The sequence below is a fragment of the Callorhinchus milii genome, unplaced genomic scaffold (assembly GCF_018977255.1).
Source record: "Callorhinchus milii isolate IMCB2004 unplaced genomic scaffold, IMCB_Cmil_1.0 Scaffold16, whole genome shotgun sequence".
Classification (NCBI taxonomy): Eukaryota; Metazoa; Chordata; class Chondrichthyes; order Chimaeriformes; family Callorhinchidae; genus Callorhinchus; species Callorhinchus milii.
In genome coordinates, this window is record NW_024704757.1 from 3007902 (window position 1) to 3152080 (window position 144179).

General features: G+C 45.6%; 1 protein-coding gene and 1 pseudogene across 1 annotated transcript; one reads left to right on the forward strand and one right to left on the reverse strand.

Moving 5' to 3' along the window:
• Positions 1 to 2765: 2765 nt before the first annotated feature.
• Positions 2766 to 106740, reverse strand: grin2aa (glutamate receptor, ionotropic, N-methyl D-aspartate 2A, a). Its single transcript, XM_007904908.2, has 12 exons — positions 106354 to 106740; positions 58290 to 58882; positions 51236 to 51350; positions 39593 to 39798; positions 35056 to 35227; positions 32568 to 32721; positions 31074 to 31199; positions 27732 to 27961; positions 24339 to 24499; positions 17366 to 17553; positions 12099 to 12337; positions 2766 to 4623 (listed from the first exon to the last, which is right to left on the reverse strand). Exons 1-12 carry the CDS (start codon positions 106738 to 106740, stop codon positions 2818 to 2820), a joined length of 4377 nt encoding a protein of 1458 aa, XP_007903099.2. The 3' UTR covers positions 2766 to 2817.
• LOC103186073 lies at positions 4670 to 4984 on the forward strand (annotated as a pseudogene).
• Positions 106741 to 144179: the final 37439 nt, after the last annotated feature.

A 144179-nucleotide genomic window follows, 5' to 3' on the forward strand; every position in this document is an offset into this window, starting at 1 on the left:
GAAGTGACCTATTGGTGTGGAAGACACGATTCAGTGTTCTTCTTTGCACTGCTAAACGCATTGTCACAAAGATCTAATGCTAATTTTCCTGTGCTAAGGGTCTGCTTGTATTATATTGGAGGATCCTCTGATGGGACGGGACAGGGGGTAGGTTTGATGCTATTTAACATATGCTGGTGTGCTTGTTTACTGAACGCACGGCAATTCCTGGCCACTGCATCCCATTTGAAACAGAGTGGAATCGATTATTAATAAATGTTCACCCACATTTAGTGACATTCACCTCCTCGTCAGGTCTAACACTTATTACTTAAGGGCTCGGTAAGTGCGTGGTGGGGTGGGGTGGGGGAACGGAGGGTTGCTTCTTTATCAGGAGCAAAGGCTGACACAGTCACAGTCAGGTTACAGCACTAGTCAGACAGGGGACAGCATGGGTCAGACAGGGCATCACTGGTCACCCTTGACATTGGCTCCAACCCCACATCATTCGCACCAGGCAATTTTCTAATCATTCAACCATGAACCTCTTGGAATCGGGATGAGGTTCTACTACGTGTCCACAGCCCTAGATATCTGGAGGTAAAGAGCAGTGACTCTGGGATTCCACCCTAGCCACCTAACCCCCGCGCCCCCTCCCATCTAAACCAAGTCATCACTGCTGGGAGCGGTGAGAGCACTGCAGCAATCTATGAGATTGGCTCATTGCCAACTCCATTTGCTGACTTGTGGGAAAGATGTTATGTTTGGTGCTGGGAACAGTCTCAACAGACCCAATGAATCCTAAGTCCATGGAAGCTCTAAGGATTCTACATTTGAGTTAACGATTTGAATCAATTTTACTAATGACACATTGTAACTGTTTTTAGCGCTTGTTATTAATAAACAATCAGGAATTCCTTCGTTTTAATATTTTTGGCACTAGTATTAATTTAATTTAACGCCGGCGTTAAATAAGGAGCGATGCAAAGTTTTGCCCCCAAAGGCCCCCACAGAGTTCGGGATGTTTGTCGGATGAAACAGTTAAGCTGGTGTTAAACCTGCACGGAAACGAACAGAAGCACACACAGCTGGCAGCGCCAACACACAATGGGCACCAGCAATTCACCCCCCCACACCCCCACCCCCGCCCCCGCCCGTTGGCGTGTCGGAGACTGAAGATGGAGATGGAAAGCGGTTCTGAAGTTGCGGCCCCAGCGTTCAAGATCATTCGTTCATTACACATGATATTATGAAAAAAGAAATGGCACATCAGAGAAAAACAGGTACTTGCGGTGTCTTAAATGGATATATTCAATGGGTGAATGGTCTAATGATGAACTAAGCACATCACTGGTACTTGAAATTGCAGTTCCAAGCCCTTTGAACATACAAATACCCACAACATCTTAGCATTTAAAAGTTGCGGCTCTTATCCAAAGCTTATCCATGTCTCAGTTATCAAGCAGCAAAATGCAGCACTGGTAGAAGTCTACAGTTAAATGAATTATACTCACGTATTTCTAGATCTAAGAATTATATTCTTTGTTTTTTTTCTAAATGGATTAGTGACATTCTAAAATGTTGCCAGATTACAGGCATATACTGTACTATATATCCCTGCTTCCATAGTCAAAATAATAAGTACAAGCCTAAATATATATAATACTAGAGGGAATATACTGCAAAGAGATAGACTTTTCACAAATTTATATGTGGAGGCTTATCAGGTTTGAGAAAGACTTAAAACAATTCAGTCAAAATGAATCTCCCAAGATAACAGCATGTATATTACATTTAGCGGCTAACGAGGCTCTTAAAAATCTATAATGTCCAGAACGGCAAAACTCCTGAACTTTTTCATGCCTCATGTTTAAATGAGAAAACTAATTTGAACGCCAGTGTCTCAACTGCACTGCTAACCCGCGATGGGGCACCAGTTGAACAGATATCTGTGGGGAGCACAGAGAGAGAGAGAGAGGAGAGTGTCACTCCAGAGTGAGAGACAGAGTGTGGTAATTGCTGGCAAAGAGCTTTTTTTTAAAATAACGTACCATGGTTTTGCTGAAGGTACGGTTAAAGTAATATATGGATCGTTTCAATGTCACAAAATAAATCGGGCTTGTGACTTCTCACTGCAATCTGTTCCACTGGTGTTCACACATTGGATTAATTCAAACAATTGAGAAGCAACATGGTTTGTTAAGTACTGTACAATACATGCATTCAGGACTTTGTATTTTTTTTCTTTAAAGTTAATGGCTTTAGTTGGGAACCCATTTGTTGTCAGTATTCATAAATTATGCTACCAGCTATTTTAGCTCAGGGTCTCACTCAAAACACACAGCCCAGTTCAGGCAACATCAGCAAAGACAAGAGTTAGAATACAGAGATAAGAGCATAGTTGCCAACTCCCTAAACTTACGCAGCAGTGTTGAGCACGTCATCTATTTGGTGCTGCCTTTACAATAACCGGGTTTGTCCTACAGATGGTTTCTCTGGGCTGTCTAGAGTGGTTTACTATAGATTAATGCACTGTTAAAGGTGCCATAAATCCCACTAGGCAGTCTTCAGTTTCAGCAAAGCTAACCAGTTGGTATGATCATCAACATGTATCTCTTTTCAGCTGCTCCTTTTCCATCAGATAGTAGGAAAGGCCAGTCATCCCTATCTAGCAGAAAATAGGAGAAAGAACACAATGTTAGCAACCACTATCTGTCAAAGCTGCTTCTTAATGTCTCCTAAATTCCCATTTCAGAACGTTGGCAACTATGTACGAAACTAGCTACATCAAACGAATGTCATTAACGTGGTATTTTTTTTAGAGATAGAAATTATGAGTCAAACATCTGATTCAATACTAGGCATTTTTTTGTACACACGTCTATTGCTGGAGTAATTCAAAACCCTGGGAGCAGAGTAAATACTATTCTTGCTTGATACATAAGGCATAATATGTTCTGTAATGTACACTTCATTAGGAACCCGTCCATCTCTGGAGCAGTACGATGCGGTGGACTTAACCGATGATCTAAAGTGATTATCATGCCGTGCCTTTGTTGCAGTTGATTGTTTATATATGTCAGTGGAGCTTCGGCCGTGCATCAAGTGCTGGTCCTCCCGGAACGAGTGCCAGAAGGGATTCTCGGAGACGTGGTCCGGATACAACGACTTGCTCCGCTTGCTCTCCTCCAGGTTGTGGTCAAACACAGAGACCTTGGCGCTATAGAGTTTGTCGGGCTTTATATTGAACACGTGTGCGTACGGGTTGTCGTCCTGAAACCTGTCCTTTTCCTTCAGGCTCACGCTTCGGGCCGGTCTTCCCAGATCGATCTCTTTGGGCTTCTCCAGGATATTGTCGTAGGAGTGCTGCCTGCTGATCCTCAGCCTGTTCACCTTCTGCATGTTGCAGGCTTCGCTCGCTGCCCAGTGATGGGCGAACGATTCCTCGGGCTGCATGGGGCTGACTGGCTCCTGCAGCATGTAATCTTCGCTGATGTCATACAAGTTCCCGGTATGGACACAAGCGTCGCACCTGTTGTAGGGAGACCTGACCGAATAGTGGGTGGTGTAATTGGGCAGCTTCGACAGGCAGCTTCTGCAGTGCGTGGACAGGTGCTTGTACCTCTCATTGAGTTCTACGGGGGAAATGTTTTTCTCTTTCAAGCTGTAGTGCTTGTTATAGAGACTGTATTTGTTCTCAGCATTGCTAAGGTTGTCCTCGTTATGCTGAGGAGTCCTGTTTAGGTGCAGAACTGTCTCCTGTTGCCTGTAATTCTCATTCTGGTCATGGTACCCAGGCGAGAAGTCCATGTCTTCGGGAATGATCACGCTCTCTCTGTAATGGTGCTGGTCACTGTGGTAGTTGGACTCTCGATCTGGATCAATGGTGTAGATCTTGTCCCGGTGAGCTTGCTGGCCCTCTTTGGCTTTGAGATAAGACAGCTCGATCTCGCTGCAGTCCCTTGGGTACTTGGCCATGGACAGCTTCTTTTTGAACGTCTCCTTGTGTTTGTGGTGCTTCTGGTTGTTGTCGGGGTCCTTGTAAGAGGTGGTGCGGCTGGAGCAATCGGACACATCGGAATGGACTACCTCTTCCGGGAGGTACCTCTGGTTTTTCACCCCTTGCTTGGGTTCCGGGGGAGCGCCCTCCATCACCGTACTCGGGTTCTGACGCAGAGTCTCCACGGACTTTTTCCACAGTTGCCTCGGCCTGGAGTTAGCCTTGGGATTGTCTGAGCTGACGGCGACCTCCACGCTGTTGGGATTGGCATCGTTCAGCGTCAGGGGATGCTGCGCTTGAAGCATGTAGTTGTTGCGGTTGTCTTTGTGCCGGTTAGCGCTAAACGTCAGCATCTCACTGGTGTTGTCAGCGAACACAGTCTCCTTGGGTTGGTAGGGCCTATTGTCCGAGTAAAAGAAATTCCCTTTGTGGTCAACCACATCCAGGAGTAAAGAGCCTCTTTGAATGAAATTGGAAGTTCTCTTGGGGGAGTCAGATCTTGAAGTATTTAGGTTTGAGATATTGGCCATGGTTTTGGAAGTATTAAAAAGCCTCAGAATATTGGTTTGAGGACTGCCTAAATCCAAGTTAGGGGATTTCTTCTTCTCCTCACTAGGCACTCCATGTATACAGCTCCATATCTCCTACAAAACAAAACAAAACAAAGCAGAGGAAGGAATTAGTGCCCATGTTTTGTAGATTAATATTGGGCTACAGCACAATACTGTTGTCTAATAGGAAAATGACAAGCACAAACAACCTGCTGCAAGCTGAGGAGGACTGTACAGCAGCTCAGAACAGAGGCCAGTATTGAAAGAGTAAAGATTTCAAAGGCTTCGGCGGACCTGGTGCGCTATTGTGAACAACAGACCAAGAGCTATCCTCTGCTTATGGGTATCCCAGCCTTAGAAACACCCTTCAAGGACAAAAAGCTTTGCATCATACTGTAGTTTGGAGATCCCTCACCTTTCTCACTGTGTTGCCACAGACCAGAACCAGACCAAAACCCGATAAAGCACTCTTAATCACCCCCAACTCCCCCAAGGTCTGAAACCCCATCAGTGAAACCACCGTGTTCAACTTAGAAAGGTGGAACAATTCTTTCATTTGGTCTTGGTTTTTCACAGTTCGTACAAAAAAACTGGCTCCAGAATTTAAGAATTTTCTGCAATTCTGCGTTAACTTAGATAATAATCAGTTCAGAATAATGATTATTAATTAATAATAATAATTTGGGCACTCAATCCACAACTGTTTGTGAGACACTGCTGTGCGCAATTGGCTGCCGTGTTTCGCCCACAATATAAACAGCCACTCGAATTTACAGTATATTCTGTACAGTAACATCTCAAAGATGTGTTAAGGCGCTATATCAAATTAAAGAATTATTATATATTCACTGGCAGATTTTTCCAGATGTGTAACCAGAATAGCTAGTGCAAAGTGACCAGAAGAGGTCAGGTCTTATTACAGGCTAGTGCAGCAATCGTCTGCAACTGGAATTAACATGTCACAATGAGAAACTTAACACTCATTGTATTCATAGGAAGGTGCCCCATCGGAGACATCACCTTGCCTCGATGATTTAAATACTGCAATGATTTCACACAGACATGCACAGAGGGAGATGAGATCAATTCAACTGAGTGATGATGGGTAGTGTCAATGGGTTGGGCAGTGTGCACGTCCGTGGGTTGGTTGGTGAAAATTGATCACTGAGGGTGGGTTGGTTAGCAAAGATGTATTTGTTTAAAGAGGATGGGCTGGTTGCGTTAATGGTTTGTTTAGTAGTAATTGGTTGATTGTTGAAGATGGTTCAGCTTTAAACACTCGTGAACCTCAGGAGTTTTTTTTTAGCAATAAACTTTTCAGAGTGAGAGGTCAGATCACCAGTTTTTGGATATTAAGCTCGATATGAAAGGCACATTTTTACATTTATCTTCCACTTGTTCTGAGCACTCAGCTTGACTGCTGTATTTTACAGTAGAACAAAGAGAGACCAGAAATAAATACATCAATAAATATCTCACAGCTAATAGCCAACATAAGCAGTGATCATAAATAGTCTCCATGTAAATCAGGGCATTTTCCTGCTAACTGCCATTTATAGAGATTGACTCAGTGCCACAATGTCAAAAAGAAACAATAGCAACAAATTGCATTTATATAGCCTCTTTCCCATCGGGAGGACAGTTTGCTGATCTCCTGTTATAAACTGTATTGTCTCCTCTGAGCTCCTGTTACACTATTGTCCTTTACAGATTGGTGGGGTGTGACTAGTGGAGTGCCACAAGGATCAGTCCTTGGGCCTCAGCTATTTACCATCTACATCAACGATCTAGATGAGGACATCGAAGTTAATATATCTAAATTCGCAGATGATACAAAACTAGGAGGAAATGTCAACACAGAGGACGACATTAAAAAAATGCAGCGAGACATAGATAGGTTAGGTGATTGGGCAGGTAGGTGGCCGATGACGTATAATGTAGGGAAGTGCAAAGTCATCCACCTCGGGAGCAAAAACAGTAGAGCGGGTTATTTTTTAGAAGGGGAGAGATTGGAATGTGTTAGTGTCCAAAGGGACTTGGGTGTCCTTGTACACCAATCACAGAAAGTTAGTCTGCAGGTGCAGCAGCAATTAGGAAGGCGAACGGTACGTTAGCATTCATTATGAAAGGATTAGAGTATAAGAGTAGGGAAGTCTTGCTGCAACTGTATAGGGCCCTGGTGAGACCACACCTGGAATACTGTGTCCAGTTTTGGTCTCCTCATTTAAGGAAGGATGTACTTGCCTTGGAGGGGGTGCAGCGTAGATTTACTAGGTTAGTACAGGGGGTGAAGGGGTTGAGTTACGAGGAGAGGCTGATCAATTTGGGCTTATATTCTCTAGAATATAGAAGAATTAGAGGGGATTTTATAGAAAACTATAAGATCATCAAAGGGCATGAGAGAGTAGATAGTGGATAGTGGGAGATTGTTTCCCCAGTTGGAGAAACTAAAACCAGGGGTCACAACCCTAAAATCAGAGGCAGCCCTTTCACACTGAGTTGAGGAAGGACTTCTTCACTCAAAGGGTGGTGACTGTATGGAACTCACTACCCCAAAGGGCTGTTGATGCTCAGTCCTTGAACATATTCAAGACTGAGATAGATAGATATCTTATTGCAAAAGGGATTAAGGGATATGGGGATAAGGCAGAGTTAGGTTATTAGCTGGAGTTAGATTAGAAGATCAGCCATGATTGAATGGCGGGGCAGGCTCGAAGCGCCGAATGGCCTACTCCTGCTCCTACATGGTATGTTATGTTATTGTAACATCAGCTATGCTGGTATAAATTGCTGGTGTGGCATTGAGCACTGAAACATTCTCCCTCTGGTGTTTTAATCCTGGGCTATGTTGTGCTGTAGGCTGACTCAACCCCATGTTACACTGTTAAACATGCAGTCTAACTACAGCAGTTAATGGGGCACTGTTCTGTTTAGGTCACCTTTTTAGTTGCCTTAATAGACAGCAGCTACAACAACACGACATGTTCATGCAAATTCCACAGCAGGAAAAACAATTGTGATCTAATCAGTAAGAGCTTTCTCAGGTGTGAGTTCACTGGTTGGGTTACCCACTAAACACAAACATGTAGCACCAAATATCTCTAAATAACAGGTGTACGGCAGCTTGGTTTAACATGGTATCTGAAGGGCAACACCTCCAACAACATATCGTCCCAAACACATTGGTGCTGTTAAGTTACAACAGCAACAACAACTTGCATTTATATAGCACCCTTCATGAGGAGCAGCGTCTCGGAACGCTTGTTACTGGAACGATAGGAAAATATAGGGAATGTCAATGGGATGGAACCTCAAATGAACTGATCGCATCTCGTCTTTCTCGTAGATTAACGTCTCAAAGTGCTTTGAAGAGACAGAGAGAAAACCAGACCTAGGTGGGAAATGGGAGGAAACAACCAAAGGCATGGACGAAGAGGTAGGTTTTCAGAAAGGTTTACAAACGAGCGAAGGAGGGAGTGAGGCCGAGGGAACTCCACAGAGAGCAGGAAGGTGGTGTTCAGTTCTGGGCCCCACATTTTAGGAAGGACGTCAAGGCTTTGGAGAGGGTGCAAACGAGATGGTATCAGGAATGGGGGACTTCAGTTATGAGGAGAGGCTGGAGAAGCTGGGATTATTCTCCTTGGAGCAGAGATGGTTAAGAGAAGATTTAATAGAAATTTTCAAAATTATGAGGGGGTAAATAGGGTGAAAAAGGAGAAACTATTTCCACTAGCGGGTGGGTCGGTAACCCGTGGGCACCGATTTAAAATAGCTGTTAAAAGAAACAGAGGGAAGGGGAGGAGAAATGTTTTCACACAGCGAGTTGTTGGGATCTGGAATGCATTGCCTGAAAGGATGGTGTAAGCCAATTCGATAACAACTTTTAAGAGAGATAATTATTTTGGGAGGACAAGTTTGCAGGGCTATGGGGAGAGCGCGGGGGAGTGGGATTGATTTGGAAGCTCTTTTCAAAGAGCCGGCACAGACACAATGGGCCGAATGGCCTCCTTCTGTGCTGTATAATTCTGTGATTCTATGATCAGAGCTCGTTTGCCAATGGTGGGGCCGGGGGTATTGGGTGAGGTGTGGAGGGGACGGGGTGGGGGAATGACGACAGAAAGTAGGTCCAAGTTATTGGGGGGGTGGGGGAGGTAGTGGGGTCGGAGGAGTGGAATCCGGTGATCTGTAACACATCATTTCATTGCAATATGTGTAACTCAGGTCACTGAGCATCTCGGACTATCTTGAATAGCAGGGAGGCTGGCTAGCTCTTGTTTTCAGTGATCTCTAAAAAAAATCCCTGGCTCTGAGAGAATTCAAGACAGATTCTGTGGATACTTTGATAATGGACAAGCTCACTCTTTGCAATAATTTACCACCTACTCCAGCATGTTTAATGGACACTGGCACAAGTAATTAGTGGATTAAATATAAGTGGAAATGAGAAGATCAATGGAAGCTGCAATCCTGATACTTCCTCTCACTTTCTAGTCCATCTGCTGTAATCTAGATAATTGCCTATCTTTTGTCTCGTATCTCTTTTGATGGCACTGTCAGCAAGTTATATCTCATCTTGTCCTGTGACTCCATTCCCCTCACCAATTCTCTGACCTTCAGGCTTTAACCATATGTACCAATAACCAATGAAAATCATTTTGTTTTGGTCAGCTGGGTGTCTGATACACGCAGAAACCCATCTCCGTGCCTTAACAGTGTGTCCAAACCAGACAGAGTTCTACATATGTATATTTTGCCCATAAAACAGTCACTCCACTTTACAGTATATCCTGCAAAGTGCTTTGAGATGTCTGAACGACGTGATAAGGCGCTGTATCAAATGTAAGGATTATTATACATATGCCACCTACCCACTGAAATGTCTCCATGTCTGGGATGTATTGCGCACGGTCACCCTGGAGTGACGCACCCTGCTTACCTAATTCCAGAGAATATTAGGTGCAGGTTGGCAAGACACAAGGCTTGGGGAGCCCAGCATGGGCATTGGGGTAACTGCTGGCATCTGAGCAGATAAAACCACATAGCTTGCCCATTGAGAAAACTGTCTGGCAAGCTTTCCCGCTGCTTGTCCAGCTAGGACCATCCTAGCCGTTAGGACTTTGGCTTGCAGGGTTAACAGGAGCTGAGTACTCAGCTGAATCCCTGAGACACGAGAGATAGATGGACGTAAATTGAGCCACAACCGTCCATGCCTCTTAAGCTTTGAGTTAACACTGATCTTCAAGAGTTGTTAATAGTCTCTTAAGCATGCCTTGAGATGCTACAGTCATCAGGAGATGTTGTTTGTTAAATAAACCTTCGGAGGGCCAAAAATAACACCTTTGAATATTGAACACCTCAAGAGGTCAAAACCTTTCAAGCCCAGTTCCCCAATGCAACTTCTACCTAGTTCCTCTTAAATGATTTGGAATGTATTAAAATTTAATTGAGCCTGTGAAAATGATGGTGCTCTCAAAAAGCAGCTAAATATAGTGCGGATATTTTAAATGTTCTCATTTTCCAACCACATTGTGTTGCCGGGATTCATTCGCTGTTAATTAAGTAAATGAGAAATGAAATGATCAGTCATATTTACTCTCCAGTTTAAGGCTGTAAGTTTGCCCTATATGCAGCAGTTGTTTCCTCACACAGCTTGGAAAGTGCCAGGCAGGACCATCTCTCAAACCTTCCAGCTAAAAGGTTATAGAGGAAACATGCACAAAGGGACTGACTCTATTTAACACAGCATATAATACTGTGTGTCTCACGCAAACACACACTACACCCAAGTTACACACACAGCACACACTGTGACACACAGACTATACGGCACTCACTGTGTGACATGCACTCTACCCTACATAATCTGTGCGAGTCTCTGTCCAACTCCCCATATAATCTGTATGAGTCTAATGCTGTTTTGGTCTCCTCTCCAGTCCTATCTACAAACAAAGCACGCAGGGAACCTATAAAACTCATGGTGGAGTGCTTTCCAGACAGTTAGCCTTTACTCCATTAAAATATATCATCTCTGTGCTTTTTACAGCCCATCCATCTCTGAGCTGTCGCTGGCTGCGGCCCCAGCACATCAGGCGGCTGCCAGCGAACCACGGAAGTGCTTCAATGATCTCAGCCTCTGGCAAGAAAGCACTCGCTTAGGCTTGGCCGGGAGCGATCACAGCAGGGACGCTGATACAGGGAAAAAAACACTTAAACTGAAGGGTCCAGTGACCATGCTACAGTCAATAATATAACAATTATCCTTGCATCTGGTATAGCGCCTTATCATGTCGGAACGATGTCTCAGAGCTCTTCAGAGCAAAACTGAAGTGACTGTATATTTGTAGGCAAACGCAGCAGCCCAAGTGACTGCAGCAATGTCCCACAAGCAGCCATGAAACGACCAATTTGTATTGTGGAATTGTTGGTCAGGACACCGGGAGAAACTCCCTTCTCCTTTCGAACAGGGCCTTGGGACCTATTAACAACAACAAGATTACATTTGTAGAGCGCCTTTCACGTCGGGAGGAAGTAACATTCATCTGAACAGGCAGACCTTGGTTTAAACGTTTCATCTGATGGATGAATTCTGAGCCTAACCCAACAACGGTGATAGGGGGATAGGAATACATGAACAGGAAGAGGCTTTTTAGATGATTGAGCCTCTTCCACCATTTATTACATATTAGCAGGTCTTTTCGCCCCACAGATTTTTTATGGGTCAGATGGGAGCAGGCAGAGCAGGGGACGTGCATAGTGGAGAGGCGTCCCTGCTGTGATCGCTCCCAGCCAAGCCTAAGCGAGTGCTTTCTTGCCAGAGGCTGAGATCATTGAAGCACTTCTGTCGTTCGCTGGCAGACGCCTGATGTGCTGGGGCCGCAGCCAGCGGGGACTTGGAACAGGTAACGCTGGGCTTCTCTTCTCTGATACAAAACTCCGACAGTTATTGCACAGAGGCCCAACAAACGTAACAGCACCGAAACAGGCCAATTGGCCCAACCCATCGGTGCGATCTTTACACTCCACACAGACCTCCACCTCTCTCCTGTCCCCCCTCAATTCCCCTCTCCCTCAGGCCTGCGTTAAATTTCCTCTTGATACTTTCTGCTTCCACCAGTTTCTGTCGGTGAGTTCCACACTCTCACCACCCTCTGCTTGAGGATGTTTCCCCTTAAACTCACTTGTTCTGGCACAGAGTTTACGTGACAATTGATTATCTCCATTGTGATATCTGCAGGTCAACAATAACAACATCTTGCATTTATATTGCGCCCCTCGTGCTGGGTAGCGTCTCAAAGTGTTTTGAGACACTACCCAGCATGAGGGGCGCTATGTAACACTGCGTGGTTTACACTCGCAAAAAACCGCACCGTGCTGATGTCAACTAAGAGACCATTAAAGTACGTTTTTACTTTGATGGGGTTACAGGTACGTTCCGAAGTGAGTTCATTCGGTCCACACTCTCAGCGCGAGTTAAAATAAAAATCCTCATTGAGCAGAAAACAATTAAAATGCCTTTTCGAGCAGGGGAGCGAGACGCGGAGAGACTCGGGAGAGCTTTCGTTACTCACTCTGCTTATTGAGAAGAGAATTCCTGGTTTCCCGGTGCAGTTGCCCACAAAGCAGTGCCTGAGATTCCAGTAAAACCAGTGCTCCCACACAAAGGTGATCAGACTCAGGGCCATGGCTGCAGCCAGCATGTAAAACACTCCAGCCATGTTATCCACGTCCAGTTGGCTGCTCATCACTTCGTTCTTCTCATTGTGGCAGATGCCAGTCAGCCAGAGGGCCTCCAGCTCCTCCATCTCGCCTGCACAACAAGAGAACCACACCATTGTTTCCATTTAGTACTCACTCAGCACAGCAGTGGAACCACATCAGGTTCCCGCACACACCCCACTTTACAACACAATACACGTTTACATTTATACAGTGCCCATCACTTCCCAAGGACATCCCAAGGCGCTGAATCTTTTTTTCGGTCAGCAGGCGTATCTGACACATGCGGAAACCCATCACCGTGCTTAAGAGTACCCAAACCAAGCCAAGAATTCCATGCATCCCACCTACATGTGGAAATTCCAGAGACAAATTGTTGGAATGGAATGCGCACTCTCTCCCTGGAGGGACGCTTCTTGCTTACCTAATTCCAGAAAGTATTAGGCGCAGGATGGCAAGAGCCAAGACTGGGGGACCACAGAGTGTTTGATAGGTATTGCTGGAGTCTAACCAGCTAAAAAGATGTAACTTGCCAGAAACGTCCCAGTTTGGTTTGGCACTCAAGGTGGGTGGGAGGGGAGGTGGGGAGAGTAAAGATAACCGAAAGCGCGGTCAAAGAGGTAGGCCTCGAGACAGACTTTGAACAAGGAGGGATTCCGGATGGAGTTTTTAGAGAATGGTGGTAACAAGGCTGATGAAAGTCCACCTGCCGATGGTAGGACAGATAGGACGGGGAACATAGCCAGGTGCTCGCTGAGTTTTCACTCCACTTTGGCTGTACTGCAGCTCTCAGTGTAAAAGGTTTGGTATGAGATGAGGTGATGACGATTCTTGCGCTAAGCTCTACATTGTATTGGAGTCTGATTAACACATATGGTGCCTTAGGCTCTCTATTCCCTAACGACAGCACAGATCCTTCCCTTTCTAGGCCATGTGTTCGATACAACAGCGATACAAACATCTCAAAGTGCTTCACAGGGAATCAATGTCAAGTGAAATGAACGTGTATTTTTAGGCAAACACAGCAGTCAATTTGCACACAGCAATGTCCCACAAACTGCCATGAAGTGAACGAATGATCTTATCTGGAGGATTGTCGGCTGGGGAGAAACTCCCTTCTCTTTTTCGGTAGTGCTTTAACATCCACCTGAACTGGCAGACAGGGCCTTGGTTTAACATTTCATTTGAAGGACGGCACCTCCAACAATGCAATGCTGCCCCCAGCACTGCACTGGAGCATCAGCCTAGACTGTGAGTTCCAAGCCCCGATTTAGTTGCATATCAATCTTTGTTGTGACACCTTTATATTAAAACACAGAAGCTTCAGGTCGTAGGAAATGATTCATTGTGATTTTTGTTAAAGCAATTTCAAGCTCATCAATGTCGTCCTTCAAAAACATCACTAATCAAATGGAAACATAAAGTGTATGAGGAGGAGTGGACCTGCAGAGAAGCAGCTATTTTGGGTAAAGGACAGAGAGTTCAACTAATGTACACTGAGCTATGCTGAGAAGCTGTGAATACACTGTGGGTATATTCCATTACAGGATCTAAAGGCTTGATGTGATTGAGGTGTGTAAAATAATAAGATATTGACAGGTTAGATAGTGGACGACTCTTCCCACCGGTAGAGGAATCAGTACAAGGGGTAGAGCCTTAAACTCAGAGCCAGGGCAGTTAGAGCTGAGGTCAGGCAGCGTTTCCTCACACAGGGGGCTGTGAAGATGTGGAACGATCGGCCCCAGAAAGCTGTAGAGGTGGGATCAATAGTGATGTTTAATAGACAGTCAGAGACATGGGTAGTAGAGGGATTAAGGGGTGTGAGGGAAGGGCGAGTCATTGGGATTAAAAGAATTATAGAGATCTAATAAACTAGTGGAACAGGGTGAATGGCCTCCTCCTGTTTTGCCATCTTATCTGTATAAATATCCGAAAGATATTTAAGCTCCTCTCATAGAACATGATGTAAAGAAATGGTTTTAGGTAAATTATCCGGTCTTAAAACTGATAAATCTCCTGGACCTGATGGCCTACATCCTAGGGTTTTAAAAGAGGTAGCTACTGAGATAGTGGATGGCTTGTCTTTGATCTTCCAAAATTCTCTGGATTCTGGAACGGTTCCCACTGATTGGAAGATCGCAAACGTAACACCACTATTTAAGAAGGGTGGGAGAGAAAAGATGGGGAATTATAGACCAGTTAGTCTGACATCAGTGATAGGGAAAATTCTTGAGTCCTTAATCAAAGATGTCGTTATGGGATTCCTGGAAGACCGTAACAAGATTAGGCGGAGTCAACATGGCTTTACAAAAGGGAAGTCATGCTCAACTAATCTTTTAGAGTTTTTTGAAGATGTATCTGCAGGTTAGAGAGGGGGGAACCAGTAGATGTAGTATATTTAGATTTTAAAAAGGCATTTGACAAAGTGCCACACAAAAGGCTATTGCACAAGGTTAAGGCCCATGGGATTAATGGGAACATATTAGCATGGATTGAAGAAAACGGGTAGAAACCAGAGAGTAGGGATAAACGGGTCATTCTCGAATTGGCAGGATGTGACTAGTGGAGCGCCACAAGGATCAGTGCTGGGCCTCAGCTATTTACAATTTACATCAATGATCTGGACGAGGACGTTGAATGTAACGTATCTAAATCCGCGGATGACACTAAACTAAGTGGGAGAGTAAGCTCTGAGGATGATGCAAAAAGATTGCAACGGGATATAGATAGGATAGGGGAATGGGCGAGTAGGTGGCAGATGGAATTTAATGTGGGGAAGTGTGAAGTTATTCACCTAGGTAGCAAAAATAGAAAACAGATTATTTTCTAGAGGGGGAGAGATTAGATAGTGTTAGTGTTCAGAGGGATTTGGGTGTCCTTGTATACCAGTCTCAAAAAGTTAGTTTGCAGGTGCAGCAGCAACTAAGAAGGCGAACGGTATGTTAGAGTTTATTGCAAAAGGTTTAGAGTACAAGAGTAGGGAAGTCTTGCTGCAACTGTATAGGGCCTTGGTGAGACCACACCTAGAGTATTTTGTGCAGTTTTGGTCTCCTTATTTAAAAAAGGACATACTTGCCCTAGAGGGGGTGCAGTGTAGATTCACTCGGTTAGTTCCTGGGATGAGGGGACTGACCTATGAGGAAAGGCTGAATAAACTAGGGCTGTATTCTCTAGAGTACAGAAGAATTAGAGGAGATCTTATTGAAACATATCTCCTTAAAGCGCTGATAAAGTAGACACTGAGGGTCTGTTTCCCCGGTAGGAGAATCTATAACCAGGGCTCAGTCTTAAAATTAAGGGTCAGCCTTTTAGAACAGTGTTGAGGAAACATTTCTTCACTCAGAGGGTAGTGAATTTATGGAATTCACTACCCCAGAAGACTGTAGATGCTCAGTCCTTGAACATCTTCAAGGCTGAGATTGATAGATTTTTTAAAAAATAGAGGGATTGGGGTATATGGGGATAGAGCAGGTAATTAGAGTTAGGTCTGAAGATCAGCCATGATCTTATCGGATGGCGGGGCAGGGCTCGAGGGGCCGAACGGCCTACTCCTGCTCCTAATTCTTATGTTCTTATGATTGGAATGCTGGCAGTGATAAGGTATTAGCTACACAGCTCGCCTACAGGGGGAGTGGGGAGTGAGAGAGGGGGAGCGTGGGTGGAAGAGCAGGGAAGGATGGGGTTGGGGAGTGAGGGAGGGAGAGAGTGGGAACAGGGGTGGGGGAGTGGGGAACTTATAATAATAATAATAATCTTTGCATTTAATATAGCACCTTATCACATCTTTGAGACGTCTCAAAACGCTTCACAAAATATACTGTAAAGTGAATTGACCGTATAACTTGTAGGTCAAACGGGGCAGCCAATTCCGCACAGCAATTGCACAATTGCTGGCAGTGATGAGGTTTAGCTACACAGCTACCCTACCAGGGGGAGTGGGGAGTGAGGGAGTGGGGGAGGGAGAGCAAGGGGGAGGGGGGAGTGGGGAGCAATTATGCACTGTATGTGACCTCTAAAGTACAAAAATCCAACTTTCAGGAACAAGCTATGGCAAATTCAATTAAAATTCTATTGAAATGCTCAGACAAAAGGCTAATTTCATTGATGTCAGTTTGCGGTGAGGGAAAAATCAATTGCTAAGAATAGCAGCTTGCTTCAAAACCAGGGATAAATAAATGAACAGGGAAAAGAAAGCTTGAGTGCAGAAAGTGCTCTTAAGCAAAGCTTGAGAGAGCCTGGAGGAGAGTTCTTTATACAGGTCACTGTATAAAGTGTATTGTATGCCCTAGCACACTCCTTATTTCAATAGAGTGAAGCATCTCTGTATATTTCAGATAGCATAAGAGACATCATATCACACGAGCACAATAGTTATTTAAGGAACCTAGAGTAATTCAATATTATCTAAGTGAATAAATAATAGGTGTCAGCCTGGCTCAGCCTGTCGAACTCTCGCCTCTGGGTCAGAAGGTTGTGAGTCCAAGGCTTCAACCTACCACTCCAATGCAATGCTGAGGTGTGTGGCATTGTCAGAGACGCTGTCCTTTGAATGAGACGTTAATCCGAGGTCCTGTTCAGGTGGATGTTAAAAATCCCATGGCACTAATGCAAAAAAGCAGGGAGTTTCCCTCTCCCGGAGTTCTGGCCTACAATCTCCCAATAAAATTCATCATTAACTCCATGGCTGTTTGTGGGACCCTGCTGTGCATAACTTCACTGCTGCATTTCGCCCACAAAATACACAGTCACTACTCTTGACAGTAGCCCCCTTTTGAAGTGCTTTCTTGAAGTGCTATTCAGAAATGGCTTGACAAAATACCTGGTGAACAAAATGTCAACCTCCTGCAAAAAGTAGCCATTTTAGGAAGCTTAAATATATTAAGAAAAGTAACATCCAATTATATGTCTAGTGGCAGTGTTACTGGTCTGGCTGAGCATCACTGAAAATCACTTAGAAACTACCTTGACAGAGGGATTTAAACCGTAATAACAAAATAGCAACAACAACACTCAGCAGTGAACCCCCTCCAACCCCTCGCAACACCTGTTGTGAGACGGTGAATAGCGGGCGGGCAGGAAACTCCTAGACAGTGAGTGAGTAATACGAAGCAGCCCATACCGTCGCCAACAAACTGCAGCAGAGCCAGGTCAATCTGCCGCTTCCATGGCGACCCTTTCTGCAAGGCTATCCCGTAACCTGTGGTGGAGAAGACATATCCGCTCCCGATAGTCACCAGTTTGCAGCCCTCGTCTCTGCCCGCCATGTAGTTCAGCACAGCCGCGTCGTATATGAAAGCGTCCAACTTTCTGCAATAAGAGAAAGAAAATCCCTGAAGCAGCCGGGCCAGCAAAGGCATTACGCTCAGACGTCCCATTGTAGCTACAACAACAACAACAAGAACAACAACAACAACAACAAGATTCCATTTATAGAGCGCCTTTCACGTCAGGAGGACGTCCCAAGGCGCTGCACAGTTGGGTCATGACCCGAGCAGGGGGGAAATGGTCAGGGTGAGGGGAGGGAAGGGAGGGAGAGAGGAGGGGGAAATGGTCAGGGTGAGGGGAGGGAAGGGAGGGAGCGAGGAGGAGGAAGAGAGTCGAGAGGGGAGCTGAAGGCACGGTCAAAGAGAAAGGTTTTGAGACCGGCCTTGAAGGAGGAAAGGGAGGAAGCAAGGCGAAGGCACTGGGGGATGGAGTTCCAGAGCCTCGGGGCTGAGAGGCTGAAGGCCCGACCACCGATAGTAGGGCGTTTGGCGGGGACGTGGAGCAGACCGGAGCCAGAGGAACGGAGGGTACGGGCAGGTAGGTAGGGGGATAGTAGGTTGGAGAGGTAGGAGGGAGCAAGGCCGTGAATGGCCTTGTAGGTGAGGATGAGGATCTTGAAATCAATCCTCTGGGGGATGGGGAGCCAGTGGAGGCGAGCGAGGGTGGGAGTGATGTGGTCCCGAAGCCTGGTGCGGGACAGTACACGAGCTGCAGAGTTCTGAATGACCTGCAGCTTGTGGAGGGAGGTGGCGGGAAGGCCGGCGAGGAGAGAGTTCCCATAGTCCAGCCTTGAGGTGACAAAGGCGTGAACCAGGGTTTCAGCAGCGTGAGGGGTGAGGTAGTGCCGTAATCTGGCGATATTCCGGAGGTGATGGAAGGCGGTGCCAGTTGTGGTGCGGATGTGAGGGAGAAAGGACAGCTCAGGGTCGAACAAAACGCCGAGGTTCCTGACTGGCTTTGAGAGGTGGAGAGTGCAGCCTTGGATGCTGATGGTGTCAGCGCCTGAGGTGCGGAGGCGCTGACGTGAGCCAATCAGGAGGGCCTCGGTTTTTTGCACGTTGAGCTGAAGAAAGTTGTCTCTCGTCCAGGACTCGATGTCGGACAGGCAGGCTGTCAGGACATCGGTGGTCGTGGAGTTGAGAGTAGAGGAGGAAAGGTAGAGTTGGGTGTCATCCGCATACATGTGGAAGTTAACCCCATGTTTGCGGATGATGTCACCAAGGGGGAGCATATAGAGGGTGAAGAGGAGGGGACCGAGGACAGAGCCCTGAGGGACACCACATGAGACAGTACGGGGGGTGGAGGAGAAGCCATTCGTTGAGACGAAGTGAAGACGGTGAGAAAGGTACGACCTAAACCATTCAAGGACAGTGCCTTGAAAGTTGAGGTGGGAGGACAAGCGGTGGAGTAGGATAGTGTGGTCGACCGTATCGAATGCTGCCGATAGGTCGAGGAGGACGAGGAGACAGAGGGAGCCCTGGTCACAGATGGTCAGGATGTCATTGGTGACCTTGACCAGGGCAGTTTCTGTGCTATGAGCAGCACGGAAACCTGACTGAAGGGGTTCAAAAAGAGAATGGGTGGAGAGGAAAGAGCGCAGTTGGGAGGCGACAACTCTTTCCAAGACCTTGGAGAGAAAGGGGAGGTTGGAGATGGGCCGGTAGCTTGATAGCTGCGACGCATCAAGGGAGGGTTTTTTCAGGGTGGGCGTGATGATGGCAGTTTTTAATGGAATGGGGACAGAGCCAGAGGAGAGGGACAGGTTTATGATGTCAGTGATGTGTGGGACAAGAAAATGGAGCTGGGAGATAAGGAGTGGAGTGGGGATGGGGTCAAGGGAGCAGGTGGTTGGTTTTAGGGATAGGATGAGTTCAGTGACAGAGGGTGGGGAAACGGGTACGAAGGTGTGTAGGGGAGGATGGGTAGGAGTCGGAGTGTGGGAGGGAAGGGGTGGGTGGTGGGTGGAAGTTGGAGGGGAAGTGACCGCGGAGCGGATTCCCTTGATCTTGGATTCAAGGAAATCCAGCATCTCCTCGCAGTGAAGGTTGGAGGAGATGACCTGCGCGGGGTGGCGGGGGGACGGAGGAGTCGGGATGTGGTGGAAAACAGTAGCCTGGGGTTGTTCTTCGCCTCCAGGATTATCCTGGAGTAGAAGGACGACTTGGCCGAGGCTAGAGTGGAGCGGTAAATTTTGAGGAGGTCCAGCCAGATTTGTCGGTGGACCGTTAAGCCGGATTTGACAAAGGTGCGCTCAGCAGCCCGCACCTGGCATTTCAGTGAGCGGAGGTGGGTGGTGTACCAGGGGGAGGAGCGGGAGTAGGAGACAGTGCGGGAAGTGATGGGGGCAAGAGTATCGAGTGTGGAGGAGAGGATATTGTGGAGGAGGGAGAGAGGAGAAGAGGGGTCGGTGAGGGTTGAAGGCCAGAGGGAGAGGAGTTCAGAGGACTCCAAGGCATCGGTTAGGGATTGTGGGGGTAACTTCTTCCAAGGGCGGTAGAAGATGGTGGTGGGTCTGGTGGAGGTGGGGAGGGGGGTGGAGGTGGTGAAGGAGATGAAGTAGTGGTCGGAGATGGCCTTGTCGGTAATAGTGACATCCGAGACACTGAGGCCCCGGGTGATCACCAAATCGAGTGGGTGGCCGTGACTGTGAGTGGGGGAGTTTATGTGTAGGGAAAGGTTGAGTGAGGAGAGCAGGGAAGAGAAGTCTGTGGAGATGGAGCAGGAGGGGGTGAAGTGTAGGTTAAAGTCGCCCAGGATGATGAGGCGATCGGAGCAGAGGCAAAGAGATGTGAGGAGTGTTGAAATGTCAGAGATGAAGGTGGGAGAGGTTTTAGGGGGCCGGTAGAGGAGGAGGATTTTAAGGGAGAGGAATGAGGGGTGGGAGAGGGTGAGGTGCTCGAAGGAGGGGAAAGAGCCAGTGGAGTAGGGGGATAGGGCAAGTGGTGTCCTTGAGATAAGGGCAACACCACCGCCACGGCGGTTGGGGCGGGGGATGTGGTGGGAGGTGTAGCCGGGTGGCGTGGCCTCCGTGAGGGGGAAGGTGTCGCCTGGGGTGAGCCACGTTTCTGTCAAGGCCATGATATCAACGTTCTCATCAAGGATGAGATCGTTGATGACCAGGGCCTTGTTGCAGAGGGAGCGGACATTTTGCAGTCCGATGTGGAGGGAGCGGTTGACAGAAGGGTGTGTGGGAGGGGAGGGGGGTCCAGGTTGTGAGGCAGGGGTGGGGGAGATGGGGATGAGGGAGGAGAGGTTGACTCCCCGGGTCTGTGTCCGGGGTGGCTGGCGAGAGTGGTGGGGAATGGGGCAGTCGGTGTGGCTGCTGCTGGACAGCCAACGCCGAGTGCCGCGGTGAGCCCGGCGGAGGATTCCCAGACTGGAACAGAGGGAGGTTGTGGGAGGGTCAAGTGGGGATAGAAGACGAGAGGGACGGAGAGAGAGGAGGAGAGAGCGGGAGAGATGCAGAGGGGGAGGGTTTGGGGGGAGAGAGGAGGGGGGAGGGAGGGAGGGGGTGAGGGGGCTCGGGTCAAAGCGGCAGCCATAGTGCGCACGCGGGGACCGGGAGCGAGCGGTCAGGTGGATGGCATTATCCCGCAGATTGGGGCATCGAACCCAACAGGACCATAGTGGGCTCTGATGTGAGCCCTGGGGGGGTGGGGGGGGGGCGCAGAGGGTTTTTTTTTTTTTTTTTTTTTTTTTTTTTGTGCGCGCGCACTCACCTGAAAACTAATCTATGACGTCGCAGTTCCCCCGCTCCGCCCCCACACCTCCCTCCACTGCCTAGCTGCACTCGCTCCGGCGTCGAGTTTAAGTACCTGGGTCAGTTGGCCCAGGCTCCTCCCCGCGCTGTCCTGCCGCCGCTCCCCGACTGGAGGGGAGGGCCCAAAAGCCCCCGACTGTCCAGCGCCCTGGGACGTTTTTCTATCCTGAAGGGCGCTATACAAGTGTAATTTGTTGTTGTTGTATAAAGCTCTGCACTGCTCTGGGTTTCCCCCACTTCTTAAGAAGAAACGAGCTTGAAGATTGAAGACACCTCCACAATTGTCTGCCAATTTTAAGACTGAGCAGCCTCGCAGGCTGTGACCAGGTGGAATGTCAGACCTCAGTTACCCTGATTCGCAACCTGCCAATGAAGCAAGTGGGTGAATCTTGCGCAATGGTTTAAACACACGCGAAAAAAAAATGTTTAAACTGTCACGCATCTTAAAGAAAAAACTGGGAAAAGATTTTTCAATTGGATGATAAGTCATTGTTCTTAAATAGGAATATCAGCAGGATATTAGGGTGTCAGTCTGGCTCAGTCGATCGTCTCTGGGTCAGAGTGAAGGTTTCAAATCCCACATCAGGGTTTTGAGCTCACAGTCTCGGCTGACCTCCAGAGCAGTGTTGGGGGAGCTCTGTATTATGGGCGATGCCATCCTTCGGGTGAGACGTTAAACCCAAAGTACCGTCTGCACTTGTTCAGATGGACATTAAAGATCCTGTGTCTCCATTCAAATAGGTTAGGGAGTTCCTCTAGTGTCCAGGCCGACAATCCCTCAGATGAAATAGGTCATTCACTTCCTGAATGTTTGTGGGATATCGCTCTGTGCAAATTAACTGCTCCATTCACTAACAAAATACCCAGTCACTACACTTTACAGTAAATTCTGTAAAGCACATTGAGCTGTCCTCCTGACATGAAAGGTGCTGTATCAAATGCAGGCATGATGATCATTACATCCATTGTGTTATTCAGTGTCTGTGGAACAGGCTAAATGGGCTGAATGGCCTCCTCCTGTCATCTGCTGCGTGCGATATGCACTGGTGGAAATCTCCCAGTGTAAAATGGAATGTCTACACTATAATGATGTTAAATCACTGATCCACAGCACACTAAATTGGATCAGCCCAAAGAGAGATTGAGAAGGGGACCTTATGGAGGTGTATAAAGTTTTAAGTGGGATTGAAAAAGTAAACCCAGATCAACACTTTCAGAAGCACCGAGACACAGGTTTAGAGTTGTGATGGTCATTTCAGGGTAATTAATGACTGGAACAGGGTTGCCAGGTTGGGACCAGGACACTGGGACTCGATTAAAAAGTAGCTTGATGTTGTGGTGGGGGAACGGTAGGGCGAATTTTCTAGAGGGATGACATCAGATGGGCCTTCTTCATCCAGACCAATTTAGTGATCTCCTGTGAACTGATGAGAAGACAGCACAGCCACACCGGACGTCATTTTAATGATATTAATATTTAAAGAGAATCGGAGGCTTGAGAACCTAATATAGTGAGCGGGGTTGATAGAGAACGGTTACTCAAGCTTGCAGGTGCTGCGATTGCCCAGGCCTGTTATCAACTTGATTAATTTTCCCTTTAAAACGAGACGGAAGATTGGGAGAGTGCAATAATTAGGAGCTCGCACTCTTCTCAATAATTAACTCATTTAGGTTTTTGTCTTCCAGAATAATTTTAAAAAATCATAAAATATTCAATACTTTTCGAACAGAGATAACAATCTTACTAATGTGAAAGAACTATTCATTCACATCATTCCACTGTAACTGGTGTCAGCCTGGCTCAGTCAGTAGCTGTAGAATCGGATACTCCAGTGCAGTGCTGGGGATTGGGGGGAGAGCTCCATAATCGGAGGTGGCGTTCTCTGTCCAAAGTTAAACCAAAGTCCCGTCTGTCTTTTCAGGTGGACGTTAAATATCCTATGGACTATTCGAAAAGAGAAGGGAGTTTCTCTCTCCTAGTGTCCTGGCCAACAATCCCCAAAATAAAATTGGTCACTCACTCCAAATACAGTGCTACAGTATCTTTAAACATCTCACTCCCAATATAAAATACCATTCGCCAATGTACAACTCCATCAATATACTGTGGTCTAATGGCACTTTATATTGAGGGGAAAAGAGATATGTTTGGTAAAACTGTATTATTGCACTGTGGACTGTGAGGAAATGGTCTACAATACAGGTTGGCTGATTGGTGAAGACAGACCTTCAGCACAGCTCGGGAATCATCAGGGAAGAGATGTGCAATGGATAATTTAAGAACTAGGGGATACAGATTCCAAATGAAGGCTTCACTGAGGACTGTTCACCAATTGTGCCTCATCTCAAATTCTAAGGTGGTCTGATAGACCGAGTCTACAACAGCAACAATTTACATTTACACAAACACCTTTCACTTTGGGAAGATGTCTCAAAGTGCTTCACACCGATGACTGGGAGTGTGAGTTGGTGGGGGGCAGGGATTGGGGGGAAGCCAGCAAAGTTGAACGATTTCAGAAATAAAACGCACCAAATAGCGACATGAGACTTTCAATGTTTAACTCAAAATTCAAGAATATTTCACTTGGTTATAATCAGGGAACAAGCAAGAACTGCCTGAATCAGATGGTAGATGAACAACAACAACACAACTACATTTGTAAAGCGCCTTTCACATGGGGAGGACGTCCCAAGGCGCTGGACAATCAGTGTTTCGGACCTGAGCTGGGGGTCAGGATCAGGAAGGGTGGAGGGCAGGAGGGGAAGGAGAGTGATCGAAGGCACGGTTGAAGAATAAGGTTTTGAGACGAATCTTGAAGGAGGCAAGGGAGGGAGTGAGGTGGAGGGACTGCAGGATGGAGTTCCACAGGGTGGGGGCAGATTGGCAGAATGGTGGGACAGGTGAGGCGGGGACGTAAAGCAGGTCGGAGCCCACTAAGCTGAGGGAGCGGGAAGGTTGGCAGAGGTAGGGGGGAGCAAGGCCATGAAGTTCTTGGAAGGTGAGGACTAGGATCTTGAAATGTATCCTCTGTGTGATGAAGGTAAATTATTCCCGTCAAAAGCTTACCCAGCCTTCAAGTTCATGAGGGCATCCTGCACTCCTTTCAGGTTATACTTGGACAAATAAGCGTGCATGTCGGGGTAGTTATTCCTGATGTTTCTCTCCGTGCTGCCGTTCGGCACTGTGCCAAACCGAAACGGAGGGGAATAATCATAGGGTCTCTGGAACTGGAAGAAAAAATTGGACGTTAGGAATTTTGAAACAATCAATTGACGCTCAAATGTTCACTCAGAAATGTGCCTTTCCATTCCACTAAATCGCTTCCGTCCTTAAAGAACCCAAATGTCACTGAGGAGCATCACTCCTGAGCCTCCACCAACATTTTACAGAGCAGAAGGAGGCCATTCGACCTATTGTTAGCCTCCAAATACACAGTCACTACCACTTCACAGTAAAAACTATGTGGAGATGCACCCTGGTTAACTACTCTTAGAGAGCATTAGGTTCAAGTTGGTGAAAGCCAAGACTCGGGGACCCCAGAATGTGCATTGGGGTCACTGCTGGAGTCTGGGGTAACCAGCTAAAAACAAATAGCTTGCCATTGAGAGCATTGTCTGGCAAGCTTTCCCTCTGATTGTCCAGCTAGGACCACCCTATCTGTTAAGGCTTTGGCTTGCAGGGTTAACAGGATCTGAGTGTGAAGAGTGCCTGTCTGTGCTGGCTGTGCTGTCATCAGCAGTGCCCTGGAATACTGTGGACCCACCTGGCTCAGAAACCGGACTACCGAGTCCGCCACAGAGGGCTGGCTCAATTCCGATATTCCGTCAGCTTGGAGCTAGTTCAACACAAAGGAGACCCCACTTACCTCCCTCCCCAAGGAGAATAGTTATCAGAGCCCCATTCAATATGTAACACGCAGGGTTTTATCTCTCAAACGTGCTAACTATCCACATAGTGGAAAAAAAATCGATTCAGTGGGGTATCTTTCAGTGATGAGATATTTTTTAATAAAAAGAGTGCTGCTATTAAATTGCACTGCCTGACCGTAGCGATTAATCACTACCACTGCAGGAAATTGGAGGCGAGTGCACAGCACAATAGGCAAAGCTATATCTGCCCAGTGCCCCGCGCTTAAACTGGAATGTCAGAAATGTCAGAATCGTGCCACAGGATGATTAAATACTGCGGAGAAGGCACACAGCAAGCGGCAGATTCCGCACACCAATAAAGGACTGAAGACTGAGCTTCAAGTGATGGGAGTTAGCAAAAGCTCTCAATTCCACAAAACACAATACAATATAATACAGTATACAATACAATACAAATTTCAGGTTGGGAGGACGTCACAAGGCACTTAACATCCTGGGTGGGTACCTGAACGGGATGTGGGAACTGAGGGGGTTGGAGAGGTGAAAGATGACCAAAGGCGTGGGCAAAGAAGCAGGTCTTGAGACAAACATTGAACAAGGTGAGGGAGGGGGTGAGTCAAAAGGACTCCGGGATGTAAACTAAATTAAATGTAACGTAAAATTACAAGTAGAACAATCCACCTTGGGATAGTTGTGACATCAGCCGAGTCAGGAATAACTACTGTTAAGTATTTTATTAGCAGTCAAATATCAAATCCACCAGTGGACCTGTTCTGTAATATCCCCTCCAGTAGTTACTTCTAGTCCTTTCTATCAGGACACTTCCTATTAGTCCCCTTTGCTGTCTGTTCCACACTGAACCTGAGTTGTTTTAATAGTAATAATCCTTGTATTTGATATTGTGCCTTTCTCATCGAGAGGACATCCCAAAGTGCTTCACAGGAGTTTGTCCTATGAAATGTAGTGACTGTATTTGTAGACAAACATGTCAGCCAAGTTGCACATAGCAATGCCCCATAAACAGCCATGAAATGAGTGATCAATTTTGTTTTGGTGGGGGGTTGTTGGCCAGGACACCAGGAAAGAGAAACTTCCTTCTCTTTCGAATAGCGTCGCGGAATCTTTAATATCCACCAGACAGGGAACTCGGTTTAACGTCTCATCCCAAGGAAGGCAGCACCTTGGGACGTCCTCCTAACTTGAAAGGCGCTATAATCTTGTTGTTGTTTTGCACTCAGTTATCGCTTCCTCAAACGTGTCCCTTGTGCTGCCTGAATCTCTATTTCTTTAGGGAGTTTGTTGTCTCCAGTTGGTTCCTGTCAGACGCCATTCTGATGAGTATGGGCGGTATCTCGCTGATTAACCTACTTGTACCTCAGTCTCAGGTTATGTTTTCCAGGCAGGTCCTCATTCTCCGTCGCCACGGAGATGTGTCAGCCATGTTCTTTCTGATATAAGCTGTAAGGGCTTGTCCTCATTCTCAGTGTCTCTGGTCTCTCCACGCGCTCCTTCCCATTGTGTGTATCGTTGGTCTTAGTGGCCACAGGAGATCCATTTTGTACAAGTGCAGCTCCTTTTCCCTGTGTACTCCCTGCTACAGACAGTGTCAATCGTTCTGTCGTATTCTCAAACCTTAATACAGGTGATTCTGTCACTTTATCTTCTCAAAGGTCTTCTCGTAGTCTCTGGTCCATTCAAATGTGTGCTGGGTCTGTCTGTGCAACCTTCTCAACAGTTCTACCGTTTCTGCTGTGTTCCGAATGAAACGTATCCATATGTAACGTCCATACCAGATTAGCATAAGAGTCCTTCAGACAACATCTAAAGCTGAGGTACTGCCTGTTCAGGTGAACATTAAAGATCCCACGGCACTATTTGAAAAGAGAAGGGAGTTTCTCTCTCCTGGTGTCCTGACCAACAATCTCCCAAATAAAATTGGTCACTCACTCCATGGCTGTTTGTGGGTCAATTCTGTGCGTAAATTGGCTGCTGCGTTCGCGATCGCCAACAAACTATGCACAGTCACTACACTTTAACAGTATATCCTAAATAATCCTTCTGTGTTTCGCCCACAAAATACACAGTCAATCCACTTTACGATATAATAATAATCCTTGCATTTGATATCGCGCTTTTCACGTCGGGAGGACGTCCCAAAGCGCTTCACAGAACACACTGTAAAGTGAATTGACTGTATATTTGTGGGCGAACGCGGCAGCCAATTGCGCACAGCAATGTCCCACATACAGTCGTAGATTGAAAATGACCAATTTGTTATTGTTTTTGGTTTTGGAGGGATTATTATTAGGCTCTGTGTGGAGTAAGGAAACTTGCCCAAGGTTTGGCCCTCTGCCTGGGATTGAACTCAGGTCTCTCACTTGCAAAGCGAGTGCTCTATCCACTGAGCTACAGGACTCCACATATCCTGTGAAGCACTTTTGAGACGTCTCAACTGGTGATAAGGCGCCATTTCAAATGTAGTGATTATTATCATCATCAATATGATAAGGTGTTGTATGAAACTCAAGGATCGTTAACACTAATATTATTATAATAATTTACTAAATGGTGAAGGGAGGCAGAGCCTTACCTTGTTGTCACTGAGTCCAGTCACTTGGTCCACAAACTCTTCCTGGATCATGAAGGCTGCCAGATTGGCCGTGTAGCTGGCCAGAAAGATGACAGCAAAGAAGGCCCAGACTGAGACTATGATTTTACTGGTGGTTCCTTTGGGATTTTGCACGGGCACAGAGTTGTTGAAGACAAGACCCCACAGCAGCCATATTGCTTTGCCAATAGTGAAGGATGGACCGTGAGGATCTGTGAGCAAAGAACATCCAAAGTGAGTAAATATTCTTCCCACTTTAACATTTTCCAAGGTGTGTTTTTTTATCCCCCCCACCACCGGGAGCAAAATATTTCCCAAGGAGTGTTTTTTTTAAATAAAATGAAAGTTAGTTCCAACTTTCTAGATCAGGGTTGTTAGACGTCTGCTATGATCAGACTCCTTTATTTGGAGGATTCTATAACCAGGAGCCATCACATGGGGTCCTTGCATGTGTTTTTTTCTGTGAAACTCTGTGTTCCCAATCCTAGGTGCCATGATCCACTGACAAGCCAGTCAATGAATGAGGTTGTCCTTTTGTTAGTCTTGTGAGGTTTCTTGGTTTTTGTTAAGTTAACATGCAGAGGTTATCGAGATACCTGTGAAGAGAGCACTAGTGGCTTGGCAGTCTACCTGCGATGGTACTCAATTGGAGAGTTCATTTCTCCCTGGTTGATGGTTCCAAACCAGTTGAATCTGAGAACATGGTGGATTGTGCATTAACACGACATGGGTTTGTGCCCATCACACCCAGTGGATGAATCTGTGGCTACGGCCAGTAACTGTGCCAGGGGAAAAGGGGGAGAATTCCTCTGTTTTGAAGAATAGGAATCCCATAGTGTAGCACGCTTGCCTTGCAAGCGAGAGGATCCGGGTTTAATTCCCGGGCAGGGCGAAACCTTAGGCAAGTTTTCTTGCTCCACACGCCTGTGTTTACCTGGCAGTATGTAGATTGTTAGGTGGATCACTTTCCGGGGGTATAATCCCTCAACATCCCCCCAAAAAATTGGTCATTCACTTCATGGCTGTTTGTGGGACATTGCTGTGTGGACAGTCACTACACTTTACAGTAAATCCTGTGAAGTGCTTTGAGAAGTCCTCCTGATGTGAAATGAGCTACTGTATATCCAATGCAAGGATTATAAGTGTTTATTATCATTTGGACGGGTCTTTTTTTTGAAGAACGGCAGAAAACAGATTGCCAAATTAAGAATTCCTCTTAAAATGTGTGATTGTTCAGAATTGTGGCAAAGTGGTCTCATGCTGGGATTCAGCTGAACTATATAAAAATAATAATCTTTTCTCTTAGTGACTTTGGGAATAAAGTTCCTCACAGCAATCAGGAAAAAGATTAAATCCAAAGACAACATCACTAGCAAATTAGAAGTTTTCTCAGGTTTGTAGGAGATGTTTAGCAGGACCTCTGGGTCTAATTTACAACGCTTGGTCACTCTCACACCACATTACTGTAATCACTGTGTTTGACCACCAGAGATGTTGATATCTAGTTAATGACCTGAAGAGAGTGCAGTTCTCAAAGACAATGTGTGCCATGAGACATGCACTTAAAAAGATTTAATATTGTCACAGTGTCTGTGTCAGAATAAAGCTCTTATTAAGTCATAAACTGCACAGATGGCAACAGGTTATTGTTTTGTACTAAGTATTTCATTTGCAATATTTATCACCTGAGCTTAATGTAGGAACACAGGGATAGGGACAGGGAGGCCATTCAGCCCATCGGCCTGCTCCACTATTTTCTTAAATCGTGGCTTATCTGTAACCCAGTCCCATTCGCCTGCCTTTACTCCATACTCACTGACACCCACATCAATCAATAAGAAGAACAACAACAAATTACATTTGTATAGCGCCTTTCACGTCAGGACGACGTCCCAACGCGCTGGGCAATCAGGGATTTGGACACGAGCTGGGGGTTGGGATAATGAGGGTTGGAGGACGAGGAGGGTAGCAGTAGGAGGGTGGGCAAAGGCGTGGTCGAAGAGGAAGGTCTTGAGACAGGTCTTGAAGGAGGCAAGGGAGGGGGCGAGGCAAAGGGCCTGTGGGATGGAGTTCCAAAGGTTGAGGCAGAAAAGCTGAATGGTGGGGCAGGCAGGGCGGGGGAAGTGCCTTATCACATCGTTGAGACGTCTCAAAATGCTTCACAGCATATACCGTAAAGTAGATTAAGTGTGTATTTTGTGGGAGAAACACGGCAGCCAATCGTGCACAGCAGTGTCCCATAAACCCATGGATTGAGTTACCAATTTTTTTTATATGGGATTATTACCCCCGGAAAGCGATCCATTAATCAACAACCGGGTTCCAACTCACTGCTAGGTAAACAGAGGAGTGTGTAGTAAGGAAACTTACCTAAGGTTTCACTCTGCCCGGGAAACAAACCCGGGTTCTCTCGCTTGCGAGGCGAGCGCGCTAACCACTACGGTACAGGACTAGTGTCATAAACAGCTCAATCACATCACCCTCCAATCCCCTCTATTTCAAGCTCCAGTTTGCCTATTCTCTCCTTGGAATACGGTTCCAATAGAATTAAAGAAAATCAGCATCTTCTGTCAGAGTCATTAGAAGCCTAGGCACAGAGCTTTGGTGAGGTGTAAGTATCTCTTTAAGATGCTTGTCATTTAGTGAAAAGCACTTGTGCTTCATTACTGAGACAGACAGCAACTCGTGCATAATCGGCAATTGATGGGAGCAAGGGGCTAATTTGACTCTTGAATATCATAATAAACTCCTCAGAAAATGCCTGCACAAGAGGATACAACAATCATTCGGAAATATCTTGTGCAGCAATTAAGATACCAGCCATTATCTTCCTCCCATTGGGTCAGCGAATAGAGCTTTAATCCCTGGCAGACTTACCACCTGACTAAAAGTGCTTCGTATCTGCAGGTGTTCGGTACAAAATATAGTCACTTCAATTTACGAGACACTACCTAGGGCGCTATTGAAATCATAATAATAACCCTTGTATTTGATATAGCACCTTATCACATCGTTGAGACGTCTCAAAGCGTTTCACAGGACAGTAAAGTGAAACAACTGTATGTTTTCTGGGCAAAACATGGCAGCGTTTTACAATCCTGTGAATCAGTAAAATCCTGTGAGGCGTTTTGAAACGTCTCAACGACGTGATAAGGCACTGTATCAAATGCAAGAATTATTATGATGTTGCAATATGTAATGCGCTGATATGTAATTGCAATATGTAATTGGACACAGTAACTGTTGGCGGTGTGTTTGGAATACGTGCCAATGCAGATCAGTAACGAGAGAAGTAATGCGTGGTTTAAGAATGAGATGACTTACTTTTCCCTTGCGCTAAATTTCTGTTGTATCCAAGAGGGCTAAAGTACTCAAACAAAAAGACAGCCACGGCGGACACCATGAGAAGAGTGACAAACATCATCACCCAGACTGCAGCACTGAAAGGCTCTGCAAAAGAACACAAGGCAGGAGGTCAATGGATCATGCGTTGAAGGAACCCAACAAAAGGCTTTGAGAAAGGCCATCTCATGGTAGCACTGATTTCAAAGAGCAATCTTATTGTACAGGGTTTGTAAATGTCAGCGGGTTTCAAACCATATCCTGCACACAGTAGCTCCTGACAGTTTTGAAATATTCAGAGATTATCATCTCTCAACTCTGCCAAGTAAGGACCTGTCCAGAACTGCCACTGTCTTCACACGAGTACATACACAGCCCTCCAAGGCGAACATCACATCATTGAGGAATGGTACAGCATAGAAATGGGTCATTTGGCCTAGCAAGTCTGTCCGAGTGCGTTTTGCCTACAGCTCAGCACGTAATCATTCAGCCCATGTGCTTTAAAAGAACAATCCATTCAGTCCCATTGACCTGCCTCTCCTCCCCTCCACACCCTAACAGATGACTCCTCTTTAGATAAATCTATCTGCTTCCTTCTGAAAAGCTAATGTGGATCCTGCCTCAACCACGGGACCAAGGAAGACATTCCACATCCCAACAACTTCCTGTGTAAAAACAAATCCTTCTATTCTTCCCCTTTGCTCCTTAACTTATATCGATTGAATGGACATGAGCCACCATGTCTTATTCACCTTCCTGTCACTCCCCATGCCCTTTAATTACTTTTTCTCAAATATCTTAAAACGGAAATATTTGTAGGGCTATGGGGTCTAGAGCGGGAGAGTGGGACTAGTTGGTAGCTCTTTCAAAGAGTCGTCACAGGAACGATGGACTGAATGGCCTCCTTCTATGCTGTAAGATTTTATGATTCTACAATCTCTCTAACCTCTCTAACACCCAACAAACAAATTTATAGACACTTCCTCCACTACGGTTTGAGGTAGAGAATCCAAATTCAGGCCACCCTGTATGTTACAAACCCCCCTCTCTGTACAGAACCCTCTCTGGTTAAAAGAGCAGTTTCACCAATTCAATGGATTACACCCAAGAGGATGCTGAGAAAGACTGCGACATTCTGTAGGCATGTGGAGGGGAGGGGAGGAGAGATGGGTCAACGGGATTGAATGGATTACCTGAACCACGGCACTTGCTCCCACTGGCCGGGTGTTGGTCTGTGCCCTGGGCTGTTTTGGCAGCAGTGTTAATGTGGGATTTCAGGCGCTGGAATCCAATCCGCATTACCCGACTGTGCAGTGAAACCAGGTTTCACCCCTCAGCCCCTGAGGGTCTACACCAGCCGTGACTGGGCCATGGATGAGAAGCAAACGACAAACTGGGCGACCCAGACAGAGCGAGAATCTCCCCCCACCACGGCCAGGCCAGGCCAGGCCAGGCTGGGGTACCCCAAACCTTTACCTAAAAATGCAGAGGGTGAAACAGTGCCATTGCTCCGAGACACCATGACACTGATTCCAGTTTCCACAAATGGAACGGAGAAGTCAATAACTTCAGAGCGTTCTTCATTGATGGTCAATGAGCCAACAGCCATGTGTGCCCTCTCGTAAACCACCTGCAACGGGAAAAGCCACAATTAACCCAGGATCACCACTGTGTTTTGCCCACAAAATATACAGTCAATTCACTTTGCAGTATATTCCGTGAAGCGATTTGAGACGTCTCAAAGACGTGATAAGGCGCTATATCAAATGCAAGGATTATTATTATTTTGTGTGGGCGTCGCTGTGCGCAAACTGACTGCCAAGTTCACCCACAAAATACACAGTCACTGCACTTTACAGTAAAACTCTGTGAAGTGAAGTGCTTTGAGCCATTTTAAAGAGATGATAAGGTGCTATACCAAATGCAAGGGTTATTATTATTATTATGTTATTACAGTTTAAATCACTCTGCAGAGGTAAATGGTTTGCAGTGAAGGTCGACACTGCCATGTTACACATGTTACTTTTCTTAGTATATTTGAGCTTCCTAAAATAGCTGTTTTTTGCAAGAAATTTATATTTTGTTCGCCAGGTATTTTGTCAAGCCATTTCTGAAGAGTCCTATTATGATGATGAATAATCCACAGCATGTAAATTTCTCTCTTTCTCTCACTTTCTCTCTCTCTCTCTCTCTTTCTCTTAAGCTCTCTTGAAATTCTGTTTCATTCACAAACAGCCACTCAGCAGTTTACAGCACACCGAGGATATAAAAACACACCTCCTAATGGTGTGGTGATGTGTTCATTAACACATTTGTTAATTAACACATCTGCGTTTTTTTTTAAATGTCTCCACGGAGTATATCTTGAAGTCCCTTTTTTCCAATCATCTTTTTCCCACAAAATTCCCTCCTCGCCCCAAAACCAGCCGTGATGGCCTGAGAGGTGTTGGGTTAGCTCAGACGGTGTAACACAATGCAGGAGGGTTCTTACGTTATTCCCGGGAGAACGCAATTTACAAACATGGTTCATTCTGTCACTGCAACTATTCCTCAGAATAGTTTTTAAATTGCTCACCACTAACATCACCTGAGTTCAGTTCCAGGCAGAGGGCGAAACCTTGGGCAAATTTCCTTACTCCACACGCCTAATGATAATCCCTCCAAAAAAACAAAACAATAATAAATTGGTCATTTTCAATCCACGACTGTTTGTGGGACACTGATGTGCGCAATTGGCTGCCGCGTTCGCCCACAAATATACAGTCAATTCACTTCACAGTATATTCTGTGAAGCGCTTTGGGATGTCTAGAAGACTTTAAAAGCGCTATATCAAATGCAAGGATTATTATTATTATTATCAGGCTATATTACAAGATCACAAGATCGATTTGGATGAAGAAGGTCCTTCGGACCATCTGATCTGATCTCATCATCCAGAACACCCACCGTACCGTCCCCCCACTCACAGCACCAAGCTGCTTTATAAATGTGTCCCACTGTCCTGGTCCCAACCTGGCAACCTGTTCTAGCCGTCAATTACCCTCTGGGTGAAGAAAATCTTCCTGGTATCTCCCCCAAATTTCCCTTTGCAGCTCTAACCCAGTGGCCTCTTGTTCTACTGTATTGTTGCATCCTAAAGTATTAATCAGGGTTTCCATTTTCAATCCTATTTAACATTTCATACACAAGTAGACTTTAAAGATCCCATTGCACTATTCAAAAAGAGAAAGGAGTTTTTCTCTCCCTGAGTCTTGGCCAAAAATCTTCCAAATAAAATTGGTCACTCACTCAATGGCTGTTTGTGGAACATCGCTGTGTGCAAATTGGCTGCCATATTCACCTACAAAATACAGCTACTATACTTTACAGTAAATCCTGTGCATCACTTAGAGATACCCTCTCAACGTGAACGGCACCAGATTAAACTATAAGCATTATTATGTTAACAAGTGGCTGTGTTTAAATCCTGCTCAGAAATATCACTTCGTAACCAAAGCTGAACAGCTTTCTGACAGCTCTAATCTAACCCGGTTTTGAAGAGAACACAGAATTTGGTCTAATACCAAATATTTTCAAGGACTTTTTTTTTAAAAAAATCCGATGCTTTGAAGTTAACAAGAACAACCTGTATTTCTACAGCATCTTTCACACAGAATAATGTCTTGGAGCACTTTACAATGGCGGGGAGGGGGCAGGAAGAAGGTGATCACAGGCACAGTCAAAGAGGTACATTTTGAAGCAGGATTTGAAGACACATAGAGGAGGAGTGGGGGAAGGAAGGGGTCGAGAGAGGAAGTTCCAGAGATTAGGGGCATAGCGAGTTATCCAATTGTAAGGGCAGGAGTGGGGAGGGGGTGGGGGAGAGGGAGACAAGCAGTGGAGTAGTAGAGAAGGAGTTCGGAGAGCTAGGGAGGTGCCAGTGTGTGAGGATAACTAAACTGTATATAACCCAAGTCAACTTACATCCCCGACCATCCCATTCCAAACGCCATGGATCTTCTTGCCATGTTTTCCGTTTGTCACCAGGTACAGATCATACGTGAACTTCACGGTCCTGGACAGTTTCTTCAGAATGTCAATGCAGAAACCTTTGCAGCACTTTTTAACGTACGTACCCTTGTGGTTGGTGGCATTGCTGGTGAGAGATGGCAAAAAGACACTTGTAAAGAGAGAGCAACTGTTACACATGCAAGCAACTAGTCACAAGATCACAGGAGTCAGCTTGGCCCAGTGTGCAGCGCTCTCGCCTCTGAGGCAGAAGGTTGTTGGTTCAAGCCACATGTCAAGACTTGGAATCACATAGTCTAAATTCCCAATCCAATGCAGTGCTGGGGCATCCTGCATTGTCGGAGGTGCCGGCCTTCAAATGAGACATTAAACCAGTCGCGTCTGCCTGTTCAGGTGGATGTTAAAGATCCCATGGCGCTATTCTAAAAGACAAGGGAGTTTCTCTCTCTGTCCTGGCCAACAATCCCCCAAATAAGATTGGTTACTAGCTCCATGGTTGTTTGTAAATAATAATAATCCTTGCATTCGATATAGCGCCTTATCGGGTCCTCGAGGCGTCTCAACACTGATATAGTGTAAAGTGGAGTGACTGTAATTTTGTCAGCAAAACACGGCAGCAAGTTCGCACTAAGCGATATCCCACAAACAGCAATGGAGCGGTTGACCACATTTATTTGGGGGAATTGTTGGTCAGGACACTGGGAGAGAGAAACTCACTTCTCTTTTCGAACAGCATCACGGGATCTTTAACATCCACCTGAATAGGCCGACGGGATGTCGGTTTAACATAGCATCCGACAATGCACAGCCCCCAGCACTTCACTGGAGCGTCAGCCTAGACCATGGGATCGCAAGTGCAGTGTACATAGACCAGCAAGCCGCAACACTGATTGCTTTTGTTGTTATCTTGTAAGTGTCCTGTGTAATTTCTTGCACAGTTTTAAATAGATTTGAGGACATCACAGCCCATGCTCCCAGCTCCCACCGCCCCCAGCATGAAGGATCCCTGTAATTTGCAGCTCCGAAAACAAACAGCAACACAAGCAAAGCGTGTCCTCGTATCCCTGTAATTTTGTGGTTCCCACTGTGAGCAGTAATTGTTATTTTAATGTGGATTACAGTGGTCTGGTTTTAACACATATTCGTGCTGTCACAGCACTGTTTTTCCCATATTATTATCGCCGGGAATTAGCTGCAATGTATTATTACTGCAAATTTCGTCGACTGCTATGGTGTCAGCCCAGCTGAGTCTGTAATGCTCTCGCCTCTGGGTCAGGCAGATGTGGGTTCAAGCCCCACGGGGAAGCTCAGAGTCCCAGCTGATGCTCCAGTGCAGTGCCAGGGGAGCATTCCTTTGACTAAGTACTGTCGTTTGGGTTTTAGAAAGAAATGACAAAGAACGTACAGCATGGGAACAGGCCACTTGGCACACAACCAGTCCATGCCGGTGTTAATACTCTACACAAATCTCCCCCCGCTCCTCCCTCCCTCCCTCCCTTCCATATCCACTTTACAGTATATTCTGTGAAGAGCTCTGAGAAGGCTTAACGACATGATAAGGCGCTATATAAAATGCATGGATTATTATTATTACTATTATTATGCCCTTCTATTCCCCTCTCCCTCATGTGAAGGTCTAATTTCCTCTTGAATGCATCTACACTATCTGATTAAACCACCGCTTCAGGCAGCGAGTTCCACATTTTCACTACCCTCTGTGTGAAGTAGTTCCCTCTAAATTCTCTTTTAGATCCCCTTGTCGCTATCTCATACTTGTATCCCCCCGGTTAAATTCTCCAACCAATGGAAACAACCTATTTATGATAACCTTATTGAACCCTTTTATCATTTTAAACAACTCTATTAGATCCCCTCTTGAACATTACTGCATACAAATCTGCTACCCTTCGCTGACAAAAAAAAGTCACTATGCTTGAGAGCAACAGCCTGGGAAGCATTTTGATTTGAGGTTAGACGCAGTATCAAATGCTTGGATTATTACGTTGCTGTTATTATAATTTGTGATAAATTTATAATGTAGATGCATTTCAAAAGCTGCTCCAATGTTAGCTGGACTGAGCCTTATACAGAGGCTCTGCAGAGGGCAAACCTATTAATATAGTAGTTTTATTGAAACAATCAGGTCGTGCTATTTGACACTGGATCAGCTCTGATCGATCAATGCTTTTAAGTTGCTAGTTACTGAATTCCCTCTGGGGATTATTGAACTGTACAAAATGATTTCAATATCCTAAATGGATTCGTTTTCACAACTGGGAGTAGTGTGCCTGATCTTTGACAGTCAGGGGCTCGAGACAAATGTTTAAGGGTCACTTGTTTTACTCTTTATGCCATAAACTCACAGCTCAAGCTCATTCTTATTTTACATACACAATTTTCAATGAGAGCAAGAATAGGAAAGTGTCCCTCTTCACCTCCCCTCTCTCATCCCTCTCTCTCCCTCGTAATCCTGCTCTTTCTCCCTTCTACTCCCTCACCCTACACCTCCTTCACGCCCTCCTTCACCCCCTTTCTCAAACCTCCTCCCCCCAACTCCCTCACTATAGGTTTCTTCGCCCATTTTAAACCCCTCTCGCCCACCCGTCTCACTCTCTCACTCTCCACCCCTTCACTGTCTCTCCCCTTCTCCTCTCTGCCTTGGGTTCCTCAAGCCTTGGCTCTTCAACCTGCACCTAACACTCCTCAGGAGGACAATGAAGGGTTTGCACCCGAGGCGTGGGTTGGGATCAGGGAGCGGTGGAGGGCAGGGAGGGTGGGGATGCGGGGGGAAAGCTGAAAGATGACCGAAGGCATGGTCGAAGAGGAAGGTCTTGAGACGGGCCTTGAAGGTTGCAAGGAATGCAGCGAGGGAGGGGGCGAGGCCGATGGAGTTCCAGAGGATGGGGGCACAAAGGCTGAAGGTCTGACTTCCGATGGTTGAGCCAACAGGGCGGGGGTTGTGGAGCTGGCCAGTGCCCGCCAAGTGGAGGGAACGAACAGGTTGGTAAAGGATTAGTAAGTCGCAGAACTAGTGAGGAACAAAACCGCAAAGGGCTTTAAAGGCAAGGACAAGAATTTTGAACTCTATCCTCCGGGGAATGGGGAGCCAGTGAAGCCGGGTGAGGATGGGGTTGAAGGGTTCATGACGCTTAGTGCAGGAGAGTAAGATTACAGTAAGGAATAGCACTTACAGACCTTTTTTTGTGCCTTAATTTCAAGATGTTCTGTTGAAGGTCAAGCATTAGGAGACAGTGTGAGTTGAGTTGCTGTCACTGAACACAGCAATGACATGAGATGGACCCTCAGCACAGCTCAGGCTGGGGTGTGTAATTAACCTGGATTCCTCTGGCAAGACTCATCCAACGCTAAATGGTCATCTCTCACTGTCTCTCAGTGTCTCTTACAGTGTGCTCAGATAACTGGGTCAGTGTCATTTTCACCCACTCCATCACCGCCTCCCCTCACCCACTCCCTCAGTTTACAGCCGAGCTCTTTACTGGGCTGTCAGCTGATGATAGCACAGCCCAGCCTGGCTCATTGGCAGGACTTGATAGGGCAGACCAGTCACTGAGGGCAGGGACTCTTCCCACGCAGCTCCTGTTAACCCCGCAAACCAAAGCCCTTACGTGGTCCTAGCTGAACAAGCAGCGGGAAAGTTTGCCAGGCAGTCCTATCAATGGCAAGCTGTGTGGTTTTAGCTGGTTAGACTCCAGCAGTTACCCCAACGCACACTCTGGGGTCCCCAAGCCTGTATTCTTGCCAACCTGCGCCTATTAATGTCCGGAATTAGGTAAGCAGGATACGTCCCTCCAGGGAGAGAGTGCGGATTCCATTCCAACAATCTATCTCTGGGATTTCCATGTAGAGGTGGGATGCATGGAATTCTCAGCTTGGTTTGAATACTCTTAAGCATGTGATGGATTTCCGCACACATCAGACACCCAACTGAACTCCCCCACACCCCCTCCCTCAAAGCAAAGGGCAATTATTGGGAGTCCACTCAGTGTCTTGGAGAGCTGCTGACATTTCAATGACACAGTGGCTGATTTACAGTCAAAATGTTCAAACATTACGTGTAATAATAACCTTTATTACAGCAGTGTTGTTGTTATAATTATTGTTATAAACACCATGTTTCTGGTGTGAAATTCACGCACGTTTCCCACCTCCAAAACATCCTTTATGAAATCACGGGGAAAATACAGCCAAGAAACCAGAGGCCTTGCAGAGAGACAATCTGCTTCCCCGCTCTCTTTCAAGGCACGTCTCGAAATGTATCTCTTTGACCTGCTTTCAGTCATCTTTCCCCACCCCCACTCGGCCCCCAGTCCCAGCCCGGATGCCAACCCAGCACTTAATTTAAACTGTATTACTGTATTGCATGCAAAGGACTAAGACATCTCACACCAAGACCAGGGAGATGTTCTTCACGTTTTAAAAGGTGCGCGACGGACAGAGACACACCGCGCCAGGCGAGCAGCGCTGGACTTACGAGGTTTTGATGTGCTTTCTACACGGCACATTGTTCCTCACGCACGTCCCGGTCAGTGCATCCACGTTCTCCACGATGACGAAGGGCGCTTCCTCCAGAGTGACGATGGTCAAGTGGTTATCGTCCACTTCGCTGTCGGCAAAGGAACTAAACCTGGGCCAGACAGGGTACTTCAGATTCAGGCTCGAGTTCTCCCACTTCCCAACCTGCAACGATGAAGATCCAAAAACTCAGTCACTGGGCTTTTCCAGGGCAAAAAACAAGCTCCAAGCCGTTCAGCACAGCGCAGACACCCTTCACCAGAATAGCGGGAATAATATAAGAAGAAGAATCCTTGCAGTTGACCTAGCGCCTCATCACGTTGTTGAGACGTTTCAAAGCACTTCACAGAATATATTATCAAGCGGATTAACCTCGTATTTTGTGGGCGAAACGCGCACCCAATTTCGCACAAACAGTTGTGATTGAGTGACCAGATTCTTTTTGTTTTTGGAGGGATTATTGCCAGCAATTGACTAACAACCAGGTTCCTACATAATAATAATAATAATCCTTGCATTTGATATAGCGCTTTTCACGTCGGGAGGACGTCCCAAAGCGCTTCACAGAACACACTGTAAAGTGAATTGACTGTATATTTGTGGGCGAACGCGGCAGCCAATTGCGCACAGCAATGTCCCACAAACAGTCGTAGATTGAAAATGACCAATTTAATTATTGTTTTTAGTTTTGGAGGGATTATTATTAGGCTCTGTGTGGAGTAAGGAAACTTGCCCAAGGTTTCGCCCTGCCTGGAATTGAACTCAGGTCTCTCACTTGCAAAGCGAGTGCTCTAACCACTGAGCTACAGGACTCCACATACAGCTAGATAAACAGAGGCATGTTGAGTAAGAAAACTTGCCTAAATTTTGCCCTGCCCGGGAATCGAACCCAGGTCCCTCACTTGCTAGGCGAACGCACTAACTGCTATCCTACAGGTCTCCACCGGACACTACCAGAGTTTCAGAGAGTCTCAGACAGTCCCAGAGAGCATTTCTTTTTCACCTCCGGGCTGTTTGTGGGATGTCAGCGTGTGCAAATTGGTTGTCGGTTTCGCCCACACAATACAGTCACTCCACTTCATGGTAAATCATGAGAAGCAATAAATAGGTTTTGTGGGAAACATTATTGAAAGGCAATGAAACAGGTTAATTTTTAATTTAATCCTTGCATTTGATATAGTGCTTTTCACGTCTTCTCGACATCTCAAAGCGCTTCACAGAATAGACTGTAAAGTGAATTGACCGTATATTTTTGGGCGAAATGTGGCAGCTAATTGCGCACAGCAGCGTCCCCACAAGCAGTCGTGGATTAAAAATGACCAATTTATTATTGTTTTGTTTTGGAGGGATTATCATTAGGCGTGTGGAGTAAGGAAACTTGCCCAAGGTTTCACTTTGCCTGGAATTGAACCCAAGTGTCTCGCACCTCACAATACACATTAACTTCAAAAATACACATTCACGGTCACTGCTGGTGAGAGCAATTGCTTGCGAAGCGCTTTGAGATGTTTTAATGCAAGAATTATTGTAGATGTGCGCAAATAGTTCATAAAATACAGTCACTACACTTTACGGTATGTCCTGTGAAGCACTTTGAGACATCCTCCCAGCATGAAAAACGCTGTGTTAAACTCGAGGATTATTCTTATTGAATGTCATCACCAGAGCAGCCTTACTTTAAACCTTGTCGCAGTGACATGGTTCCTGATGATTAAATGGAAGAGGTTTGTATTGTGTCGGGAGAAACTGTGGTGCAAGGAAAATTAACGCGCACTAAAGATGCAACTCAGAGCGATTCCCAGGTGCTACAACTACCTTGTCTGGAGTCAAAAGATCACTCATCATAGAATCATAGAGTGATACAGTACAGAAAGAGGCCATTCGGCCCATCTCGTCTGTGTCGGCTCTTTGAAAAGAGCTATCCAATTCAATCCCACTCCCCCGCGCTCTCCCCATAGCCCTGCAAACTTGACCTCCCCCAGTCAACACCGATGGCTTTAAGTAAGTGGGTAAAACTCACACCTAAACCTGCTTTCACTGAAGCGATCGGAGGGGAGTTTCAAAAGGACACAAAGGAGTGTCATATTTCTTCATTAAATAAAGGTGATTCCGTGAAATTAGTGATTAACTGCAAATTCCTACTTTCAGCCCAGGGTGTGAAATGGCCCTGAAAGCTAAAGAGCAAGTGGTGGTTGTTGTTGTTGTATGTGCAACAAAAGGAATGCAATTATATTTTACATTCATACAGTGCCTTTCACCTCGTTAAACATGCAGCAATGCTGTATTATACAGTAAACTCCTGATAGCCCATCGCTTCAAGGAAAAAGAGCTGAGTGATGAGTTATCCCTGCCGGTGAGTTAGGCATATGTATAAATACATAAATAAATGCGGCTGGGATATTGATAGCATGATGATTTAAGAGGTAGTGGCAAATTAAGCCAGGATCGAGTTATCAGGAGTTGACCGTACATCCCCTTTTGATTTGCGATTCAATCGTTGCCTAATTTTGCGCAGTATTGCCAACAGGTCAAGTATAGTGCCTCAGCCAGCAACAGGTTAATAATAATCTTCGCAGCACCCAATACAGCACCTTATTACCTCGCTGGGACGTCCCAAAGCACTTCATACGATTTTACCATGAAGTGGTAAAAGTGATTTTTCAACTTTTAAACAAACACGGCTGCCAATTTGCACAGAGCAACATCCCACAAACAGCCGTGAAGTGAGTGACCAATTTTATTTTGGGCAAGTGTTGGCTCGATTAATGTAGAACTGTAAGGTCAAACCAGACAAATCGTATGATTGATGGATTAAATAGAATTACAGCACTGAAACAGGCCAATTGACCCAACTAGTCAGTGCAGGTGTTTATACTCCACACGAGCCCCCACCCCTCGTATTATCCTCTATTCCCTTCTCCCTCGCATCTTAAATATGTTATTCCTTTCTGCTTCAACCACAGTTTCCAGCAGTGAGGTCCACATTCTCATCAGCTTCTGTGTGAAGTCCCTCCTAAACACCCTGTTAGATTCATTACTGACTCGCTTATATTTAAACGAGTTGTGGACTCGCCAACAAATGGAAACAGCCAATTATTAACATCCATTTATTGAGTCATTTCATTGTGTTAAACACCTTCATAGGTTCCCCTCTCAATCAGCTTATCTCCAGAGAGCAAGACTGTGACCTCTGTTGGATTAATGATCCATTACAATGGGATGAAAGGCAGCGGAGAAATCTACGGCAGATCCCAGCTGGTCTGTGGATCCATACCGCTGCCTAGTCTCCTGTGACGATGGCATACAGTGCCATAGAGGAGAAACAAACTATTACAAAATCAGGAGTGGAGCAATGGGGGGGAGGGAAGAAAGATCAAGTCCAGAGGGTTCAAGCCAGTCAAGTCAGATCAGTAACATCTAATTCACAGGTGCACCCCATTGCCAGCCACAGCCCTCTCTCTTTCTCTCACTCTCTCTCACACGTACACATTTTGCATGAGGGAGAGAGAAACAGAAAAAAAGAGCAAGAGAGCGCGCGAGAGAGAGCAAGAGATTGAGAGACAGAAACAGAAAAAGCGAGAGAGCAAGGGAGAGAGAGAGAGAGAGCGAATTAGAGAGTGAGTGAGCGAGAGGTCCAGCACATCACAGCAGTGAGGTGATATCTATTTGGGGAAACATAAAACTCCATCTGGTGCCTCGTCCATTTTTGAGGCTGAAGAACGTCACAGGGACATGCTGAGCTCTCTCTCTTTCTCTCTCGTTCTCTTTTGCTTTCTCGCTCTCTTTCACACTTGTTCTTCCTCGCACTCTCATGCTCTCTCTACTTGCTCTCGCTCTCTCACTCCATCTCACTCTATCTTGCACTCTCTCTCTTTCGGGCTCTCACTTTCTCTTGTGCTCTTTCTCTCGGGCTCTCTCTCTATGTTTCCCTCCTGCTCTCTCTCTCGTTCTCTCTCTCTCTCTCGCGGGCGTGAGCTGTCCCTTTCTCAGCTTTATTGAACAGTCACTTTAGTGATGCTCTTACAGGTAATAATAATAATAATCCTTGCATTTGATATAGCGTTTTTTCACGTCTTCTCGACGTCTCAAAGCGCTTCACAGAATAGACTGTAAAGTGAATTGACTGTATGTTTGTGGGCGAAACGCGGCAGCCAATTGCGCACAGCAATGTCCCACAAACAGTCGTGGATTGAAAATGACCAATTTATTATTGTTTTGTTTTGGAGGGAATATTATTAGGCTCTGTGTGGAGTAAGAAAACTTGCCCAAGGTTTCGCCCTCTGCCTGGAATTGAACCCAGGTCTTTCGCTTGCAAAGCGAGTGCTCTAACCACTGAGCTACAGGACTCCACATGTATATACCTGTCAGCGTTCTTTACGAGAGGTTTGAGAATGAAACCCTAAACTCGGATTAACAACCATGGCATCTCCACCAGTCTCCCCACCACCCTCCCCACTCACAGGTAAATCACACCATCAGCGTCGGACGTGTTTAAGTTGAAGCTCTTTCTCCGCTCCTGTCAATGACATATTCACGGGCTGAGACTTGGCTGATTGAGGTTACAAAGCCGTGTTGCTGGCAGCCTTATCTCTTCTGCTGAAACGTTTGCCTGTTTTACATCAATTTGTGGAAGAAAACAGCCAAGCTGTTTGTTCATGACACGTGTCAGCCTGGCTCCGTCACTCACTCACTCACTCGCTCGCCTCGGGATCAGAAGGGAGTGGGGTCAATCCCCATAATTTGAGTCAATCTCGTTTGATGCTCCACTGCAGTGCTGGGGGAGTGCTGCATTGTCAGAGGTGCCATCCTTCGGAGAGACATTAAACCAAAGCCCAATCTGCCTGTTCAGGTGGACGTTAAAGATCCCATGGTGCTACTCGAAAAGAGAATGGAGGTTCTGCGACAATTTTCCTCTTAAATATGTTGATGCTTTCTGCTTCAACAACAGCTTTCAGCAGTGAGTTCCACATTCTCAGCACCCTCAGTGTGAAGAGGTTCCTCAGAACCTCCCTGTTAGATTTGTTCGTGTCTAGCTTAGATTTTATGCCTTCTAGTTTTGGGCTCACCAACGAATGGAAACAGCCTACGTTTTATAATGATACATTAATTGTCTCAATCCTACAAAAGATCTTTGGAGAGAAGCTGTGTTGGACTGAAGATGGCTTTGAGGCCGATATGAGATGGGAAGCGACAACAACAATAACTTGGATTTATATCGTGCCCTCCACGCCGGACGGCGTCTCAGAGCGCTTTACAGTAACGGATCCCGGGACCGAGCCAGGGGGAGGGGGAGGAAGGTGACCAAAGAAGCAGTCGAAAAGAAAGGTCTTCAGCATAGACCTGAAAATGGGGAGGGAGGGAGACGAAGGGAGTGAGGAAGGGAGTTCCAGAGCCTCGGGGCACAGTGACCGAAGGAGCGGAGGACTCGGGGGACGAGGAGACTATTCTCTGAGGCCTTCACATCACCCTTCTGCAAGTCTCCTTACCCACAAGTACAGCCACCTGGAGAGATGATTCGGGTTTGTGAGGCTGGAATGTGTTGTAACTCTCTCTGTCACAGTGGCTGGGAGCAATAACTCTGCAAGGGAGTGGATTCCGTAACACAGGCCATCGTACTGACAGCACAAAGATTTCCCATTCCACACCAATTAGATGAAGTTGCGTTTTTTTTTGCAGACATGGAATTTCATACAATATTTTAATAAAATGGCTGTGAATTATTCACCGAGTCTCAGAGAGACTTGCCGTGACCTCCTCTTGGCTTCCAGAGGTAAATCTTTTATTGACTGGGTCCGAAGTGCTCCTTTGCGCGCCCAGCGAGCATTTAATCACATCAGAGATGACTGGCCGGGTGCCGAGAGTGGAGGGCAGGAGGCAGGGGCCAGGAGGCAGGGGGCAAGGGGCAGTGGGCAGTGGGCAGGGGGCAGGGGGCAGTGGGCAGTGCTTGATTACAAAACAAAATAACTTTGAACGTCGTTCCTTTTTCTCAAATTGATTTGAGGTATCTTTCAACTTTTAAAATTAAAACCTCAATTTCCGCACAATGATTGTAAATGGTTTACATTATGTCCCGTGAAATGCTTCGAGGCACTGGGGTGGTGAGAAGGCAAAGGAGTCGCAGTAAAAATGGTGGTTTGGAAACCCCACCAGTTGTACTTTGATTTGGAACAAAATCTGGGTCACCCCCGCCTCTCCTCACCCGGCTCCACCGGCTGCCCTTCCTCACCAAGATCCCCAAGCTCATCCACAAACCCCTCCTGGGCCTCACCCTCAACCTGCCTCTGTGACCTCCTTCAACTCTCCCACCCTCAGCGAGCACCGGCCTGCGCCATGACCCCCACCCACCCTCCCTGACGTGTCGGCGGACAAGTTTACAGCCATCCCGTCCCCACTCCCTGGAGTTCACCTCCTTTCTTGCCTTTAAGGCACTGAAGGCCTTCCTGTTTGACTGGGCTTTTGGTCATCTCACCTGCCACCCCCCCTTCCCCCACTCCCCTACTTTCCTCAGCTCTCCCCTCCCCCACCTCCAGCTCAGGCTCTCAGTTGTCTCTGTGACCCTTCGAGATGTCCTCCCAACGTGAAAGGCACTGTAGTGAAGCCCTGTAGCATAGTTGTATGGAGAGCACTATATAAGTGCAAGTTGTTGTTGACACGGGTGAGATTCCTGGGCAGAGCGAAACCTTAGGCAAGTTTCCTTACTCCATACACCTCTGTTTACCTAGCATTAAGTAGGATTCTGGTTGTTAGTTGGTTAGTGAATCGCTTTCTAGGATAATAAGCCCTCCACAAAAAAATTGGGTCACTCAATTCACGGCTGTTTGTGGGACCACTGCTGTGTGCAATTGGCTGCCGCAGTTCACCCATAAATAAACAGTCAATCCGCCTAATAATATATTCTGTGAAGCGCTTTGAGACGTCTCAACAACATGATAACGCACTATATAAGAACATAAGAACATAAGAATTAGGAGCAGGAGTAGGCCATTCGGCCCTTCGTGCCTGCTCCGCCATTCAATAAGATCATGGCTGATCTTCTCACCTAACTCTGATTACCTGCCCTATCCCCATATCCCCTAATCCCTCTATTTTTCAAGAATCTATCAGTCTCAGTTTGCCTGAAAGGCTGGTGGAAGCCGATTCGATAACAGCTTTTAAGAGACAAGTAGATAATAATTTGGGGAGGACAAGTTTGCAGGGCTATGGGAGCGAGTGGAGGAGTGGGATTGAATTGGATAGCTTTTTTCAAAAAGCCGGCAGACATGATGGGACAAATGGCCTCTTTCTTTGCTGTATAATTCTATGATTCTATGATACATCAAATGCAAGGAGTATTATTATTATTACAAGATGTAACATTGCTGTTAGCGGTTCGAACGTGCCGTGTATAAAGAATACAGTCTCAAGCCCCGGCTATTAGAGTGAATCGTCAAAGCTTTCCTCCACGCCACACAGTGATTTTCACTCACGGATCTTGGACAGAGAGCAGAGAGCATAAAAATGGACTTTCAAGATTCAGCTTGAGGATCCTAATTCTAACAAAGTGTCCCATTTTACAGGCAGCATCCCCAGGGCCCGCCAGAGGATAGTGGTAGTGAAGGGCTTCTGTGCTGTGCTCTGAGCATCTCAACCTTGTATGTAATTCTCTCTCATGCTCTGCCTCACTCTGTCACCTTCAATCGAGAGGATATGGCACTTGGTGCAGTAATAAACGGAGCCGCCTGAGTGTGTCCACAGACACTGAATATAACTTGTCTCTCTGCTTTCTTACAGCAAAACCTTCCTTCCTCCTACGATCTGTTCAACTGGTTCGGAAATCTGATGGTCAGAAGGTCTATTTCCTCTCTCTTCAGCCCTCTGCCCCCAAATTCCTTCTTACTTTATATAATCGCTCCCCATTTGTAACGGACATTATGGATTTGTTTCCCTATAATCAGGCATAATGTAACAAAATGGTTGTCTCCAACATCAGTTCCTGCCTGCCGTGAGCGCACAGTTAATGTCAGGAACCAGAACCAGATGGGCACTCACCGATCCAGAACTGTCGCTTTGCTGCAACTCTGCTGTGAAACAGAATCAAGTTCTGGGAGAGACGAAGGGATGAAACTATGCCAAATAATAGCCTTAAGCTCAGTGTTCAAAAACATACCAATTGACATGCTCACTCTTTGCGGAATGTTGCTGTGCGCAAATTGGCTGTCGCGTCCACCTACTAAGTACACAGTCACTACACTTTACAGTAAATGCCGTGAAGCGCTTCGAGATGTCTTGACAACATGATAAGGCGCTGTATCAAATATCAAAGGATTATTTTTTATTATGACAGTATCTGCTATTGAAATGGATAATCTTAAAAAGAACACACAGAAATCTGACACAGTATCTTATTCTCTCTTGGAAACTCTTCTACTGTATATAATCTGCAAATCTGGCTTTAGGTCTTGCACAATCTATTGACTATGACAATGCTCCAAAGGGCAAGATGATTATTCTCCAACGGTTATCCCACAACGCACACTGTGGGGACCCCCAATCCTTGGCTCTCACTAATCTGTTCTCTGTACTTTAGGTGAGCAGTGGTGAATGGAGTTCCAGTGACTGGCCTGGAGTTCCAGTGTCTGGGATGGAGTTCCAGTATCTGGGATGGAGTTCCAGTGTCTGGGATGGAGTTCCAGTATCTGGGATGGAGTTCCAGTGTCTGGGATGGAGTTCCAGTGTCTGGGATGGAGTTCCAGTGTCTGGGATGGAGTTCCAGTGTCTGGGATGGAGTTCCAGTGTCTGGGATGGAGTTCCAGTGTCTGAGATGGAGTTCCAGTGTCTGGGATGGAGTTCCAGTGTCTGGGATGGAGTTCCAGTGTCTGAGATGGAGTTCCAGTGTCTGGGATGGAGTTCCAGTGTCTGGGATGGAGTTCCAGTGTCTGGGATGGAGTTCCAGTGTCTGGGATGGAGTTCCAGTGTCTGGGATGGAGTTCCAGTGTCTGGGATGGAGTTCCAGTGTCTGGGATGGAGTTCCAGTGTCTGGGATGGAGTCCCAATGTCTGGAACGGGCACAAGAGTGCACACTCCATTCCGGACCCTAGGATATTCACACTCACAATAGTCTCTCGGTAGTTTGTTGACTTACAGCTGGACACCGTCTGATCAGATTACCACTAACAAAAGCTTTCCTTGCTTTTCTACATTCATACAGCAAAGGTCCAGTGACTGAATGGTCACTGCGGTGACTCTGATTTCACACTAAACAACCAGGCACCTTCCACATCGGGCACTGTCATTCCTTTCCATTCTTTTGTAAGGAAAGAGTTAAAATAAAATGTGAACACCATACTGACAAACACCGTGACCTTGACTCTGTTTACCAGGAATGTGCCTTCTGATAAGGAGAATTGGAAAAAAAACATTTGGAAGGAAATATTTTAGTTGGTATCCATCACATGCACACTTGGTGGTCTGATAACTGCTGGTAAACATTCCCTAAAGCACCAGGCCTATGAGCTTTAAACACAAAGGGTGTTCGAACTCCTTGATTAGTCTGGGCTTTACACAGAAAATGGATAGTTCAGTCAAAAACAATCTGATGCAGATCTGACGGACTCCCAGCTGCTCTCCTAGGGATCAATACTTATCCTCTAAAATAAAAACAGAAGTCGCTGGGAACACGCAGCAAGTCAGCAGCATCTTCTGAGACTTGGTTGCTACTAATTTATGGCGTCTCGTGATAGTGCTTCAATGCTCTCTGTATAACTATTGATTGTTGAACTGTAATATGGGAAACAATTGTTTAAAATCCAAATTGCGGGTATTATTTAATAATAAATACAAAGTTTCCTTCCATTTTGTCCATCCAAATCCAATTACATAGCACAGAAACAGGTCACTTGGCCCAACCAGTCCGATATCTGTGTTTATACTCTACACAAGTTCTCCACTCCTCCCACTCCCATGTAGAATTATACAGCACAGAAAGGAGGTCATTCGGCCCATCGTGTCTGTGCCTGCTCTTTGAAAAGAGCTTCCAAATCAATCCCACTCCCCCATTTTCCCACTTTCTAGGTACGTAGAAATTTATGGCACAAAATAAATAAAAATTTATTTGGCCCATCGTGTCTGTGCCAGCTCCCTCAAGAGCAATCCTTTCAGTCTATCCTTCAGGCCATTCCATGTCCTAACCATTCTGTGTAAGAAAACATTTCCCGTAACCTCCCCATTTGCTCGTTTTACTATCTTAAATTAATACCCTCTAGCTACTGAATTACCAGCCAGTGGAAATAGTTTCTCTCTATTGACTATCAAACCCCTCATCATTTTAAAGACCTCTATCAGGTGACGCCAAGTTCCCCTGCTCTTCCATTCCTTTTAATATTTTACCACCCCAACATATACTTGTTCTCCATGTTCTTCTTCCCAAAATGTATAATCTCACATATGTCTGTCGAGCCTCCTGAACGCCCTATTCAAGAGTCCTGTAGCTCAGTGGTTAGAGCACTCGCCTCACAAGCGAGAGACCTGGGTTTGATTCCCGGCAGGGCGAAACACTGGGCAAGTTTCCTTATTCCATACGTCTCTGCTTACCTAGCAGTAAGTAAGAACCCAGGCTTTAGTCAATTGCTTTTCCAGGGGTAATAATCCCTTCAAAAAAATAATAATAATGAATCGGTAATTTCAATCCACGACTGTGGGACACTGCTGTGCACAATTGGCTGCTGCATTTCGCCCACAAAATATACAGTCAATTCACTTTACAGTATATTCCGTGAAGGGCTTTGAGATGTCTTGAAGACGTGATAAGACACTATATCAAATGCAAGGATTATTATTATTATTATATCTGTGACTGGCTGGTTCATATTTGTGTCCTCTTGTTTTGGGCTCATCCACAAGTGAAAACAGCCTATTAAATCCACTTATTTTCCCAATGTTGTGAAATAAACATAAACAGAAATGACTCTTACAAGAGCTGTCTGACTCATCTGAGCACATTTGCTTAATCGCTTCACTTGGTTTGAGCTTTGAGATGTCTCCCTGATGTGAGAGGCGCTATATAAATGTAAATTGTGTTGCATTGTATTGGTTAATTATATAAGAAGCAATGGCCTTGACATCACCCACAAGTGAGGCTGACAGCAATCAGCCTCAGGATTGATAAATAACTGAACGTGGAGAGCGGAAAGTGTTTTTTTGTTTGATGCAAGTGTTTCGATGGCGCTCTCACTGAGCGAGCTCTGTGCTTTAGAGAAATGGTATCCCATTGTTGAGATTCGCCTGCTCGGGGGGGGAGCGCTGCCCTGTCAGAGCTGCCGTCCTTTGACTAAGGTTGAGGTTAAAGATCCCATGACAATACAGTAAACTCCTGATAACTCATCGCTCCAGGGAGCAAAGGCTCAGTGACGAGTTATCCAGAATGGTGAGTTTCTGTCTCCCAGTGTCCTGATGTTCGTTTGTGGGACATTGCTGTGAGCAAACTGGCTGCCGAGTTCACTCACAAAATGCAGTCAATTCGCTTTACGGTATATACTGTGAAGCGCTTTGTGACGTCTCAACGAAAGGGGAAGTTGTGTGTGTGCGCAGGGGTTGCGGGCAGGGAGGAACAGACTGCTTCACCAACCTTTTCCCAGGTGCGTTCTTTGTTCAAGACGATGACCACGAGCTTGGGGTTGGCCTGATAACCATCACGGGTGAAGGAGAGATCTCGCCCGTCCCAGGAAATGTTCATCATAAACCTGGAGAGCAGCAGAGATCAGCGTGCGGTCAGTGAGAGCACAGAAACATTGCTAACTAACGCCAGACCGGACACTATAAACCACTCCACTCGAAGCTTCTCAGGCCCTGAAAAATAATTAACGGTATTTTAATAACTGTGTGTCAGCCTTGGCACAATTGGCGACTGTGTTTCACCCACAAAATACACAGTCTTTACAGTACGTCCTATGAAACGAGATGATGAGGCGCTATATCCAATGAAAGGTTTATTATTAAAACTCCGCGCTGGCACGGGTACGAACAATTAATGTGGCGACAATAAAAGGTGCTATTTTTTTAAAAATTATTATTTTATTTATTTTGTGCTCTACCTCGGGAACCATTCAAATCGATTCATCGACATTGTAAATAGGGAAGTGCAGTCAGCTCAGAAGCTCTTTTATTAATGATAATCCCTGCTTTGAAACACCCATAATTGCGATGACCTTTCATGTTGCTGCCAAACACTCTAAATTTGTTGTCGTACACAAGATCTTCAACGGGACTGTGGAAGTGAACCCAGAACAGACCAACAAGGGCACAGGTTCAGCCTCAAGATGACATGAGGACAGTCACCAGGGAGTATTTATTAACACAATTTACGACTGGGATTGGGTTACCAGGGAAAGAGGCTTTGACCTCACAGTCCAGTCGAGCCGTTCCAGTGCAGGGCTGGGGAAGCACTGCATTGTCACCGAGGTGCCGTACTTCAGGTGAGACATTTAACTGAAAAAAATGAATTACTCTATAAAATACACAGTCGCTCCAATTCACAGAAAATCCTGGGTTGCGATTTGATATATATCCACACTGTGAAAAGGCACTCTATCATATACAAGGATTATTATTATTATTATTATTATTAAGGGTGGTTGAGGCGAGGACACTGGGACTCATTTAAAAAGTAGCTTGATGATGTGATGGGGGGACGGAAGGGTGGGTGTTATAGGGAGGGATGAGATCAAAATCAATCGTGCGATATTGTGAATGAAATGCACTTGTGGCACTCATATTATGACGGTTCAGACTATTAATGTGAGCGAGAATTATTCCAGGTTTAAGATGAGGTGACGAAGCTCAAACAAGGAAGGGTTGGGATAGAAGCCCAATGTTAAAGATTTAACAGCTGTCAGTTTCTTCCCATTAATAAATCAATTGAAAATAGTATGTATAGACTGGGACTAGCTCTTGGTTTACAATCTATTTGAGACACAGCTATTTATAAATAAAGGCCCTGTGACTTTTTTAGGGTTTTATTGAGCAGATTTTATTTATTTTGTTGCACTATTGATTGTGTTGTGCAATCAAAGAACTTTTATTGCCGGAGATCATTGCTTTCTTAACATTTAAGGTTAAGAGCATGTATATTATGGTTGCAAGATCGAGGCTCTCCTGATTGGCTCGCCCAGCACCTCCGCACCGCAGGCACTGGCAGCATTAGCATCTATGGATGCACACTCCACCTTAGTAAGCCAGTCAGGAAACTGGGCGTCAACTGTCCTTTCTCCCCCAAATCTGTGCCATGACCCGCTCTACCTTCCCTCACCTCCACAACATTGCCCGACTCCACCACTGCCTCACCCTTCAGACTGCCGAAACCCTCATACATGCCTTATTACCACCAGGCTCGACTTTGCTAACACCCTGCTTGTCGGCCTTCCCAACTCTTCCCGCCACAAGATGCATATCATCCAGAATTCTGCAACTCGTGCCCTCTCCCGCACTAGGCTCAGTCACCCATCATCCCGGCCTGCTCCAAGTCCCCTGCCCAGCCCGCAACAACATTGGCAGTCGTACCTTCAGCCTCTCTACCCCCACCTTCTGGAACTCCATCCCACATTCCCTTTACCTCACTGTCTCCCTTGGCTCCTTCAAGACACACATCAAGACCCTCCTCTTCGACCGTGCCTTCGGCCACCCTCTCTGCCCTCCATCCTCCCTGATCCCAACTCCCCCCACCCCCACCGCTCATCGTCCTCCCAACCTGAAAGGCATTTTATAAATGTAATCTTGTATTGTAATGTATGTTATTTGCAGGGACCCTATGGCGATTCCAATGCTATGAACCAGGAATGAGGCCACGCGTCGATCCACAAAAAGCTGTCAAACCTTTGGTGTGTTCCAACCCCCTCCTTGTGCTAATTGACACAAGGAACACCCCATTAGACTCCAATATTTCTGAATATATGTTAAAAAAAATACAATTATGTTTTACATTTCACCGTCATAAACCTCAAACCACACAGAAATGAGAGCCTTGTGGTCGAGGCTGAAGGTCAATTGTTAGATAAAACTGGTTTCTGCCAGCAGATAGCCCTGGAGCAGTGAGAATAACAGGTGTCAGTCTGCATCTGTGTGTAGTCCTCTCACCCGTGAGTCTGAAGGTTGTCGGTTTAAGCTTTACATCAGAAATTTTGAGCTCACGGTCTAGGCTGACGCTCCAGTGAGTGACAGGAGAGTGCTATATTGTCAAGAGATACCGTCTTTCGAATGCAGCGTTAAACCGAGGCCCTGTCTGCCTGTTCAAGTGGACGTTAAAGATGGCTTACCACTGTTCAAAAAGAGAAGGGAGTTTCTCTCTCCCAACAGTCCTCCAGATAAATCGATCGCTCACTTCATGGCTATTTGTAGGACAATGCTGTATGCAAATTGGCTGCCGCGTTCGCCTACAAATACCCAGTCACTACACACTTTACAGTAAACCCTGTGCCGTGCTGTGAGATGTCCTCCTGACATGAAAAGCGCTTACAAAGTGCAAGCATTATTATTATCATTATTATTATTAGTCTAATGAAGATTAATTTAATGTAAAATGATAATAATTGATGTTGAATCGCCTCTGTAACTCTCAGCAGGGATACGGCTTCATTCACAACTGATGAGAGATATCATCCTGTGTGACTTGGTGAATTTACAAATCTTCCATCTCTTTGCCCCAACCTCCCCTCCAGGAGACAGAGAAAGAGGTGGATTATAATAATGTTTGCATTTGACGTAATAATGTTTGCATTTGACGCGGCACCTTATTATATCATATCATATCATATCATCAAAGTGCTTCATAGGATTTAATGTATAATGTATTAACTGTATTTCGTAGGCAAACGCAGCAGCCAATTTCCACACAGCAACGACCCACAGACGGACAGGAAGTGAATGTTCGATTTTATCTGGAGGATTCTTGGCCAGGACAACACCGGGAGAGAAAACCCCCCCTTTTTTTTCCTCTCTTCTGATAGTCACAGCACACTTAGTGGTTATGTGTGTGGCTTTGATAGAATAACTCACCCCTCTCAAGTGTGAGTTGGTGCAACGAAATGCGTGACAGACGGTGAAATGCGTGAGCCTAGATGTTCAGTGGAGAGTGACCATCGCGGGGGTAACCTGCGGAACGCGAGATGGTTATCGCGGTCACGCAACTTTTCCTTTCCTTTTCCTTCTGTGCATTTCCTTACTCAGGCAAAAGGGGCTCCACCACTGGAACGGTCCAACACAGGGAAGGGCCACAATTCCATTGGGCGCAACACGCATCGATTGTCTCTGGGAATCATGACCTCTTTTTTGGGATGGGGTCAGCCGGGAGTCTGACACGTGCGGAAACCCATCACTGTGCTTAAGAGTATCCAAACCAAACTGAAAATTCCGTGCATCCCACCTACACGTGGAAATCCCAGAGATAGATTGTTGGAATGGAATGCTCTCTCTATCCCTGGAGGGACGCTCCCTGTTTACATAATTCCGGAAGGTATTAGGCGCAGGTTGGCAAGAGCCAAGGCTTGGGGACCCCAGAGTATGCGTTGGGGTAACTATTAAGAGTCTAACCAACTAAAACCACACAGCTTGCCATTGATACCACTGTCTGGCAAGCTTTCCCGCTGCTTGTCCAGCTAGGACCACCCTACCCTGTAGGGATTTGGCTTGCAGGTTTAACAGAAGCTGAGTGGGAGGATTCCCTGCACCCAGTGACTGGTCTCAAATGGAATGTCCCCATGCAGCGACACACTGCCAAAGGTGTTACGCATTAACTCTCCCCCGACATTGATGCCGGGCTTGGAATGGCGGGTTGAGGGAAGAGTTAGGCAGCAACGCTCAGCAGCTCAGCTCCACTCGCACGCTCTCATACTGCTGATTGTCAGAATGCCCGGACTGCAACAACCCCCCAAACCTTCATCAGCCCAGTCAACCATGGCTGCAATACACTGCTCATGTAATCAGCCGTTCACTCTGTAGCTGTCAGTGGGACGTTGCTGTGCACAAATGGGCTGCTGTGTTCGCTTATAAAATACCATGGTCGCTATACTTTACAGTAAATATTATGAAGCGCTCTTGACGATGTGATGAGGCGCTGTATCAAATGCACATATTATTATTGTTGTTATTTATGTTTTCTCACTCAGGTTTATCTGAAAAACGAATCAAAAGAAATAAAGCAATGACATCTAAATGACAGCTCGCATTTACACACTCCTTCCAGCTATCACCCTCTTGAGGCGCTGTAATCGATCAGGAGTGTTTGGGGGGGAGAGGAAGGGAGGGTCGTCAATGCAGGCGAACGCGGTAGCTGAGATCACCGGCTGCATCCAACGAGGAGATGAGCGGTTGATCGGTTTAAATGAGGAAGGGAGAAAAACTCCACGTTTCTGATAGCAGCGAAACCCCTTCAAGTCGACCTGAATCACAAAGCAGGCACTGAAACCCAGATCTCTAAAGCGAGTAGCAGGCTCTCTCTGTACACAACTCATTACCACAGCACAGGCCTCTTAAATATTACATCACTGCAAAATCTTGGCCAGTGTTTCACTGCATGAGTGACGCGCTGCACCCGATTCCCTGCGTGCGTTCCGAGGGCCAGCAAAACCCGGCAGCCTGCTCGTCGCTCCTTAAAGCGATATCGTCCTCCCTGGTTGTTGGGAAAGGAAGCGAGCTGGAGGATTGTCGGCCAGGACACCGGGAGAGAGAAACTCCTTTCTCTTTTCGAATAGCACCGAGAGATCTTTAATGTCCACCTAAACGTGCAGACGGGACCTCGGCTTAACGTCTCATCGGAAGGACGACACCTCCGACAATGCAACATGCACTCCCGTTCTGCACTGAAGTGTCAGCTTAGACTGTGTGATTGCAAGCTTCTAGCAAAGGAGTGAAGGGGGCAAATTAGCAGCAATGTGTTTACACAGAGAGTCGTTGGGATGTGGCAGTGAGAGTGAGCGAGTGACAGTGCGGGGGCAGGACTGGCAGTGTCATCTGCTGCAGCACAGAGTGCTCACCTGGCCTGTAGCCCGGCAGCCTGGATCCATTCCCACCCTACACTCCTTGTGCAAATGGTAATGTTCCAGCGAGCACAGAGGCACCTCGCACTACTGGCCCCCTCTCACTATTAGCCCCCTCGCACTACTGGTCTCTCACACTGCTGATCCCTTCACACCAGTTCCTGGGGCGTTGGATCAGAAACTGTATAACTTTAGACTTGTTGGATTCTTACAGTTTTTACTGGGTCTAAGAATAAAATTCTGGACATTGAAATACTGAGATAACAGAATCACTCAAACCCGGTGGGATTCCTCTCCCCAATAAACTCCCTGGGACTAAATCCTAATAAAAATAATAATCCTTACATTTGATACAGCGCCTTGTCACATCATTGAGACGTCTCAAAGCGCTTCACAGGATTTACTGTGCATTTCGTGGGCGAACATGGCAGCCAATTGCGCAGAGCAGTGACCCACAAACAGCCGTGGATTGAGTGACCAATTTTTAAAAACATTTTGGAGGGATTATTACCCCCGGAGAGAGATCTGCGAATTACTAACAACCGGGTACCTGCTTACTGCTAAGTAAACAGAGGTGTGTGGAGTAAGGAAACTTGCCTAAGGTTTCACCCCGCCCAGGAATTCAAGGCAAACATGCTAAGCACTACACTACAGGACACCACCACTTTCTCCCAGGCTTTGTGATCAACACCACTGGCAAAGATGCCGGGAGAACATTTTGAGGTCTCCTTGGTGGTGGCGGGGGTGAGCTGGAGGGAGACTCCTGGGGTATGGGGGGGGGAGGTAGCAGAACAGGGTCTCCAAGGGGGTTGATGTAACCAGCTAAGCCAGACTGAGACACAATGACATGTGTTCTGTGAAGGATGAACTATTTGCCTTTGTTGCCGGTCACACCAGAAAGCAGACATGAGAATCCACTCCTCTTCCAAAGACCAGCAAACAATGAGAGAGGTTAGACCCCACCACAGGGCCATAGCTATCCAAAACAAACTGATATCCTTAACTTCATCAATATAGATCTATTATTTTCCTCAAGGTCGGTGTGGGGAAGAGCAGCATATTTTAATTTTGACCGGCTTCCAAATTAAGACAGGCTACACTGGAGCGTCAGTCTGGACTGTGAGTCAGAGAACCCGACGTGGAGGCCAGAGTTGCTGATCACTATGATGTACAAGGTGTTCACAAAGTCCTGTTACCCCAACCCAACTTCCCCCCCCCTGCCGCCCATACCCTTGCGTTTTTCTTACAATGAATGTTTAGTTTCCATTGCAGATGAGCGGAGTGTAACAATGTCTGACACCAGTAACTTCCTCCTCACCGACTCCATCCACGTAACAGAAGATGTGGCACCGAACGTGGTGACGGATCTTTATCTGCCGTAAAAATGATGGCGCTCGCTCCCTCCCTCCCTCCCTCCCTCCCTCACTCACTTACTCACTCACACAGATCCTCTGGACACCTAAATACAGGTAAACACTTGTACTGAATAACTACTTCTAAACACAATGGTCATCATTCTTAGACATGTCGCATTTGTTGGTCAGTGCGCTGTAGAAATGAATAATAAATAAATGGGGTTAACAGGGATGTGAACACACTGGTAGATTTGAAGTGCACTGTGAAGCACACGGGTAGGAAACTGAGGTGGCTCACCTGTGGATGCTGTTAAAAGGAAGAACATTCGTTTCCAGTTGCCCGTAGCAGCTGGTTTTGGCTTCAGGAATGTAGCCGTATTCGTCCATCATTGCGGAAGCAGCGGTCGTTATTATCCCCAGACCATCACGCACTCTCTCCTGAAGCAAGTAGTCCCACTCGTCGTAGGAGACCGAGATTATCCCGGCCGGGAATTCACTGGGAATGATCTCCGTGTTGCCGGTGACCAGGCTGGGCACAATCCAGACAAAACCGTAGTCAGTGAGGCCCAGAGAGCGAGCTTCCTCCAGAATGAAGACAGCTTCATCTTTGGCGCAGTACAAGAGAATGACTGAAGACTGAATCTTCTTCAGTTGGATCTGAGCCTTTGAGTCGCCTTCGGTGGCATCGACTGTGATGGTGTTGACCAGCTCCCAGCCAACAAAGCTGTTCTCCACTGTGTTTTTCAAGATACTAATAAACTCGCCGTAGCCCGGGAAGGTGCTGGTTACAATGGAAAAGATGTGCCAGTCATACTCCTCCATGATGTTCAGCATCACCATAACCTGCTGCTGGATGGAGGCACCAAACTGGAAGAAGGTGGATTTCAGATCCTGTGAAAAGGGGAGAGCAACGAGCGAGGTTAATGAGCTTCAATGAATATATAGCCATCGATTACAATCAGCATAAAGACGCTACAGCAAGGCATCTGGGCTAACATTGCTCTAACATCACACCACAATCATAATCCACTTTACAATCTATTCTGTGAAACGCTTTGGCATCTCTCCACAACGTGATAAGGTGGTATATCAAATGCAAGGATTATTATTATTCTGTTGATAGCATTCTCTGGCAAGCTCTCCTGCTGCTTGTCCAGTTAGGGCCACCCTACCGGTTAGGGCTTCATCTTGCACGGTTAACAGGAGCTGAATGGGATACCTCCCTGCCCCGAATGACTAGCCTGCCCTTCCAAGTCCTGCCGTTGAGCCAGGCTGGGCTGTGCTGTCATCAGTAGTGCCCTGGAGCACTGCGGACCCACTCAGGAACTGCATACTGTTTGTGGGACATTCTGTTCACAAATTGGCGGGCGCATACGCCTGTGAAATACATAGTCACAACATATTGCAGTAAATCCTGTGAAGTGTTTTGAAATGTCTCAACGATGTGATAAAGCACCATATCAAAGACAAGGAATATTATTACAATACAAATTTATAGTTATACAGCGCCTTTCACATTCGGAGCACGTCCCAAGGTGCTTAACAATCAAGACTTGGCACCTGAACTGGGGTTGATGTAAAAATTATAATAATAATTATTATCATGTAATAATTTAACTATGATTATGTAAAAGGGCATTTAGGAGGAACTGCTTTCTGCTTAGGGAGTGAGAATGCAGAATGTGTTCGCAGGCTCAGGACAGAAATTCACATCCTGCGTGAATATTTTTTAAAATGTCAAAAAATTAAATATTGATTTTTATTGTGAATATAAAGCGAGTGGATGCTGTAAGCCAAATACACAGGCAGACGGCCCTAGGGGAACAGTTTTTTTTTGACAATCCATTATGATAAAAACAAGGCGCTCAAAACCCTTCAGGAAATAATGTATTAACTGAGTTTATCCCAGGGCAATTATTGTAAACTCTGGTAAAACACATTGCATTTCTTTTCACTCCACACAACACCGCAGGGAATATACGTCTAAGAATTTTTTTAAAAATTCTGCGCAATCTTAACTTTTAAGGTCCTGCAGGCCTTTGAAGCTCCGGGGTAAGTGCTGTAGCCTGTAAGATGTTCTTTCTTAAAAGTTATCATCGCGCAAAATTATGTAAAATTCTTCAACTCAGTCTTGATGTGGAAGTCGCTTTTCCTGCGGTTCCTGAACAGAGATCGGCTTCCAAATTAAAACCCATTTCAAGAACCTGTCGTGATTAAAAATTGAAGATAAACGGTCTCGCGGGCTAAGACTAGCTGGAATCTCAGGCCGCACAGTGATGTTCTGCACTTGCAAACTTGCACAACCCCCACACCTTCCCCCCCAGCCCTCCCTCGCCTCTTCCCCAATGAAGTTGTATTTTGTAGTCAAGCATGAAATAATGGTTTAGAAATGTTGCATTGTTGCTGCTTACAACTAGGTTGCGTTACTGCCCAGAATCAGGCTGCATTACTGCCACCAGAATAAGGCTGGGTTTATTGTAGCAGATTAAATGTGTAGCACACTGGAAAGAGCAGAACTAATTTGACTCCTGCTGTTATTTTAAACTGATAACAGCTCTCATATTATTATATCCCTTTCAGGCACATTTGCTTAAATAAGTAAAGTGACAGATCCCATTGCAAAGCCCTTCATCTCAAAAACCATCTCACGTCTCGTTAGAGCTTTCGTCTCTCATGGTAGTGAAAAGGATCAGGCTGTATATTCCCATTAAAAGTCACATCTCGATTCTGATCTTTCAATCCTGCTCATTCTGTAAAAATCATTATAACCCTTGTAAATTTATTTACCTTTACAAAAAAAAGTCAAGCTGATTTTATCACTGAAACAGCTTTGATTGAATTATAGAATATAATTATTTAAGCACAGAAGGAGGCCATTCAGCCCATCGTGCCTGTGCTGGCCCTTTGGAAGAGCTATCATATCAGTCCCACTACCCCCACTCTTTCCCTTTTGAAAGCTGTTATTGAACAATTGGTCGATGTAAAACTCTGATTGAGTGAACGAATGTGGACAATGTTATCATGATGGTGTTGCACCTTTCAGTACCAGCTGCATGTCACTCCCATGCAGTGCTGGTGTGCTGCATTGTTGGAGGTGCCGTCGTTCGGATGAGATGTTACACCGAGGTCCCGTCTGTCTGTTCAAGTGAACATTAAGGAGCCCATGACATTATTGGAAAAGAGAAGGGAATTTCTCTCTCCTTGTGTCCTGGCCAACAATTCCCCAGATAAAATGGGTCACTCAGTGCGTGACTGTATGTGGGACACTGCTGTGTGCAAATTGGCTATTGTATTTCCCGTGAAGAGCTTTGAGGTGTCCTCCTGAGGTGAAAGGCACTGTATCACATGCAAGGATTATTATCAATTAGTTTAATTAAATTATTAATTAACTTTCATTGGGTGAGGCTCATTTTCGAAGTTAGCCAGACAGTTGCAGGACGAAGATTGATGGGAATGAGGAAATGTAGCGTCACGATCACGGGAAAGAATAAGTAGGAGAAGAATGTCCAGAGGAACAAAGAAACAGTAATATCAATTTAAACTTTGAGCGTGCAAAGGAAGGTTAGAATAAAGAGAAACAGATTGGAGCCACTCAGTTCAATTGACCTCATTAATGCTCCTTAATGAACATTGACGTTTAATGAAAACAATAATAATGCTTGGTTTGATCTAGTGCCTTTCATTCACGAGGACATCTCAAAATCCCTCACAGGATTTACTGCAGAAACACTACAGTGGCGGGGGTGTAAGTGTAGATTTTTGAGTACAAATTCCCGACTTGGGGCTTCGACCAACAATCTTCGGACTCAGATGTGAGAGTTCTAGTTCCCGGAGCTGAATGTTATAAATGAACATTGTTACTGAAAGAAAAAAAGCATTTTTTTTTCAAAGTTCAAGGCAATTGTTAAATAAATTGAATTGCTTTTTATTTGTGGCGTAAGACCGAGAGCTAATCAAAGTCCAATTCAAAAAGGAACAGAGCTCTAAATGTTAAACTAATATACGGCTGACATTTTGTACAAAGGGGACTTGGCCTTTTCGGTTGAACTGTTAAATGAACAGGCTTCAACAGCTGAATAATGAAATCACCATCTCAGAATCCTAGCCTGCGAGAGTATATCACGAAATTTCAGATGGAATTGCAGAAAATTCTCAAATTCAGTCTTCCTTTGGAACGTTTTCTTAAAACGAAACCGCTTAAAAATTAAGCGCAGATGTGAGGATTTTCTATAATTCTGCACCACCTGAAGTTTCAACACTAAATGGTTTCATAGACTGAGAGTCATCGAAATTTCAGGTCTCTTATAATAATAATAATCATTACATTTGATATAGTGCCTTATCACGTTATTGAGAGGTCTCAAAGTGCTTCACAGGATATACTGTACTGTAAAGCGATGTGACCCTGAGTATTTTGTGGGCGATCGCATCAGTCAATTTGTGTACAACAACATCCCACAAACAGCCTTCGAGTGGCTTATAAAACATTGGCAGAAAGCTCAGCTTGCCAAAACTCTTTACTGAAGAAACTTAAACCTTCAGTGGCTTCATGTTAGTAAAATAACATAGTTAATAACAGTGATTACATTTAATAGTGTAGCACTTGAGTGTTTATGCGTGTGTGGGGGGGGAGGGAGGGTTTTGAAATGTGCCTATTAAATGAAGGAGGTTAGTGCTAGGGAATGAAATATCAGTAACAAACACATGGGTTAGATATAGAATAAGGCACTAATTCTCTCCAATTGGTACTAAAATCCTGTCGGGATCTATACAGTCACCAAAAAGTCATGATACCATTACAAAGTCTAATAGGTCTTAAAGAAATTATGATATTTTGGTTTTTTTTAGATAATAGGGTAGATATCACGACTTTTTTGGTCACTCACCCTGTAGAATGTCTCTATTGATGTCTCTATTCATTTTCTTCCGCAGACTGTCGAAAGAAACTTACAGAAAACGGGCTTCAAAATCTAACCCGAGTTTAAGAAATGTATCAAATTCTGGACGCTCGGAAATCCTACATCAATAGACAACCTGGACCTGGTTCGAATTTGTTCCCAAATCTGGCCTCACACCAGCCAGTATAACAGGCTTTTCCTTACACCTCAGCAGGTCTAGTCACAGCATCACTGAGATGTCAATTAAAGTGCATGTTCTGTGCTGCAGGCTTGTGCCTATGGTTCTGATTGTCCAAACCCAATTCATGTAAGATATTGGTAGTCATTAGAGAGAGAGAGAGAGAGACTTTTATCACAGTAATCTCAGATGTGCTCCCCCATTGAGGTCTACCCAGTTACGCAGGATCAATCCAAAGCTCTGAATCATGTTCCCATTTCAATAACTTTGTTAAATAAATAAATAATTCACAATTGTAAAGTAACCAGCACAGAGCAATGAGTAAAGCCACAGAGGAGGAGAACCTTGCATTAAATCTGCTCCGAGCACAGCCACCAGGCCTGTTCAACTTACACTTTGCTCCAACTCCATTAGTGTTTTCTGGAGAGCTGCAGATCTTTAATGAGTCCCTTGAGGCAAATCTGCCTGAAATTCCACCTAGACTTAGTTTCAATTCAGCCTCAAATAAGAACCTGTATCCCCCGCCAGTCTTTTGAAGGAATTTGGAGTATTCCTTAACATGTTCCTCATCTTAACCAGCATGACAAACATTTTAGGGAACAATGCAAATGTTGCCTTCCACCCCAACTTAATTCTGATTTTTGTATCGTTAAAGAGGGGAAGTGGTTGATTTGTTTGCTGAGATGGATTTTTTGCATTGCAATGACCAACAACAACTTGCACTTATATAGCGCCCTCCACACAGGGTAGTGTCTCAGAGCGCTTAACAGTGGCAGAGCCTGACTCCGAGCTGGGGGGGAGGTGTCTGTAAACACGGTCGAACAGGAAAGTCTTCAGGCAGGACTTGAAATAGGGGAGAGAGGGGGCAAGGCGAAGGTATTGAGGGAGAGTGTTCCACAGTTTTGGGGCATAGTGGCTGAAAGCGCGACCTCCGATGGTGGGGCGGAGGGTGTGAGGGGCGAGCAGGAGGCTGGTGCCAGTCGAGCGGAGGTGCCAGGTGGTGGATTGGATGAGTGAGGAGGTTGGAGAGGTAGGGAAGTGCCAGGGAGTGAATGGATTTGAACACGAGAGTGTGAAGATCTTTCAAATCGATCCGTTCGGTGATGGGGAGCCAGTGGAGCCTGGCCAGAACTGGTGGGATGTGGGTATGGAGTTTGGTTCAGGTCAGAATGGGGGCAGCAGAGCAGAAGGCCATGCAAAGTGTTTGAACATTTAGCTGGATTAGACAGTCTACAACACATTATAAGAATATGTAATATTGTTTTGACATCCTTATTGATAAGAGATCCCACTTTCCAGTCTAGGCTGATGTTCCAGACCAGTGTTGGGGGTGCGAGGCAATGTTAGACATCCCGTCCTTCAGATGAGACATTAAACCAAGGTCCCATCTGTCTGCCTAAGTTGACATTAAAGATGCAATGACACTTAATAGAAGGGAGTTTTTCTCTCACAGTATCCTGTCTAACAATCCCCCAGATAAAACTGGTCATTCAATTCACAGCTGTTAGTGGGACATTGCCATGTGCAAATTGTCTGCCACATTCTCCAATAAAATACAGTCACCACACTTAACAGCAAATCCTGTGAAGCATTTTTGGATGCCCTCCCGATGTGATAAGTATACTTACGATTATTATTATTACATAACTATTTGCTTCTACACAGGTTTGCCTGAATGCACACTAACAGACTGCCAGCACTGGACGTCACTTCAGTGATATGAACCAAAACACATGTCAACATCAGACAGGAGCCTTTTAAAGTAATAAGTCATTACTATAGAAAATAAGCAAGGTTCTATAGCCCTCCATTGCTAGCAAAGTAATCTGCAAACTGTGTCCACATCAGCGCTCAATTTCTAGTAGGATAATGGAAACCAAGTCAGTAATTTCCATGTCAGCTTCTCTGCTGGAGTCTGAGTACAGACGGAGTAAAACCATCGTGGAAGCTGATCTTTTCCTGAGCGGTGACTCATGTAAAACAAATCTCATGGAATTGCTCTTGTTTAAGGTTATCAATGTGGAGTCCATAGCGTAATGGTTAGCACACTCGCCTCGCAGGCGAGAGGACTCGAGTTCGATTCCCAGGCAGGGCGAAACCTTAGGCAAGTTTCCTTACTCCACGCCCCTCTGTTTACCCAGCAGTAAGTAGGAACCCAGCTACTAATCGATTGGAGGATCGCTTTCCTGGGGTAATAACACAAAAAACAGTTGTGAAGTGAACCACTGGATTAGAAATTTAGATTGGATATTCGAACCTCAGGCAGGCTACGACTTTGGGATAGTTGGGAAAGTGTTTGGGCATTATGTTGATGTTGTTGACCTTCTCACGCCGCACTGCTCTACCCTCAGGGCTGGCACAGCCCAACCCGCTCCGCACCACCATCGGAGTCCAAGCCTTTAGCCATTACAATTCCAAGTTCCAGAAGCCTTCCTCTCTATCCAGCTTTAAATTCCACCTTAAAACCAACCTCTTCAATTGCGGCTATGGTCACCTCCATTCCCTCCTTGCTCAGCGTCAAACCCACTGCTGGTTCCTGTCAACATCTCCTCTCCTGTGGCTCTGACCTCAACCTCCCTGGCCTACCCTTAAGACTTACTGAACCGATACATGACCTAGGCGTCAGGTTTGATCCCCATCTGTCCTTCCTCCCCCACATCCGGTCCCTGATCAGAACCGCTTTCCTCCACCTCCGTCACATTGCCCTATCACAGAACGGATTGACTTCAAGATCCCCAAGATCCCTGGAACCTCTCTGCCTCTCCGACCTACCCCACTCCACTACCCACCAACTCGGCTTGGCTGGCTCCGGCCTCCTGCTTGTCCCTCATGCCCTCCGCTCCCCAACTCCTCAACTAAGCTCTCCAAAATGGCTACCCCACGTGAAGTGTGCTGCGTGAATACAAGTTGTTGTTGCTGTTGACCAAACCAGCCCCGGCTCTGAGAAAGCTTGCTTGGTTCTCTGCAAAGTTGGCAAAACACATCAGTGCCTCCCAACGTTTTAGATGCTTGAGTTCTGCTGCCAGTGACCAACCCTCCCAGAGAGGTGGATGGCTGAACCACGCTGCATGTGTTCAACATGTCAGGTTGTTCCCTGTAAAACATGTTTCCAAGTTACAGTCACTCCTTGCCCTCTACAGCTCCTCTCTGCACCACCGTTATCAGTGACACTCATCATAGGGTTCCAGCCTTCCTCTTGACCAATAATTCACATGTGTGATAGTTCATTCAGGTCCTGATTCTCTCGCTGTCTCTCTCTCTCTCTCTCTCTCTATATATATCTTTCTCTTTGTCTCTCTATCTACTTCATTCTCTCTCTCTCTGTATATATATCTTTCTATCTACCTCTCTATTTCTCTCTTATCTCTACATCTATCTGTCTCGCTCGCATTTTCCCGCTCTCCCTCATTTTCTGTCTCTCTCTGTCTCTCTCTCGTTCTCTTTCTCGTTCTGTCTCTCTCTCTCTTGCGTGGCAGGGCAGCACTTGACTAACTTCCACCCACAGATGGTCTGGTTGTACTCACTCTGTGGGAGTCCAACATACACACTAGCAAACAGCTGCTTTGCGGTGTGGAGTCTGGGACCACTAACCCAGCGAATCAGCAGGAAACTTACAATTGCCCACTGGAAGGCTGACTGGAACCTGTGCTTGCCTCCAAGAAACCATCCCTAATACATGACAGTCATTACCTGTCAAGCTCTTTGACATTGACATGATAAGGCTCTCTCTCTCTATATATATATTCAGGTTTACAGAGAGTTACAGGAACTGGCTGTTTGGCCCAACTAGTCACGTGCCGGTGTTTATACTCCAAACAAGCCTCAAAACACTTCACGGGGATTACTGTGTAATGGCTGTGTATTTTATGGGCAAATGCGGCAGCAATTCTGCACACAGCAATGCTCCGCAAACAACTTTAAAGTGAATGATTGAATTTATTTAGGAGATTGTTGGCCAAGACACCGGAACAGAGAAACTCCCTTCTCTTCAAATAGCGCTATTGGATTTTTAACATCCACTTGCACAGGCCAGACCTCGGTTTAACATTTAATCCAAAAGACAGCACCTCTGACAAAGCATCACACCCCCAGCACTGGACTGGAGTATCAGCCTAGACTGTGAGCTCAAAGTCCTGACGTAGGGCTTGAATCTACAACCTTCTGACTCAGAGGCGAGAGTGCTATCGACTGTGCTAGGCTGCTACTACACTAACCATTTCTGGATCAGTCAGTGTTACTGTTCGCTTATGGTCACGTTATATTTTTGCAGCCTCGGGAGGTGGTCACTTGGAAGATTGTTTTACCTGTAACTCTCAAAGCCATTTCTCCTCCTTGGATCAGTGGGTACCATCAACACTTACTTTGGTCAGTTCATCTCAGCATTTCATGTTAGGATCCAGCTCAGAACGACTTAAACTCATTGTCCGTGTGTCTGACTGACAGCCATCACTGAGCAAGCTCTGAGAAGTTCATCTCAGCACCTTTGACAAGACAAGAGTCTCGGTTGATGCATTGAATCTTTCACGAATGTGATGTTCCCCCTGAAATGCGCTGTCGCTTCCTCTTAAGACTGCTCCAAATTCACACAGCACCGAGCCCGCTCTCAGAAAAAAACCTCACTCACCAGCAACGCAATTGCCGGCGCTTAATAAGTGGCCTCAAAGAAACACATCTGTGATGATCAATGGCTATCAACCAAGATTGGATGTGTGAAACTGAGAACGTTACCTAAAGACATTTATCTCCCTGGATTTTAATGAGCACGATCTGCTTATGATCGTGCACCCAGCACTGAGACCTTTCGGCCTCATTTATCCTCATTGATGATTTTAACAAGCAGTACATATAGGGGTACATTAACACATGCACCCCATATCCCATTTGCTTTTCGCCTGGGAGACCATTATGCCCACGATTGCATTTGATACAGCGTTTTTCACGTCAGGAGGCCATTAAAAAAGCGCTTCGCAGCATACGCTGTAAAGTATAGTGACTGTGTATTTTGTAGCGGCAGTTATAATTTGACACAGTAACGTGCTGCAAACAGCCATGATGTGAATGACCGGTTTGATGGTCAGGACACTGGGAGAATATTTTAGTGCTTTGTCACTACTGTTTGCTGAGCGTATCATTTTTTTAAAGGTTTTTTTTAAGAAGCTTATCTACAATAATGCTGATAATAATAATAGTAAATGCTTTTTGAAATTATGAAACAATTATAAATAATAATTAGTGATTATTGCGGTAAACGCCGATTTGCTGCATCAAAGTGAATTGAACAGTCAGCAAATTGATGAAGAGATTGTCAAAACCACAAGACTGAAGATTTTACTAAAGCAAAGTACAGCAGTCTGCCTTTTGTGTGTCACTTTCCACCATGCCATCTGTCCTGTCAGACGGCACAACGGAATAACTCTTTGGCTATTTTGCTCGACTGTGCTCAGTGTGAGTTAATTTACAATGCGGCGAAAATAGACTGGAGGCAGGAAGCCATTTCCTTTAAAACTGGCTTTGCCAAAGGCAAATGAAAAGGGAGGTGAAATTGCTCACACCGAGTTCAATTTATTTATACAGCGCCCTTCGTGGAGGATAACGTCTCTCAGAGCTTCACAGGTGTGGGGTCGAACGCCAAGCAACGGGGCAAGGAGAAGGTGTGACATTGCGCTGAAGAGTATCCCAACCAAACTGAGACATGAATGGTCTAACACAGGCAACGGTTGCCATTGTAGGCAACATGTGTTGATTGTCTCTGGCAATGATGGCCTCTTTTTTGCCTTGTCCCCTTTCTTGCCTCATTTAAGGCCCATTTTAAGACATTCCTCTTCAACCGCCAGTTCAGTCACCTTACCCACCCCCATCCTCCCTGCCCTTCACCCCTCGATTCCAGCCCCCAGCTCGGGTGCAAATCCTTCACTATCCAACGCCTTGGGATTTGTTCCTGACATGAAAAATGCTAGATAAATGCAAATTGTTGTTGTTCCCGGGATTCAAAAAATTCTGATGGGTCTAAATCCTCACAGAATAGTCTGCAGTCATGTAATTTATAAGTCTTGACCCTACTTTAACTTACCGAAGCGGTAGAAATCTGTAAAGTGAGCATGGTGTCTACTGATAATACAGTAATAATAATCCTTACATTTATATAGCGCCTTTCATGTCGTGACTACATCTCAAAGTGCTTCACAGGATCTACTATGAAGTGGAGTAACTGAGTATTTTGTAGGTGAACACCTGCAACCAATTTGCATACACCAATATCCGGTAAACAGCCATGGAGTGAGTGATCAAATTTATTTGGTGGAGTGTTGTCCAGGACACCAGGAAAGAGAAACTCCCTTCTCTTTTTGAATAGTGCAATGGGATCTTTAACATCCACCTGAATAGGCAGACAGGACCTCGGTTTAATGTCTCATCCAAAGCACCGTACTTCCGACAAGGCAACCAGCACTGCATTGGAGTGTCAGCTTAGACTATGTGAGTTCTAAGTCCTGACAGTGGGGCTTGAACCTACAACCTTCGCACTCACTCAGAGGCAAGCGTGCTTCCACTGAGTCTGGTATGTAGAGATGCTTCTCAATGTGGTGCGTGGTTCAAATCCAGATCGTATACAGTTGCACTGGAAGCTTGTCACGTTAGAGCTGCCACTGGTATTATGAATGTCACCAGCAAGCTACGTGTCGTGGCTGATTTCACACCAGTTATTACATGGCCGGGCTGCAGTTCACATGTGTCAGATGGAGAAAAGATCAGCAAAGTCAGCGGTGGACTGGCTCCCTGAAAGGGTTTTGAGGATTTCCAGCTACAACTGGGGAGGTGGGGATTCGTGGGAGGGCATTTTATCAGGACTCCGATTCAGCAGGAAAACTCACGCATTCAAAAACTTTGTCAGGCTTAAACAGGAGGACAGATCACTGATCTGATCTGGAAAGAGAGCTCAAAGGTGTTACAGAAGTAAGTTGTAACACAATTCACATCATTACCAGCATGGTTGATGAACAACTGTGCAAACGTAAGGTAAACTCAGGGCTGGATAAATTACATCCAAGGATCCTTAAGGAACTAAGAGAGGAATTTGCAGGAACTCTGGCACAAATCCTTCAGAAATCATTGGATACTGGAGAGGTGCCTGGGGACTGAAGAAAGGCAGATATTACTACTATTTTTTTAAAAAAATGTAGCAAGAGTGAACCAGACCAGTGGGTTTGATGTGCATTGTGGATAAAGTTACAACCACCTTTATTAAATATAAGGTCACGGAGCATCTGGACAGAAATAAAATCGTAAATTGTAAGATCGTAAAATCGTAAAAAACAGTCGATATGGGTTCGTGAAGGGGAAGTCTTGATCAAATTCACCAGTTTTCTTTGATTGTGTTCTTATTCTTTTAGGAAATATGTTATGTTCTTATGACTGTGTGACAAATTTGCTTTATAATTTTGATGTTGTGTGTCTGGATTTCAGTGAAGGCCAATGATACACTTCCTCTTGAAAGGCTGGTACTGAAAATAAAGAAAGTAGGAATCAGAGGAAGTATCTTACAATGGATACATAATTGGCTGACCGATCAAACCCAGAGGGTACTCAGGCTGGTAGAAAATTACCAGTGGTGTTCCACAGAGGTCTGATTTGGAACCTCTTTTGTTTAATATCTTCATAAATGATCTGGCGCTAGGAGTCACAAGCACATGGCTAAATTTGCAGATGAGACAAAGCTAATGGAAGTGGTAGATCGCTAAGATGAACAGGAGAGGTTACAGGAGGATTTGAACTTACATGGGAACTGGGCAGACCAATGGCAGATGAAATTCAATGTAGAGAAATGTAAAATGCTTCACATGGGGCAAAAAAATCCAGGAAGGGACTATTATTTGAATGGAAAGCAAACAATATGTGTGGTAAATCAAAAGGACCTCCGGGTCCTGTTTGACAAATTGAAGCTATCGCAACAATGCTCGGTGGCACTGAGTAAAGCAAACCAGATGTTGGGATGTATCAAAAGGTGAATATTGAGCCGAAATAGAGGGGTAATCCTGCCACTTTATAAATCATTGGTGCGACCGCACTTGGAACACTGTGTGCAGTTCTGGTCACCACAGTACAAAACGGATATTACAGCGATTGAGAATCTACAGAAAAGAACAACCAGATTGATTGAAGGGATGGAGGGCCTGGACTATGAGGAGCGATTAAGTAAACTGGCCTGGAGAAGAGAAGGTTGAGAGGTGATATGATTGCTGTTTTTAAGATTCTAAAGGGACTGGATAAAGAAGACCATGACAAGCTGTTTCATTTTGTCCAGAACAGTAGATTCAGAGGACACGGCCTGCGATTGAAGGGGAGTAAATTCAAAACCAATCTGCAGAAACACTATTTCAGTGAACGAGTAGCAAATATATGAAACAGGCTCTCTAGGGAGACGGTGGAAGCAGAAAATGTTGATTCGTTCAAGTGCAAATTAGATAGATTTCGTTTAGAAACTAATATTTGAGGTTAGAATAATTTGAGACATGACACATAGTTAAGTTTAGTATGTTTGGAAGAACCAGGTAACTTTGCATCTAAGGTTCCCAAAGCTTTCCACTCTGTTGTAGAATAATCCATATAGAATTAATTGCTATCAACATGCAACTACCAGGATGGTAGAAGGTGAACTAGATGGATCTTTTCTCGTTTAACAGTTCCTATGTTCCTATTGTAATTGGCTATCCTGGCTGTCACTCATCAGGAAGGGTGGACACTGGGATTGGAAATATCGGGATCCAATCACAGGGATGCTCAGGAAATTTCCTGATTTCCCACATAGCGTGCAGTCCTGTAGCTCAGTAGTTAGAGCACTGCGTTGAGATGAAGACGTGATGAGGCTCGATATCAAACACAAGGATCATTATAATTATTATATAGGCAGTCCACCCCTGACCAAGGGCTCCTTTACTAAGACTGAAATACCATCTCCTCCTAGCCTGTCGCGACCATTTGGTTTTACTTAAGATAATTTTTAATTTAAGGGAATACAACAATAATATAGCGCCTTTCACATCGGGAGGACGTCCTAAAGCACTGGCTAATCAATATTTCGGACCCTTGCCTGAATAATAAACCTTGCATTTGATATCAGGCTTTATCACATCATCGAGTCATCTTAAACGCTTCTCAAAGGATTTAATAATCCTTGCCTTTGATGTAGCACTTTTCATATCAGTTTCATCCGAAGGACGGCACCTGTAACAATGCAGCACTCGCCCAGCATTACACCACAGCATCAGCCTGGACTGTTGAGCTCAAAGACCCAATGTGGGGTTTGAACCACAACCTTCTGACTCAGAGGTGAGAGTGCTACCACTGAGCCAGGCTAAGTCTAAGATGACATTCCTATGCAGTGTTGGTGGTGTGCTGCATTGCCAGAGATTATCATCCTTCTGATGAGATGTTAATCCAAGACCTGTTCAGGTGGATGTTAAAGACCACACAGCAATATTGGAAAAGAGAAGGGAGTTCCTCTCTCCTGATGTCCTGGCCCCCAAATAAAATTTGTTTCTTGGCTACTTGCGAGACATTGTTAGCTGCTGCATTTGCTCACAAAACACAGAGTCATTAAACTTTGCAATAAACCCTGTGAAGCGCTTTGAGATTTCCTCCTGACATGAAAGGCGCTGTGTTAAAAAAGTGTAAGCATTTTTATTATTGTTAATTCATGCAGTTAATGTTTTTGCTGACACAGTAACAGATGCTTGATGTTGCAGCGGTACAAGACAGAGAAATGAACTGCCAGCCTCTCCTCAGTGAGTACAGCGAGATCAAGCAGTGAACGCTTACAAAGCTGGAACTTAATTTCCAAGCAAAGAGTATAAAAGCTCACTGAAAGAGTCAATCTTATTTCATAACTTTTTTTTAAATTCCTGCTGGACAGTGTGAGTCTCAGGAGACAAATGACTGTGGCTCTGCAGATAATCTGTCTGATCCCGTCCTGCAATTTTTTCCTGTCAGGCACGTGAAGGAGTCTGCAGCCAAGAATTACAACCATTAATCATCGCCATGAACTTCGTGATCATCGTGTCAAAGCTTCTGTTGGCGTGAGGTGCCAGAGAAAACTATATTACGGTGATTCTTTGCATTTGACCCCTCGTTTCTAACCTTGAAATGTCTCAAAGTGCCCCACATGGGATTGCTATCAAGTGCAGTAACTGTGGGTGAACTGCGGCAGCCAATTTGTGCACGAGGTGTTGCACAAACAGCCATCAACTGAGAGACCAATTTGATTTGGGGGATTGCTAGCCAGGACATCGGAAAGAGAAACTCCCTTCTCGTTTAGACCAGTGGCGCGTGATCTTTAACGTCCACCCGAACGAGCACAGACGAGACCTCAGTTTAAACGTCTCATCCGAAGGACGGCACCTCCCAAAATGCAGCACTCGCCCCAGCACTGCATTGGAGTGCCGGCCTCCCACAACAACTTGCATTTATAAAACACCATCAGGCAGGATAGTGCGTCAGAGCACTTAACAATGGCCGAGTTTGACGCCGAGTTGGGGAGAAAACAGCGGGCAAGGTCGAAGCGTATGACTGTGAGAGGCAAGACTCTGAAGATCAAAGTCCTGTCGTGGGATTTGAACCCACAACCTTCTGTCTCAGAGGCGAGAGCGCGAATGACTGAGCCAGACTGCCCTTGAATTAGCACAAGGAGCGGGTTAAAGAGAAACCACAACCATTGTCATATATTCCTAAGGCTGCATGTTTCTTTACGCTGCCTTGAAATAGATGAAGAGAAAAAGAAGCGATAAAAGAGAGAAGGAATAAATTAGGAAGCGAACCCTTTTTCTCTGGTAAAAGCAAAGCCGGCTATTGAGATAACCTTGATGTGGCAGAACATTGCTGGCTGGAGGCAGTGCGGAGGAATTGCACTGCGGAGAGCAAGATGTGAGGCATCAGTGGAAATTACTGGCGTACAGAAAGCCGTCGGCTGCTGCTTATTGATGAGCTTTGCATAAAAGTGCTGAGGCCAGAATTTATCGCACGGGACAGATGCAACTGTCAGTCTCAGTGCTTCAGCTCAAACCTCAAACTAAACAGGTGATCCTTTATCATCAGGGGGACGCCTCACAGCGCTCCACAAGGCAGCACGGGCGCTCGAGAGTGCAACACGCCACAACACGCCACAACACTCAGCAATGCTCCACAACATCCCGCAACATGCCACAATACGCCCCAACATGAGCAACACTCCGCAACACGCTACAACACCCCGCAACACGCCGCCACATGCCACAACACACCCCAACATGCCACAACATACCCCAACACGCCACAACACACCCCAACACGCCCCACACACCCCAACACGCCCCACACACCCCAACATGCCACAACATACCCCAACACGCCACAACACACCCCAACACGCCCCACACACCCCAACACGCCCCACACCCAACATGCCACAACACACCCAACACCCCAACACACCCCAACACGCCACAACACGTCACACACACCCCAACATGCCACAACACACCCCAACACGCCACACACACCCCAACACGCCACACACACCCCAACACCCCACAACACACCCCAACACACCCCAACATGCTCCAACATGCCACAACAGCCCACAACACTCAGCAATGCTCCACAACATCCCGTAACATGCCACAATACGCCCCAACATGAGCAACATGAGCAACACTCCGCAACACGCTACAACACCCCGCAACACGCTGCCACACACAACACACCCCAACACGCCACACACATCCCAACACGCCACAACACACCCCAACACGCCACAAACACACCCCAACACGCCACAACATGCCACACACACCCCAACACCCCACAACACACCCCAACACTCCACAACAACGCACAACAACAATAACTTGCATTTTAGTGCCATTCATTCAGGGCAGCATATCAGCGCATATCGGTGGCAAAGCATGACGCCGAGCCAGGGGGTGCGGGGGAGATGGCCTTAAGCACAGTCAAGGAGGAAGGTCTTCAGGCGCAACCTGAAGATGGGGAAGGAGGGGTGAAGGTGGAGGGATTGAGGTAGTGTGTTCCAGAGTTTTGGGGTATAGTGTCTGACAGTTTGCCTGCTGATGGAGGAACACAGGGCATGAGGGACAAACAGGAGGCTGGAGCCAGTCAAGCGGAGTCCTGGCGAGGACTGGTGTGATGGGGGGACGGAGTTTAATGCGGTTGAATATGCAGAGAGCGGAATTCTGGATTAACTGGATTTTGTGGATAGTGGAGCGGGGGGGGAACGGTTTGCCCCATGTCTGTGGATGCCATTACCGAGAGGAAGCATGTGGACGAGGAATAGGAGGGGGCCAATGATGGAGCCCTGGGGTACGTCACAGGTGACTGGGTGTGGAAGGAGTAGCCTGCGGTGATCCAAGCTTCTGTGAGGCGAGAATGTCAATGTTTCCATCGACAATGAGGTCGTTGAAGGTGACGGTGGCAGTGTCATCCCACAACACCCACAAACCCCAACATCCGGCAAAACACAACACCCACAAAACCCCAACACCCGGCAACACAATAAACACCCCACAACACCCCGGAACACCGCAAAAAAACACCCCGTAGCACCTCTCAACACACCAACACAATACAACACCACACAACCCAACAACACCCTACAACACAATAAAACATCCCACAACAACCACAAACCCCAACACCAGGCAACACAATACAACACCACACAACACCCCAAAACATGCCACGACACTCAACAATATCCCAACCTCCACAATACCTCCAAACATCCACAAACCCCCAATAGCCCACAACACCTCTCAATAAGCCCAAGTAACCCACCCCCTCCGACATCATACAACACCTCACATGACCCCAAAACCCTTGAAACCCCCACAACACCCCAATACCCCACAACATCTCAACACGTCACAGTAGCTCACAAATCCCCACAACACCCTGGAACATTCCCCCCAAAAAACACCCAACAAAGCCTCGCATCACACCAAAACCTCACATCTCCGCAAAACCTGACAACACCTAACAGCACACCCCACAAAAGCTCATCACACCCCACAAAAGCCAGCAACACCCCACAACACCCCAACACCCCACAACACGCCAGTAATAATAGATACAATAATACAGTAATAATAATCGTTGCATTTGATATAGCGCCTTATCATGTCTTTGAGACATCTCAAAGCGCTTCACAGTATACACTGCAAAGTGAATTGACTGCATATTTTGCGGAATAAGGTGTATGGAATAAGGAAACTTGTCCAACATTTTGCCCTGCCGGGAATTGAACCCAGGTCTCTCGCTTGTGAGTTGGGTGCTCTAACCACTGAGCTATAGGACTCCACTGCAGGACAGTAAATGGCAAAGAGAATCCACAACAAGAAGTTACATTTGTATAACGCCTTTCACATGGGAAGGACGTCCTAAGGCGCTCGACAGTTAAGGATTTGGACCCCATCTGGGGATTGGAACCATGAAGTCCGGGAGAGTGGGAGTAGGAGGGTGACCGAAGGCGCAGTCGAAGAAGATGGTCTTGAGACGAGCCTTGAAAGAGGCAAGGGAGAGGCTGAGGTGAAGGAATGTGGGAAGGAGTTTTAAAGGGTGGGGGCAGATCGACAATTAGACACTGCTGTTTAATTTTGGGTTGTGAATTATAGAGGTGGGGGGAACGAGAGCGAGCAAAGGTAAAAATGTGAAGGTGAGACATGTGAAAAGGACCTAAGCGCTCCTCTCATGCAATTGCCAAGAGTGCTCTTGAGAAGAGTCCATCTTCAATGCACACCTTAATCGTTAATAGTAATAAACCTAGCATTTCATACAGTGCCTTTCAGAAGGACGTCTCAAAGTCCTTTACAGGATTTTACTGTAAAGTGTAGTGACTGTGTTTTGTAGACGAACCCCTCAGGACTGGTTGTGTGATGAAGGAAGGACGAGGATATCTTCCTTCACTTCTCCTGTTGTGAAAAATAATCAAAACAATTTCAGTTTTCTCTTATTTTATCTGTGTGTTAAGTAAGACACATTATTATTATTATTACGTGTCAACCTGGCTCAATCAATAGCCTACCCGTCTTTGAGTCAGAAGGTTGTGGGTTGAAGCCCCATGTTGGGATTTTAAGCTCACAGTCCAGGCTGACACTCCAGTGCAGTGGGGGAGAGCTGCATTGTCGGAGGTGCCGTCCTTCGGGTGAGACATTAAACCGTGCCTTAGGTTCAGGTTAAATATGTTGTGGCATCATTCGAAAAGAGAAGGGCGTTTCTCACTCCCAATGTCCTGGCCAACATTCCCATGGATAAAATTGATCACACACTTCATGGCTGTTTGCAGGATATTGCTGTGTGCAAATTGGCTGCCACATCTGTTTACAAAAGATATTGTAACACTTTACAGTGTATCCCGTGAAGCGCTTTGAGACGTCCTCCCAACGTGAAAGGTGCTGTATAAATGCAAATTGTATTGTATTTGATACAAGACCTAGGCATCTTGTTCGACCCTCAACTGTCCTTTCTCCCCCATCACACCCACCTTCGCCCGGCTCCACTGGCTCCCCTCTTCTCAGCTGGGAAAATAAAGCCTGAAATTCCGTCTTATCCTAGCCAGTGGACCATTTTGTGTTAAATGTTAAGATCGTGCCGAATTGTGGGAAATTATTATTGGAAGACAGTTTCAATCATAATAATCCTTGCGTTCGATAAAGCGGCCTTTCACATCGTCAAAGCTCTTCGCAGGATTTCAGCGCTGAGTGTAGTGACTGTGCATTTATACGCTTTCTGCAGTTTTTTTAAAAGAGAAACCGGCTTCTGAACTGAGCCTTAACTGAAGAGGTTTCCACAATTCTGTGCCAACATTAAATCTAAAACTGAAATAACAACAACAATCCTTGCATTTGGTATAGCGCCTTATCACGTGGTTGAGACGTCTCAAAAGCACTTCGCAGAATATATATTGTAAAGCAGATCGACTTTGCACGTTATGCAAATACATTTTTATTAAAATAAATAAAAATAAATAAATTTATATAAAACTAGGTGACATTTCAGGCGTCTCTGGACTAGGTTGCCTGCGAGCAGGGTGGTTTGCTGTTTATTTTCCGGCTGTTGAGAAATCAGCATCTGATGTGATCTCTCTTCTCCGGTACAATTAAACATTTTTTCCACAAGATAAGATCATTCGGCTTCAGAGGGAGAGTTCACAGAAGCCAGAATTTCAGGCCGTTATTATGGATGATCAAAAAGGAATGTTGCAGTAAGAATTTTCAACCCAGAAGCAATCATTTACATTCATATTCTGATGCAAATCAGAAATGGGATGAGGGACAGAAGCTTTCTGAAAGACAATCATATTGCATCGCTTTCTCCCTAAAGTGAATTAAAAATTCCTCATTTGAAATTGCTGTTATGCCAACAGTTTTAATAATAGTCCTTGCATTTGATACAGCGCCTTATCGTGTCATTGAGACTTCTTAAGGTGCTTCATAGGATTTACTGTAAAGTGTAGTGACTGTGTATTTTGTGAGGCAGCCAACTTGCACACAGTATTGTTCCCATAAACAGCCGTGGAGTGAGTGACCAATTTTATTTGGAGTGATTCTTGGCCAGGACACCAGGAGGAACTCCCTTCCCTTTTCCAATAGTGCCATGGGATCTTTAACATCACCTGAACAGGCACAGATCTCTGTTTAACATCTTATCCCAAGAACAACAACTCCAAAAATACAGCATTCCCCCCAGCACTGAACTGGAACATCAACAAGAACAAAAACAACAAATTGCATTTATATAGCGCCTTTTTACGTCAGGAGGACATCCCAAGGTACTGAAACTGGGCTGAAATTCAGCCTGGATTGTGAGCTCAACGCCCCTGACACAGGGCTTAAACTACAACCTTCTGACTCAAAGGCAAAGGTGCTGCTGCTTGAGCCAAGCTGACATCAGGTTTCAAACAGACACAGCTTAAAATTCCAGGCGCCTGATCCTATTTGACACAGTTATAACCCCTTACCCAGATGCCATCTTTTAAGGCTGTTTAATTAAATTGTCCTATTAGATTACAGTTGGCTGTCAGCGTGATGACATTACTACACCAGGTTCTGTGTGATGTAAATTTAAGATTTTAGGTTAACAGACTTATTAAATAGTGATTACCAGCACAGCAGGCCAGGAGAGACAGCAACCAACACTAACCCTGAGCCAATAACCCAGGAATGCCTTCAGACACAGCCTCCCACCTGCTCTAGTAATTAATATAGGATTTACTCTCCTACATCGAAGATATCTGAAGCTTTCAGATGGTAGAGACTGGCATCCATTCAATCCAAGAAGGATTCTTCAATTCGGGAATTATTATTGTTTGCATTTACTGCAGTGCCTCATCACATTGTCTGGACGTCTCAAAGTGCTTTGCAGGTGTTAATGTAACCTGTAGTGACTATGTATTTTGCAGGTGAACGAAGCAGTCATTTTACGCAGAGCAAAGTCCCACGAACGGGTCGAAAGTGAATGACCATTTTTTTTCTGAGGGATAAGATACACAGTTACTACACTTTACAATTTAACCCGGGAAGAACGTCCTCCTGGTGTGAAACAACAACTTGCATTTATACAGCGCCCTTAATGCATGCTTCCGTCTCGGCGGGCTCGATGGATAGATCGCGAGTTAGGTAGTTAGGTAGCTGGTTGGTTGGTTGGTTGGTTAGTTAGTTAGTTAGTTAGTTAGTTAGTTAGTTAGTTAGTTAGTTAGTTAGTTAGTTAGTTAGTTAGTTAGTTAGTTAGTTAGTTAGCTAGTTAGCTAGTTATGGGGGGGGCAAAACGGTGGGGGAGAGGCAGGGAGTCGCAGAAGTTGGGCACTATATCAAACGCAAAGCTTATTTATTTTATTGTTACTGCATTTTAGGAATACATTAATAAAGAGATCGATGGAAAGTCCTGTTGTGGCCAAGACATATTCTTTTACTAAAACCCGCTGGTTCATGACAGGGTTCTGGCCTTATTATTTTGTTGATAAATCAATCTCGGGCTGATTGCGAGACACAGAGCCGCGGATTTCCACTGGCTCAGCACGGCTTTGAACGGAGATGTAATTGAAGAGGTTTCTCTGGCACACAAAAAAGGGGCAGATTTGTTGGGACGTGAGGAGTTTTTGCAACAAAGATATAAATTAAGCGACCTGGGAGCTCTTTCACCTTTATTGAAGTCAGTTTAAAGGCTCAAGGAACCGATATAAAACAGCAACACTGGTTGCTTTCTGGAGCAGAGATAATGCAAACGTGTAGCTGTGCTCAGCGGTGACAGCAGGTACTCTGTTACAGCCCTTCGGAAATTATCGGGAGGTTATAATTTCTAATTTTGCTCTGATATATCTTATTAAATCTGCTGGAGATTCAGATAGTGTTGCTGGCTGGTGCAATTCTTTTTAAATCTACTTTTTTTTCCCCCAAAAAAACTCCAAAATGTTGTCTCCTCAAGACTTTCCTCTTTGATCTTGTTGACAGTCTCAAAGACATGAGAAGGCGCTATATCAAATGCAAGGATTATTATTATTCTGTTAAGATTAAGTTGTTTCCGGGGACAATTGCTGATCTGATTGTGTGTTGGAGCATTGACGTGAGTGAAGATGGACAGATATGAGCGATGATGTGATCAATGAGGCTGATCACTGAGGCTCAATCTCTCAGTTTGTCACAGCCTTATATTGAAAGAGATCTCTGATCGTCAGACAACGATGTTGATAATGTGTCACTGGGGGGAGGACTATCTAAGGCCCATCTTTGTGACCGTGCTTTTTTATCATCTTTCCTACCCATCCTCTCCTCATTTCTTCTCCCTCCCCCCAGTTCAGGGGCCGAGTCAGCCGTGAAATATGCTGTGAGACGTCCCTCGGAGGTTAAAGCCTATTCCCTTCAGAGTATATTGTATTGTAAAGTGGATTGACTGTGTATTTTATGGGCGAAACGAGGATAGGTTCCGCCCCTTCTCAGGGCAAAGCACGCAGTTCACCTATAAATTATACAGTCAATGCACCTTACAGTAAAATCCTGTGAAGGGCTTTGAGATTTCCAATGACTTGATAAGGTGCTGTAGCTTATTCTTTTATTATATTATTTATTATATATTGTATCTGTATTCAACCTGCCCGTTCTTCCGTTCATCAGGCTCCAGGCTGCTCCATATCTCCCGCCCGACCCGTCCTACCACCGTACTCTGGTGGTCTGCCCCCGTACTCTGGAACTCCATCCCACGGTCCCTTCGCCTCGCTTCCTCCCTCGCCTCCTTCAAGGCCGGTCTCAAGACCTTTCTCTTCGACCGTGCCTTCGGTCCCCTCCCACCACTCTGCCTTCCCTCACCCCTACACCACCCCTCCCCCATGCTCGGGCCCCGACACCTGACTGTTCAGTGCTTTGGGACGTCCTCCCGACGTGAAAGGCGCTCTATAAATGTAACTTTGTTGTAGTTGCTGTTATCAAATGTAAGAATTATTGTTATTACATTTACACAGCTGTGTTCAGCATCACATTCCTCTTCATTCTGATATTAGCTTTTCAAGAGCACTATATAAACACAAGTTGTTTTTATTGTTGTCTTCGGTTTTTCCTCAAGAATGCCTGGAATTGCATTTTGCTTCCACAATCTTTCCTACCATGGTGTTTCTTTCATTCGGCCTGGCTCAGTAGTAGCACTCTCACCTCCGAGTCGAAAGATTATGGGTTCAAGCCCCAAGTCGGGACTTGGAATCACATATTCTAGGCTGACACTCCAGAGCAGCACAGGGGATGTGCTGCATTGTCGAAGGTGCTGTCCTTTGATGAGGCGTTAAATCAAGGTCCCGTCTGCCTGTTCAGGTGAACGTTAAAGATCCCGTGCACAATTCGAAAACAGAAGAGAGTTTCTCAAATAAATAAAATGAGTCACTCATTCCATTGCTATTTGTGCGACATTGCTGTGTGCAACTGGCCTCTGCTTTCACCTACAAAATTTAGAGTCATTACACTTTACCGGATATCCAGTGAAGCTCTTTGAGAACGTCTGAATGACGTGGTAAGGCTGTATACCAAATGCAAGGATTATTCTTATTCAAGCTTCAACATTGACACTTGTCTCACTCCCCCTTTGTTTCTAATCAATACTTCATTCATTTAAGCTGCAGGTCTGACCAAAGAGCACTATGTTCCAATCCCATTTATGTCCAGGTTGGTTGCAGCCACATCAGTAAAAACAAATTGCACCATTACTCGCTCTGGGATTTCTGTAAAGGCTATGAAATCCAATGCCCTCTCAAACTGAGTTCATGTTGGACAAAGCCATCAGTTAACCCGTCACCTTCTCTCACCCACAGTCACCTGAACTCCAATTCTGAAGCTTCTCAGCTGGGAATCAGAAGTTAAACTAACAATGGGACCGTGTGGATTCATTGCTCCTCAATAGGCCTTGATGTGAGGACACAAATTCTCTAATGAATCCGTGAGGCTGAGCGCAGGAGATGATTTCAGGAGGAAAATGAAGTCCGTGGGGGAGAAACTGTTTTATATTTGTTTTTGGTCTGATACATGCAGAAACCCATCGCCATGCTTAAGAGTATCCAAACCAAAATGAGAATTCCATGCATCCCACCTAGACCTCGAAATTCTAAAGAGAGATTGTTGGGATGCAATGTGGACTCTCTCCTTGGAGGAACGTTCCCTGCTTACCTAATTATGGAAAGTATTAGGCGCAGGTTGGCAACAGCCAAGGCTTGGGGACCCCAGAGTATGCGTTGGGGTAATGGCTGGAGTCTAACCAGCTAAATCCGCTCAGTTTACCATTCATATAATCGTCTGGTAAGCTTTCCCACTGCTCATCCAGCTGGGATCACCCTGCCCGTTAGGGCTTTAGCTTGCAGGGTTCACAGGAGCTGAGTGGGATGATTCCCTGCCTCTAGTGACTGGTCTGCCCTTCCAAGTCCTGTGGTGAGTCAATACTCAGTGCCTTGGAGTACTGCAAACCCACCTAGCTCAGGAACCGGACTACCAAGACCGCCACAGATTTTTTTTGCCTTTCATATCACCAGGGACACAGCAATTTTCACTTAATCAGTCTAGGAATCATCCATGCATGAAGTACCCCATGGGAGTGCAAATAGATCAACCATTGCCAGATCAGGTCACTGAGCTCCCACAGTCTCTATCCTCCCCTGGAGAGGTTTTTGCATTCCCTTTCGTTTTCAGACAATAAAACACAAGTAAAAACTTTGCATCAGACCCAGTGAGGCTTCATTAGCACCAGCTGAAGCAATGAGTCATTCTCAGTCCACTGAATCCAATGTGTGAGCTATTACTCGTACCTCCTGCAGTAAGTAACTGGAGAGCACATTTCAATAAATCACCTCAGCTAAATTGCCTGGTGGGTGGGGACATCAATTCCCGATCTTTCTACTTCCTAATTTACCAGAATGATACCAGGGATGAGGGACTTCAGTTATGTGGAGAGCTGAGAGAAGCTGGGATCGTTCTCCTTAGAACAGAGAAGGTTAAGGGAGATTTAATGGAGATGTTCAAAATTATGAGGGGTTTTGACAGCGTAAATAGAGAGAAACTGTTTCCACTGGCAGGTGGGTTGGTAACCAGAGGACACAGATTTATGATAATTGGTAGAAGGACCAGATGGGGTGATGAGGAGACTTTTTTTTTAAACGCAGCGAGTTATTATGATCTGGAATGCACTGCCTGAAAGGGTGTTGGAAGCAGATTGAATAACAACTTTCAAAAGGGAATTGGACATATACTTGAAAAGAAAAAAATTGCAAAAGCTCTGGGGAAAGAGAAAGGGGAGTGGGACTAGTTGGATAACTCTTTCAAAGAGCCAGCTCTGGCACGAGGGGTCGATTGGCCTCCTTCTGCGCTGTAAGATTCTATGATAATTTCATGCACAATGACGATGCTTCCAAAACAGCTGGTTCAACCATTCTACAAAAACATCAATTTCCCGTTGTTTTGCCAGTGATGTTTCCCTCCACCCCCCACCACCAGATCCACATAGACCATCTAGACATGGGAATTCTCATCTTTGGAATCTACGCATTCTCTTCCTGGAGGGACGTGTCCTGCTTACTTAATTGCAGAGAGTATTAGGCGCAGTTTGGCAAGAGCCAAAACTTGAGGACCCGAGTGTGCGTTGGGGTAACTGCTGGGAGTTTAACCAGCTAAAACTACTTAGCTTGCCATTAGTGTTCTTGTCAGGCAAGCTTTCCCACTGCTTGTCCAGCAATACAAAAGCACTATCTGGCATTTGCAAAAGAAGGAATTACATAGTATAGTACAGAAACAGGGCATTTGACTGGTTAGTCTATACCAGTGTTTATACTCCACATAAGCCTCCCACCGCCCTCTCCCCTCCCCTCCATCCCTATCTCCCTCGTGTATGAAGAAGACCTCCTCGCTCCAGCGATTGAACGTTTTCTTCCCTGAATTACCCACCACAGCGAAAAATCTGAATGTTGCACAAGACCATCAATCCAGTGCTAATTTAGTGCTAGACAATGCTCATTAGTTTAGTAGATAGAGCGCTTTCGTCACAAGCGAGAGGATTCCGTTTCGATTCCCGGCTGGGGTGAAACCTTAGGCATGTTTCCTTACTCCAAATGCCTCTGCTTGCCTAGCAGTAAGTAGAAATGCGGTTGTTAGTTGATTAGCGGATCGCTTTCCAGTAATATTCCCTCCCCCCACAATAATGTGGTCACTCAATCCACGACTGTTTGTGGGACACTGCTGTGCGCAATCGGCTGCTGCGTTTCACCTACAGAACACACAGTCATTGCACTTATTATTAGGTTTAATACTATGATTGCTCATACCCATTCCCTCCTTAGCTGCCAAAGAGCTTTTCATCCACGATGGAAACACAACATTCTCGGACACTGTAATACCCAGTCCCTCGGGAAAGCACTTTATCCAAGAGAGGTCTATTGAATGCACATAATGCACTGGGTACACGCGAGTTGAACGCAGCAGCAGAAATAATTGGGACTAGTCACACCGTGGCTTGGTTCCAGGTACAGAATCGCGTTGCTTATCTTGCTATTTTTAATACATAGTTTAATCCAATTACAGGGTTGATTTCATTAAATTATAATCTCCTGAGTTCTGCTATCGGCATCTTGAGTGCCTGTGGACAAAAGGACAAATATCAGTGCGTTCAGAGTGAGTCTGATGACAGGGATTTGCAGATATTTGGGCACTCACTACTTAACATTCCGTAGTTTTCAGACTGACCATATCTCAACATGACTGATACACAGCACGAGGAGGTGATCTCTGCAAATTGGATCAGAGACAAAATGTCTTTTTTTAAGATGCTAAATGGCCCACCAATAATAATAATAATCCTTGCATGCAAGAATGGGGGTGGGGGGGGAGAGAGCGCTGCATTGGTTGTGGTGCCACGTTTCGCAAGAGATGTTAAACCGAGGTCCCATCAGTACCCGTTCAGGAGGACGTTAAATATCCCGAGACAATACTAGAAAAGAAAAGGGAATTTCTCCCCCCATCCTGGCCAACAATCCCCCAGATAAGGAGAACTTGGATGATTTTTTTCCCCACTGAGAGAGTTATTGGGATATAGAATGCTCTTCCCAGTAAGGTGGTAGAGGCAGAGTCCAGTGTGGGTTTCAAGAGGGAAGTGGATAGGTGTATGAAGGATAGAAGCTTGAAGCAGAATGAGGATGAGGAAGGCAGTGGGATTGAATGGACAATTCGCTCAAACGTAATAGCCTCCTTCTGCACAATAAATTCCACTTGCAGCCATCCCACCTTAAGCTCTTTCTTTGTGGCTGAACTAACGAGGCATTGCGTCCACATAATATACAGGCAATTCACTTCACAATATATTCTGTGAAGCGCTTTAAGACACTCACAATGTGATAAGGTGCTATATGAAATTTCTATGATTCTATGGCCCAGAAATGGATCTTCTAATGGAGAACACCGATTTATTCAGATGAGAAAATAATTTGTAAATGTTCTAAATGATCACATGTCAACCTATCAGTTGTCCCAACAGGTGTCACACTGTTAAGTTTTACTGGCTAAAGATAAACCAGCTTCTCAGAGTAATAGGGACACTTATGGGCATCATCAATCAGCAATGAATTGCTGGTCTGAAATGGCGCATTAGGAATTGGATCCAAGCCAGGCCTTTTTAATATCCTTTGCAGTGAAATCAAACTTGCATTAAATGCCCGGCCTTTATGCTCCACATCAGTCAGTGCATTTTTTCAAAGTCAAGGTGCTTCTCCCTCCCCCCTGCACCGCCCCCCATCAGAGTCAACCACTGAGTCAATCTCATGGAATCCTGAAACGTACTAGTTAGCTCACTCGCCTTGCAAGCGAGAGGACCCGGATTCGATTCCCAGGCAGGGAAAGTCTTCCTATTCCACATGCCTCTGTTTACCTAGCAGTACACAAACACAATTACATTTGTATAGCACCTTTCACATCGGGAGGACGTCCCAAGTAAGTAGGAACCTGATTGTTAGTCGGTTGACGGATCGCTTTCTGGGTGTAATAATCCCTTCAAACAAACAAAAAAAAATTTGGTAATTCAAATCCACAACTGTTTGTGGGACACTGCTGTGCATAATTGGCTGTCGGATGGTTTCGCCCACAAAATACAAAGTCAATCCACTTTACAATACATTCTGTGAAGCGCTTTGAGACGACTCAATGACGTGATATCAAATGCAAGGATTATGATTATTATCTGTTCACCCATCCTGACAGGTGCTGAATCTGGGGATTAAGCCTGGCCGATCGGGTACTTGCCAAAAGCAAGGAGATTAAAGCTGCTCACTCTACATCTGTGTCCTCCAGCTCGTGAACCGGAAGCCACTAAAATATGCCGTTTTATTGTAACATCGTGGAATAAAGATTCTATTGAACTGAACCACAGAGTAAACTGTTTCTCATTATAGCTCCTTGGTTTCATTTTCTAAGCAGTTGCATGTTATCTCAGTACAGATTGTATGAGTGTATTTCTACAATCTCAGCATTCGCTCAAGGTCCTCAGTACAGCAAATGTTTTCCGAAGTATAGTCTATGTATACGATGTGTGTGAAAGCCAGACAGTGCTCTCTATGGCAAGCTACGCAGGTTTAGCTGGTTAGACTCCAGAAGTAGCCCCAACGCACACATTAGTGTCCCCAAGCCTTAGCTCTTGCCAACCTGCGCCTAATGTTTTCCAGAATTCAGTTAGCAAGGTGTGTTACTCCGGGGTGAGATTGTACATTCCAATTCCAGACACGGGAATGTCCATGTGTAGGTGGCATAAATGGAACTCTCAGTCTAGTGTAGATACATTTTGGAAAGTCCTCCCGACCCAACCAAAGACACCATGTAAATATAAATGTGTAACAACAACAACTTGGATTTATATAGTGCCCTCCACGCCGAACGGCATCTCAGAGCGCTTTACAGTAACGGATCCCAGGGCCGAGCCAGGGGGAGGGAGAGGGGAAGGAGCCAGGGGGAGGGGGGGGAAGGTGACCAAAGGTGTGGTCGAAAAGAAAGGTCTTCAGCAGAGACCTGAAAATAGAAAGAGAGGGAGCGAGGCAAAGGGAGTGAGGAAGAGAGTTCCAGAGCCTCGGGGCATAGTGACTGAAGGCACAGCAGCCGAGGGTGGAGCGGAGGACTTGGGGGACGAGGAGGAGGCCAGACCCGGAGGAACAAAGACAACGGGCACCGTTTTGAGGAGAGAGGAGATGTAGGGGGGTGCAGAGGAGTGGAGGGATTTGAAAGGGTGAAGATCTTGAAGTTGTGTATTGTAAGCACACTGATGGGTTTCTGTGGCTGTCAGACACCCTGATCAAAAAAAATGAACTTGGGAATCAATGTTAAAGAATAAGAACATAAGAAATGCTGGGATGAAAAAAGGCCACGGTCCATCTACTTCGCCTTCCACCTTCCTGGCGGTCGCATGTACATATGTCCTGAACTCCCTATGTACTATATCCCATAATGTTATTTCCTAAAACTATCTAATCTGTGTTTGAAAGAAATCAACACTTCCTGCTTCAACCATCAACCCAGGGAGCCTCTTCCACAGGTTGACAATGTTAACTGAAGGGGATTATTTTCCGTGGGGTTTGAGGGTGGTTGGGTGGGACTTGACCAAGTGCTCAAGTGAGCTCTGCATTGGGCAGATCACACTGCTCGCAAGGGAAGTGCTGCAATGCCGATCCCAGCCAACAGAGGGCCGAAAGCATAGCTATTGCCAAGAGCACAAACCTTCCCATAAACGGCCCCAGTTATGGGTGAGATTCAGTTGTGTTCAGCGTACCACCAGCAAATCTCAACAGGGGACGAGACAATAATACTATGGCTGTATGTCAAGGGAAATTGCACTCCTCGTTAGTTCAGCCAAAAAAAAACTAAAGATGGGGCGACTGCAGGTGGAATGGGAGGCTGGGAGTTTGATCGCCTTGAAATGTGATCTAAGTAAGCGATTTGTTATATAAAGAGCGAAGGGAGAGTAACATCATACAAAAAAATCCCACGTCATCGCTTCTAGCGTCAATAAAATAGCTGTTCCATTGTAAACAACTCGCTTCCAACCTGCACACAATTTCCAAGTGACACATCCACATGATCCCTGGTGACCTCCATTACCTGTAATCTAATTTCCCCCTTTGCTGAGCTCCTGAGACACGGCATTATGGGGAAAGATCACAGATATTTCTTAACCCGTTCCTGCCGTTAATTAAGACAAGGTAAATATTCAGGAACACCGCTGTTTATCTAGTAGGTAACTGTGTAACTGTATAACTGGTTTGTTCAGGGTGGCCACAGAGTGCTGTTACCCCCCATAACAAAACATACGAGACGATGGAGGAACTGAAACAAACTGTCAGAAATGCATTTCACCTCCTCACTCCATCCATGTTACAGAAGATGTGGCACCGAACATGGCGACAGTTCATTATCTGCCATAAAAATGATGGCTTTCACACATTCACACTCATCCTCTGGACGCCTAAATACAGTTAAACGCTTGTAACTGAATACAATTTAGCACTTCTAAATACAGTGATCATCATTCTTCCACATGTTTCAGTTGTTGGTCAGCATGCTGTAGAAATAAATGGGGGTGTTGGGTCCTTGTGGACACTCTATAGGTTGATTTCTGCGAAGAAACACTCGGCGAACAAGTATGGCAACGTCTATTTGTGACCGGCTTATTTTATTTCTGCACTATGCCTCGCACTTTGCAACAGACCAGAATGTGTGTGGAACCATCTGATAAACTGGCTCCTGATAACACAACTCCGCAGCAATAATAATTATCCTTGTATTTGCTACAGCTCCTTTTCACATTGTCAAAAAACTACTTCACAGGATGTATTGCCAAGTGTTGTGACTGTGTATTTTGTAGGCGAATGTGGTAGCCAATTTGCACACAGCAATGTCCCATAAACAGCCACAAAGCGAATAACTGATTTTATCTGGAGGGATTTGTTGGCCAGGACCCCAAGAGGAATTCTATTCTCTTTTTGAATAGTGTCACAGGATCCCAACAGGCAGACACCTAAGTTCGACACCTCATCCGAAGGACGGCACCCCCGACAATGCAGTGTTCCCCAGCACTGCCCAGGAGTGTCAGCCTAGATTTGACTTTCAAGACCCCAAATGGGATATGAACCCACAGCCTTCTGACTCAGAGGCAAGAGCTACGATGACAAGTGATCAAAGTGGGTACCTGCCACACTTCCCTCTGTTTTCCACAAGGTGAAACGTTGATCATTTGGCAATCATTTGGCAAGGCAGCGATTCCTAAAGAAACCACACTGATGTACATCAAACCAAACAAATAAATGAGCCCTGCAAAAACCTTCTTTCAAACCATTCTGTTTGCTGCATTACATTAGTGAGAAGACAGACAAACACAATCCTTCACTACACACACAAGCAAAGCTCATTCTGTTCTCATTGTTTTACAAAGTGCCATAACAGCCTGTGAAGCTTGTTTTCTCGTCACGCACCTACCCTTTGTTTTGTAGCTTTGGAACAAAAAGGCACAGTTGCTGGTTTTGCTTGCCTCTGCTGCTAATAATGATAATCTTTGCGTTTGATGTAGCGCCTTATCATGTCGAAAAACAGTTCACAGACATTTGCAGGTGAAATCGGCAGCCAATTTGCACTCAGCAATTTCCTACAGATAGGCATGGAGTGAGTGACCAATTTTATCTGGGGGATTGTTGGCCAGGATACTTGGAGAGAGAAACTCCCTTCTATTTTCGAATAGAGCCATGGGATCTTTAATGTCCACTTGGACATATGGGACCTCGGTTTAACGTCTTGGCCGAAGGACGAGACCTCCAACAATGCAACGCTCCCCCAGTGCTGCACTGGAGGGTCAGCTTAGACCATATGGGTTCCAAGTCCAGCATAGAGCTAGAACCCACAACCTTCTGACGAAAGTGCTACCGACTGAGCCAGACTGACATCTATGTCACTTTGAGCCACTTCTAGACATCTCGAAGATGTAATAAGGCGCTATCTCAAATGCAAGGATTATTATATCCAATGCAAAGATTATTATGTTTGCTGTGTTCAATTCTGAGGCTAGTTTGTTCCAGTTAATACCCTCCAGAATAGTATAGTTTTTGATCACTGTCGCTTAACGATGCTGATCAGACTACAATGGTTAAAATTAATTTTCATTTGCAGAACATCTACAATTCTACTCCCTTATCTCTCTTTGGTTCAAAGAGCCAGGCTGTAAATACAGATTTCCTCTCTCTCTCTAGTAAGCTAAAAGCTACACATGACAATAGGAACATAGCTATTGCTGGACGAAAAAAAAACCATGGTCCATCCAGTTCAACTTCTACCATCCTGGTAGTCGCATTTTACAATAATTGAGATGTTGATAGCAATTAATTCTGTATGGATTAGTCTAGAAAGCTTTGAGAACCTTAGATCTAAAGTTGCTTAGTTAGTCCAAGCCACACTACACTTACTATATGTCGTGTCCCAAATTACTCACATACGCTACTCATGTACAATGCACGAGATAACCTGTCTGAACCTATTCTCAGTGAAAATCAGAGTACACAGCTGCTTACTCAGAATGCAGGAGCGGGTGAGCTCCGTGAGACGATTCTGCGGGGACTGCAAGATGCTTAAATTGGCTGCCACTCGCGCCCCGAAACACCCAGTCACTACACTTTGCAGTAATTCCTGCAGAGCACTTTGAGACAGCCTCCCGACATGAAGATCGCTGTGTCAGGTGTGAGGATCATTGTAAATCTTGGTAAACTGCAGTTCTGCTAATTTCATTTTTTTGAATCTCCGCTATAACTCTCCAGCTACATGCACAGCTCCCGATGGTTCACAGACAATTTGGCTCAGAGGCAGTGAGACTAGAGATAATTAACCTCCAGAGTTACTTACTGAAATAAGTAAAATATGAACTCAATGAACAGATAACTCGAGCTCATTCATTCAGCTTTACGAAGATGTCACTGGGATTTTGTTTCACGTTTGTGGGGAAAGGGGCAGGGAAATGGGACTGAAAGGATTGCTTTAAAAGGAGCCAGCACAGACACGATGGGTTGAATAGCTGCCTTCTTCTGTGCTGTAAATTTTCTATGGTTCTATGCTTTAGGCAAGATATTTCTCGTGTGGTCAATGCAAATACAATACAATTTAATCTCTCCTGCACTGAGCTCCGTGAACTGATCACCCCCCATCCTCGCTTGGCTTCACTGGCTCCCCATCCCCCAGAGGATAGAGTTCAAAATCCTCATCCTCGCTTTTACAACAACAACAACAACAACAACAAGATTCCATTTATAAAGCGCCTTTCACGTCAGGAGGACTCCTTAGAGCCCTCCACAGTCATGCTCCTCCCTGCCTCTGCGACCTCTTACCAACCTGTCCGCTCGATGGGCATTGGCCTGCTCCATGCTCGCCCCACTACTGGCAGTCGGACCTTCAGCCTTTCTGCCTCCATCCTCTGGAACTCAATCCTGGAGCCCCTCCACCTCATCCCCTCCCTTACCTCCTTCAAGAGCTGTCTCAAGACTATTCTCTTTGACGGTGCCTTTGGCCACACTCCCACCCCCACTCCCCCTACTCTCCAACCACCAGTTTGGGTGCAAACCCTTAGCTGTCCAGCGCCTTGGGACATCCTCCAGGTGCTGAATACATGTAATTTGTTGTTTTCGTTGCATTCTTATACAGCACCTTTCACACCAGGAGAACATCTTAAAAAACACTCCGTGAGCGTCACTGGCACGAGAGCTATTACTGTTCCCATTTAATTTAGACTTGCCATAAGTCGTTCCGCTCACAGTTTAAAGTTTAATGAAGATTGAATACTGTAATACTGACATTAGACAGAATTTTAAATGAACAATTAAGCTGGACGTAATTGCAGGTTTCTACCTGGTGCATCTGATGTCTCATAATTAGTGCACCATCTCCCAGCTCTGTTTCAACTGTACGCAATGCTCCCACTCTCCCCGTTGTCTGGTGCCTCGTTTTTTGTAATAATCACAATCCTTACGTTTGATACAATGCCTTCACATCGGGAAGATGCTTCAAATGCTTCACAGGATTTATTGTAAAGTGTAGTGACTTTCATGTTTTGTGGGAGAACTCGGCAGCCGATTTACGCACAGTAACGTCCCACAAACAGCGAATGACATCACTGAGGTTATTAGAGACTGAGAGACATCACTGAGGGTTTGAAGGGAGGGAGAGCGGGAGGGAGAGAGGCACAGTCACTCTGGGCTGGAGTTCCAGAGAGCAGGGACAGGATTGCTGGAAGATCAGGGGATATGAAGCAGGTCGGTGTTAGCTGAGCGGAGGAAGTGGCCAGGGTGTGCAAGGTTGCAGAAGGTCACAGAGGTAGGGTGGGGGCGAGACCCTGAAGGGATTTGAAAGTGAGGTCAACAATCTCGAAATCGATCACCTGGGGATTGGGGAGGCAGTGGAGCTGAGCAAGGACGGGGGTGACTGGCTCACAGAAACTGGAGGCGGACAAGATACAAGTCGCAAAGCCCTGAATGGTATGCAGCTTGTATAGGGAGGAGCTAGGAGTCCAGTGAGCAGAGCATTCAGATAGTCAGTCCTGGATATGATGAAGGTATGGTTGAGAGTTTCAATGGAGTGGAGTTAGTGGTGGAGGAGGACAATGTTGCAGACATAAATGTCAAGTGAAGTGAATGAGATCCTGGAAGCCAAGTGAATGAGATCCTGGATGTAGGTTTGAGGACAGTTGGGGTTCAAACAAGCCCCCAAAATTCTGCACTGGCTTCATGACACGGAGTGAGTATTCATTCAGATCGATGTGGTTAGTGAGTGCAATGAGGAAAACTGGGAACTGGAGCCAACAGGAGAGCCTTGGGCTTGTTGGCATTTATCTGAAAAACATCTCATCTTAAAACTCATCCAAAATGATGTTCTTGAGCTCATAGTCAAGGCTAATGCATTCCTGGGGGAGCACTACATTGTTGGAGGTGCCATCCTTGGGATGACAAGTTAAACCGTTCAGATGGATTTTAAAGATCCCATGGCACTATTTAGAAAGAGAAGGGAGTATCTGTCCTGGTGTCCTGGCCAACAATCCCTTCAGTTAAAATTGTTATTCGCATCATGGCTGTTTGTAGGATACTGCTGTGCACAAAATTGACTGCTGTGTTCACCTACAAATATACAAAGACCGCAATTTCAGAAAAATCCTGTAAGCAGACATCTTGGCGAATTGATAAGTTACTATTTCAATTTTGTGTAAAAGGGTCCTCTATTATAATACTTGATATACAGCACCTATCACAGTAACAATAAACCTCCCATTTGGTGCAGCGTCTTTCATGTCAGGAGGACATCTCAAAGTGATTCACAGAATCTACTATAAGGTATAAGCAATTTGATGGAAATGTTGTACTTAGAAATTGGACATTACCAGGTTAAAGGCTTGGGACAAAACTTGCCGTGTTATTTTCCTTGTGACTAATTACTTTTTGTGATTATTATTCAATCCCTTTCACTTCTTTACGGATAAAAGCAACGCTCATTCATACAGCTCTTTTCACATAAAGGGAAAGCGCTTCACAGAATCCAATAGATTCCAGAGATAAACTGGATTTTGTTTTATAAGCAAACGTGGCAGCTAATCTGTGGCAGCGATGGCCCACAAGGAGATGAGGAGAAGGGTTGATGTTGGGGATGTATTGGGATGAGATGGGGAAGAAAAGCTCTGCTTTAAACCAGGAGAGGCGCTCTCTTTGAAAATGTTATTGATAACTCTGCAGTAATGATACTGAAGTGTTCATTTATCTCACTGCCTTCTCCAGAAACACTCTGTGCCACTCGGTCACATCCATTGCCAAAGCCATTAACTGTGAGCTGAATTCCATAAATACTGCTGAGTTTCTATCAAGTTCTCTAATTGAATTCCAACCCAAATCGTCTGTCTTTATCCTAAATGTAATACCTTTTAAAACATATTACATTTACGCAGTATCGTATCACAGTCAGCAAGGCACATCCCATCCGGATGTAATCTCATCCTATTTGCGCACAGCGGTGTCCCACAAACAGCCATGCAGTGAGTGACCATCTTTATATGGAGGTGTGTTGGCCAGGACACCGGCAGAAATAAATTCCCTTCTCTTTTCGAATAGCACCGCGGGATCTTTAACATCCACCTGAACAGGGCACAGACAGGAGCCCTTGGTTTAACGTTTCATCTGAAGGACAACACTTCTGGCAATACAACATACCCCAAGCACTGCACAGGAGTGTCAGCCCCGACTACGCGAATTGAAAGTTCCGATGTGGACACCCCCCCAAACCTTCTGACTGAGAGGCCAGAATGCGCCCAACTGAGTCAGACTGACACTGATATGAAAGTAGGCCCCCTACTGGTCCTCAGAACCATATCCACTGAAGACAGCTAATGAGCAAAGCAGTGATTCTTATAAGAAATAAAATGTAAATATTAGGTATTCCCTTATATAGAAACATGTTTTAATACAGGAGAAACTGCTACAATAATGTTTGCATTTGATAAACCGCCTTATCACACAGTCCAGGCTGACACTCCAGTGCAGTTTTGGGAGAGAGTTGCATCCGCATATTTTTGGGTTGAGATGCTAATCTGAGGTCCTGTCTATCTACGAACCAAAAAGAGAGTGGTGTTTCTCCCACTCTTGTAGCCAAGCATTCCCCCGGATAAAATTGGTCATTTATCTCATAGATGTACACTAGCACAATAGCTGCTGCATTTGTCTAATAATAATCCTTGCATTTGATATAACACCTTAGCATGTCATTGAGACATTCCAAAGCTCTTCACAGGATATATTGTAAAGTGAATTGACTATCTTGTAGGCGAAACACGGCAATCAATTGGGCACAACAATTGTTCTACAAACAGTTGTGGATTGAGCAATCACTTTTTTTTGGGTGGGATTATTACCCTTGGAAAATGATCCGCTAATCCTACTTACTGCTAGGTAAACAGAGGAATGTGAAGGAAAGAAACTTGCCTTAGGTTTTTCCCTGTCTGGGAATTGAATCCAGGTCCTCTTGCTTGCGAGGCAAGTAAACTAACTACTACACTACACTTACACTTACACCTGTGAGGCACTTTGAGATTTATTAATGTTATAAAAGCACATTGTTATTAAAGGCTATAAAAGCACATTGTTTTACATTCTCATGTTTCCTTCAAAAATAATAGGTCACTTATAAAGTGCAAAGTTTGCAAATTATTGGCTTAACCTTTACACAACATCAAATGAAATAATTGAAATTTTGGCCACTTACACTTGGTGCATTTGTCTATTAATAATAGGATGGTTTTAATCAAAATCATCTAGAAATGAAATTCTCCTTTTGTTTCAGAAATACAATTAACCCATTTGATTTTCTGAAAGGATGAGGCACGGACATTTGTTAAACAACAATTAAGTTGCACAATAATAACAGCTCTAGTTGAGTGGGGGAGAGGGGAGGTGGCTGAAGTAGGAAGGTGTCTGAAAGCATTGTCAATAGGTAGTCTTAAGACAGTTTTGAAAACAGTGAGGGAGGGGGCGAGGGAGGGAAAGAGGGAGCTAGCGAGCGAGCAAGGAGGGAGAGAACAAGGGGGGAGGCAGAGGAAGATAGAGTGGGATTAGAGGGGCTGAAATCTCACCCAGTCAGCTCCCTATCCCCCAGCTCCCCAACCCCAGCAAATCAGAGAAGGAACTGAATGCAATATTGTTAAATGGAGGTGGGAGTATTACGAAGCTTATGTCTTTAGAAAGCAATGTCTTCAGGATTAGCTCGATGTTAATGTGATTACTTTATTAACCTCACCATGTAAAGCTTGGGAATCGACGTACATTATATTTACAGAGCGCTGCACAGCACATCCAGTTCTGATAGGGAACCAGAAGAATATGTCCCAGGTTATATATTTATGGTGACGTGAGCACCAAGTCTGTAAATATCAGTTTTATAAACACAGTAAATCCAAAAACACAGGAATGAATGAAAGGGACGGTATTAAACAAAATTCACTCCAATGGCTGTTCGAGGGACAATGCTGTGCACAAGTTGGGACCTCCCTCGATGTGAAAGGCGTTATACAAATGTAATTTTGTATTGTATCTTTGCTTGCAGAATACACAGTCCCAAAGCCTGTGAGGTGCTTTGGGACGTCTCAGCAATGCATTAAGGCACTGGATCAAAATGCAAGGATTATTATTTAATGAACACAAGGAAATGGTTGAGGAAATACCGCAAATCCCACCCCACCCACCCACCAAATCACCTCTCCCTGAGATTTTTCCATTTCACACTCGTCAGGATGGTGTCCGCGAGTGTTTGTGTCACTCGCGGACACTCTTACAATGACTTATTCCAGCTCGCAATCCTACACAAATTTCCAGGACTGGTCTGATCCATTACTTTGAAGTGAAACAAATCTCTATGGAGAGCAAACAAATAATAATAATCCTGGCATTGGATATGAGGCCTTATCACATCGTTGAGACGTCTAAAAGCACTTCACAGAATACATTGTAAAACGGATTGACTGTATATTTTGGGGACGTATTACACCAGCTAATTGCAAACAGTCGTGGATTGAGTGACCCAATTTTTTTTGAGGGATTATTATCCTCGGAAAGCGATCTACCAATCGACTAAAAACCGGATTCCTAGATACATAGGAACGGGAGTAGGCCATTCAGCCCCTCAAACCTGGAGTTGAGGTACCTCAACCCTGTGCGTCATTCGATAAGATCATGTACCTCAACTCAGCAGTAAATAAGGTTCCTACTTGCTGCTAGGTAAACAGAGGCATGTGGAGTAAGGAAACTTGCCTAAGGTTTCACCCCACGCAGGAATCGAACCCTGGTCCTCTCGCCTACTTACCACTACTCTACGGAACTCCACAAAGTATGCAATAATCCGCTGCACCATGAAGACCAATTTCTCAAAGCCATTTTTGGTTCATTTTTAATGATAATGCATAAATTTGATATTCGATCTAAAGTAGTAAGAGCGGTGGAAGAGCATTTATGGTGATTTATGTGGATTTGCTCTCAGCTCCCATTCGATGTGAAAAGTTTATTTTCAGAAAACCTGGTTAAAAAGGGGTTTTAATAAGGCTGGCTCAGGAACATCTATCAGTGCACAGAAGTGATTCATTCACCTTGTGTCAAGTAACCATCAACTGTGTTTCATTACTGGGGTCTGAGCTGACATTTATGCTCTCACACCACACAAAATGGGCAATTTGCTTCTGCAAAGACCATGGTGGTACTAACAAGCTCTCCCAGGACTTAAGTACAGCAGAGTAACCGCAACCATATCACAAGCTTAACATGAAATCTTCACATTGATCTGGTACTCAGAACAACAACTCAATTTTATACAGCGCCCTTCACATAGGGTCAACGTCTCTAAGCTCTTCACAGTAACGGGGCCAAGCAAGAGAAAGAGAGAGAGAGAGGTCACAAGCAGCTTTTACACTTAATATATGTATTGCTTTAAAACATGAGCCTGGATTCACGCCCCGACTGTTTGTGGGACACTGCTGTGGACAACTTACTGGCTGCTGCATTTCACCCAAGGCGGCACTTTACAATATATCCTGTGAAGCACTTTGAGACTGCTCAACGATTTGATAAAGCACTATATCAAAGGCAAGGATTACTAGTTTTTATTATTAATGACAGCTAAACATTATTCACATGTGTAACTTATGTATGAGATCTCATCTTACTCTGGAAATGGCAAGCGTTTCATTTTGATTCGTGACAAATATTAGGTGGGATGACAGCCTGACTGACTGCATTAATGCGACAATAAATTTTAATCTTTTTAAACTTAAATAATGCTTACTGTAATACTTTAATTATAATTTCTTTTTACAAAATTGAGCAGGTTAGCTTACTGAACGGCTTATCTCATCTTACAATGGGTCCTTGAGGGGTAACAGAGGGTGGGTGGGGGGAAGGGGTCGTTGATGCGAAGTGCTATGAAGCATCCAGTTTGGAACAGTCGTGTCGGTGAGACCTCTCTTCATCACCGTGATTGGCACAGAGACGTTAATGTACCATCAATAACAATGATGGTTTGGGTTTATAAATCATCTTTCACATAGGAGGACATCTCAAAACACATTACAACAACAAATTATACTTGTAAAGCGCTTTTCACATCGGGAGGACGTCCTGATTACAGAGGTAGAATAGGAAGTGGAGCTGGGTGGGAGATGGGAGGAGAGGGTAGTGGCCAAAAGTGCAATCAAAGACATTGTCTTTACACAGGTTTTGAAAGGCGGGGGTGCCGTCCTTTGGATGAGATGTTAAACTGAGGTCCTGTCAGCCTGTCCAGATGAATGTTAAAGATCCCAACGCACAATTCGAAAAGAGAAGGGAGTTTCTCTCTCCCCGTGTCCTGGACGACAATGCTCAGAAATGTGGTCATTCTCTCAAGGCTGTTTACATAGTTACACAGTGAATCAACAAGGAAACAGGCCAACTAGTCCGTTCCAGTGTTTATACTCCACGCAAACTCCCACCTCTCCCAATCAGCTCTCTTACACCCCTCCATTGTCTTCTCCATTATGTCTGCATCGAGTTTTCTCTGAAATACATTAATGCTATTTGCAGTTTCCAGCAGCGAGTTCCACATTCTCACCACCCTCTGGGTGAAGAAGTTCTTCCTAAACTCCCTGCTAGATCTGCTACTGACGAGCTTCGATTTATACTCTCTGGTTTTGAGCTCACCAACAAGTGGAATCAGCCTACTAACCTTACTGAATCCTTTCATAATCTTCAACCCCTCAATCAGGTCCTCTCTCAATCGCCTCAACTCTAGAGAGACAAGCTCCGATCTGTCCAGTATTTGTTGATTGCTCTATCCAATCATCCCTGGTAACAGACTGGTAATTCTACACTAAACCTTCACCAGCGCTATAATATCCTTCATGTCATATAGACATAACTGTACACATGCCTCCAAATGTGGTCTAAACGGGGCTTTATATAAATGCAACATAACTCTTACTTTTATACTCTATTCCCCTGGAGATAAAGCTATGGACACTATTTGCATGGGGGACAAAGCCAGAAAGAAAAAACACTGGGGCTATGTGCAAATTGGCTGCCACTTTCACCTACAAAATCGAGTCACTACACCTTACAATAAATCGCTTTGAGGCGTATCAATAACGTAATAAGGAGTTACGTCAAATGCAAGGATTATTATTTTCTACCTAGTTCCCTCTGAGATCCTGCCTCAGCCACTACACCTGGCTGAACATTCCACATCCTAACAAGACCTCTGTGTAAAAATCAATCCTTCCATTTCCCCCTTTGCAAATTATTTTAAATTGATGCACAGAGAAATTCACAGTACAGAAGAGCTTCTATAGAAATACTCATAGATCCTCAAAAACAGTCAACTGAACACATTTTGCCATCCATATAACTGCAAGCCTGGCTTTCACCACTTTGTCCCATGCAGTGTGTGTTCTGTCAGTCCGCACCCATCCAATTCTGTAGCCAAGCAGAGATTTCTCTTGTTAATCATCCAAGTTAATTAGCTGCTTATGTTGGTTGTCAGTTCCTGGTACCCACTCTTCTGTGGGGGAGGGAGAGAGATTTGAATTCTCCATTGATGCACTTTAATTTTAAACCTACATCTTGTGCTTGCAAGTCTTTGAAATGCAACCTCATTGCGTAACCTGATTGGTGTTATTGCACTGCAGCTCACAGTCATTGGAGACGCTCAGTGTGTGATCAATACTGCCTACCAAATCCCTTTCCTTCTCAGCTCCATTAATAGACACCCCCTCACTAAGCGCAGTGCTCACTGCTCCTTATCCCACTACACATCACCTCACCCTTACCTGCTTCTTCTCCTCCTTACATTATTCATCTGCCCACATAAGCAGGTATTATTAGAAAGTGTTATGAGAAGTGCTCTCCACGTTACAGTGTGACAGAAGCACCCCATATAAAGATTGGGCCATCTCCCCAGTGTGGATGTTAAGGTAACGAGTCCTTAATTTCCCAGCTAGTCTCTCAATCTTCTTTTGACTAATGGGGCACCTTTGCCATACTCTGTTCTCCAGACACATCGCTGGGGTTTGTGAAACTCCTGAACAAACTTTTGGTGGATCGATCCACTGCCCAATGCAAGGCTCACCCAGATATTCTTCCTACCCAACTGACCAAGGACTAAGAGGTATGGGGGAAAGAGCGGTTAAATGGTGTGTTAGCCTAGCTCAGTGATAGCACTCTCGCCTCGGAGTCAGAAGCTTGTGGGTTCAAATCCCATGTCGGGACTTGGACTCACATAGCCTAAGATGCACTTCAATACAACGTCAGAGGCACGTTGCATTGTCAGAGGTGCCATCCTTTGGACATGACTTTAAACCTCGGTCCCATTTGTCTATTCATGTGGACGTTAAAGATCCCATGGCACTATTTGAAAAGGTAAGGGAGTTTCTCTCTCCCAGTGCCCTGGCCTGCAATCCCCCAGATAAAATTGGTCACTCGTTTCATGGCTGTTTGTGGGACGTTGCCTGTGCCAACTGTGCTGCCACATTTGCCTACAAATACACAGTCACAGCATTTCACAATAAATCCTGTGAAGCGCTTTGAATACACTATAAAGTGAACTGACTTTATATTTTGTGGGTGAAATGCGCACACCAGTGTCCCACAAACAGTCATGGATTGAGTGACCATATTTTTACCCCTGAAAAGCGATCTGCCAATTGACTAACAACCAGATTCGTACATATTGCTAAGTAAACAGAGAACAAGGAAACTTGTTTAAGGTTTTGCCCCACTCGTGAAGCGTACCCAGGTCCTCTCGCTTGCGAGGAGGAGAGTGCTCTAACCACTATGTTATAAGAAAGTAATTTGCACCTGTCAAGCTTGACAAAACTATTTTAATTCACAGGATTGAAAACATTCAACACTGCAATTTTCCTTTACTTTAAGTAAAGTTGCCTTTACTGACTTCTTAGTTTGAGTCGTGTTCCAGTTTCTCAGCTTCTAATCCATTATTTGCAGTTCATCCAGTCAATGATCACACTGGAATCAAGGGGAAACTATCTTGTGTTCAGACTGTTTTAAGGTCTTGCTCCCTGTATTTTAAGTTGTTATTGTGGTGAGGCAGTGTTGACGTTTGTCCATTTTGACCTGTTAACTGATCTCATATTTTCACATACCAGATTCAGTTTTAATTGCTCTGCAAACCTACAGGGTTCACAAAGTCCTGTTACACCCAACCCACATTTCTTTTTCTTACAATCAATTTTTATTTTCTGTTGCAGTCACGTCAAGTGTAACATTGTCTGATACCAGTAACTTCCTCCTGACTCCATCGATGTTGCGGAAGTTGTGGCACCAAACATGATGACGGATCATTACATGCCATGAAAATGATGGTGCGCACACACACATGCACAGAAAGCATGGGAGTAACAGGACTTTGTGAACACTCTGAGTGTGTTTTACAATAACGACCACACCGCCTTTGGCTTGTTGGGAATTAGAACTTATCCACCAAGACAGTACTTCACCAGATCTCCACAACACCTGGATTATTACATACCTGCTTTGGGTTTGTCTCCCCAGAGGTAAATTATCCCCATTTAGACCTTGCTTACCTCCTGCACCTAACCAAGCTGCAAAGGGGTAAAGTTGACCCAAGCAATTCAGATGTTTGCAAGTCAAATACTCAAGCAATTGAGGATGAAATAAGGCTGAACAAATGAGTGAGGTTGTTTTCATTACAGTAAAATATTAATATAGATTGGCACATCATGTTATTCCCCAGATGTCACAGTTCATAACTCAGCTTATATGTACTCATGAGATAATAATTCCTGGGCACATTGTTGAATGAGTCAACATCATTAACCTGCTCCCACACAATCTAAGTGTGACAGCTCTGGTTCAAATATTTGCGTGAAATACTTGGCTCATAAATGTCAATTCCGTACAACTGACCTGGTATCTTGACAAAAGCAATTGACAAGTGGAACTGTACAATGATATCGAATGAAATGAACCACCTCCATCATTTCCAAATATAGCAGTTCCATACACCAGGTGTCTGACATATGCGGAAACCCATCACCATACTTAAGAGAATCCAAACCAAACTGAGAATTTAATGCAGCCTACTGCACATGGAAATTGCAGAGATAGTTTGCAGGAATAACAATCCCCCAAATGAAATTGGTCACTCGCTCCATGGCTGTTCGTGAGATATTGCTGTGCGCAACTGGCTGCTGCGTTTCACCCACAAAATACACAACAACAACAAGATTACATTTGTATAGCACCTTTCATGTCGGGAGGACGTCAGGGGGGGAAGGGGGGGGTGGGGAAGGGGGGTGGCCGATGGCATGCTTGAAGAGGAGGGTCTTGAGGTGGGACTTGAAGGAGGCTAAGGAGGGGGGCAAGGCAGAGTGACTGGGGGATGGAATTCCAGAGGTTGGGGGCAGAGTGGCTGAAGGCTCTCCCTTGTCACTGCACATTATATTATATGCTGTGAAGCGCTTTGAGACGTCTCAACGACGTGATGAGGCGCAATATCAAATGTAAGGATTATTATTATAAATCAATCACAATTGTAGTCCCTAATAATGTTTCTATGCACATCTCAATTGGTTTTCATTTATCATGCTGTTCTTACTGTCTGTGGTTTTATGAAAAAAGAGATTTCTCAAATGCATTTTTTCGGACGTTCAGAAATAAATAACAGCAACTTGGATTTATATAGCGCCCTCCACGCCGGACGGCGTCTCAGAGCACTTAAATGAGATGTGTGAATGTCTGTAGAGTTTTTCCTTTATTTTTCATGTGAATAACTAAGTATTCTTTGGAAATAATAGTACTGTGGCCACCAGTAAGTGTTAGTAGCCACACACCGAAGCCACCAAACATTTTGGTTTGAGAACCACTGTCCCTGAGAGTTGCTTTGGCTTTCAATAGCAACACAAGAGTTAGAATTGCAACCAATCGAGTCCTGCACCACATGAAAGGTGAAGGGTTCACATTGGTATCACACCTTAGCTAACCTCAGTAATTTGTTATAATCCGCTGGGTGTATGACACATGCGGAAACTCATCACCGTGCTTAAGAGTATCCAAACTGAGAATTCTGTACATCCACCTACACATGCAAATCCCAGAGAGAGGTTGTTGGAATGGAATGCGCTCTCTCTCCCTGGAGGGATGGATCCTGATTATCTAATTCCGGACAGTATTAGGCGCAGGTTGGCAAGAGTCAAGGCTTGGGGACCCCAGAGTTGGAGTAACTGCTGGAGTCTAACCAGCTAAAACCACATAGCTTGCCATTGATAGCACTGTCAGGCAAGCTTTCGCCCACAAATATGCGGTCAATTCATTCTGTGAAGCGCTTTGAGACGTCTGGAAGACGTGAAAAGCGCTATATCAAATGCAAAGATTATTATTATTATTTTCCATTCCAATGCATTACAGCCTTGGCTTGCAGGGTTAACAAGAGCTGAGTGGGAGGATTCCCTGCCCCCAGTGACTCATAAAACCTGGTAATAAATGGCCCAGGTACGTGGTTAGGGTCTGACTTTACAAAGCAGTGCAGATTTAGCACACAGCCGTTGTCTGATCAGAATGGATGTAACCAGCTGAGATGAGAGTCATTTCATACACTTCAAAGGCTTAATGGATGTATTGCTAAAAGTGACCTTTACTGAATCAGATTGATATTAGCGGCTCTCTCCTGACATTCAAATGTTTTCTCGCTTATAGCACCATCTCGGCGAATCCGGTAGTGCTACCCAATTACAGCTGCAACTGTCGACCTCACGTGGGAAAGTACAATACAAAATTACATTTGTAAATTGCCTTTCACGTAGGGAGGATGCCCCAAGGTGCTGAACAGTCAGGGATTAGGAACATCGTTAAACCTCACAGATCGAGTTAAATCCTATTGTGTCATCATCACCAAGAAGAACACAAATTAAACTGCCGATAATTTTCAGTTCATTCTAACAGTAGAAATTATCTCCTTTCAGATAGATGATTTGATTCCTCCTTTATTCCTTCCCCTCCGTTCCAGAATGCAACATATTATCATTTTAATCCCCACGTCAGCACTTGGGATCACATAGTCTAAGATGACACTCCAATGCAGCGCTGGGTGGGGGTTGCATTATCAGAGATGCCGTCCTCTGGATGAGATGTTAAGCCAAAGTCCTGTCTGCCTGGACAGGTGGATGTTAAAGATCCCATGGCGCTATTCAAACAAGAGAAGAGAGTTTCTCTCTCCTGGTGTCCTGGCCAACAATCCTCCAAATAAAATTAGTCACTTACTCGATGGCTGTTTGTGGGATGTTGCTGTGCACAATTGGCTGCCACGTTTTGCCCACAAAACACCCAGTCACTCCACTTTATAGTTTATCCTGTGAAGCGCTTTGAGATGTCTCAACGACATGATAAAGCGCTATACCAAATGCAAGGATTATTATTATTATTTTAGGATAGCCCTGCTCACCTCTCTGTTTGGCAGCAAAACAACTGAGGAGAGTGTGAGCTTTGAATCCCCTTTTGCACGTTCCTTTAGGGTATGGAACAAGCTGGCTGTGTGTCAGGTGAAGACACAGTTCCTCTGTGTCACCGATGTCCTTCACCGGGGGTTGGTCGAATATTTAAAACGTCCAGTTCCGCATTTCATTGTTGCAAGTTCTATGCTCGTTCGTCCCAAGCATAGGAGGACGAGCCTGACTCAGGGTCAGAGTTTACACAGCACAGAGCATGGTCTCTGGCACCTTGACACCAACTAGAATCATAGAATCTTACAGCACAGAAACAGGCCATTTAGCCCATCGTGTCTGTGCCAGCTCTCTGAAACAGCTGTCCAACTTGTCCCACTCGCCCACCCTTACCCCATAGCCCTGCAAATTTTTCCTTTTCAAGTATATATCCAATTCCCTTTTGAAAACTACTATCAGATTTGCTTCCACATCTCAGTTATTTCTGCTACAATGTTTTTCTGTGTTTTCCCCCCCCTCACTCACATACACACACACACAGTGAAACTCCCTCAGTCCCACATCTCGTATCGCAAGGAACTGTACGATTAATCTCTCCCGTGAGTTCCCACTCTGCAAACGCGTGACTTTCGCAAAAAAAAGTGCACTTTTTTTTGCACACGATTGTTGTAAAATGACGACTCTCCAAAAGACACTATCGCAGCAAACACACAAATCAAAGATGGGTTTTCCTTTCTAACATCTTTCATGACGTGCAGAAATACCCAAAGCTCTAACAACAACCGGACAAAAAGAGAGAGGGTAAACTCCACGGTTCGGGATTGCTTTGTACATCGCCTTCACCCCCTCAGATACATCATATCTTCTATTGATATTTAAGTCTTATCGTATTTCCTAGCCTCGAAAGACTGCACACTCGTCAAAAATAATATTAGTTGCCAGCAGGTTTCGGGCTATTTGGGAGTGTTGCTTGCTTTGTTTGGTTGCCATTAAAATTGAGGTCAAGTGAGGGGGTCAGGGGAGGGGGTGGATGTGCCCTCAAACTCAATCGCACCCACAAAAAGGTTGAAACCCAAAAATAATTCAAATCAGAGCAGTGCAACAGAGGGAAACCCAACAAAGTTTCTATTCATCACAAAGTATTCATGTTTTTTTTCCCTCCATTGAAAAGGGGAAAAAGTAAGGGTTGCTGAGGCTGATTTCACACACGTATAAATTCTTACAGCTGGCGTATGAGCGAGCGAGTGAGCGAGACTTACTTTGTCTGCCATGATCATAGAGGAGCCTCCGTGAATGCCCAGGATGGGGATGAAGGTGTGAGACGATATAAAATCCAATATCTGTGCGATGGCCTCCTGATCCGTGTCGTCAGCAAACACCACACCGTGGATCTTGGTGCCGGACATTAGGTCACACACGTGGGTGATGATGCTCTTGGGATCTGTGTGGTTGACCTCAATCATCACCACGTTGACATCGATGGGAAGTTCCTTGCTCCAGGTGTCTCTGATGTCCGCCAGGTAGGTGGTGCGGCCCAGAATCACCGCGATGTTCAGCGTCGGGTAATCCTTCTGCACCGCGCTCACGTCCAGCCGCAGGGCGAACACGTGGAAAAAGACCGCCGTCAGGAAGCCAAGGTGCCCCATCTTTCGTCCTTCCATCCCCTGCCGAGGCAAGGCCAAGAGAAGAAGAAGAATATTCAGCATTGTATTCGATTCAGCGCCTTATCACGTCATTGAGACGTCTCAAAGCGCTTCACGGGATGTGCTGTGAAGTGTAGTGACTGTGTATTTTGTGGGCGAAGATTCAGAAACTCAACACATTGCACCACATTGTCCCTCTCTCCCCCTCTCCCCCTCTCCCCCCCCCCATTGAGGGTCAGATAGCAACACTGTGTATGTGTGTGGGAAAGCTCACTCACCCCCCAGGCACCACCCCCCAGGACATCTGACCACACACACACACACACACACACTGACCCCACATCTGGTCAGTGTGCTTTTCACCCCCCAACACTCACACACAGTTACACACACAGTTACACACTCACACACGTTTTACATACGGTTAAAATAAAGAGCCAGAAGGCAGAGTCGGCTCACTGCCCCCCCCCACCTCTCAGTTTAACTCTATGCTGTTCGGGGTCCCCGTGTTTCTCGGCCCCAAACATGTATGAAACGTGGCGTTTAATCGCATTTCACGCCGCAGCACAGGGTAGAGATTGAGGGGAGAGCGCTGTCGGGAAATGTTCCGGTGTGTAGACAGAGACACACACAGTGTGTGAACGGAATGCGCACCGGGTCCGCAAGTCGCGGGTTGATCCGCACCGGTCGGTGAGGAGCGAATGCCTTCGCTACGGACGCGCAGCGCATTAACGCAGTTTTTCTGAGGTCAGCGAAACCTTCCAGTTACTGTGCCACCGCAGTGGAGGGTTTGGGGGTTACAACTTACATTCCACATTGATTCTTTAACATAAATACAGTGTATATATATATATATATATAATAGACAAATGGCTTTCACACATTTTATGATATGAACCATCTCATCCCTCGGTTCGGATCACACCCAACCGTTACCACAAGGGGCATTTTTTTCCCCACGGAATGGTCTATTGGGGGTGATCGATTGATTGATTGATTATTGGTTGATTGATTGATTGATTGATTTATTGATTGATTGACAATAAACATCGACCACATCCACCAAACCCGTTCCTCCTCAATAACCGCCCTCTCTCCCTTGTCTTTTTTTCTGAATCTCAGGCTCTGTGCACAGACGCACAAAACGACGGGATGAATTGATGGAGTGACTGCGGGATGTGGACATGAAGTTGACGGGGACTCGGGTCCATCCAGGCGTGAAATGACGGTGCAGCAGCGCCCCCTACCGCCCCCCCCCCCCCCCCCCGCACACACAGCGCCAGGCAATTGGTGCTGATGAGAGAGAGAGAGAGGATGGAGAGAGAGAGAGAGAGAGAGGGAGAGCGCTCAGTTAAAGCAGCTAATGTGCACGTTATGTTGATGTGACATACCTTGAATGTCACGAAACTCGTGTCCTGGTTGGCATTGTCGGGAAGCTGTGCCTGACTTGGCTTTGAGCCCCATAAGGGGAAGGCAGACGAGTGCTGCATCTCCCAACACAAAGCCTCTCCTAACTTCCACTCCTGAGCTTCTTTCTATTCAACAGCGACTCTTGGACCAGGAACTAACGGAGTATGAAAGTATGTAAACTTGGTCTACATTTGGGGGGACCCAGGCAGCCCCATTAAATATATATGTATATTGTTCTAAATAATAAAAAAAATTAAACCGGATTCATTTTTTTTTTGCGCTGTTTTTTTAGACTTCCCAATAATCCAATTTGGAGGGCATGTAATTCTGGAGCGGTCCTTTTATGCATTAAAAGAGAAGAAGAGATGGGGAGAGAGGGATAGAGAGGAGAGAGAGAGAGAGAGAGAGGAGGCAGGGACGCGAGAAGCTGATTGTAGCGTAAGGACAGATGGATCTGAAATAACACGACGTGGCTCACAATGCTCTATGCGAACAAAAAAACCTGCAACGTTACACGATTCCATGTGGATTCCTTTCCTGTGTCTCCAATTAATGGGTTTACGGGGAGCAAAGTATAACGAGTGAAATAACACACACACGTATGCACACCTACACACCACACACGTATGGACACCAACACACACATACATACACACACACACAGACATATATATACACGAATGCAAACACACACACCGATGTGAAATATACTCACAGCCTCATTCCCCCACATTGCTGCAGTGCTTAACCTCAACACTCAGGCTGCGGGATGGTGATGGTGGTGGTGGTGGTGGTGATATTTGCCCATTTGCCACCGTTGTGAAGGGATGATTGCCTGTGGTCGGTCTTCTCGTTAGCGAATCCATGTAACAATCTCCACAAAGCCACCAGCCAACCTCGGGCTTTCACTGTAGGAGGCGGAACGCGTGTATGATTCCCATTTGTAGCGACCAGGAAGGAGAGACCGACCCTCCGAGCTCTGGGTACCGAATCTTCAATGATAAATATAAAACCCAATCGCACAACAGCAGATTCACAGACACACGATCTGCCTCAATCCCTGCAATACTGGACTCGAAGGTTTCCAAGTTCTCTCTCTCTCTCTCTCTCTGTGGCTCTGTGGTGGAGGAATCAGTCAGCAACACATCCTGATGGAGACAATGTGAATTACAACGGCTTCTGTTAGCAAGAGACAGGGAGTGTGTGTGTGTGTGATCACAGAGACCTCCCTCCCCACCCACCAAAAAAAATCAGTTTGTGCTTATTTTAAGCCAATCTCTCTCTCTATATATATCTATCTTTCTGTGCTGAGTAGTGGCCACCGAGAGAGATAGAGAGAGAGAGAGACAGAGTTTACAGCGCAAAATAAACCTTACATTGTCTTACAATGAATTCAGTGTCTCACAATCCCACGCGAAGAGAGAGGAGAGGGAGGTTTGGATCAAGTTCATTTCGCTCAAGACTGCGGGTCTCTCCTGGATTCCGCTCAACTGCGGATCTCTCTCTCTCTCTCTCACTCTCACACAGGTACCCAGGCAGCCAACCCCCTCCCCTCCCCTCCCCTGCCCTGCCCTCCCCCGGGGGGCGCGGGGGAGCAGGAGATTGGGCATCTGTTACTATCAAAGACAAGGGTTGGGGGGAGCAATCCCGACAGTTTGTCAATCACTCCGGGTTTAGTCGTCATTTCGATGCCACTTGATAATCGCACTCCAACAAGAGAGCAAAGTTTGAGCGTTTATTACCACGAGATCCGCAAAACAGCCCCTCACTCACTCACTCACTCTCACTCACTCACTCTCACTCACTCACTCACTCATTCAATCTCTCACTCGCTCTTTCATACTCTGTCATTCACTCCCTCACTCACTCCCTCACTCTTTCATTCATTCATTTTCACTTCAACATCCGCCCTTCTCTCTGTCTGTCTCTCTCTGTGTTTCACTCTCTGTGTCTGTCTCCCTCTCTTTCTCTCTATGTCACTCTCTCTGTATCTCTGTGTCTGTCTGTCTCTCTCTGTCTGTTTCACTCTCTGTGTCTGTCTCCCTCTCTCTGTCTCTCCCTCTCCCTCTGTATCTGTGTGTCTGTCTCAGTGTGTGTGTCTCTCTCTGTGTCTAAGTTTGTCTCTCTGTGTCTGTCTCTCTCTCTGTCTGTCTCTCTGTGTCTCTGTCTCTCTGTCTCTCTCTCTCTGTGTCTCTGTGTCTCTCTCTCTGTGTCTCTGTCTCTCTCTCTCTCTCTGTGTCTATGTCTCTCTCTCTGTGTCTCTCTCTCTCTCTCTCTCTGTGTGTCTTTGTCTCTCTCTGTCTCTCTCTCTCTGTGTGTCTCTGTGTTTCTGTCTCTCTGTCTCTCTCTCTGTGTCTCTGTCTCTCTGTCTCTGTTTCTCTGTGTGTCTCTCTCTCTGTGTCTCTGCCTCTCTCTCTCTCTCTCTCTCTGTCTCTGTCTCTCTGTCTCTCTGTCTCTGTCTCTCTGTGTCTCTGCCTCTCTCTCTCTCTGTGTGTCTCTGCCTCTCTCTCTCTCTCTCTCTGTGTCTCTGTCTCTCTGTCTCTCTGTGTCTCTGCCTCTCTCTCTCTCTCTGTGTCTCTGCCTCTCTCTCTCTCTCTCTGTGTCTCTGTCTCTCTCTGTCTCTGTTTCTCTGTGTGTCTCTCTCTCTGTGTCTCTGCCTCTCTATCTCTGTCTGTGTCTCTGTCTCTGTGTCTCTGTCTCTCTGTGTCTCTGTGTCTCTGTGTCTCTGCCTATCTCTCTCTCTCTCTCTCTCTCTCTCTCTGTCTGTGTCTCTCTGTGTCTCTGTGTCTCTGTCTCTCTGTGTCTCTGCCTATCTCAGCGCTAAGATCTTGTCCATTTCACACCTCGGATCGAGCGACTACGCGGTGAGCCCTCGGATTCAATGGCTTTATTCTTTTTGTTTTCAGATGATCAATTTTTATAACGAATCGAAAAAAATGCAGATTTTCCTTCATTTTAACCTTTTCCCAAAATAAGCAGCATTTTATTTGGGGGGGGGGAGAAGGGGTAGAAAGATGATTTTTTTTGAGTGGAGAGAGGGTAATAATCTCTCGTGATAATAATCAGTGTCCCCCCCCCCACACCCAACCCCCCCCTCCCCCCCCCCCCCCTCCCCCCCCCCACACACACATCAAAGGCTGCGTCTAGAAAACACACGTTCTCTTGATCCAACACATTGCAACTCTCCCCACATCACTCTCAGGGATCTCTCGGAATCCTAAACCAAAGAGACACACACACACATATACATATATATATATATACACTCACACACACTGTGGTGTCTTTTTTTAGGCAGCGACTGACGGATTTTTAAGACTATTTATTGCAACTCGACTTTATCCATTGGTTCAGTCCCCCCCACTGCCCCCTCCTATTGCGTCGCTTTAATGCTTAATATCTGGTGGTGAGGTTAGCTGTGGGGGGGGGGGGGGGGGAGAGGAGATTTAATCATTGATTTTTCTACCCTGATTGTAACGAACCGACCAACGCATTATTGGCAGCTCTGCGTACGAAAGCAATACCATTTTATCACATTGCTCGTGTTATTGGTGGATTTGTCTCTGACAGTCTTTTTTTTTGATTGCGTAATCCTTATGTATATATATATATGATGTATATATTTAGAAATGCAGTTTATAAATAAATCATCCGTTTCAACCCCTCGTGACGTCTTCTTACATCCAATTTTGGGAAATATCCGGGTTGTGAGGCTGCAGAGGGAGGGGGGGGTGTGGGGGGGGAGGTGTGTGTGGGGGGGGGGGGGGGTGGGGGAGGTGTGTGTGGGGGGGGGGGGGTGGGGGTCGCCTTGTTCCTGGTGATGTTTGCTGTGTGAGAGGCTGACAGGCTGAGCTCTGCCGCAGTCCTCCACTGTACAGCCATCAGACCCCTGAGCACAGAGAGAGGGGGATAGAGAGAGAGGAGGGGGGAGGGGGACAGGGGGAGGAGGGGGAAGAGTGATGAGGGAGAGAGGGGAGGGAAGGGGGAGACAGAAAGGAGGAGGGAGAGACAGAGGGGCAGAGAGGTACAGGGGAGAGAGGAGGGAGAGGGTGTGAGAGAGGGAGGGAAAGAAGGGGTGGAGGGGAGAGAGGAGGGAGAGGGTGTGAGAGAGGGAGGGAAAGAAGGGGTGGAGGGGAGAGAGGAGGGAGAGGGTGTGAGAGAGGGAGGGAAAGAAGGGGTGGAGGGGGAGAGAGGAGGGAGAGGGTGTGAGAGAGGGAGGGAAAGAAGGGGTGGAGGGGGGAGAGGAGGGAGAGGGAGGGCGGTGTGTGATTGCTGTGGGGGAGAGAGAGAGAGAGACTCGGGGTCTGTGAGAGGGAAAGCGGTACAGATCAGACATTCCCCGACATCACACCGGTTGTCACGTCAGCAGATTTATACACTATACACCTCACCCCCACACACACACCCACACACACACACACCCCCACACACACACACCTCACCCCCACACACACACACCCCCACACACACACACACCTCACCCCACACACACACACCCACACACACCTCACCCCACACACACACCTCACCCCCACACACACACACCCCACACACCTCTCCCCACACACACACCTCACCCCCACACACACACCTCACCCCCACACACACGCCTCACCCCACACACACACGCCCCCACACACACACCCCCCACACACACACACCCACACACACACACCTCACCCCCACACACACCTCACCCCCCCACACACACACCCACACACCTCACCCCACACACACACACACCCACACACCTCACCCCACACACACACACCCCCACACACCTCACCCCACACACACACACCCCCACACACCTCACCCCACACACCTCACCCCACACACACACACACCCACACACCTCACCCCACACACACACACACCCACACACCTCACCCCACACACACACACCCCCACACACCTCACCCCCACACACACACCTCACCCCCACACACACACCTCACCCCCCACACACACACCCACACACACACACCTCACCCCCACACACACCTCACCCCCCCACACACACACCCACACACCTCACCCCACACACACACACACCCACACACCTCACCCCACACACACACACCCCCACACACCTCACCCCACACACACACCCCCCCACACACCTCACCCCACACACACCCCCACACACACACACACACCCACACACCTCACCCCACACACCTCACCCCACACACACCTCACCCCACACACCTCACCCCCCACACACACACACCCACACACCTCACCCCACACACCTCACCCCACACACACCTCACCCCACACACCTCACCCCCACACACCTCACCCCACACACACACACACCCACACACACACCTCACCCCACACACACACACACCTCACCCCACACACACACCTCACCCCCACACACCTCACCCCACACACCTCACCCCCCACACACACCTCACCCACACACACACACACCTCACCCCACACACCTCACCCCACACACACACACACCTCACCCCACACACCTCACCCCACACACACACCTCACCCACACACACACACACCTCACCCCCACACACACACACACCTCACCCCCACACACACACCTCACCCCCACACACACCTCACCCCACACACCTCACCCCACAAACAAACCTCATCCCCCCCACACACCTCATCCCCCCCACACACCTCACCCCACACACCTCACCCCCCCATACACACCTCACCCCCCCACACACACCTCACACACCTCACCCCCCCACACACACCTCAACCCCCCCACACACCTCACACACCTCACTCCCCCACACACACACTCAACCCCCCCACACCTCACCCCCCACACACACCTCACCCCCCACACACACACCTCACCCCACACACACACACTCTCCCCCACATACACCTCACCCCACACACCTCACCCCACACACACCTCACCCCACACACCTCACCCCACACACCTCACCCCCACACACACACCTCACCCCCCACACCTCACCCCCCCCACACACACCTCACCCCCCCACACACACCTCACCCCACACACCTCACCCCATACACCTCACCCCCACACACACACCTCACCCCCCACACCTCACCCCACACACCTCACCCCACACACACACCTCACCCCACACACCTCACCCCCACACACCTCACCCCACACACACACCTCACCCCACACACCTCACCCCCACACACACACCTCACCCCACACACCTCATCCCCACACACCTCACCCCACACACCTCATCCCCACACACCTCACCGCCCCCCCACACACACACACACCCCTCTGCCTAGCCCTCCCCTGGCGGTCGAGGCTCCTATTATACACAACGTTCATAACTCTCACCATCTCTCTCTCTCATAGCAAAGCAATTCTAATGCACTAAGCAGTGCGGTCTGCCCAGTCTGGATGTGCCCCTGACCCAGGCCACCCCCACCCAAAATGCCCCCCTCACCCCCCCCCCCCCCCCCCTTCTACTCCCCACCCTTCGTCATTCCCACTCAGTCCTGCTGTGCCGCCCTCCCCGCCTTCTCTGGCTCCTGGACCTTCCCACAGCCTCCCTCTGTGCCAGCCTGGGCATCCTCCACCAGCCTCACCCAGGCAGTCGGTGATGGTTGTCCCAGAGCAGCCACCCCACCCCGACTGCCCCATCGCCCATCTTCTCCGCAAGGCCCACCTCCTCTAAACACCCCCTTCTCTCATCCACATCCTTCCCAACTCTCCCCCCCTCATACTGGACAGTCGCTCCTCCCAACCCCCACAATCTGCAACCACCGCCAAACCCTCACCTGTTTGTGCCCCCACTCACAATGGGCTCCAAAATGTCCGCTCCCCCTCAAATAAAGCTCTTGTAATCCACGACTCATTCCTGGAAGAGTAAGTAGATATTTTCGGGCTCACTAAAACCTGGCTATCCCCTGGTGACCCTGTCCCCTCTCGTCAAAGCCTGCCCGCCTGGTTATACTTCTCACCACCCCGCACCCCAATCAACGGGGTGGTGCGGTGATCCTCATCCCCCAAACCTCCCTTGGCCGATCACCCTATTCACGCCATCCACCTCTACTGTCTCTCCTCCCTCATCCACCTTAGTGGGACCACACTCACATGGCTCGAGTCCTACTTAGCAAATACACTCCACCACTGTCAAGAGCTCTAGGACACTACCCCACATGAAAGGCACTAGATAAATGCAAGTTGTTGTTGACTCATCACGGGTGTTATAATGTGCTTCATTTGTTATTGCTGCACTAACTCAGGATTACCTGCATTAAATCCAATAATCCTTTTTTTTATTAAAAAAGGAAACTTATAGAATCGTGAATATAGCAAAAGCTGCTCTGCACTAACTGGCAATTACTTTTGGGATCTCATCAATAATTCCCGGTTACAATAACCTGTCTTTTTTTTGTTAAAAAAAGGTCTTTGAATGAAGTGTTCTGTGTAGGTCTGTTTGTGTGTGTGTGTGCAGCGGTGGTGGAGGTGTGTAGCATGTTTCTGCGTTTATTTAATTAATTCTTAATTACTTATTATTTAATTACTAATTATTTTCCCCCAGGTCCCAGGATCCCGGCAGCGAAACCCAGACAGTCAGAGCTTTATTATCCTAACATTGGTTGCAGTTTGTCTCATTCAGGCTGGTGACTTGGTTAGGGAGGTAGTGGAGGTGAGGGGGTGGTGGTGAGAGGGGTTTATAAGAACAGGGTGATGGTGTTTTATATAAGCCTCTCATTATAACCAGTATTGCTTCTCCTCTGAAGATCCCACCAGCGCTCTAAAACCTCACAATTTCCCTCAATGGCACTGACACAGTTATTAAACGGCAAACACATTAATCACAGGTATGGCAGCTCACAGCTTCTGGTTTGTGCTTGTTGTAGTTTGTCTGTTTGTGTCAGTGGGTATGTGTATGTGTACCCATGTTTGTTTATGTCTATGTGTAGTGCGTCTGGGTGTGTGTGTGTGTCTCTCTCCGTCTGCGTGTACGTGTGTCTGTGACTGTGTGTGTATCTCCCTCTGCACACTACAACTCACCAAAGCCAGTCAGGAACCGAGGTGTCTTGTTCAACCCTCAACTGTTTTTTCTCCCCCTCATCCAAGCCATGACCCGCTCTGCCTTCCCTCACCTCCGTAACATCACCCGATTCCGCCACTACCTCACCCCTCAGGCCGTTGAAACTCTTGTTCATGCCTTCATCACTCTAGGCTCGTCTTCCCAACTCCTCCCTCCACAGATAATCCAGAACTCTGCAGCTCGAGTCCTCTCCCGCACCAAACTCCGTGACCCCATCTCCCCCACTCTCCCCCGACTCCATTAGCTCCCTATCCTTCAGAGGATCCAGTTCAAGATCCTGGTCCTCACCTACAAATCCCTCCATGGTCTCGCCCGACCCTACCTCTGTGACCTCCTAACCCCCTACCAACCCACCCATTCCCTCCACTCAGCCGGCTCTGGCTGCACCACGTCCCCCGACCCACCCGCCCCACCATTGGTTGGAGAGCCTTTAGCTACTCTGCCCCCAACCTCTGGAATTCCATCCCCCAATCACTCCGCCTCGCCCCCTCCCTAGCCTCCTTCAAGTCCCGCCTCAAGACCCTCTTCTTCGACCATGCCATTGGCCAGCTTGCCCTCCCGTCCCTTCCCCCCTCCTGACCCCAACTCGGGTCTGAAATGCTGTACTCTGTCCAGTGCCTTGGGACGTCTTCCCGACGTGAAGGGCGCTATACAAATATTATCCTGTTGTTGTTGTTGTCTGTGTGCATGTCTCTGTGACTGTGTATGTGTCTCTCTCTCTGTGACTGTGAGTGTGTGTGTGTCTGTGTCTGTGTGTGTGACTGTGTATGTCTCTCTCTCTCTATGACTGTGTGTGTGTGCGTGTGGAGGCTCTGGACAGTGCTGGTTATATAGTTTCAGGATGAGCCACTTGTGTGTAATCTGAACCCATCACTGTGCTTAAGAGTATCCAAACCAAACTGAGAATTCCGTGTATCCCACCTACACATGGAAATTCCAGAGACAGATTGTTGGGATGGAATGTGCACACGTTCGCTCCCTTACACAGGAACACACACAGGGGCTGAAAGGCATCTGAGCTCCATCTGCCGGGGTTCAGGAACATTTAAAGGCGACAGACATGCAGTGTGTTACTGAGCAGGCAGCTTCACGACGGCACCATATTTCAAAGAAAAATATCATTGATATAAATACCAACCCCCAAACCCAATCTGCTTCACATCTCCACTCGGCTCTGCTCAGCTCCTCTTGGCACAGAGTTTAGCATAGTCATGGTTTGATACAGGCGGAGGGTGTGTGAGTGTGAACCCAAGTGTGAACACACACACACAGTCAGAGAGAGAGACACACACACATAGTTACAGATACACAAACAAAAAGAGACACACACAGTCACAGACACACACAAAAACACACAGAGAGAGGGAGAGATACAGACAGACACACACACACAGTCACAGACACAGCCATACACACACAGACACAGAGAGAGACACACACACCTAGAGAAAGAGACAGATGCACACACACACACACATACACACAGAGGGAGAGAGACAGACAGACAGAGAGAGAGAGAGAGACACAGATACAGAGAGAGAGAGAGAGAGAGAGACACACACACACACAGAGACAGACGCACACAGACAGAGAGAGAAAGAGAGAGACACACAATCAGAGAAAGAGAGCTTTTGAATGGGGAAGTGACCCCTTTAAGCTGGTGTGTGTGTGGGAGGGGGTGGCCTGTCATTTCAGCACCACACGCTTTCGCACCAGTGATAAATTGCAGAGCCTCACAAAGCGTGGCGAGACTATAAAACAATCAGCCTGCTATTTCTTTTTGTGGAAATCACCCCCTTCCCCTCTCAACTGAAAAGAGGAGTGCTGATGTCCAAATTTAAATGAGATTAAATTGTTGTTGCTGTTGATGGCTTCGGTGCGTTTGGGTTTGTTTGGGATCCTGGGCAATGGTAAACACTATAGCCGCAGCTCGGTGAGATGAATTGCGACCCTTAAAGGGTGAGAGAGTGAGAGGGTTCATTAAACCTCCTCTCGGTTTGTCCTGAAAGCAAACAGACTCTTTTATAAATAGTTGTTCCGTTTTCTTTGTTCCACCAGGGAGAAACTAGTGCCTGGTCTGATTCCATTTTTGTTTAACCTGGTTTATGCTCCAGTGTGTTTTTGCACATTGCACCATTATTTGGCACATTGTTTTTTTGCACATTGCACATTTTTTTGCACAATTCACTGTATTTCTTTCTCTTTTTCTCTCTCTCACACACACACACACACACACAGTGGACATATTCTCCCTGGTAATGCCTCACTGCACTGATCACATCGCGCTGCTTTACTGGTTGTTGATTTTTCAGCTTCTCAAGACTTTCGGTTTCAGCCACAAATCCACCATCACTTCCTGGCATCAGGACAATCACGAGTGTGAGCCAGGCAAGAATTGGGCAAAGCTCAGAGCATCAACAACAACAATATTACATTTGTATAGCACGTTTCACGTTGGGAGGACGTCCCAAGACGTTCAGAGAGGGGCTGATGGGGGGGGGCGGTGGGGGTTGCAGAAAGTGAGAGGTGATCTGGGGGCAAGGCTTTGAGACCTCACAACAACGTGATAAGGCGCTATATCAAATGCAAGGCTTATTATTATTGAGAATGTGGAGACAGAGGAACATAGGAACTGCTGGATGAAAAAAGCCCATCTAGTTCTCCTTCTACCATCCTGGAAGTTGCATGATACAATAATGGAGATGTTGATAACAATTAATTCTGTACGGATTTCTTTCCCGGTTGTAATAATCCCACAAAAAGAAAAAAAGTTTTGCTCACTCAATCCAAGGTTGTTTGTGGGACACTTGCTGCCTTGTTTCACTCACAAAATATACACTTTGCAATATATATTCTGTGAAGCGCTTTTGGATTGTTACTGTTAGGAGACATTAAACTGAAACCCTATCTGCCTTGCCAAAGTCCTAGATGAAATGCAAGTATGATAGGGTTAAAAGTTTAGAGGTTATTTGCGATGGTTACAGGCTAAGTGAAAGTGGAAGGATTCTTGTTTTGAATGGTGTGTACAGTGCTGAACACCTTCATTGTTCAGCACTGAACAATGAAGGTGTGAAGATTGATAAATATTCTAAAGAATTATCTTTGGGGAATTGAAAAGCATCTTCACGGATCTTTTCTCCTCGGAGTTAGAGGGGAGTCACATGAAGTCTAGTTCTTGCAAGAGAAACATTTTTTAACATAGAAAAACAATAGGAAGAGATTAAATAAGGTTATAATAATCCTTGCATTCGATACATCGTGGAGACATTGTCCCGAAACACTTCACAGGATATATGGCAAAGTGTAGTGACTGTGAATTTTGGGAGTGAAATGGCAGCTAATTTGCACACAGCAATGAAACCCACAAACAGCCAAGGAGTGAGTGACCAATTTTATTTGAGGGATTGTTGGCCAGGACACCAGGAGAGCGAAATTTCCTTCTCTTTTTGAATAGTGTGGTGAAATCTTTAATGTCCACTTAGACCTGCGGACAGGATCTGGGTTTAACGTCATATCTGAAAGACGGCAGCACTGACAATACAGCACTCCCCCAGCACCGCACTAGAGTACAAATATAGGCTATACGGGTTCCAAGTCCCTACTTGAAACCTATAATCTTCTAATTTAGAGCACAGAGAAATGTGTTCATGTAAAATTCCTCCAGCCATAAATAGGAATACTTAATATCAGTCAGTGTTCTTTTACTCCAGGTAGTTATTTCAGCCATGGAAGTTTGTCATATTTTAAACACTTGTGCTTAACGTATTATTCCTGTTGAGATCAAAAGAAGGAAAAACCCAGATTAAAGTTGTCGCCATGGGAACTGATGTGGGTCCTAGCTACATCTGTCATTCCTTGCTCCAGATCTACTCAGGCCCGGTCCCGATCTTTTTCTCCATTGGCACCAAGGTCTGTGTGGGTGTGGCTTTCTGATCTTGCTGTGGTATACAGAAGCTCACGGACTGTGATTCTCATTTCGTCTCTCACTTGATCCATCTCTGGCTCTGAAGCTGCTCTGACCGAATCTGAGTCCAAGTTAAGCTACATGAGATGTGAGTGCCCTCCAGCCTGCTCAGTTACTGATGTGAAAGGTGCTATACAAATGTAATTTGTTGTTGTTGTTGTTGGGGTACTGCTGGAGTCTAACCGGCTAAAACCACATAGTTTGTCCAACTAGGACCATCATATTCGTTAAGGCTTTGGTTTGCAGGGTTAACAGGAGCTGATTGGGAGGAGTCCCTGTCCCCAGTAACTGGTCTGCCCTTCCAGACGAGCCAGGCTGGGCTGGGCTGGCATCAGTAGTGCCTTGGAATACTGCAGACCCGCCTTGCTCAGGATCCAGACTAGAGACTGTCCCAGAGGGCTGGCTCCATTCTGACATTGTGTTGCCAACCATGACACACCAATACAGTACTGAAGGGTGTGATGTATTGTTGGAGGTGCCATTCTTCAAATGAGACTAGGTCCTATCTGCATGTTCAGGTGGATGTTAAAGATCCCAAGGCACTATTGGTAAAGCGGAGTTTCTCTCTCCCAGTGTCCTGGCCGATAATCTCCCAGATAACAATTGGTCACTCACGACACGGCTGTTTGCGGGACGTTGGTGTGCACAAACCGGCTGCCACGTTCATCTACAAAATACCCAGTCACTACACTTTGGAGTGCTGTATATCCTGTGAATCACTTTGAGACGTCCTCCCGATGTGAAAGATGCTGAACCAAATGTAAGGATTATTATTCTATTCCTGGTCATTCTGCCAACGAAAACTTAATTCAATAGTATATTTCCCAAACCACAGATTAATTGGTGACCGCATGGTTCAATACCACAGCTACATGCACATCGATAGCTCTACAATATTTACAGAGAGGAGCTTCCAGCAGCTTTGTGAAGCACTTTGAGACATCCTCCTGACATGGAAGGTGTTGTATGAATGTCAATTGTTTGTTTGCATTCATTTTCATTCATTAGTAGAAAAAGACCAATACTAGACTAATAGCTTTTGAAATCAGTTAAAATTCATTTGGGATAAGATTCTTTTCTAATTATTTTGCCAAAATGTATCTCTTCTGGCTTCAAATCTGCATAGAAATCCACAAGAATATTGTTCGTAACAAGCTAAGTTTACTCAGGGACCACTTTGGTCCATTCATATTGCCGAGTGCGGGGAAGGGAAATACTATTAGTAATATTGTGGAGACCTGTAGCTCAGTGGTTAGAGCACTCGCCTCACAAGCGAGAGATCTGGGTACGATTCCCAGCAGGGTGAAACTTTGGACAAGTTTTGTTATTCCACATGCCTCTATTTACCGAGCATTAAGTAGGAACCTGGCTGTTAGTCGATTGGTGGATTACTATTCCAGGGGTAATAAGTCCTTCAAAAATTAATAATAATAAATTGGTGACTCAATCCATGACTGTTTGAGGGATACCCCTGTGCGCAATTGGCTGCTGCGTTTTGCCTGCAAAATACACAGTCAAATCACTTTACAATATATTCTGTGAAGCGCTTTGAATCGTCTCGAAGAAGTAATAAGGCACTATATCAAATGCAAGGACTATTATTATAATATTTAATTCAGAATCCTGACAGAGACAAAGAAAAAAACCTTTGCCTTGTTCAGCTGGATGTTAAAGATCCCTTGGCACTATTGGAAAAGAGAAGGGAGATTCTCTCTCCCAGTGTTCCAACCAACAATCCCCAGAGAAAATTGGTCACTCACTCCACGGCTGTTTATGGGACATTGCCATGTGCAAATTGGCTGCTGCATTTGACCTTACAGGTGCCATATGAAACATGACGATTATTATTACTATAAAATGTATATATTTGTATACACAAATGTTCACAGATGTGGAAAATAAAACTGTAGAGTTTGTGAACTGCCTTCACATGTACCAAATGCCTTAACCTGCCCCATTTCCATGCAAATCCAGACTGCAAACCACGGCAGGCATTTGCCCACACACTGATGGTAGCTTTTCTGATCTTTGCCCATGATGATGTCTTGCTGCATCTGACCTGCGTTGTGTTGTCAGGGAGAGGAGCAGAGAACTTGATGGAGCTTGATGACCATAATACAACCGTTTCCACCTAATTGCATATCATGAAAGGTTAAAACAAACTCTCATTTTTGTCTCTCGCAAATCAATCCAGACCCACTCGCAAGTGTCACTGGACAGATTGCTCAACAGCTGTATTTCCAGAGGTGTGCCAGCTGACGCCTGCCATCATATCAGTGGGGATTGGTAACCTGGCATTCTTGGACAGAAAAGAGAGAAGAAATCGATTTACAACTTTGAGAGAATAAGGATTGAATGTGGCTGGAATCAGAACAGTAGATAAGGGCAATAAACAATATAATAATCCTTGCATTTGATACAGTGCCTTCTTATCATATCATTAAGACGTCTCAAAGTGCTTCACAAAATATATTGTAAAGTGGATTGACTGTGTATTTTGTGTGCAAAATGCAGCAGCCAATTGCACACAGTAGTATTCCACAAACAGTTTTGGAATGAGTGACCAAATTTTTTGTGGAGGGATTATTACCCCCAGAAAGTGATCTACCAATCCACTAACAACTGGGTTCTTCCTCACTGCTAAGTAAACCAAGGCGTGTGGTGTGAAAAAACGTGCCTAAGGTTTCATCCCTCCAGAGAATCGAACCCTATTGCAGGATCCGCTTGCAAAAATCCTCTCACTTGTGAGTCAGGCGTGCCAACCACTATGCTATGGGACTTCACTTGTCTAACCGAGCTATCGGGAACGATGAGTCAAACTCGGGCTCTTCGATGCTGAGAAAAGACGATTCAGAGGGGATTTTATCGAGGTGTGTAATGTTTTAACTGGGATTGAGAATGGAAACCCAGATCAATTCAAGATGCAAAAAATAGTCAACAGTAGAACAAGATGGCAAATGGTTGACACTAAAATTTATCTTTACTCAGATCATAATTTAACGACTGGAACAAGTTATCAGGTGGTTGAGGCCAGGATGTTGGGCATTTAAAAAGCAGCTTGACACTGTGATGGGAGGATGGTAGGGAGGGGTTGGCTGGAGGGAGGAAATCTAATGGGCCAAAGGGCTTTCATTATCCAAATAGATCTTGTGATCTTGTGAAATCAAGTATTTGAAAACCAAACTTAATTGATCTCCAACACAGGATGAAGGATCTCCCACGTTCAATGCTCCTATTTTAAGAATTTACAGAAAGCCGACTTCAAATTAAAGACTGAATCCAACTCTTTGCCAAATTCTGGATGCTCTGAAACCTGACATCAATAGACCCAGGTGAAATTCTCTCCATTTATTCCTCTTTATGCTCATGTTGGCAATTTTCCCAGCTAATTAGTTCAGCTAACTTTTCTCTTTAGTGACCTTTTATTGTGTCGACATTTATCTTGTTTGTGATTATTCATCAGTGTTTTCCAAGTTCCCACACATCCCCGATCCACCATCAGAGGGCGGATCCTTTCAGCCTTTCTGTCCCCTGCCCCTGCCCCCTCCCCACTCTCTCTGGAAGTCCAGCCCAGAGCCCCTCGGACTCATTCCCCCTCCCTTCTCACTGCCTCATGACGAACCTCACTGACCACAATTTTCCCCTCGCCCATCCTCCAAACCCCTTCCCTGGCTCAGGTGCTCAGCCAGCACTTTGAGATGTCCCCCCAATGTGAAAGAACACTGCTTAAATATACATTGCATATACATCGCTAAAGGAGTTGAGAGCCATTGGGATTGTTATTAATATTGTTGCCATCTGGCCATCAATAATTTGATTTGAGGAGGGCAGAGCCTTGATGAAGATCGATGCCTCAACCGAAAAGAAAATGAGAATCCTAATCAGCTGTTTCTCCCACAATGTCATTAATACTGTTAATATTAATGCAACATTTAAATCCCATTTCGTTGAAAGCTCAAATTGCAAATCAGTCGGATCTGCAGAATTGTAATTGACTAAAAAGTGCTACTTTCTCACAAAAGCTCTTGCGTCATTTGAGCTGTATTTCGGCAAATATTATTAACCCTTTGAGAGCTGCAGAGAAGTTCTGTGGGCACGGGCTATGCCTTCTGTAGTATGTGGCAACATGCCTAAGTTTGGAACAGACTGAGGACCAAGGACCTGCCTGAGTCAAAGCCACAGAAGTAAGTAAAATTAATTGAATTGCTGGCCAGATCTTCTGTTAATTATGAAGGTGAGAGGAGAAGGAGGCTGATTCATTACTGTAGTGCGCTCTGACACAGTGGATCCTTCACTCTGTGGTTAGTTTTTTCTAATGCAGACTGATACAGAGGAGATCGTCATTTACCGTATGACTGTCAGTGGGAACTCATCGGCAGAAATGGCTGCTGCAATTACCTAAGAAACATTTAGGTCACTACACTTGCAGTAATATCCCATTGAAGCTTGTTGATGTGATAAGGTACAAGGAATACTATACATGCTGATACCATTCTGCTCACAAAATTGCTCGGGTTAATTACACTGGAACTTAATCACGTTTTTGCCAGTATACAAATACAGCTGCTGTTTCCTGTACATCAATGGTGTCATTCCAATAACACTTACAATAAGCACAGACTCAATACTGCAAATCATCCTCAGCAGGATGCCTGCTTTCTTCGTGAAGGCTCAGAATTAGGCAATTATTCTAATGACATAATCCACATTAAATATTTATATGGGTCCCGTTGAAGTATTATGAACAATTTAATGTTTTATGTTGGGACTTTACACCTTTATTGACTACTAAATTTTATGGGAAATACCACGCTATAGCTTCCCAGGCCACAGACTGGATTGCAAAATGGTGCTTGTCGGCTCTGGTTATCGTTACCACTGGTTTTCACACCACGCCAGGAGGTCTGAAATTCCACCAAGTCTTAGCCTGCGAGACCACTTCTGTCCTAAAGTTTAAAATTCTTAAATCCAGTCTTAACTGGAAGCCGTTTATTTTTTGCATTCTTTAAAAAGAAACCAGCTTCCAAATTAAGCCAATGTTGAAGATTTCCTTCTCAATTGGGTGTGATTTTAAATTAAATAAATCAATAATCTTGCATTTGATATAGCGCCTTATCAAGTTGTCAAGACTCTCAAAGTAGAATATACTGTAAGTGGATTGATTGTGTATTTTGTGGGTGAAACGCAGCAGCTTGTTTCCACACCGCAATGTCCCACAAACCGTCATGGAGTGAGTGACCAAGTTTATTTGGGGGATTTGTTGGCCAGGACACCGGGAGAAATTCTCTTCTCTTTTCAAACAGTGCTGTGGGATCCTTAACATCCACCTGAACAGGCAGGCGAGACCACAGTTTGACATCTTATCCAAAGGATGGCACCTCCGATAGTGCAACACCCATCACCCCAACACTGTATTACGTGATTCCAAGTCCCAACATGGGTCTTGAACGCATAACCTTCTGAATGCTTGAAATTGGAAGTGGTATGACAGGGAACGACTGGATGGAATTTCAGATCTCGGGTGTCCTAAGACTGAATATGTCCCCGTCCTGTGAAAGGATCCTGACCACTGCTTCAGCCGATGTCTGAGTGAGTGATGATCTATGATGGTTTAGGAACCTTCTGACAACAATCATTCTGCGAGTGATCAGCCACTGAGTGGAACAGCAGCAACAAATTGCATTTATATAACATCTTTCACATGAGGAGGATGTTTCAAGGTGAGGGGTGTTACACCCAAGCTGCAGGTTGGGATCAGAGGAGTTGAGGGCAAGGGAGGTGGAGGAGGGAAGATGACAGAAGACACAGGTCAAAAGGGAAGGTCTTGAGACAGACCTTGAAGGAGGCAAGGGAGGGACGAGGCGGAGGGGCTCTGGGATGGAGTTCCAGACGGTGGGAGCAGGCAGGACAGGACTTGGAGCTGAGGAAGTGGGCAGATTGGTGCAAGCGGGCAACCTTGCACTGACTACGAAGGTGGTCTCATCTCAACCATGGCCTGAGAATTGTTGGCAGCTTTATTGTGGGAGGACTCTATCTGGAGATGGTGTCAGTTGCCAATGTGCTCTACCGAAGTCTGTGACGACCACATCCTTCATACCCAATAATGTCTCCTCCATGCTTTCCATGAAGAGATTAACTTCCCTTTAACAGCAGAATCTCCCAAATCTGATCAGCATCAACACCATTAAAAATAGCATCTGAGGCCATCATCTCTGTGGACTAATTCTGAGCACTTTCCCAATGTTGTGTGTGAATCACAGTGCTGTGTGAGTCACCAAGTACAGCTTTCTGCCATTCACTGGAACTGTGCTAAAATGTCACCCTATTGTGTGGCCATTGGAGCTGATCACACCTCATCAGAGGCTCATGTGTCCTGCCCTCCATCTACACACACACGTACCCAGTAATAATCATGGTTCTTCACAGGGAATTGTAGGCCAGTGTAGTGACTGTGTATCTGGAGGTAAAGGAGGCAGCCAGTTTGTGTACAGCAATGTCCTACAAACAAAACAAGCACCCCAGTTTTTTGGTGGCCAGGATCTGTCCTGGTATTTGCACAGGGAGAAACTCCCTTCTCTTTTCCAATAGTGTTGTGGGATCTTTAACGTCCAGACAGGGCCTCGGTTTATCATCTCATCTGAAGCACAGCACCTCCAATAATGCAATACCACCACTCCCCCAGTGCTGCACTGGAGCATCAGCCTGGACTGTGAGCTCAAAGACTCTGCTGTGGGGCTTCAATCCACAACCCAAAGATGAGAGCGCTGCCAACTGAGCCCTCAGAATGATACATCTTTCCATTCATTGCTAGAGGCTGCTGACGATACAAAATAATAAAAGTAGGTTGCAGATCATTGACACGAGGCATGGGAATGAAATGTCATGGAAGAACATACCACGGGTAGTTCTAAATGTATTTGCATATCTGTGCACCAATTATTTGTACTTCAGCTGTTTCCCTCAGGGCTCCTGTCTTTGCAATTTCAGAATCTGCCACCCCCTCCATACCTCTCAAAATGTCACCTCCTCCTCCTCCTCCTCTGGTGGGGTGTGTGGGGGGGAGGGGGTGCTGAGGACCTCCACAACAGGCCTGAAGCCAATCTTCTCTATGAAGCCTTATTGATATTCAATCCAATTTGACCCATGGTTGCACAAAAGCAGTTAAAAAAAAGTGCATTGCATTCTTTTTCCAGAATAATAATGCTGCATAATAAATCACAGGCATATAATTGGGAAGGAGAGCAAAATACGTATTGTTTTCCAGTTAGCTGCTCTGGTCATTTGGCTGCAGGCACTGGGAATTAATGAGAGAGTACCACTTTCCCATCAGCTCCAAAACCGAAGCAGTAGCAACATTTATGAATGATGTTTTGTGTAAAAAAAACAAGGCCTTAGCACATCTTCCTAGGTCATTTGCCTTCACTCTGTTCCCCTGGTTATACAGTTTGTGTTGGAGACCGCACTATAATAATATTAATAATTATCCTTACATCTGATACAGAGCCTTTTCGCATTGGGAAGTTGCTCAAAGTGCTTCACAGGATTGAGAGTTTTGTTGGAGTAACTGCTACACTTGACTTGACTAATGCGCTCGCTTCTGAGTCAGAAGGTTGTGGGTTCAAGCCTCACATCGGGACTTGGAATCACAGTGATGGGGTGCCCTGCATTGTTGGTGGTGCCGTGCTTCAAATGAGACGTTAAACCGAGGTCCCATCTGCCAGATCAGGTAGAAATTAAAGATTCCACGGCCCTATTGGAAAAGAGAAGGGAGCTCCTCCCAGTGTCCTGGTCAACAATCCCCCCAAACAAAAATTGGTCTCTCACTCCAAGGCTGTTTGTAGGACATTGCTGTGCACAACCGGCTGCCGCATCCACCCACAAAATACACAGTCATTTCACTTTACAGTATAAAATGTGTAGCACTTTGAGACGTCTCAACGATGTGATAAGGCACTATATAAATGCATGAATTATTTTGATTATTATTATTAAACCAGCTTGGCACTGAGAGCACTGACAGGCAAGCTTCCCTCTGCGTTTCCAGCTCAGACCACCCTGTCCATTAGAACTTTGAGTGTAAGGTTAACAGGAGCTGAGCGGGACGAATGTCTGCCTTCAGTAGAAAGATGTAATGTATTGTACCTTGTGTTTCAGTGCTGGACTTGGGAATTAATTGTTTGGGCTTTCTCTGTGGCTGGTCTCATGCTGAAGGATAGTTTAAAATAAATGGGATGCAGATTGAAAACTGGGATTGTGTCCAAGTTTTAGTGGAAATCAGCAAGTTGTGTAACCTTTGTTCTATTGCTCTAATTGATTTAGCTGCTTAAGTCATTGATTGCCGTATAGCCTCAGATTGATTGTGCATTGTAACAAAACCTATAAAGATCATTAAATTATTCTGAAGGCATTTAATACATTGGAACCTCTCTCGAGGCTACAGTGCAAAGTACAGTATTTAGTCTACGGTTCTGTAGAATCACAAATATTACTGATAAAATATTTAATGATATTGATAATTTTATACATTAAGTAATTAATAAACTTGCTGAATGGGCATTTAAATGGCAAATGCATTTCAATGTAGAAAAGTGTGAGGTGGTATATTTTGGTAGAAGGAATAGGGAACTCACATATATCCTGGAAAATAAAAACCTAAATAGGGTAGAGAAGCAAAGGGATCTCGGGGTATATATACACAATTCACTAAAAGTAGCAATGCGGGTTAATGGGGCCATAATAAAGGCAAACCAGGCATTGGGGTTCATTTCTAGAGGGATAGAAATGAAAAGCAGGGAAGTTATGGTGAACTTCTATAGAACCTCAGTTAGACCACACCTAGAATACTGTGTGCAGTTCTGGTTCCCATGTTATAGAAGGGATGTAGAGGCACTGGAGAGGGTGTAAAGGAGATTTACAAGGATGATCCCAGATCTGAGAGGTTATACCTATCAGGAAAGGCTGAACATGTTTGGACTTTTCACTTGAAAACAACAACATTACATTAGCATAGCGCCTTTCACGTCAGGGGGACGTCCCAAGGCACTGGACAGTGTACAGCATTTCAGACCTGAGCTGGGGTCGGGGGGGAGAGGAAGGGAGGGGAGGGGAAGGGGGATGACCGATGGCATGGTCGAAGAGGAAGATTTTGAGGCGGGATTGGAGGAGGGGGCGAAGCGGAGTGATTGGGGGATGGAATTCCAGAGGTTGGGGGCAGAGTGGCTGAAGGCTCTCCCGCCAATGATGGGGTGGGTGGGTCGGGGGACATGGAGCAGGCCGGAGGAGGGTAAGGGGTGACCTGGCAGAGGTCTTTAAAACTATGAAAGGTTTTGATGGGGTAGATATCGGGAAGATGTTTCCACTGGTGGGGGAGTCCAAAACTAGGGGCCATCAATGCAAAATAGTCACAAATAGATCAAATAGGGAAGTTAGAAGTAATTTCTTCATACAGAGTGGGAATGTGGAACATGCTACCACAAGGAGTTGTTGAGGCAAATAGCATAGATGTATTTAAGGGGAAGCTAGACAGGTACTATGAGGGAGAAAGGAATAGAAGGTTATGCTTGAAGGCTTAGTTGAGGAAGGGCTGGAGGAGGCTCATGTGGAGCATAGACCAGTTAGGCCAAATGGCCTGTATCTGTGCTGTATATTCTAATGTAATATATGCACTCACAATTTACTGCCCAACATCTTTCAAGGCTGTCATTCATTGGGTTTTACTTATCAGTTTTACCACTAACAGTCTTAGATAAAAATAACAACAACTTGCATTTATATAGCACCCTTCACGGGGGGTAGCATCCCAGAGCACTTGATGGGCTGAAATTCCAGTTGGCCCTACTCGTAAGCACCTTTGAGGATCTGGGACTTTGCCGGGATTTCCCTGCTATAAGATGCTGCACATAAAGCTGTCCCGAATTTCAACCCATCGATCGTTGATTGGAGCCTGCAACTAGAGAGACACTTCGCTCACTGTTACATGGAGCAAATCCAGTGATGTGCAGTTACAATGGGAAATCCCATCCACAATCAATATCATTAACACCGCAAACCAGAATTGCAGTCCAAATATATTTTGAACCCTGGGGTTTGAGAGGTGAATTGTAGAGGAAATGAGGTCCAGAGATAGGTTAGTCACAGTCATTATGACTAACTTAATTTAGAAGCTCAGAACTAATGAAGAGATCATTCAAAGCTTGTCAGACAACAATGTCAATGGCAAGCTATACGGTTTTAGCTGTTAGACACCAGCAGAAACCCCAACACACACTCTGGAGTCCCCAAGTCTTGACTATTGCCAACCTGCGCCTAATACTTTCCGGAATTAGGTATGTAAGATACATCCCTCCAGGGAGAGAGTGGGCATTCCGTTCCAACAATCTATCTCTGGGATTTCCACATGTAGGTGGGATGCATGGAATTCTCAGTTAGGTTTGGATACTCTTAAGCACGGTGATGGGTTTTCACGTGTCAGACCCAGCTGCCCCCTAAAAAAGAGATCATTGGAGCTTATCGTCACTGTTGAAGAAGAGTTTCTCATGCTGTCCTGGCCAACAACCCACAAATAAAATGAGTCATTCAACCCACTGTTTGGGGGGTATTGCTGCCACGTTTGCTTACAAATACACAGTATTTTACAATATATACTATGAAGCACTTTCAGACATTTTGATAAGGCACTATATCAAACACAAGGATTATTATTAAAGATGGCAGGGCGTTAGTGGGAACAGCACATAGAGAAGCTGCCATAAAGGGGCTATGTAATCTAATGTAAAATTACAAGATGAGGCTTGTATTGGATGGCAGTTGTCATTTTGCTGTGGTACCAATTAAAATCTGGTTTTGAGTGGAATTGAAATGAAAATTTAACCCATAACATAATATAAAGTGAATACAGGTGAATGCTGTGCAAATCAACAAGTAAAATGGCTTCTTATAATAATAATTCTTGTAGTTGATTTAGCACCTTATCACATCATCGAGACATCTCAAAGCGCTTTACAGGGTTCACTGTAAAATGAAGTGACTCTGTATTTTGTAGACAAACACAACAGCCAATTTGTACACAGCAGTGTTCCACAAATAGCCATGAAGTGAATTATGTTATTTGGGCAGTTGCAATAATAATAATAATAATAATTCTTGCATTTGATATAGCGCTTTTCACGTCGGGAGGACGTCCCAAAGCGCTTCACAGAACACACTATAAAGTGAATTGACTGTATATTTGTGGGCGAACGCGGCAGCCAATTGCGCACAGCAATGTCCCACAAACAGTCGTAGATTGAAAATGACCAATTTATTATTGTTTTTGGTTTTGGAGGGATTTTTATTATTATTTGCCGGGACACCGGGAGAAATTCCCTTCTCTTTTCGACTTGTGTCATGGGATAACATCCACCTGATCAGGCAGGCGAGTTTAATGTCTCATTCTCACGGTCATTAACAATGCTTTGTTTTCATTTGGACTAAAATCGATATTGCAACAAAAAGTAAAGAGGGAGATGGTCAACAGTAATCAAGGTGTCGTTTGATAGTGCTTCAGATTAGATTCACTAACTACCATCTCGTGGTTCATGTCACTCGAAGACCTAGAATAAGTTATCGCCAATCACTCTCTCTGCCTTGCCAAAGTTTCTCTTTATCATTTATTATTCATTGGGATTTAGAGTTTTGTACTTGAAAGCAACAGGCAATTTGCACACAGCAATGAATCACAAACAGCAATGGAGTGAGTGACTGATTTGTGGAGTCCTGTAGCTCAGTGATTAGAGCACTCACCTCGCAATCGAGAGGAGCTGGGTTTGATTCCGGCAAGGCAAACCCTTGGGCAAGTTTCCTTACTCTAAATGCCTGGTAATAATCCCTCAAGAAAAAAACAATAATAAAATTGGTCACTTCAATCCACGACTGTTTGTGGGATGCTCCTGTGTGCATTTGGCTGCTGCTTTAAATATATAATATAAATATATAAAATATATATTTTAATCTATATTAATTTATATTATTTTTATATTTATAATTGCATTTCGCCCACAAAACATAGTCAACTCACTTTACAGTATATTCTGTGAAACGCTTTGAGACATCGAGAAGACATGAAAAGCGCTATATCAAATGCAAGGATTATTTTTTATTCTATTTGGGCGATTGTTTACCAGGGCACCGGCAACTTTCACCTCCACCTGAAGAGGCAGACAGGACCTTGATTTAATGTCTCATCTGAAGGATGACACCTCTGACCCCCCCCCACCCCCACGGCATTGGAGTGTCAGCCTTAGGATATGTGATTCCAAGTCCCAACGTAGGGCTTGAACTCACAACCTTCTGACTCAGAAGTGAGAGAGCTACCACTGCACCAAGGCTGACACACAGATAGCAATAGTTATATTCAGCACATTCTGCCAATGTTCCTGCTCAGCTGTATCTCCCCTAATCCCAACGTTATCAGCAGTGAAGCATTCACCCACTAAATCTAAATGTCATCCTCATCTAGCTCTGAAACCTATTTAATTTTGGACTAAACCTTCATTTGTTTCTCTCGCTAACTCTGCTTATATTGTATGCTCTCCCGAGTCTACAGTGTTTAATCTCTTTACAGTTTACAAGCACTGAACATTAAGAGAACAATAAAGAGATATTTTATTTTTTTGCACAGAATTAACCTTGCTGCAGTTGAACCTTGTGCTGAGAGGTTTAAGTCGTGTGTTTGCCTACAAATACAGTCAATTTTACCCACAAAATATGCAGTCAATTCACTCAACAATACAACGTGATAAGGCGCTATATCAAATGCAATTATTATTATGAATACAAAGTGACAACACTTCACATAAGATCCCATGTAATGCTTTAACTTGATGAGTGATGAGATTCTGTATCAAATGCAATTATTTTATTATTTTTTTGCCTTACCATCATCTTGCTCTACACACTCGGAAACCTGCTTTGGTGTTAATTTGTGTGATGGGCACGCAGACATTTTGATCGTAAATCAATTCATGACTACAAGGCAAGCTTGCCAAGCTCGAGCTTGCTTACGCCCTGGAGGTCTCTACTCTAATCCCATTCACTGCTCTCTTCCCATCTTGTCTGCTGCATACTCATTGAATTGATGTCCAGTACGATGTATGGAACTCTGCCTGATAGTCAGGAAGTCTCTTCCAACTAGAATAATAGAAAATATTTGGCACAAAAAGGACAGTTCAGCCCATCATGTCTGTGCTGGTGCTCGCTCCCTAGTGGAGCTCTCTACTTTAAACTCATTCCCTGCTCTCTCCCCATCGTATCTGTGCTTGCTCGCCACTGAAGCTCTCTACTCTAATCCCATTAATAGAGGCTTGTGGAGTAAGGAAACATGGCCAACATTTCGCCCTGCCCGGTAATCAAACCCAGGTCCTCTCGCTTGCGGGTCGAGTGTTTGAGAAAACCTTGAGTAGAATCTGGGAACAATGAATGAAGAGCGTGTCCTGTTGCAGTCCAGACAGACATGTATAGCTGTGATCTGCTAATGGTGTGGAATGACCCCCTGTTGGGCTGTGTTATCAGCAGCCTGCTGTTTTTAATTACTATTGTGTTTTCTTCGTTTCCAGAGAACGTGAGTATGGTGACATTTTGAAATGAAAACCCTCTGAAATGTCAACTGTGATTTCTACGCTGAGCATCAGATGTCCTGTGAAGCACGGCACAAAAAACACTAGAGATGATCAAAACTCTTTGGTCAGAGACCTTGGGCAAGTTTCCTTACTCCACACGCCCAATAAAAATCCCTCCAAAACCAAAAACAATAATAAATTGGTCATTTTCAATCTACGACTGTTTGTGGGACATTGCTGTGTGCAATTGGCTGCCGCGTTCGCCCACGAATATACAGTCAATTCACTTTACAGTGTGTTCTGTGAAGCGCTTTGGGACGTCCTCCCGACGTGAAAAGCGCTATATCAAATGCAAGGATTATTATTATTATAAAAGATTCTGGGGTGGTGAGGGGGAGGAGGATATTGGACCGCTTTACTCACCGAGATGTCAAGCCAGAGAGAATCACCTCACCACAGGGTCTACACATTGCTGCTACATTCCTTCAGCAACAATTAGCCCAGATAATTCCTGCAATATGAGTAGAATTTCTGACCAAAGAGTTAACACATGATTGAATTGTCTCTCGACATGTATTGGCAAGCCTGACTCAGTGTGTCAGTCTGGCTCAGTTCTAACCTCTTACTCAGAAAATTGTGGGTTCATGGAATTGTGGGAAGAAAACAAAGAGTAGGGATAAACGGGTCCTTCTCAGATTGGCGGGATGTGACTAGTGGAGAGCCACAAGGGTCAGTGCTTGGGCCTCTACTATTTACTATCAAGCTACCGGCCCATCTCCAACCTCCCCTTTCTCTCCAAAGTCTTGGAAAGAGTTGTCGCCTCCCAACTGCGCTCTTTCCTCTCCACCCATTCTCTTTTTGAACCCCTTCAGTCAGGTTTCCGTGCTGCTCATAGCACAGAAACTGCCCTGGTCAAGGTCACCAATGACATCCTGACCATCTGTGACCAGGGCTCCCTCTGTCTCCTCGTCCTCCTCGACCTATCGGCAGCATTCGATACGGTCGACCACACTATCCTACTCCACCGCTTGTCCTCCCACCTCAACCTTCAAGGCACTGTCCTTGAATGGTTTAGGTCGTACCTTTCTCACCGTCTTCACTTCGTCTCAACGAATGGCTTCTCCTCCACCCCCCGTACTGTCTCATGTGGTGTCCCTCAGGGCTCTGTCCTCGGTCCCCTCCTCTTCACCCTCTATATGCTCCCCCTTGGTGACATCATCCGCAAACATGGGGTTAACTTCCACATGTATGCGGATGACACCCAACTCTACCTTTCCTCCTCTACTCTCAACTCCACGACCACCGATGTCCTGACAGCCTGCCTGTCCGACATCGAGTCCTGGACGAGAGACAACTTTCTTCAGCTCAACGTGCAAAAAACCGAGGCCCTCCTGATTGGCTCACGTCAGCGCCTCCGCACCTCAGGCGCTGACACCATCAGCATCCAAGGCTGCACTCTCCACCTCTCAAAGCCAGTCAGGAACCTCGGCGTTTTGTTCGACCCTGAGCTGTCCTTTCTCCCTCACATCCGCACCACAACTGGCACCGCCTTCCATCACCTCCGGAATATCGCCAGATTACGGCACTACCTCACCCCTCACGCTGCTGAAACCCTGGTTCACGCCTTTGTCACCTCAAGGCTGGACTATGGGAACTCTCTCCTCGCCGGCCTTCCCGCCACCTCCCTCCACAAGCTGCAGGTCATTCAGAACTCTGCAGCTCGTGTACTGTCCCGCACCAGGCTTCGGGACCACATCACTCCCACCCTCGCTCGCCTCCACTGGCTCCCCATCCCCCAGAGGATTGATTTCAAGATCCTCATCCTCACCTACAAGGCCATTCACGGCCTTGCTCCCTCCTACCTCTCCAACCTACTATCCCCCTACCTACCTGCCCGTACCCTCCGTTCCTCTGGCTCCGGTCTGCTCCACGTCCCCCGCCCCAACCGCCCTACTATCGGTGGTCGGGCCTTCAGCCTCTCAGCCCCGAGGCTCTGGAACTCCATCCCCCAGTGCCTTCGCCTTGCTTCCTCCCTTTCCTCCTTCAAGGCCGGTCTCAAAACCTTTCTCTTTGACCGTGCCTTCAGCTCCCCTCTCGACTCTCTTCCTCCTCCTCGCTCCCTTCCTTCCCTTCCCTCACCCTGACCATTTCCCCCTCCTCTCTCCCTTCCTTCCCTTCCCTCACCCTGACCATTTCCCCCCTGCTCGGGTCATGACCCAACTGTGCAGCGCCTTGGGACGTCCTCCTGACGTGAAAGGCGCTCTATAAATGGAATCTTGTTGTTGTTGTTGTTGTACTATCTACATCAATGATCTAGATGAGGACATCGAACTTAATATATTCAAATTCGCAGATGAGACTAAACTAGGAGGGAGAGTAAACACCGAGGATGACATTAAAAAAATGCAATGAGCTATAGATAGGCTAGGGGAGTGGGCAAATAGGGGGCAGGTGAAGTATAATATAGGGAAGTGTGAAGTCATCCACCTAGGTGGCAAAAACAGTAGAGCAGATTATTTTTTAGAAGGGGAGAGACAAGATAGTGTTAGCGTTCAGAGGGACTTGAGTGTCCTTGTACACCAGTCACAAAAAGTTAGTTTGCAGGTACAGCAAACAGTTAGGAAGGCTAACGGTATGTTGGCATTTGTTACAAAAGGGTTAGAATATAAGAGTAGGGAAGTCTTGCTGCAACTGTATAGGGCCCTGGTGAGACCGCACCTAGAGTATTGTGTGCAGTTTTCGTCTCCTTATTTAAGAAAGGATGTACTCGCCTTGGAGGGGTACAACGTAGTTTCACTAGGTTGGTACCAGGGATGAGGAGGATGAGTTATGAGGATAGATTGAGCGATTTAGGCCTATATTCTTTAGAATATAGAAGAATGAGAGGTGATCTTACAGAAACCTATAACATTATTAAGGGGCACAACAGAATAGATAGTGGGAGACTTTTTCCCGTTTGGAGAAACTATAACCAGGGGACAGTCTTAAAAGTTGGGGTAAGCCCTTTCGCACTGAGTTGAAGAAAAACTTCTACACTCAGGGGTAGTGAATTTATGGAATTCTCTACCCCAAAGGGCTGTAGATGCTCAGTCCTTGAACATATTCAAGACTGAGATTGATAGATTTCTTGTAGATAAAGGGATTAAGGGATATGGGTATAAGGCGGGCAGGTGGAGTTAGAATAGATCAGCCATGATTTTATTGAATGGCGGGGCAGGCTAGAGGGGCCGAATGGCCTACTCCTGCTCCTAATTCTTATGTTCTCCTAATTCTTATGTTCTTATGTTCCAATCTTGCGGAACTCTTATTGTCTAGGTTGCTATTCCAATGCAGTGTTCGGGGAGTGCCGTCCTTAATAATAATAATCCTTGTATTTGATAAAGCTACTTATCACGTCTTTGAGATGTCTCAAAGTGCTTCACAGAATATACTGTAAAGTGAACTGACCGTATCTTTTGTGGGCGAAATGCAGCAGCCAATTGCGCACAGCACTGTCCCACAAACAGTCGTGGATTGAGATGTGACATTAAACCAAGGTCCAGGTGGATGTTAAAGATCCCATGGCGCAATTGGAAAAGAGAAGGGAGTTTCTCCTGGTGTCCTGGTCAACAATCCTCTAGATAAAATTGGTCATTCACTCCAATGTTTGTGGGATATTGCTGTGCACAAATTGGCTATTGCTTTCACCTACAACACAGTCACTGAACTTTACTGTAAAATCCTGTGAAGTCCTTTGAGGTGTCTTGGCAATGTAATGAGGCGCTGTATCAAATGCAGCACTGTATTATTATCCTTGGCATTAATTTTCAAAATGAATTACATTACTTGCTACAATCTCTCTGATCTTCCTCTGCCCCCAATTCATGCTTTAGTTTCAGAACCAAATAAGTTCCCCCTGGGCTGGTCCATTTACATGCGCTGAAGAACTCTGCAAAATTTATTTTCTCTTCTCTTCAATGAATGCCCTGAGGTAGGCAAGAATATTTTGTTGCTTTTTTTTAAAAAACAAATGACGTTCATACCTTTCTCCCTTTCCACCTATTGAAGATGCCTCACACCACTCACTTCTCCACAGTTGAGAGGGAACAGAGGAGCCCTCATCCGGAGACCCAAATGAGCGCCGCTCTGTATCTAGGCCACTCTGAAGATCAGCAATGCCATGTTGACCTAACTTTCTCCTCCAGGTGATGATTGACCTGCTTCCATGTTTATTTTTGGCTTTCCGCTTCGGATTTCAAACCTTCTTTTCGTTTTATTTCATATCTCCCTAAAGATGTTAAACTAACGCACGAACAAACAACGCCTTTTTTTTGGAAACCAAATATATATAACTTCACTCCGTTTTTCCATTTTCTAGCTGAACTCTGCGATTCTGAAATCCTGTGAATTCAAAACGATTTAGTTGATCAATTGGTTCCCCAATCTATGATTCCCTGAATTGAATACCTTGTAAACAGTTTTTTTTTAACGTTATTAGACTATTATTTTCTTCACACTTTTACCATTTGTTCATCATTTTATTTCTTCACCTACAAAAGACACATTTGCTCCATTTTACAGTAAATCCTGTGAAGCGCTTTGAGACATCCTCCTTGGGGTGAAAGGCACCGTTTCAAATGTAAGGATCATTATAATTATTATTATCATCCACCTTGCATGGAAATGCAGTTTAACAAGTATATTTTACCTTTGATAAAATTAAAACCTATTTTGGTAAGGTAGAATGTCTCTTTGCAGTATGAATTCTGCCTTGTCAGGCAGTGACACTGTTGGTCGTATAGAGAACTACAATAGAAATGGAGACCTGGAGACTGAAACTGAGATGAATGGAACCTGAATATTTTGGTTTTGAAGGATGTATTATGGCTGGCTCACATTACTGGAGGTAAGATTGGAACCCAACTCGCTGACTTTAGAAACACTTATGCACACAGTTCCAATTCGACCTAACAAGCTCAACAACTTGCATTTATACAATGTCCTTTACACTGGGTAGTGTCTCAGAGGGCTGGGCAATGGTGTAGTTTATGACCAGGTCGGGGAGAAAAGGGAACTGACTATAGGCGCTACAGACTGTAGCTCAGGACTTGTCTTCTCAACAAATGGCTATGTAATCCAGGGATGAATTAAAGTCCTTGGACTTTTTAAAATTTGCAAATATGTCAATAGAACCAAAAAGCCATAGGAATGTATAACACAGAAGATAGCCATTTGGCCCATCATGTCTGTGCTGTGTCTTTGAATGAACAATCAATTCAGTACCATTGACCTGCCTTTCCCCCATTACCCCTACAAATGANTTTTTCTTTTAGATATCTAACTTGTTCCTTCTTGAAAGTTACTATGGATTCTTCCTTTATCAACCGGCAGGTATTACACATCCTAAAAACTATGTAAAAAATCCTCCTGGTCTCCTCCCACTTGTTCCCTCTTGCCAATTATTTTAAATTAAAGTCCTCTAGTCACTGACTCACCGAGCAGTGGAAATAATTTCTTCCCATCGAGTCTATCAAACATCATTTTGGAGACCTTGATCAGGTCTCCTTCAACCTTCCCTGTATCATCCCAGTAAATCTCTTCTAACCCTCTTTGTGACCCAGACATCCTTCCTAAAGTGGGGTGACTTAAACTGGACACAATATTCTAACTGTGGTCTAAGTACCAGGTTAAGCATTACCACTTAGGCTTTATATTCTATATCCCTATTTATAAATCCCATTAGGTTTTTTTCACAGCTTTGCCCACCTTTAAATATTACTGTCATAACTACACAATTGAGATCATTAATGGCTTTTGCATTATGAGTTATATTTTTTTATATAACCTTAAAGAACCAGAGGGGCAAAATCTGCAGTATTCGAAGCATCTTTCATGTTAATTAAAACGAAGAACACATTAAGAAATACCGCAAATGTTGCCCCATTATATCCCATCCAATTAGCCAGTGTTTCTGTAAAAGGTTGGCAGCTAGGCTTGCCATTAGAAAGTGTGTGTTCTCCTACGGTGTGACATAAGCAGCGGAATCCTTAAGAATGCTTGTGTGGGGATGGTGCCAACGCCTTCCTAGGAGAGATCACGATCTGGTCCTCAGAACCACAAACACTGGAGTATTCTCACTGAACAGGCAGTGTGCTAGAAACAGTTCTGTTGTAAAATTGGACTGTGACTTGTTTTCCATTTGATTCTGATCACTATAGTAACATTGGAAAGAGCTGGGAAAATGGGAACATTTCTTCTTCCCACTCACAATGATATCAGCTTTCATCCCACTCACACACATACACAATGCTTCTCTTCCAAATTTCAATAGGATTCAGACGTCAAACCAGCATATCCGAAGCTGTCCTTGCAATGAAATGATTACTGCTGCATTGCAACTTTTTACCCTGAGGGTAATTAATGGAACCAGAGGGTATCAATGAAGGGTGGTTAAAGCCAGAATACTGGCCTGGCTCGATGCTGTGATGGGATGATGGTAAGCGGGTGTTCTGGAAGGATGAGATCAAATAGACCAAAGAGTCTTCTTCATCCAAATCTCTTATGATCTTGTGAAAAGAGAGTACATGTTGCTTGGAGCTGGTTTGAGGCAAACCAAACTTTGTTGATCTCCCACACAGGATGAAGGACCTCACATGTGAATGTGAATGTACCTCAGGCGCTGACAGTAACAGCATCCAAGGCTGCACTCTCCACCTCTCAAAGCCAGACTGGAACCTTGGCGTTCTGTTCGATCCTGAGCTGTCGTTTCATCCTCATAATCAGCGCCACAACTGGCACCGCCTTCCATCACCTCCGGAATATCGCTAGACTACGGCACTACCTCACCCCTCACGCTGCTGAAACTGGTCCACGCCTTTATCACCTCAAGGCTGGACTATGGGAACTCTCTCCTCGCCGGCCTTCCCGGCCCTCCCTCCACACTGCAGGTCATTCAGAACTCTGCAGCTCGTGTACTGTCCCGCACCAGACACCGCGCCCACATCACTCCCACCCTCGCTCGCCCCCACTGGCTCCCCATCCCCCAGAGGATCGAATTCAAGATCCTCATCCTCACCTACAAGGCCATTCTGCTGCTTCTGAATGATTGTCCTGCAATGTATTACATGGATGCTATACATGTTTATTGCCACTAGATGTAGGTAGTGTACTTTGTAAATACTCCATTGACATTTATAGGTAATAAATCTGTAATTTCACAGTTACACTTAACTGCATTCTCTTGGGGTTTAATGTTTTGGATGGTGGCAATGTCCAGTCTAGTTATATATATATATGAAAATGTCCTAAATAGATGACATTACACCCCTGTAATTACACACTGCTGAAATGTTCCAAACTTCCAAACCCCATTTTGAAAAAAAAGTGCCAACAGCAGGAGTATAAATTAAATTGGAAGAACATCTGGATGTGTAGAGGATTGAGCAATTGTGCCCAGAAATGATTGGAAATTCAGTAATTTCAGGCTTTTCTACCCAAGAGTTTAATTTATTGAAGCAGCCGAGCGATTCAAAGCAGTGGTGTTAAAGGGGGAAATTAGGTTAAGAAGTGCTATTAACAGTGAGAAAGGGAATGAATGGATTTCCTGAGCTGAGCAATCTGGATTTTCACAGCATCAAAACTTAGGAGCAACAGGATGGCTAGCGATAGCAATAACCCAATCAAACACTCATTACCAACTAGAGCCTGCGTGGAAGGAGCCTTAATAACAGGCAGCTGGAGAAGGGTTTGAGAGCTCTCTGATAAATGGAGCTCAATTTATGAAATAAATAACATAGAAATATAGGTAGCTGGAGCAGAACATCATTTCATATCAGTATTTGCCTGCCCTTCCCTCTCCTATATGTCACTCCCATAAATTAGAGTCTAAATGGGTTGGTTATTCCACAATCCATGGTCTAACAGAGGTAGCCCATGCCCATCAATCTGACAAGTGCCAGTAAACTAAGTTTATCTAAAGCCCACTCTGATTTGGTTACAATTCACAATGTCTTGAAGGCTCATTTTTGGTATTTCTGTACTCTGTACAGTACAACAACAACAAAATTACATTTCTATAGTGCTTTTCATGTCAGGGGGATGTCCCAAGGTGCTGGACAGTCAGAGTCTCGGACCCAAGCTGGGGGTCGGAATCGGGGAGGGTGGGGGACCAGGGTGATTAAAAGCACAGTCGAAGAGTAAGGTCTTGAGATAGGTCTTGAAGTGGACAAGGGAGGGGGCGAGGCGGAGGGACTGCGGGATGGAGTTCCAGAGGGTGGGGGAAAAATGGCAGAAGACCTGCCCACCAATAGTGGGGAGAGTGAGACGGGAGATGTGAAGCAGGCCGGAGCCCGCTGAGCAGAGGGGGTGAGCAGGATGGTAGGGGGTTAGGAGGTTGCAGAGGTAGGGGGGAGCAAAACCATGGAGGGCTTTGAAGGTGAGGACCAGGATTTTGAACTGTATCCTCTGTGTGATGGGAAGCCAGTGGAGTCGGGCGAGGATGGGGATGATAGGGTCACGGAGTTTGGTGCAGGAGATGACACGGGCTGCAGAATTCTGGATGATCTGCAGCCTGTGGAGGGAGGAGTTGGGGAGGCCGACAAGCAGGGAGTTTGCATAGTCAAGCCTCGCTGTACTGAAAGCGTGTATGAGGGTTTCAGCACCTGTGGTGTGAGACAGTGGTGGAGCCGGGCGATGTTGCAGAGGTGGGGGAAGGCAGAGCTGGTCATGGCGCAGATGTGGGGTAGAAAGGATAGTTGAGGGTCAAACAAGACCCCAAGTTTCCGGACTGGGTTAGTAAGGTGGAGTGTGCAACCATGGAGGGTGATGCTGTCAGCGCCTGAGGTGTGGAGGTGCTGACGGGAGCCAATCAGGAGAGCCTCAGTCTTGTTGACCTACACTATTAATACAGGCACTACACATCACAGTAAAATCCATTCAAGCACTTTGAGACATCTCAATGACGTGATAAGTCTGAAATGCAAGTATTATTATATCATGCACAATATTAAATGATAGAGTTTGGGTCCAAGGCAATTTGACAGATTTTGGAATTTTTGTGTTGACACTGTGAACTGTGAGTGAGTTTCAATTTTTGCAGCTTGTGACAATCATCTGATTTCCCCCTGAGTTCAGATCTGTCGTGCAAGGCACTCGGAGATTACGTTTTACTGGCAAGAGATAAATTGAATTGGCTCCGGCTTTGGCTACAGGACATGCACGTAAAACATAAAGCGTCTTGAAGTCAACTGTGACTGGGGGCGTCTGTGGAAATCTGATAATGCCTTACTATATAAAAATATAATACAATCGAGCCCTCAGTGGAGTGATATTTATCTGCTTTCTCAAGGACTGACACACAATCTGATCCATCAACCCTGAGAAAGATTGGCCAGCGGGGGCGATGAACCAGATTGAGGTGACCCATGTCAGGCATTGCCTAATTGATTTCAGAGCACTTTCAGACAAATGTAATTTTTTCTGTTTCTAATTTTTTGGCAAATCTTGGCAGTTTCAGCCTCAGTTCAGTGTCCTGGAACAATGTGGGGCCTGGCTGATAGACCCGAGAAACTCTCAGATACCGACAATCCGGGGAAAGCTCCAAGCACCTCGGAGATTGCTTCTGGCAGGGGAGCCTGGGAGCAGATTTAAATTCTGTTCAGATTATAGACCGAAACATATGCTGGGCACAGACACAGCAATGTACCCCTCTTTCTACCAAAGCCACGTTTCCTCACTAGTTTACTGTTACGCATCACCATTGTTCACAGAATCAAGGTAAAGGCTTCAGGCAGGCATAGAGCATTTCTCCATCAGGTCCATCTTTTTCCATAAAGATTCTTTCAACAACAACAACTTGCATTTATGTAGTACACTTCACACGGGATAGAGTCTCAGAGCGCTTAACAGAGACTGAGCTTGAAGCTGAGCTGGGGGGAGAGAGCATGGTTGAAGAGGAAGATCTTCAGATGTGATCTGAAAAGAGTGAAGGAGGGGGCAAGGCAGAGGGATTGGGGGAGAGAGTTCCAAAGTTTCAGAGCATAGTGGCTGAAAGCACGGTCGTCAATGGTGAAGCGAAGGGTACAAGGGACAAGCAAGAGATCCGAGCCAGCCGAGCAGAGGCAGCTTGTGGTGGAGCGGGGAGTAAGCAGGTCGGAGAGGTATGGAGATGCCAAGGTGTGAAGGTATTTGTAGATGAGTGTGAGGATCTTGAAGTCGATCCGTTCTGGCATAGGAAGCTAGTGGAGCCTGGCGAGCACTGGTGTGATGGGTGTACAGAGTTTAATAACAGCATCTTTCATGTAGGGAGAACAGCATCTAGGCTGATACTATCAAATATAAGGATTATTTATTTATATAATGGTCTGAAGGGTCTTCTTCATCCTTGTGTCTCTGCTGATCTTGTGATGGGATCATAGATTGATTTCATTAACATTGAGGGCA

Coding starts and splice junctions, on each gene's coding strand:
- grin2aa (XM_007904908.2), bottom strand. CDS start 106,740: ATGGGGCACCTTGGCTTCCTGACGGCGGTCTTTTTCCACGTGTTCGCC. Junction 35,228..39,592: donor AGAAAGCACATCAAAACCTC/GTAAGTCCAGCG, acceptor ATCTCTCACCAG/CAATGCCACCAACCACAAGG. Junction 32,722..35,055: donor GGAATGGGATGGTCGGGGAT/GTAAGTTGACTT, acceptor TTCCCGTTGCAG/GTGGTTTACGAGAGGGCACA.